At 39.1% G+C, this 138,457-nt stretch overlaps 1 protein-coding gene across 1 annotated transcript; it reads right to left on the minus strand.

Moving 5' to 3' along the window:
- Positions 1-44,241: 44,241 nt before the first annotated feature.
- Positions 44,242-93,594, minus strand: MGC147600.S (RAS and EF-hand domain containing S homeolog). Its single transcript, XM_018243864.2, has 17 exons — positions 92,487-93,594; positions 83,460-83,606; positions 74,430-74,520; positions 66,106-66,201; positions 65,057-65,134; positions 61,023-61,138; positions 60,858-60,926; positions 59,518-59,602; positions 58,150-58,223; positions 54,614-54,848; positions 53,499-53,645; positions 51,942-52,089; positions 50,257-50,338; positions 48,450-48,564; positions 47,673-47,792; positions 46,608-46,684; positions 44,242-44,579 (listed from the first exon to the last, which is right to left on the minus strand). The coding sequence occupies exons 1-17, from the start codon at positions 92,858-92,860 to the stop codon at positions 44,471-44,473; spliced, it is 2,163 nt and encodes a 720-aa protein (XP_018099353.1). The 5' UTR covers positions 92,861-93,594; the 3' UTR covers positions 44,242-44,470.
- Positions 93,595-138,457: the final 44,863 nt, after the last annotated feature.

Genomic DNA, 138,457 nt, shown 5'->3' on the forward strand with positions numbered 1-138,457 from the left:
ATTATCCTTTTCTCCTTCACAGGCTGCAGTGTTAGGGGGTTATTTATCAAAGTCCAAATTTATCTCAATATTTTCTGCTACAAACTCTGATATAAACGCTTATTTATTATAACATTACAGTTTCACAAATTTTTCGGGTTTTTCAATCTGATTTTCACAAGTTTTTCGGAATTTTCACCCGAAAACTTTGGGGTATTGCACCAAACCCAGCGCACATTAAAAAATCATTGGGATTCTCCCATTGACTTATATGCAACTTTGACAGGTCTGAGTTGCCGGATTTTCAGATTCAGTCTTTTCCATCCTCGGGGGTTTAATAAATTGCAGAAAAATTTCAGATTTTTTTAAAAGTCTGATTTTATAAAAAAAAAAAAATCACAATTTTTTTGTGATTTTTGCATTCGAAGTTTAGTAAATAACCCCCTTATTGTCATATCGTCATTAGGCAGTCAAACCATGTCATGTCTGTCAGCTGCTCCTTATGACACACTTGTTGGTTGCCCAATAAAATGAATAAATAGAAATGTGAATAAGCATGTGGCATGCTAAACCTTGTACTTAATTATGATTATTATTAGTAGTATTATTATTAGCATGTATTATTAGATCACCAACATTTTCCACAGCACTGTACAATAAATAAGTTTGTACAAAAAACATAAAAAATTAAATACATAACATCCAGTTACTGATACAAAAGGTGAAGAGGGCCCTGCCCAAAAGAGCTTACAGTCTAAAAGACATGTTAATCTGCCCTGCATTCATCTTCAATCTGTAGCAGATTAGTAGTCAGCACAACTGCAACTCACTTCTTTGGCTGGGTGCACGTCCTCCAGTGGCCACCTTCCACTGGCAATATTAGCGAAGAAAGTTAGTCCAGCACCCACTGTTTCATGAATAAAATGGCCTTTATTGGACCAAGGGCATTACAGCAACGTTTCAGACCAACTGGTCTTTTATCAAGCTTCATCATTATCATCTTCAATCTGCTCATGTATAAAACTGTATTGAATGTAGACTGACTTGCTAGCTTGTTGTGCCCTTAACAGCACTTCCCTTTCGCTCTGTTCTTTGATCAATGGATTTTGCATTACATATAATTAAATAGACACAAGCTGGTTGAGACCAATTTAAAAAGGGAGAATTAAGATAGAAAGAACTGTAGTTGAGTGTTAAGGGTAATTATGTGAGTGCTAGAGTTACCCTATCTACTGTATATGGGGGATGTAAGCCCATGGGAAGAGCCATGTATTCAGAGACAGGAAATATTGTGATCAGGAACGCAAGAATTGCACCCAGGAACTACTAAATAGACCTTTACAAGTATGTTTGATTGGGGAGAAAGACCAAAATCTGGTAACTGAAAAAATGGTTGGGGGGGTAACACCATTACATTTGCCACCCTCTCTCTCAGCTGAGCCCTCAACCCCTAGAGAAAGTGCTATAGGAAGGAAATGAGGCAGATTTTTTTAAAGCATTTTTCCCAAGGTAACTAATATAAAAAATGCATCCCCGTCCTTTACAAGCCCGATAAATGAGAAAATCCAGGGAACATGGGCACCAAACATTTTATTTTGTAGGAATGTGTTCTACTTTTATTATAAATAGAAAACAACAGTCCTTTAACTGCCAATAATGGCATATTTTCACAGTACTCCAACACTCATTATAAAACCACAATTATACATCAGCTCTTCTGAGCCACAAACGAAAGGTGATATGTCTTTGTTTGCTATAATTAGGCAAGCAGAATATTAAAGGCCAATGTTTGTTCAAACATCAAGCTGCTGTTTAGCAATGAACAGAGTCATAAACAGAAATCCATTCTTAATCTCGAAATGCAGGGTTGGATTTTTATTATAGACGCCTCAAGGCCGTAAGCAAACTGTCTGCTTCCCGCCCCCTGCCCGTCTCAGGTGAATATGCACGCATGCGCACACATGCATCGGCACTGGGGACTGCGCACACAGGCAAGTAAATGTGAAGTTTGTATTGCATGCAGTCCTCAGTACATTAGGAAAATGATGCAGTGGGGTGGCATGCTGCCCCTGGAATTGTGCTGCCCTAGGCAAGGGCCTTTGTGGCATTGTCACAAATCTGGGCCTGTCAAAATGGTTACAGCCACAGGCTCTCTGTGTTCTCTGGTCTCCCTGATAACCTTTCCCAAACTCTACTAGCACCAGCCAGACACTTGTAAGTTGTAAATTGTAAGCACTAATGAGCATGGTCCTCTTTACCTCTTATATTACATACTGTATATAGTTACATAGTTACATAGTTAAATTGGGTTGAAAAAAGACAAAGTCCATCAAGTTCAACCCCTCCAAATGAAAACCCAGCATCCATACACACACCCCTCCCTACTTTCACATAAATTCTATATACCCATACCTATATTAACTATAGAGTTTAGTATCACAATAGCCTTTGATATGTCTGTCCAAGAAATCATTCAAGCCACTCTTAAAGGCATTAACTGAATCTAGGCCCACTCCTTTATTCGTGCAAATTTTCATCATTTGGCCAGAGCAATGGGGATTGGCGCACAGGACATTTAAAAAACTATTGTATCTCCTGCGGATCTCCAATGTTTCTGAACCAATGTGGGTATGTTTGGGCAGCATGCTGCCCCTTAAAATCCTGCCTCCCTAGGCCCGGGCCTTGGTGGCCTTTCCACAAATCTGGGCCTGGTTGAACTTAAAAAGTACATGCTCTGTGCTGATGTCAGTTACTGAGCTTAGGGACCGACTCAAAATATACAGTACACATAGAATATAACTGCCACAGTATAAGGCTGATTAGTAATTAATATGAATAATTACTACATGGCAGCGCAGAAACAAGTGCAACTAGCATCTTAATTAAATAATCAGCTGTGTAGCACCAGTTTATATGACAGACCAACCTCATTTTGTGCTTGATAATTTGCGACAACCCCTAAGCTTAGCTTCTCAACATCTGCTCAAAGCCCACTGAGCATGTGCATGTCGCTGACACTTTCCAAGATGGTGACCCCCTGTGACAAGTTTGAAGTCCTGGATCATTGCTGCTATTGAGAAGCTGAAACTTTAGGCTGGTGCAATAAGTTCAGTATATAAAACATGGTGTTTTTTTAGGGTTTAGTTCTCCTTTTAGTCTTCCATTCCTCTAACCAGTTTAGTTGCAGGTCTCTGCACTCTCTCCAGCTCATTTATATCCCTCTTAAGGACTGGAGTCCAAAACTGCACTGCATACTCCAGATGAGGCCTTACCAGGGACTACAGTATAAAGAGGCAAAATTATGTTTTCATCCCTTGAGTTTATGCCCTTTTTTATGCAAGACAGAACTTTATTTGCTTTAGTGGCCACAGAATAACACTGCCCAGAATTAGACAACTTGTTATCTACAAAGACCCCTAGATTCTTCTCATTTAAGGAAACTCCCAACACACTGCCATTTAGTGTATAACTTGCATTTATATTATTTTTGCCAAAGTGCATAACCTTCACCTATGAACATTGAACCTCAATTTCCAGTTTGCTGCCCAGTTTTCCAACTTAGTCACTTAATTCTCTGCAAAGTGGCAGCACCCTGCATGGAACCTATAGTTCTGCACAATTTAGTATCATCTGCAAAAATAGAAACAGTACTTTCAATGCCCACCTCCAGGTCATTAATAAACAAGTTGAAAAGCAAGGGACCAAGTACAGAGCCCTGTGGTACTCCACTAACAACACTGGTCCGATTAGAAAATGTTCCATTTACCACCACTCTTTGTAGTCTATCTTTTAGCCAGTTCTCTATCCAGGTACAAATACTATGTTCCAGGCTAACATTCCTTAATTTAACCAGTAACCCTTTGTGTGACACTGTATCAAATGCTTTAGCAAAGTCGAAGTAAATCACATCTACTGCCATCCCAGAATCGAGGTCTCTACTTACCTTCTCATAAAAAGAAATTAAGTTAGTCTGGCAAGATCTATTACGCATAAAACCATGCTGGCACACACTCATAGTATTATGATTTGCTATGAAGTCCAGTATCTTATCCTTATTAACCCTTGAAAAGCTTTCCTACCACTGATGTCAGACTAACTTGCCTCGTTATGTATTTTTCTATGTATATATTTGTATGTAATCTGTATGTTACATGTAAACACCCTTATATTATACAATGCTGCAGGATATTTTGGTGTTTTATAAATAATAAGGAGAGAAAGGCTTTTTAACACCAATTTAGCTGAACCCAGTGTTGAACTGTGCCATTGGGACACTAGGAAAAAATCTGGTTGACTCTGATCACAACTGCAAGAAATGAAAATAAGGTACAAGGGGAGGTTGTTGTGGCTGGAGCAGGGGACCTGGGGGGCGGAGGTGGTGAACCACCACAGGCCGAAGATACAATTCTCTATAAAGTCGACGGAATAATTGTTTTGTGTACATTATTTTGAGTTTTATTAGAGAATTTTGTGGAGAGATGCCCCAAGAAAATAATATGTGTAAATGTATAATATGTATTTTCATTTTCTGGTGTTATTGGTTCTTTGGAAGCAAGGTTTTATTTGTTTCTCAATATCTACTGAGGTTTACCCCCTTCTATATACTATACTAGAAAATGTCTCTTTTTGTCTTTTATTGCTTATCACTGAGAAAAAGAATGGGTTATATTGACACTACATGTTCTCTTCAACTAATGAAACATTTTAGATTTAATCCGTTTTGGAACTAATCAGTCAGCGAATTTAGCTAAAGTGATGAGAGCTGCTACTTTAGAAAATTACATTTTAGCTGCCACAGTCTAAGGTTTTCTTCAGTCAAAAAAAGTTTTGACCTTTCTCATATAATAATATGAAGCTCCTATTAGGGTGGAATAAGACGTTCTTACAGTGCTCTGATATTTACTGTACTGGCTGTATATTAAGAGAAGCAAATTTGGAATTCATTATGACAAGAAATTAAAAGACCATATATCTCGAAATCAATATAATATACTTTTAATTATATTACACAAACAACTCCAGTCCAATTTGAACTAAATTAGATTTTTAGTGACATAAAGAGAGCAATGATTTTAACAGATTGCCATCATAAATTTAACATTGTTGGAAATATTTAATATGACAAATTCAAAAAAATCTATCTTTAGATGAAGCGTGAGGTTAGAAAAGAATGTTTCCAAAACTCAGAACTACAGAACAGTGTTTCAAAATGTACATCACGAGTTTCCACATCAGAAAAAGGTCAAATGGGCAAAACAGTCCAGAATTTAAAAAAGGAATTTTTAGGGGTATTCAGGAGGGGAACCCAGAAATAGAAAAAATCCAAACATTGGCATAAAAGCAAAGTGTGGCAGATACAGTGGGTACAGAAAGGTACAGTGGGAAGATGCTACCAAGGCTATGTGGAGCTGTAAGAGGCAATTGAAAAAGGTAGTTATACACGGGCTGATAACAGTTTCCAACAGATGTATTGGGCCATGTATGGGGTCCACTGACTGGCTTTCTCCCATCAGAGCAAGGTTCACCAATGCTGTCCTTGCCCCTAACGCCTATTTTCCTATCGTTGTAATCCGATTGTTGAGCCCAAGAGCCCAATAATCGCATCACCCACCTCAAGGTGCACATGTTGGTGAAAGATCCGCTCATTTGCCGACCTATATCTTCATCCAGCTTCAAGCTAGAAGTTAGTTGTTCCCCAACCCAAGAGTTTAAAAGAAGGCTTAGGACATGTTCTCCCATATACAGTATTAAAGAGACATTATACCCCCTCTTTCAATATTGCTTCAATATATTGGGCTTGTATCAGACATACTTTTTTTTCAATTTCCAATTTCCAATGTCAAATGCTTTAGCAAAGTCTTAGTAAATCACATCCACTGCCATCCCAGAATCAAGATCTCTACTTACCTTCTCATAAAAAGAAATTAAGTTAGTCTGGCAAGATCTATTACGCATAAAACCATGCTGGCACAAACTCATAGTATTATGATTTGCTATGAAGTCCAGTATCTTATCCGTTATTAAACCTTCGAAAAGCTTTCTTACCACTGACGTCAGACTAACTGGCCTATAGTTTTGAGGCTGAGAACGGGATCCTTTTTCGAATAGAGGCACCACATTAGCAATTCGCCAGTCTCTCGGCACTATGCCAGATCTCAATGAATCCTGAAAAATTAAGTAAAGAGGTTTGGAAATCACAGCTAATTACCCTGGGATGAATACTATCTGGCCCCGGACCCTTATTAATCTTAACATGTTCTAGTCTCTTTCGAATTTCTTCATGTGTGAACCATGCATCATTAGTTGTATTACTAGAATTGGGACTATTAAGAAGGAAACCTTCACTTATTGGTTCCTCATTTGTGTAGACAGATGAAAAATATGAGTTCAGAATCTGGGCTTTTATTTTGTTTTCATCAACCAGCTGACCCCCCTCTGATATTAAGGGTCCCACCCCTTCCTGCTTCATTTTTTTACTATTAACATATTTAAAAAATAATTTTATTTTTTTTTTACTGCTTGCTGCAATATCCTTTTCTAGATCAATTTTTGCTTGCCTTATAGCTTCTTTGCATGATTTATTGGCCTCCTTGTACCTTATAAATGTTTCGGCTGTACCAGATGCCCTTATACTGTCAAAGTTTGCACGTCTGAAATTTCATTCCTTCTTTTTCTCTTAAGTCTAGCTAAAGCCATTATTTCCTATTATTTTTGAAAAAGTTTATTCATTCCTTTTTTCTCTTAACTCTAGCTAAAACCATTACTTCGTAATCTTTTTGAAAACTATTCTCAGTTCCTAGATTCCAATTTTTTTTATTATTTAGAATTGGGTGATATTTAGTATGTTATATATTTCTGCCAGGTCATTAAATATTGTATAAATGGTATATCTTAAAACTATACCTGTGTTAAAATATTAAAATGGTTGTGTTATGAAAGCTCACACCATCATGACTGACAGTAGTCCACAATATTTCTGTGTGTGGGTCATCCAACAAGTATCATGCAATGATTCACAATGCTGCGTCTGAAATTCATTAGACGCTCTGAACTGCTGTTGATCCCTGCAATAATTGATATTAACTTAGTGAATAAAGGTGAATTTTAGTAATTATTTTGGCTCTTATCCTCGAGCTTCTTCAGGACACATGCCACAGATGGTATCTACATGCTATAATGATGATGCCGAGAAGAATTTCAGGTTGATTCATGGAATCAGTGGATAATGAAAATATTATTTCCATTATTTGTCTTAATACAAGTGGGAAAGGTTACTCTTTAATAGGCAATTCTGAAAGTGTAAGATTTACACAGATCAATGAGCAGATGAAATTTATTTTGGTGACTCAAAGGTCAAACACACAGAAAATGTCACAGTGCAACCAGTGAACGCTTTTAGTATTTGTTAGCATTATTCTGTGAGTTCTTCAATAAATTAGAGCTACTGATGGCATGCTGGGAGTGCTAGGTGCAAGGAAGGATAGGTTCTTTCAGTTGGAGCATGGACACCCATTCTGGGAGGTTCTGGCTAAATATTCAGAAGGACTTTTTTACAGTGCGAGCTGTGAAGATGTGGAATTCTCTCCCTGAATCATTGGTGATGACTGATACATTGGATACATTTAAGAAGGGGTTGGATAGCTTTTTAGTAGGGATGCACCGAATCCACTATTTTGGATTCAGCCGAACCCCTTGAATCCTTCGCAAAAGATTTGGCCAAACACCGAACCAAAATCCGAATCCTAATTTGCATACGCAAATTAGGGGTGGGAAGGGGAAAACATTTTTTACTTCCTTGTTTTGTCACACAATTTCCCCTCCCCATCCCTAATTTGCATATGCAAATTAGGATTTGGATTAGTTTCAGCCGGCAGAAGGATTCGGCCAAATCCCGAAGCGAATCCTGGATTTGGTGCATCCCTACTTTTTAGCAAGTGAGGGAATACAGGGTATGGAAGATAGCTCATAGTACAAGTTGATCCAGGGACTAGTCCGATTGCCATCTTGGGAAGGAATTTTCTCTTCCTCTGAGGCAAAATGGAGAGGCTTCAAATTGGGTTTTTGCCTTCCTCTGGATCAACTAGTAGTTAGGCAGGTTATATATGGACCTAAAAGGTTGAACTGTATAGACGTGTGTCTTTTTTCAACCTAACTTACTATCTTACTATGATGGGTACATTGCTCCATATCTGCACACAGGCTGACTCAGTGCCTCTTAGTGCAGAGACAAAGCTAAGCGGATGGAAATACCAGGGCTAAAACTTGGGGGTAGGCAGAAGGTGCAATGCTGGATGGGCAACAGGCATGAACCTCTCACACTGGTGAAAAATGCTCCCCCAAGGTGCACATGCACCTGTTTGAGTATGCACACTTGCAACGTGGCTGGCCAGGTTGCCTAGGGTGCTCAGCCAGCCTGACCTTGAACTGAGAAAGTGCTTAGGCTTCTTTCCACCTTCAGAGAAAACGCAGGTGGAGAGAATCCAAAGCTGCACCTAGTGGGCCATTAGCCATTGTTTATAACCTCGTTTCTGTTTTAGGCAGGAAAGGCCCTTACATCTCAAAAGTTTAGACTTTGTTTAAGGCTTGTTCTAAAGCTTAATATAACCTAACGTAATTTCTATCTTAGACAGGAACAGACTCTTTGGCCTTAAAAAAAGCTTCTCTATGAAATTGGAGGCAGAAAAATAAATTTTGGACAACTATTTGTAAACAGAGCTGTTACAATGTGTATTTATTAAAGTCAAAATGTTTCAAAAGCTTCTTACAAGTAGTGATGGGCGAATAAATTTGTCTGGCACGAATTTGCGGGAAAAAATTCCTGTGTTTCGCAAATCTCAGATTTTAAGAATATTTTTGTGAAAACGTTCGAATTGCTCAATTTTTTTGTGAAACGGTTCAAATTGCTCGGTTTTATAGTGAAAACGTTCGAATTGCTTGATTTTTGAGTGAAAACTTTCAAATTTCACGATTTTTGAGTGAACTTTCTGATTTCACAATTTTTCCCTGATTTTTTGCCATTTCGCAAATTTTGCGGGAAATTCGCAAATTTTTCGGCAAAGCGAAACGGGAGAGATTCGCCCATCACTACTTACAAGGGCAAATCAAACAAGACAGGAGCATTTTAAAAATTCTCCATTATAGAATAAATATAACAACGCTGAATGATCATTTTTATCACTGATTCTCTGTTACTCAGCAGTTATGTGCATTTTAAAGAGGTTTTTTTTAAAAATGCACAAATAAACTGAAGCTTGGAACATTTCCTTAACATCTTCTCAAATTAGCAGCTGGATCCAGGATAAACTTGAAAAACACGTCTAAACTGTTACCCCTGTGCGTGTTGTATATGAGTACAGGAACTGATTCTGAAATGTAGGAACTGATGTAACATTAGTTTATTCTTTCTCTTTTCAGCTCCAGGAAAGCTATTTGTCTATTGTTTATACATCTCCTCAGCCAGCGTTAAGTGTCAAGCTGTTCATGCCTGTTCTGTATTCTTAACACTGAACTCTGAAAGCGATAATGTAAAAGTAATTTCCAATGGGTATTGCGAAGCATCATGAATCAATACGGTTGATTTATTATAGGCCAACACATTTTATACCCAAAAATAGGGATGCATCGAATCCACTATTTTGGATTCGGCCGAACCCCCGAATCCTTCTTGAAAGATTCGGCCAAATACCGAACCGAATCCGAATCCTAATTTGCATATGTAAATTAGGGGTGGGAAAGGGAAAACACAATTAGGATTTGGTTTGGCCAGGCAGAAGGATTTGGCCAAATCCGAATCCTGCTGAAAAAGGCCGAATACTGGCCACATCTCAAACCAAATCATGGATTCGGTGCATCCCTACCCAAAAATATAACATTCTTGTTTCCCTTTATAATCTCTGGTAGTGCCTATGTGCAATGTGGACTGCTGATCCAGCACAGAACAGGGTTAATTTCTGTAATAAAAACATTGTTCCAATCTAGTTATATTCTTTCGCTTCATTACATTAGTCCCTACCCCCTCCTAGAATGAGAACACACACTCCCTCTCAGCCTCTCTGCTTTTAGCTGTAATTTGCACATAATGGAACAGCCAGAGGGGGGTTTGATCAATGACCTCTGTCTCAGAGATGCTGTTCCAAGGGAAACACATCTGCCAACATAAAGTATTGAAGCAATCATAGCTCAGTAAGCGTCGTAATAAGCAACTGTTACACTGGAGCCATCAGTCATGTTCAGTTACAAACCTGAAAGGATATGGTACCTCAGGGAGCAATGTCCTTCCATAAATTTGGGCAGCAATGAAGAATGATTTGCAATCAAGTAATAAAAAACCTAAAAAAGGTCCACCATGCATACTAACATTCAGTCAGCTGAAGAAGGAAATGGGGGGGGGAAACTTGGCATCATTTGCTCGTTATGTAAACTACAGCTGTCCATCCAATTAAGATATGATTTGGGGATTTCTCTTGTAAAATATTACTAACAGTGGTCCCACTTGTGAAAGTGACATTCTTTTTTTTCTGTTATTAAAGTGTATTTCATTTATATAATATGGTTTTGTCTGGCTTAAAGGGGAACTATCGCGAAATTCATAATGCTTAAAAAGCATCCTTAGGTAAAGTTAAGTATTTGTCTAAATACTTTTTATTAAAATTTTTTTACCGTTTTTGAAATATTTCCATTCTTTCTCCCTCACACTGCTCTGAGCTTCTCCTCTCCTGCAGCCTGGCGTCGGAGTCATATGCAAATGAGTGTCAGGCACAGCTCCTGTGTTATTGGTTAGTCTGCTTGTCACTCAAAGGCAATGTTACTAGGCTGATCATGCCCAGCGTCTTTCTCTTCAGCAGTTCCAATGCAGGCTTTACACTCACAGCCAGCAGCCCCATAAAACCCTTAGAAAACGGTGTTGGTACTTTGTAAAAGTTCAGTGCCGTTGAACTCCATGTACCTGGCAGGTGAGCAGTATCTGCCCTGATCAGTGGTTGCTGGATGCTGCTGCTACGTGCTGAGCTCATGTCCTCCGCAGACTGATAGGCTCAGGCACGTCAGAGAGAGCGAGAGGTCGGCAGCAGGAGGCTTGTGGCTCAAAATTCAGCCAGCGGCAGCAGCTCAGCACTTCCACAACACACGCAATAAAGAATGTATTGCCAGTGTAAACAGATCTGCAGTTCCATGCCTGGTTGTGAGTTATTACTGGTGTTTGGGGAGATTAGAGGTTAAGGCTGCAGGATGTCGTCTTATAAATCTCAGAGGGTGTGGGGATCCTGCAGGCTTGCACATTAGCGTGTAACAGGCTGCACTGAGTGGGAGCGCGCAAATAACAAAGCACCCGCTGCACTGCGATTTTTAACCCCTCGGCACAGAGGCAGGATGGGAGAAACAAACCAGGGTTGGGTGGGTTGGGCAAAGAAAAGCATCTCTCCGGTATCCACTGCACTAAGAATAGCAGATGGGAAATGTAAGGGCCGACAGAATGAGAGTGCACTGAGGGGATAACTGAGGGACGGCAGAAATGCATGTTAGGCCTGTAATATTCTGCTTGTCTCTCGGATATTTACTCTTACAGAAATATGATTGCGCCGCCGCTACTAATGCTCAGTGTAAATAGGCAGTGGCATAGAGTCCAGACTGTTGCTGCACTTTCTCTCCTTTGAACTGACACGTCCTAGTGCATCTCCAGCCTTTCATTAAACCCACACCTAGAATCAAATGAAGAGCAGCCACAGTGCACTCTGACTTCTGCAATAAAAGAAACGCCCCTTGTCTCCCATGCAAGATGCTTTTGTGTTTCGTGTGTATTTCTGGGGAGGTGGGAGGATGGTCAATACACACAGGGTTGTTCATGTCACAATGTGTGGCAATAAGTAAGCAGTGGTCATCAAAGTCATGTAGGCAAAGTGTATTATATTCAGTGGAGAATACAATCCATCTGTGGGACTTTGGAAAGTGTTTCTGTTTGTACCTGTCACTTTGCTGATGTTATCGCTTGATTCTGCTGGCAAGTTTTGAATGTGGGAAGTTGACATTGTGACCTTTTTCAGTCACTCATTACCACACTGCAATTTACAGTGTCCTCTACGACAAAAACTTTCTGAAGAAGCTGAACTGTACTTCCCAGCCCCCTTGCCTGAACAAGGAAGCCTTGGGAATTGTAGGTGAAGAGCAGACAATATGGTCATGTCTCCAGGCTCTTGCAAAGAGCCCCATGTTACATGGAAAAATGACTTTTCTCATAGCTAGCCCTATCCCCAGAATTCTAGTGCACACAGCTCAGCTAGTAAGTGATGGTTAATTGACTGCACTTCTGCTTTACACACATACCCCCTTCTGGAGACAGCAAGTTGACTAAAGAGCTGCATCTCATATAAGTGATTCCCTTTAAGTGCCACAGATCGTAGAATCTACGATCTGTGGGAAAAAAGGACTGAAGTGTCACAGATCGTAGATTCTACAATCTGCTGCACTTCCAGGTTTGGGAGTGGAGGAGCAAATTTAGAGCCAATTGCTCCGTCCCTCCTCGAACCCCCGCCCCTAGACAACAAGCAGAGCGGAGGATCGAGTGGACCCTGGGGTGTGATCGCCCATAGGCCCCAAGGCAGCAGCAGGCACATTAATTCTATGTGTCCTGTTGCTGCACATACTCCTCTGCCACCCAGCGCCGATCCCCCCACCCCCGCTGGAAGAAAGCAGGAAGACAGATCATTACATCATGGGAGCTCTCCAGCCCATCCACATTGATCTGAAGCCTTTTCCCCAGGTTAGTGTCACACTTACACACATTTATTACACTTATACACACTTACACATACATTTTTGGGGATTGGGGGGTCACACACTCACAGCACTCACACACACTTGCACACTCACATGCACATAACATGCAAATTTACCAATTGTACGCATGCAAACACACATACACTAGTTTGTATTTTATTTGCTAATAGTACTGCGCAATACCATTTGTATGTTGTTTTGGTGATTATATTGCAATTTCAGTGCATTTTTAGTAATTTTATTGATTTTTTAACAATTTTATTGCATTTTCAGCTCTGCATAAGGGTTGTTCACTTGTTTCTCTCCATAAACCCTATTTGGTTAAGCTAAAATATTCAACTGTGATTCTGACGGCTGATTACACTAGTTTTTAAAAAAAAACAACAGATTTTTGTGGTTTTATTTGATTTTAGTGATTTATTTGCATTTCACACTGTTTGTATTACTTTGTTTTGCTCATGTAAATTTTTTCTACTATGCATCCATTTGGGGGTCTCTGTGCGCCACATAGTTTGGTAAATCTATGCATATTGTGCATCAAAGTGTTCAGTAGACCCCTAGTCTTCATATTCAGGATGGTTTATGCTGATATGTTACAAAATGTGAGGCATATAATGGGGTAAAATGCAAGCTTTGTGACAATTTTCAGAAATTTCATAAAAAGCATTATGCTTTGCATAGCTTTGCAGTTTGATAGTTTGCAGTAGAAAGACATATTTAGCCGTTTTGAATTCGTTGGAATGTGTATTTTAGGACAATATATGTTTTCTAGGGTCTCCATACTGTTAGGGGGTCTTATGGCACATAATACACGTATCGGGTGCTTAAAGGGATACTGTCATGGGAAAAAAATTTTTTTTTCAAAATGAATCAGTTACTAGTGCTGTTCCAGCAGAATTCTGCACTGAAATCCATTCCTCAAAAAAACAAACAGATTTTTTTATATTCAATTTTGAAACCATCAGATTGAGCACTGGAGCTCCTCAAGGATGTGTTATCAACCCGTTGTTGTACACATTGCTGACACATGACTGCATAGCTGGACACAGCTCGAACCACATCAAGTTCGCCGATGACACAACTGTGGTGGGGCTCACCAACCACAACGACGAGTCGGCGTACAGAGATGAGGTTCAGCAGCTGGCGGTCTTGTGCAGTGAGAACAACCTGTCACTGAATGTGGATAAAACAAAAGAGATGATCGTCGACTTCAGGAGAACTCTCCCTGCTCACACACCACTCAACATCAACGGCTCCACAGTAGAGACAGTAAAGAACAACAAATCCTGGGAGTCCACATCTCTGATGACCTCACCTGGACCACCAACACCGCCTCCATCACCAAAAAGGCTCAGCAGCGTCTTCACTTCCTAAGACGACTGAAATGGGCCAGCCTTCCGCCTCCCACTCTCACTGTGTTCTACAGGGGCACCACAGAGAGCGTCCTGACGAGCTGCATCTCCATCTGGTACAGTAGTGCCAGATCATTGGAGTGGCTCTTCCATCACTGCAGGACATCTTCCACAAGTGCTGTGTAAGAAAGGCCTCCTGCATTGTACTGGACTCCACACACCCCTCACACGGACTGTTCACGCTGCTCCCATCCAGCAGACGCTTTCGCAGTATTAAAGCCCGAACAACCAGGCTGCGTGAAAGCTTTTTTCCACAAGCTATCAGACTCCTCAACTCACTGCCTGCCCTCCCACTACATTCCAGACACACATGAACTGTGAACTTAACTTTGTGAACTATTAATTTATTTGCACAATTCTAAAGGTTTACACATGTATATATCCAATTTCTGCCAATATATTGCACATTTCATGTTTACATATTTATTGTGTATTTTTAAGTGCCTTTTGTTATATTTACTAGCTGGAACCACGTTGTCTCGTCTCACTGTGTATTCGTATACTGCTGAGATGACAATAACGTTTACTTTGACTTTTGACTTTGACATATCCCTGCTCCTGACGTCACAATCCGCCCCTCCATGGCCCGGCCCCCACCCCTTCTGCATCACAGCCTGTCCCCTCTGCATCACAGTCCGCCCCTCCACGTCATAGCACTGCCCCTGCCCGGTCTCTGCCAGACCAAAAGGTGGCAACCCTGGGGTCCATGTCCTGCAGCCTGAGCTAGGATTGCTACCAGTGAATAATCCATGCACATGCATACAATTTTTCAGACTGCTCAGATCTTCCATAAAGGGCATATACGCAAGCGTGAAATAAGGATGAACTAACTCTTGTCCGATCCCTGGTAAAACTGGAGTGTTTTCCTCAAAAACACTACTATTGTTTACAAAATAAAAACAAGATGCTTGCTAGCCATGGAGGCAGATAGGCAGGTAACAGATAAATGAATACAATGGGTTTAGTTACCTGTAAAGGAACTAAATCCATTGTATTGTACAGAGCTTATCTGATACAAAACCTGTGCCTTTTAGCCCTATTTCAACTTTAATTGCTGCTCCATGGCTGTGTTTCTGAAGCAAACACAAGCAAGTTACTGGGAGACTAAATTACACACAAGCACACTGTCAAACACATACATTTATAGACAGAAAGAGGGTGGTTTCAAACAAAGTTGCTAATTTATACCAGTTCAATTACCCATATTTTGCATCTAGTAGTAAGTAGCCTGTTCAAAGTGAATTGCTGGTTGTTATTGACTTACAGAGACATATGCAAAATGTGAGGCGAGGTGCAATCTGCAAAAAAAAAAATACCATGCACTGTCCTGCCTTTGATCTGGGAGAGTGTGAAAACCTAATTCTGCCAATAATATCAGCATTTTCACACTATAAAAGAATAACTGTCTTACTGTTCTCAGAATGAGATTCCAGAGAAAACAGTTGGTGTGTGGATGAGGGTGGGACTTTGCTAGTTGCTACGTGACATCACAGTGGGGGTATAGCCACTCCCATTCAGCAATTGCTTGAACTGGCTCTCAGAGAATGCATTCTGACTCCCTGTAATATTATTGAATGTCCTTCAAAAAGTAAGCATTTCTGTTAAATGAATATATTTGAGAATTGTATTATTTTCATCCTATCTGTCGATTGGGAAAATTAGATTTTCGCGATAGTTCCCCTTTAATGATGTCAATTCCTTAACCTTATGGCATTGTTATAGAAAAATGTAATGTTACACTGAGCATTATGGGAATTCATTTGCAGAAGATTATTAACTGTTAAGGTTAAAGGCATATTTTCATACCTAATTGCTAATATAGAGTAAATGTAGCCAGGGATAAGTAAAGGCAGTAAATCAGGTCACCAATAACCCCTTTTTTCCATTTTGGGGTTTGACCAGCTAAATTATTTGACTGCGGCCTCATACTAACACCAACGTGTTTAACAATGGGGGTGGCTTACAAAATCTATTTAGCTGCTGGGACAAGGGAGCAAAGTAGTGTAAGCAAAGATATTTCTGGATGGGTGATGACCATGCCTAAGTGGATGGCACTCAAAGGGCAACATTTTATACAGTGAGTATAAAATTACCTTTTTTAGCACTTTGAACACTACATGGGGTATTGTTAATTATCCTTAGAGTGTATTGTGACTATAAGGCTAGGAATACAATTATTTGTTATGGTATGGCCCTACTGTATATTACATTTAGACCTACTATGTTATATAAAACATGAATCTGTTTTCCTAAGAATTTACAGTTCCAGGTTTATAACATTTTCTTAATGAGTAATTTTCTTAATGTTTTATTTATTTAACAGTGACATAAATGAACCTTATATTAACTCCTTGCTAGTTTTGCTTTTCAATTGGGCTTGTAGTGGCCCTTGGCTGTTTTGCTCAGACTAAGGAGTGTCTTGCTCTGGGAAGTAAAGGGAGGTAGGAGTATAAGAGCTGTTATCCTTAAACCTGTTATCCAGATAGCTCTGAATTATGGGAAGGCCATCTCCCATTGACTTCATTCTGTTTTAAATGATATCCTTTTTTAATAATAAAACAGTACCTTGTACTTGAGCCAAACTAACATATAAATGATCCTTACTGACGGCAAAAACCATCCTTTTGGGTTTATTAAATGTTTCAATTATTTTTTTAGTAGAAGTTGTAACCCTTATTTGGTTACTGTCTCTTTAAATTGCAATTAACCCGTGGCAATCCAGGGGCCCTGAGTCCGTTTTGCGTACGAAAAGTACTGGGAGTCGGGATTTACAGCGGAGTGCCTCCACCTAGGGAACACTGAGGAGCACACCTCAGGGAATTTCCACTAGGACAAATAAAACACACAGTTTGCAAATGAAACAGATATAAACTTTATATAGACAGTAGTGAAAGAACTTGGGCAATCTAATACACAGTACACTCCTGTACTGGGGAAACGTGGGACCTACCTAAATCACTATTAGGTACCTGACTGTTTCTCCAACACAGTCATTTTTATTATCAAAGTCCCAATCCTCTGAAAGTGGCTAATTACCACACAGTTCAGTTCAAATAGAATAGAATACCCCAGGTAGAGCTACCTTTCCCAAAAGTACCTTTCCCTTTGGAACTTAGCAGCTGCTCCCACGTAGCAGGTAAATGCACAAGACCTGTCTTCTAATTAAGTCCCCACATTTGTATCCTTGCCAGTATCCTCCCTTGGGTAACTCACTCACCGGGGTGCTCTCAGAGGCAATCACACTGGAGGTTACAGGCAGCCCTGCGGCAGGATAAATCTCACCAATGGCACCTTGCTCCTTTTGAGTCTCTAGCAGCTTGGTAGGGAACAGGATGGGTTCTTTCTGTATTCCAACAGATTCAACAGCTTGGACATTTTCACAAGACTTGGTCCTGGTTGGATGTTTCACCACACAACCCCTGTTAAACTCTGTCAGAGACCCTTTACAAAATGCTCCAAAGTCAAGCACTCCATCTCTTCCAAGGATGCACTGGGGCACCCAGCCAATCGGAAGGCTCCCCAGCCTGTAACTGGGCTGGATGATGTCACAGACAGAAAAACAGTAAAAGGATTTCTCTGATCCCCTACAAAGTTAAGTATGGAGATCCAAATTACGGAAAGACCCCTTTTCTGGAAAACCCCAAGTCCCAAGCACTCTGCATAACAGGTCCCATACATGTACCTAGAAGCTGCCCTGTGCATCATGATGTGTCTTTATTTACACATTAGTATAAGTATGCACTCCCCCTGTCACAAATAAAACAGCATCCCTGACAGAATAGTCTTTTTAACTCATGCATGATCTGCTAAAACATGAATTATAGATAAAAAAAACTTTGGTTATCTGCAGGTTCCTTAACAGATGAGGTCAGTACTGACATCCAGGAAGACCAAAGAGTGTTTGCTTACTTGCACAGCTAGATCAGAAGCAGCCATACCATCAAACGACTCACGTCTATCACCAAAGACTGATTGAACTGAGTAAATGATGTATCTAGGCTGAGAACTCACTTGACTCACCCCAATATAGTCAGATTATATCAAGTGCCATGTTATTGTACTTTGCACCTTGTCCCCTGTGTGTATAGGACTCTAGTATGCAGGAGCTTGGTGGGCAATCAATTAATATAATATTTTCAAGGCTGCTTAGCTATAGGTCAAATATATTTAGCATATCCAGATTTAGAATCTATCATTTCAGAGACCAGTTATTCAGAAATCTTTTAAATACAGTAATTCCGCTACCGCAACATTCAAAAAACAATTTTCATTTTTTTCTCTGTAATAAAAAGCAGCTACCTTGTACTTTATGTTGGCTTAGCGAGCATAAATCTATGTTAATAACAAATCAGTCCTCTTTGAGTTTGCTTATTGTAATATCTGAATATTTTATATGTGTTGAGTCATAGTACTTTACATTATGGAAAAATGTCCCAAGCATTCCAGCTACCGTAATACATCATATACCTGCAATGTTATCCTAAATAGTTATCCTAAATAGTTGCTGTTATACAGGTCTCAAGAGCAAGGAGGTTGAAGGTGCTGAAGAGTATGATTATTTTAAGATTGTCCTCTTATATTGTAAAATTCTATATAGCATATATATATATATGTACCTGTACTTAGTTCTTTCCAGCAGTAAATATTTTTATAAGTATTACATGAAGGTTTAAGCCGTTGTAAATATATGTGCCTTCAAAACACGTTTTTACTTTTTAAAAAATGATTGACGAGTTATAGAAAAAATGGCATTGCTATAAAGGATAAATTATTATTCTTAAATCTACATGAATGAAAAGACATTGCCAGAGTGGTATGGGAAATGAAATATTCATCGCTTGTTTCAGGTATAATCCAAACGAGATAAATTAGAACACAGTGTACTGTAAAGCTGTTTGAGGGGCCATACTGTAGGTCTATGCAATTTTGTAAGCCTAAGTGAAATTGAAAAACTTTGAAAAAGATGTCCTGTGGCAAGTTCTGTGACTAGGCCTGAGTCTACTTAATAACTGCATGAAATACAATTTGTATAGGTGTCCTATTTCAAGCGCTTTAGTTACAATTATAATTAAATATTGGCATAATTCTGGTCCTTTTCTGTACCCTAGTTTTTATAGTAGACCATGAGTTTTACTTAAAACCTCTGTTTATTTGCTTTTATATGGTTTATGGAAGTGTGTAACCCCCCCCCCCCCAGTGAGGATGAAGTAATGGGAGCTGGAAGTATGATTAAATCTAATCTTGCTTTTTGTATAGTCAATATTGTTATAAAATGTTGTCAGGTCAGGGCAGTTTTTAGGGTCCAGTGTCTACGGCTACCTCAGGCCCGACACCCCTTAGGGACCAAAAACATTCTCCCCGACATGTTCCTTATACTATTCTGTTGTGGACGTAATTGAGGGTGTGCCAATAGTTTCCGGCAGGATTCCAGTATCTCCTAGTTTTGTTACAAATGAAGTAATGTAGAGATTGCTCAGTCATTTTAGTACTAGAAAAGTATTTTAAATATCTTAGAGAGTGATGTGGAGGCACCAGAAGTGATGTAAGGGGCCTTATTATCAGTGTGATTTCAAATTTAGAATTGCTGATTGAATTATGCAATGAATAATAAATAAATGGGTTGTAGCATGTAGAGTGTATTTATAATGTGATTAGTTAGACAAATCAGCCTATTTGCCATGGTCAGAATACATAGACTGGACAAGTACCAAATTGCCAATTTGATGTTATGAAAATGACACTGATAGCGAAAACATAGCTAAATAATATGAACAGTAAGCATAAAATAAACTTCCAAGGGAGAGATCATTTACACATTTAAAAAAAATTAAAATGCCAAGGATGCCAAGAAAAATACCTTTACCCTGGGTATCAGGTTTATATTTCTGTGCTATCAGGCACTGCTTATACTTGAGTAGGAATATCTATCATAGTAATTTATACTTACAGTTAGGGATGTAGCGAACCGCCGCCGATGTGTTCGCGAACGCCGTTCGCGAACACCGGCAAAATTTGCGAACTGTTCGCGAACTGTTCGCGAACTTCGATCATCCGAAAATCGTTCGATTCGAACGATCGAAGGATTTTAATCGTTCGATCGAACGATTTTCGTTCGAATCGAACGAAAATCGTTCGATTTTAGCGATCGAATGGTCGAATGGGCGACCGATTTTGACGCGAACGCCTATTGGCGAACGTCGCGCGACGTTCGCGAACTTGCGGCGGACGCGAACAGTCGAAGTTCGCGCGAACTAGTTCGCCGGCGAACAGTTCGCTACATCCCTACTTACAGTCAGTGCACCATTGTGTCTCAGCTTGATAGTTAATTCATAGCACCCCTGCATCACACAGTAAAACTATCTCTGCCATCTGCTTGAGAAGCACTATGTTACAAAGGGAGGCAAAAGACATAACTCAGGTAAATGTATAAGGACAAAGAGACTACAAGCAAAATAAAGCAACAGCATCATGCCATTAAACAAGAACAGACTGTAAAATATTATCATCCTGATACAAACTGTAGGGCTCAAAGGAATTTTGCTAAATTTTCAAAAAACAGACACAGAATAGTGCAGAAAGAAAATCCAATGCAATGGTTCTGTTTATAATCCTAATTTGTTACTGAATGTTAATCATATAGTGGTGACAAATTTCACAGCACTATACAGAGATTATACATACTAACATACTGTACATTATATTATGGTCATTTACAAGCAATTAAAACAAGACTGTTCAAGTTAGTTGTGGGTTACTTTATGGCATTTATATTTATATATTGATATGGTCTTTATGGCTTTCCATACTCTTCAAGCTACAATCGTTCATTATTCTTTCAGTTGAGTGTTTACCAGAATTAAAGACTTTTTTCAATTGCTTTCCATTATTTATTTGTTATTGTTTTTCCAAAATTGAAGTTTAAAGTTTAGGGGCACATTTACTAAGTTCAAGTGAAGGATTCGAAGTTAAAAAACTTCGAATTTTGAAGGTTTTTTTTGGGTACTTCGACCACCGAATAGGCTACTTCGACCTTCGACTACGACTTCAAAACAAACGATTCGAACTAAAAATCGTTCCACTATTCGACCATTTGATAGTCGAAGTACTGTCTCTTTCAAAAAAACTTTGACTACCTACTTCGGCACTTTAAACCTACCGAGCATCAATGTTAGCCCATGGGGACCTTCCCCATAAGCTTTCTATGCTTTTTTTGATCGAAGGAAAATCGTTCGATCGATGGATTAAAATCGTTCGATTCGAAGGATTTAATTGTTCGATCGAAGTATTTGAGGTAAATCCTTCGACTTCGATGGTCAAATATCGAGGGATTTGGTGACGAAACAATGTTTTGTCACCAAAATCGTGATTTCTTCAGGGATAAATAATCAATTATTCATTGATTCATAAAAAAAGAAACATATTGGCTTTCCAAGAACCAACAGCACAAGCATTCCTGTAACAGAGTATAACTAGTGCATGGGAAAGACGTAACTTAAGGTCTCGAGTTTCCCTTACCAATTGAGCAGGTGCACATGCGCATTTTCTAATTTCCATTAATATTGGCTCCTATAAAATCAATTAAATGAGTGTGCATACATTTTCACTGAACTCCCAATGATCATAAGTTACCATGCGCCACCTAGGTTTGTCAATCAAACAGTGCCACCTTGGATACCTAGTATAATTCTCTCCTCCATAGCAACCTGGATGTATACGGAGAGAAATTATACTCTCTATACATACCGCTTCTTGGTGGAGAATTAGGGGAAGAAAATGTCCCACTATGTGTTATTGGCTACCTGAAAAAGCAAAAAGGTTTCAACAATTAATGCATTCACAAACTACTATTACATAATAGTTTTCCATTGACACAATTTTAAATATATTTAAAAGTGTATATAAAAGTGTCTGCATACCCATTATGACTATATAGGTTATACCCCAAAGAAAATCAAGAAAAATCCTTCCTTTCTACACTTGGGGGCCGATTCACTAACTTCGAGTGAAGGATTCGAAGTATAAAAACTTTGAATTTCTAAGTGTTTTCTGGGCTACTTCGACCATCGAATGGGCTACTACGACCTTCGACTACGACTACGACTTCGAATCGAACTATTCAAACTAAAAATCGTTCGACCATTCGATAGTCGAAGTACTGTCTCTTTAAGAACAAACTTCGACCCCCTAGTTCGCCATCTAAAAGCTACCGAACTCAATGTTAGTCTATGGGGAAGGTCCCCATAGCCTTGGCTAACTTTTTTTGATCGAAAGATATTCCTTCGATCGTTGGATTAAAATCCTTCGAATCGTTCGATTTGAAGGACTTTATCGTTCGATCAGAGGAATAATACTTCCATCGTTCGATCGCACTATTTGCGTTAAAATGCTTCGCCTTCGATATTCGAAGTCGAAGGATTTTAATTCCCAGTCGAATATCGAGGGTTAATTAACCCTCAATATTCGACCCTTTGTGAATCGGCCCCTAAGACTTTAGCCACTCATTTAACTCCCTAAACTCCAGCTGTCTTCCTAAACTTGTAGGTGGTGCAGACATTGGAGAGACTTTCCCCTAATCTTAGAGCCTAAATCCCTGAACTCACTCTTTAAGGTTTTTATCTGCCATTAATTTTGTTGTTAGTACCAATATCTACTAAGAAAGCTGGATCATGCCCGGCTCCACCTAATAATTTGTCTACCCAATCAACCGCATGCTAAACCATGGCACCAGGTAGACAGCAAACTGTTACGTTATAGCTATCTGGACGACAGATTGCCCTATCCACTTTCCTAATAATTGAATCCCCTACAACCACAATCTGTTTAGGTCTGGCTCAGCTCTCCTCCCCATCACTACTAGAGAAACAGGTCTCCTGGAGAGAGATCAATCCCATCTAGAACTGCCAATTCAGATTTCAACCTCCCATCTTCTTCTGGCCAATCTGTTGGGATGCATAAACCAGGATCAGCCTCCCTTTTCCTTTTGCCCATAGTAGATTTTCTTACTGCCCCCCAGCTAACTGCCTCATCATCCTGTTGCTGCTCCCCCCCCTCCAAACTGCCTGATGCCACTAGGTTCTTCTCAGTGAGCAAGAGACTCTTCTCAAGATTGTATTGCAATTTGTTGCTCTGGGTATGTTGCTCAGAGCACTTACTTAAAGAGCCCACCTTCCGGATCTCCAGTCCTCTTCTGTAAGTGAGCACTCTATTGGCGCATGTGCAGTTGGAGCAGTCTTCCAGTTCATAGCAACTGCACATGCGCCAAAAGTGCCAGAAATTGCTGAAGGGAAGGAAGAGGACCCAAACAAGACCAGAGATCTGGAAGATGCCATCCATGAGCTCCACTGCACTCCCACTTATTCTGTACCGATAGATACAAAAACAAACTCTTAGGGGGCAATTTCAGGGGTAACAAACTATTCGGGGGGAAGCAGGGAGGGGGGAATACCTAGGGTAGTAGGTAGGGGCTATTTCTTATAACATGCAATGCCATTCCCCTCACATGCTGCCCAAGCCATTCTATGATGCCAAAGCCCCCACTTCTTCACAAAGGGCTACTGATGTTCTAAACCGGCACTGCATACAATCTTTATTGACAAATGTAAATACAGTAGTAAACAACTGATTCATTGGAAATTCCTGCTAGGCTCTAAAAGCATTACAGGAGCATTAGAGGATTATTATCTATAAAGAAGCATATTTAATATTTTAAGCACAACCCATCCTTTACAGCCTCTTTTGTTTACACGCCTCTGCCATTCTTCTTTGTGCCTTGAATTCTAAGCTATCTCCAGGGAGACATTACATTCCTTACAGAATGCTTCAGCAGATGGTGCTTCCTACTGCAACAGAAGGCCCTGATTACACCTGATCTTTTCAAGAACCCAATGATGAAAAGAAAAACAAGATGGAGTTCTGTGAAGTTTTGCGTAGTGCCCACACCAGAATATATTTCCTTTGCCTTTAGAAGTCATTAGGAATATTGGAGATTCTTTTTCTAAGCTTCACATAAGAAAACGTTTTCAGAAAGTAATGTATCAGTCACTTAAATGGGACCTGTTATGGAAAATGCTTGAATTTCTTTCCCACTCATAAAGTGTGTGAAAATAACTAAAATATTGCACCAAGTATGCCCTTATTGATCTTTCCTAGCTCAAAGCACTGGAATTTGACTAATTGTTCAACTAGCTGGCCTACCACTACCTCTCACAACCTACAGTGTGCTCCGTTGGATCTAAGCTACCACTGGCTAACTGCTGATTCACTTTGGTACTTTCACTGAGGTAGTAAGCCTCAGGCACCCTAGCATCATTCAGTCTCGTCTTCTCACATAAGCCAAAGAGAAAGTGGCCCACTGCTCTCCCCCTTACAAAGCCTCTTTAGGGAAATCCCCTCCCGGTGCTATATTAGGAGAACCAGCTCTAGAACCTCCTCAGGAAGACCCCCTACAGTACCTTCTAGTGACTAGAACCAAAATAACGCTAATTACACAAAATAAACTATTTCTGCCCCTTGCAACCTTTTACATTTGTACAACTTTTAATCTTATTTTAAGTAATTGTTGTTTTTTTTGGATACTTCTAAATAAAAAGGAACGTGCATAGACTCTAACATGGTTCATCAGTTTAGTATGCACTCTGAAGCTGCAGTCCTCTAGTGCTTGGAATGTGTGCCTTGGCAAAAATCAGATTTGTCATTATTTGTGTATTTACTTTCATGGAAAATTATTTCCTCATTTGGCATTGATCCTTTATAGCAGACATAGCAGCCAGGTAAAGTGCACAAAAATAATGACCTGAGAAACAACTTGGGAACAACAAGGTAGATTATGCATGCTCATGCTGTCCTTCCAACTCCAATTGCTCAATTATATTTAACCAGTGAGTACAGAGCATCCAGAGGTACATGATAAAATATAAAATATCTGTTGTTTAAAAAATTAAGGGCTTTCATGTTGGCTTGAGGTAAAATATAGTAGTGCTTAAAAACACATATCATGCCTGTTTGTGAGATTGAATGTGTATTACATGTTAAAGTAAAAAAGGAATAAATATTTGAAAACATTCCAACAGTGTGCCCTATTGCAAGAGGAAACAGTGCACTGGTCTTAAAAACACTTAAAAATGTTGTATGCTTAATGTTTCTATTTTACAGAGGTATGCATATGCTACACACAGAGTTCCCCCTATATTTAGATTCTGAAGACGCATGGAGATACATTTGTCTTTCTGCTTTTAATAAAGCTACCTACAGACTTACTATTCCTGGCTGACCTGATCCTTAGCCTTTCTTGGTCAATGATTTGACTTCAAGACCTTTACCATTACAAATGGCTTTGTTTTAAGCCATAGAAAACATCTGACTTTAGACATTTGGATTGGACTTTGCCATGAATGACAATTTAATAATTCCAAATGTGGGTAAAGAATACCATTAGGCACAATTTCCTGCTGCACAGGTGCCTTTATTCACCAACAGTCATGGGCCTCTGCATCATAATCCTGCCTTTTAATGTCTCCTGTGCCTTACCCGTAGCCTTGATGTACTACCGACCATTTGTGTGGGGGAACCATTGAGTGAAGCACACTAGGCAGAGTTGCAGTTCAATCACATTCTCTTTATTTGTCACAGCCTTCATTTAAGTAGCAGCACATTGACAGGGCTCAATCTATCAGCATTCCATTTGACATAATCCATAACTTCACATTGGCAGGGTGGACACACGCTCACAGGCACCCCTCTTGGGTCCTGGCCGGCTCACTCTCCTGACCTAGCCTTTCCTCAGCCCTGGCTGGCAGGATTCCAGCTGGAAACACTATGCCCACTAACTCCTAGTTGGGGCCATAGCTGCTCATGCTAGTTACCTTTCTGTCTTACATTTCCTAGATCCTACTATTACACCACTAGAACTCACACTACCTAAGCTCAGTACCTCTTCCAGGAGATGACTCTACTGCTGCACTGCCCTCATCTTGCTTCCCATGATGAATCACTTCCTGAAACCTTCCCTTTTATAACTTACTATTCTCCACCCACTGGTGCCTCTCTCGACAGTTGTTTTCCTCTAACTCTCCCTAGTGGCCAACCCAAATACATATGTATCAACCATTAATTACACAGTTACATTTAGCACATTACATTTCACCCCTATTACACTCCTCCCTTTTGAAAATGAAACTCTTAAGCTTCACCTCCTTACACATTCATACAGTAAGTATTTGCTATTTAATGGGCTTCTCCACCCATAAACTATCTTTTGAACAGTGAAAGAAAATGTAATTATAAATACTAACAATAATTGCATTTACAAACAACTTGCACATTTTTTAATGAATGTATATTAAAAACTTATTTAGAATCGTTTTCTTTTATTGTGCAAGAAAATCTATTTTCAGATCAAAAGCCACTAGGCCAAGGCCAAATATGTATGTACATATACTGCGTGCAAATTCATAGACTAGCAAGCAAATATATACTGTATGTAACAGTAATTGTAGGCCATGAGGGATATGTCGGAATACAAACCCCAAAGGAGATATAGGGAACATTCTCCAGTCCAGTTGTTGCAGAACTACATTTCCCAGATCCTGCCAGCCCTTGATATATGTAATTAGTATTGAATCCTAAGTCTCTTCTGTCTGGCTTACGGAAACACTATTCTGCATTGTTATGCATGGACTGCTGTGAATGTCAACAGACAGTTTCCCACCAGCTCTGATTGATCTCAAAGTAAAAATAAATATTTAGTAAGCTGTTAAAAAAAAACTCAGCAAGCTGTTGGCTACAATTGTGTCATGCTCTGACAGAAGACACACTGAAGTTCGAGTATACACATAAGTAGGCTTAAGAACTGTGGGAAGGCTAGGATGAAACCCTAAACAAACAAAAAGACAGGGCTGTCTATTATATAACACTCCGACTTATATTAAACTACAAATCACAACAGCCTCATAATTAAGGTTAATAACATGTAAATATAAATTATCATTTTTAAAAAGTTATATGCCATTTGTTTTATCAAGGGCATTTTCTTTACAAATTGCTGGGCTACCAGGCAAATAACCACTCAAAGGCCTTTTTGTGTATGTTGATAACAGCCTGCCATCATCACTGATAATTACCATTATACATTTCTGTTTTTTTTTCCCTGCCTTCATAAGTATTTTACTGTGGATTGCTATCTTTCTGCATTGTATAGATCAATTCAACCTGAACCAGAAGCAATATCTCCCAGGATTTACAGAACCTTACCCCCACTGTTTGACCTGAAGGTAAATGAAGCCATTCAAATATTTGCTTATCTTGTCATCTGTTCTCATCAGACCTTGCAATTCCTGTCATGCCACACATGTCAGTTTAAAGCATAACGTCATTAATACCTCCAGCCGTACTAATAGATGCTTCACACATGAATGCATTAATGAAATGTGTTATTGTTTTCCTTCACAGGACATTAACAATCTCACTCATGTGCCCCAGAAACCCTGCAGTGCTGCCGGAAAATGCAAGCTATCAAATGAACCCTCAGTTACGCCTCAGTAAATTTAAGTTCAAGTTTATCACTGAATTGTCATTCATGTGAAGAGAAGACACAAGCCTCTGAGGTCTTTTGAGCCCAGCTTCAATTACCATAAAGAGTAACGAGAGGCGATGGCCGCAGGAAAACAAACCAGCATCCGAGAACAAATTCATGTCAAGATAAAATGGAAAGATCTGAGCTTTAATAGATTGCTTCTTGTCTTTCCCATGCGTCTGCACACCAACAGATTGATACCAAAGGGGCATTTGAGTTTTTGTCTGATAGTCGTATGCATTGGTGGTCTCTATTCCTTGATGCTGTCTCAGAGGATTAAACAATTATTAGGTTTCATTCCATGCCATGCAAGGAATTTGCCTTGAAAATAGCATTTGCATGACAAGAACTAGCATATGATGCAAAATGTCTTTCTTATATAAAAGCACCTTCACATTTGGATGAAAAGTTACCTTTCACTTGTTTACACGTGATTCCCACAATTTCTTCACGCACACATCATTCATAAGCAAGCAATGAATGTTTATTAAGAAATCTGAATCCATTTAAGGATATATATAACCGTATGTGATTTCCATTATGGGAACAAGAACATTAGTCTAAATTATGTAGGACATTAAAGTATTCTTATGTTTAAAATATGCTACGAGTCAAAATGATTTTTTTAGTGGAAAAAAAAGTTTACTGACATGCCTTTCTATAAATATTTAAACACCTAGAATAAAGTGTGCAATATTTTGAGCGTATCGTATCAAGCAGTCATTGAGGCATGAGGGTTTTGCAATCAGTGAAGCAGAAGGCCATGCTATTACATGGATAAATGCTCTGGAGTTACTGAAGCAACACAATACAATCATATGAACATGACTTTCTAAAGCAGACCTAAAAATGTCTTCGTTTCAAGAGACCGTAACGCTAGTGATGTCCTAAAAATACTGTGCTATTCATGTGCAACCAACATTTAATTGTGTTTGTTGAATCTTTTAAAACTAAACTTATAAAACTAACATTTCATGAAACTATAGACTTGGCACCATCCAGAAACATTTAAGGACTGATTTATTAAAATTTGAAAATGATTCTTGATTTTTCTTGTGGAAACATCACAGATCTTTTTTTTTTGCTTTTTTTTATTCTCGTGTATTGGTATTTATCATTAGTGATGGGCGAATTCAAAGTCATTGGGCGTCAAAATTATTTTGACGTGCGTCAATTTCGACACCTGCGACAATTGTTAGACATGTGCCTATTTTTGTAATGCCCGAAGGCGCAGTAGAAGTAAGGACCAAAGAGGAAGCAACAAATCAGGTTCGCAGTACAGAAAAGGGTTTATCAAAGAATGGTCGTTAAACAGGCAGGATGGTCAAGACAGGCAGCACAGATTCAAAGTCGATAACAGGCAAAGGTTCAAAACACGGAAGATCAAGACAGAATATATCGCACCCAGGAACTATATGAAATAGACCTATAATTGGGCAAGGTCAGGAAGGAAATGAGGGTCTTTATAGTCCAGTCTATTGGCGCCAAAATTGACGCGCTTGCGTCAGACGCAGACGCCAGCGTCCCCACGCTGACGCCTTGACGCCGGCGCCCGATTCTGACGCCGGCGTCCGTTCCGTCGCCGGCGACCAATCACAGGGCGAGAAGGAGATGATGCAGGAGGATTGCGACCAGCCGGAACCATGTGCAGGGAAGAGGAATCGCCATTTTGGACGCCATCTTGGAGCAGGTCAGAAGATTCCATTACAGTACCCCCTTCCTTAGGGGGGGCCTCAGGACCACCGGGACCAGGACGAGAAGGAAACTGCCTATGAAACCTGCGAACAAGGATGGGGGCATGGACATCAGATTTTTTCACCCAAGAGCATTCCTCGGGACCGAAACCCTTCCATTCAACAAGATACTGGAGAGCGCCCCTGGAAAAACGAGAGTCCAGAATCCTGCTGACTTCAAATTCTAGATGGTCATCGATAACAACAGGAGCTGTGGAAGAAGAAGAGGAGGAAGACACTGCAGGTTTAAGGAGAGACACATGAAAAGCATTAGGGATCCGCATCTCGGGAGGAAGAAGAAGACGAACTGCCACAGGGTTGATGACCTCGATGATGGGAAAGGGACCGATGAATTTGGGGCCAAGCTTGGGAGTGGGAATCTTGAGGCGAATATTCCGTGTAGACAACCAGACCTTGTCACCAGGAGCATAGGGTGGAGCGGCAATTCTTTTCCTGTCGGCAAACTTCTTCTGGGAGGACGAACTTTTTTCCAAATTAGCAGTGGTGGCCTGCCAAATGGCCAGCATATGAGCGGCTTGATCATTAGCAGCAGGAACGTTTGTGAGTAAGAGATCCTGAGGGAATGCCAATGGGTTCCGGCCATACACACAGAAGAAAGGAGATTTCTGGGAAGAAGAATGAAAAGAATTGTTATGAGCAAACTCCGCCCAGGGAAGAAGGTCCGACCAGTCGTCTTGACACAAGGATACATGGCAACGAAGAAATTGCTCCAAGGCCTGGTTAACACGTTCAGCGGAACCATTGGACTGAGGATGATAAGAAGAAGAAAATTGAAGAGAAATATTTAAAGCTTTACACAGTGACCTCCAAAACTTAGACACAAATTGGGGGCCACGATCGGACACAATTTCTGCAGGAAAGCCATGGAGGCGAAAAATATGTTTAATAAATAGTTCAGAAAGTTCTGGAGCGGAAGGCAGTTTGCGGAGAGGAGTGAAATGAGCCATCTTACTGAATCTGTCGATAACAACCCAAATGACAGTGTGGCCGGAGGAAATGGGCAAATCTACAATAAAGTCCATGGCGAGATGAGTCCAGGGTCGAGATGGGATGGGTAGTGGAAGAAGAAAACCCTTGGGAGGAGAATGTCCGGATTTAGACACAGCACACGTGGAACATGAGGAGACAAAATCTTTAACGTCCTTTCTTAAGGTTGGCCACCATACTAGACGAGACAAAAGCTCGGTCGTCTTCTGAATTCCAGGATGACCAGCCTGTTTGGAACAATGAGACTGAGACAAATAGTAAGACGAAATTCAGGAGGGACAAAAGCAACACCAAGAGGAGTTTCCGCAGGAGCAGAATCTTGAGCGGACAACAATTGGGAGGCACAGGAAGGGAACAAGGCAGCAATAATCTTGATAGAGGGTACAATAGGTTCAGGTTCCTTGGACACAGAATCTTCGGGAATAAAGCTTCTGGATAAGGCATCGGCCTTCCTGTTTCTGGAGCCAGGACGAAAAGTAATGACAAAATTAAAACGGGAAAAGAAAAGTGCCCACCTGGCTTGTCGGGGATTCAGACGTTTGAGGGTTTGGATGAACTCAAGATTTTTATGGTCGGTAAAAATCGTCACAGGAACCGAAGAACCCTCCAGTAAGTGTCTCCATTCCTCCAAGGCTAATTTGATGGCGAGTAGTTCCCGATTCCCCACATCATAGTTCTGTTCAGGGGCAGAAAATTTTTTAGAAAAGAACGCACAAGGATGAAGTTTACCGTCAGAGATCGATCTCTGTGATAAGACTGCACCAGCTCCGACATCAGAGGCGTCAACTTCCATGAAGAAGGGTTGTAGGGGATCCGGGTGCCGAAGAATTGGAGCGGAAGAAAAGGCCTCTTTGAGGGACTTGAAGGATTCCAGGGCTTGGGGAGACCAGTGTTGAGGTTTGCCCCCCTTACGAATCAGGGCCAGAATTGGAGAGAGTCTGGAAGAAAAATTTTTTATAAACTGTCTGTAATAATTGGCAAAGCCAACAAACCTCTGAATGGCTTTGACACTGGTAGGAAGAGGCCAGTCCAGGATTGCAGACACTTTGGCAGGATCCATCTTGAAACCTAGAGGAGAAATAATATAGCCAAGGAAAGAAATGGAAGAGACTTCAAAGGTGCATTTCTCCAATTTAGCAAAGAGACTGTTCTTCCTTAGTCTGGAGAGGACCTCACGTACATGGGCACGATGTTCCGAAAGGTCTTTAGAAAAAACAAGAATGTCATCTAGATAAACGACCACACATAGACCCAACAAATCCCGAAAAATATCATTAACGAACTCCTGGAAGACCGCAGGAGCATTACAGAGACCAAAGGGCATGACCAAATACTCGTAATGTCCATCACGGGTATTAAAGGCGGTCTTCCACTCGTCCCCTTCACGGATCCGGATAAGATTGTATGCCCCCGAAGATCCAGCTTTGTAAAGATATTGGCACCCCTAAGCTGATCGAACAGTTCAGAAATAAGAGGAAGAGGGTACCTGTTTTTAACTGTGATCTTGTTGAGTCCTCTGTAGTCGATGCAGGGCCGCAAACTACCATCCTTTTTCTCAACAAAGAAGAAACCTGCTCCAGCAGGGGAGGTGGAAGGACGGATGAATCCTCTCTGGAGATTCTCCTGGATGTATAACTTCATAGCAGAAGTTTCCGAAGGGGAGAGTGGGTAGGTGCGGCCCCTGGGGGGCATAGAGCCGGATAGAAGTTCCACAGGGCAATCGTAAGGCCGATGGGGAGGAAGAGTCTCAGCGGAACACTTGTTAAATACATCGGAAAATGCTTGGTACACAGAGGGAATAGAGGAATTAGAGGACACAGAAGAAACTTTGACAACCGGAACAGTGGGTAGGCAGTTTTGTAAACAAAAAGGACTCCATCTGGAAACTTGCAATGAGGACCAGTCAATGACTGGATTGTGTACACATAACCATGGCAGTCCCAGGACAACCGGAGTGGAAGGGCAATCAATGAGGAGGAAGGATAGTCTCTCCAAATGCATGGTGCCCACCTTGAAGGAAAGTTCCTGGGTAGAATGCGAGATGAAGGCAGACGACAGGGGACGATCATCAATCGCCAGGACACGAAGAGGAACAGCCAAGGGTTGAAGAGGGATGGAATGGCGTCCTGCAAAGGTTCGGTCCATGAAGTTTCCTGCAGCACCGGAATCTAGAAAGGCTTGTGAAGAAAACTTTAGAGAGCCAAGCTGGATCTGCACCGGAAGAAGGAAACGTAGAGCAGAGGAATGGGGAGAATGACAAATCCCACCCAGGTAAGTCTCCCCATGCTTACCTAGGCTTTGGCGTTTCCCGGCTTCACTGGACACTCCTGGGCAAAGTGGGCTTTACCCCCACAGTAAAGGCATAGACCGGCCGCCCTTCTCCGGAGTTTCTCCTGTTCGGACAGACGGGCCCGCCCAATCTGCATGGGTTCTTCAGCCGGCAAGGAGGAAGAAGCAGAATCCATAGGAGCAGGAGGAAGCACTGGGGGAACAGGATTGAAAAGCAGGGGTCTCTGGAAGCGGGGGGCCAAAGTAGGTTGGAACCGGGGGTACCTTTTTGTACGCTCTCGGTCGAGTTCGAGCTGGAACTCCCTCTGCCGGGTATCCACCTTCACCGCCAAGGCCACCAGATCCTCCCACCGAGAAGGAATTTCCCGGGAAACGAGGTCATTCTTAATGCGTATAGCCAAGCCGTTGTAAAAGGCCGCGTGGTAACCATCGTTATTCCAGGAGGTCTCTGCCACCAGAGTACGAAATTCAATGGCATACTCGGGGACTGAGCGAGTGCCTTGTTGAAGCTGGAACAGTCGAGCCGAGGCTGCAGTAGTACGACCTGGAGCATCAAACACCGTCCGGAGTTCTTGGAGAAAAGCCCCGGCGTTGTCGATCAGCGGGTCTCTCTTCTCCCAAAGGGGTGATGCCCATTCCAGAGCCTTCCCCTGCAGACGGGAGATGACATAACCAACCTTGGCTTGCTCGGAGACGAACTGGCCTGGCTGCAGAGTGAATTGAATTTCACATTGGTTAATAAAACCTCGACAAGCTTTTGGGTCTCCGCTGAAAAGAGGTGGAGCGGGAACACGAGGTTCAGACACCTGGAGAGGAGCAGGAATGGCAGGAACAGGCGCAGCCGCAGGAGCCGCAGGAGACATGGCAGTCAATTTCTCCAGGATAACATCAATAGCCTGGCCAATTTGAGACTGCTGGGCTTCATAGGATTTCATGCGAGAAGCCAACCCCCGAATGGCCCCTCCGACATCGAGGGGTACTTGGGCCTCCTCCGAGGGGTCCATGGCCCAATTATACTGTAATGCCCGAAGGCGCAGTAGAAGTAAGGACCAAAGAGGAAGCAACAAATCAGGTTCGCAGTACAGAAAAGGGTTTATCAAAGAATGGTCGTTAAACAGGCAGGATGGTCAAGACAGGCAGCACAGATTCAAAGTCGATAACAGGCAAAGGTTCAAAACACGGAAGATCAAGACAGAATATATCGCACCCAGGAACTATATGAAATAGACCTATAATTGGGCAAGGTCAGGAAGGAAATGAGGGTCTTTATAGTCCAGTCTATTGGCGCCAAAATTGACGCGCTTGCGTCAGACGCAGACGCCAGCGTCCCCACGCTGACGCCTTGACGCCGGCGCCCGATTCTGACGCCGGCGTCCGTTCCGTCGCCGGCGACCAATCACAGGGCGAGAAGGAGATGATGCAGGAGGATTGCGACCAGCCGGAACCATGTGCAGGGAAGAGGAATCGCCATTTTGGACGCCATCTTGGAGCAGGTCAGAAGATTCCATTACAATTTTGGCCAAATGCGTCAAAGTCAATGGGCGTCCGAATAATTTTGACGCGTGGCAATGTTTATGCATGTGACTATTCTGACGGATTGTTCGCAGCAGTTTTGCTATTTTATTTGCCGGCAGCAAAACTTGGAAATTCATCATAAATTTGTGCCTGACTAATTTATTGTTTTATAGATTGTGATGGGTCAAAACGCCCTGACACATAAGAACTTCACTAGGTTCCCATAGACTTTAATAGTAATCTTGAAAAATCTTGACGAGGAATCTCAATAAGTAAAGTGGTTCAAACCCATTCTGATGTGCCAATATATTAGAATGGCTATTGGTATCCCTGAGCTCCTTTCATGGAAAAAAATATCCAAGAGAAAGTAAATATATAAAAATCTTCATCTGATGAAGTTGTGGTAAGTGCATTTAAATGGGCAGTGTCGGACTGGGATGCCAAGGGCCCACCAGAAAACCTTAGTCCATGGGCCCACTCTCCTCTATTACTCTTCTTCCTCACCTCACCTCACTCAACCTCTATACTTCAAATCCCTTTTCTTTCTATTCTATTAATTATTATTCTATCTATTTAGCCTCTCTGTTCCCATACAGAAGTAGTAATGACCATGAAACAGTCCACATCGTTAGAAGCAGGAAAGCCCACTGACATTTGGGCCAACCGGGAGTTTTCCTGTTATACTGGTGGGCCAGTCCGACACTGTAAATGGGGATTAAACTGTTGTGAATGTGGCAGGTTATACTACTTTTGCAAATATATTTTGCATGCTAATTACCATCCTACTTCTCAGGTCTGGAACAATAGGCATGCAGAAATGGAATATGCCAAGGGCACAATGTTTGGGGAACTAGAAACATAAGCATGAACCTCTGCTGCCATCTCTAAATCTGGCCTGTAAGTCCACTAAACTAAACAACCAGGGCAGGGGAAAAGGATCTTTTTTCTCTGCAATAAATAAACATGTAGAAATAAATAGAAATACATTTCACTTTAAGAAATAAATAAAGACCCTGCCCCCACAGAGTTTATAATCTAAATTCATAGGCTATATATTTCTATACTTTAAAAAACGACAATCATGTACGTTGGGGAGCAGTTGAAAGGCTAGAAGTTGCAGTGTAGTCTGTACTCTGTACACTCATGTTCATGGCCCCAGCCTCTCATTAAAAAACTAAACAAAAATCATCAAAGAGAAAAAGTTGCTATGTTTATTCAGAAAACAGTTTTGCTAAATCAATATTGCAAGTTAAGTATTGGCCAAAGGTTGTGCTGCATCATTATCGCTCTCATCAAAACAGTGTTTCACTGAGAGACTAGAGGAACTCATTTAAAACCCTGTGCAGGTGTATCATTCCCAAAAGGCAGCAATCAATTAGGAGAGTACATGCATACCATTAGTATGCATTAAATAATCATGTATTTACAATTAGGATCATGATTAAGATACTATTGTCATTTGTGAAATGCAACCTAGCAGATTTGTATTCACGTACATGTGGATGAAAAGTACTATTTTAGCTTAATTATATTTTTGTATTCCATGTAAGCATCATCCCAGTCTGTGGTTTCCATACAAATAAATGACCATAACTGTAATTCATTCAGCTCTAGATTTGCCTGTCAATAAAGCTGTAAAGATATAGTATCCATTATTACCTCAATAGAGTCTTGTATTTCCGTTTGTGGAGGGGGAATTTGGCCAACCTTGAATTCATGTAGCCTCCATGAGGGTTTTGGCCAGCTAAAGACTGGGCCTCTATTACAGTTGGGAGTAGTCCCTTAGTGGTTCAGTATTTGGCCTTGAGGTTAGGATTCCCTAGTTTATAAAAAATGAAGCCACCCCAATAATCAGCCTCTATTGGTCTTCACACACACACTGCATATGTGTATATATATATATATATATATATATATATATATATATATATATATATATATATATATGTGTGTGTGTGTGTGAAGACAGGGAATCAGAAGTTCTTCCCGTTTTTCTGTCTGTGACATCATACAGCCCGGTTACAGGCTGGATAGCCATCCGATTGGCTGGGCGCCTCAATGCATCCCTGGGAGAAGAGGAGGACCCAGGGGAGTGCCTGACTTTGAAGCCAAATGCACAGGGTTACAGACAGTAGCGTAAATAGATTTTACCCGACCCCACAACAAATTCAATTTAGGGCCCCCAAATATTGATAAATTTGCCTATTCTACCAAGTTATGTTAAAATTGCTCATCAATTAGGGCCTCACAAGGCCCTCTACACTCCTGGGCCCCCCTGGAATTGCAGGGTCTGCTTCCTCTGTAGTTACAGACAGAACTGATAAAGGGAGCCCCTGTTGCAGCAGCCAGTCAGAACCAGAGACAGGCTAAGAGAGACAGCAGGAAGAGTGCAGTATTTAATGTGAAACTGTGTTTTGTGTTCAGCTGGACAGATCTGAGTTTCAGCCTAGAAGGAAAGGTTGCCCTTAGGGTTGGATGCCAGTTGTAAACCTTGTGTGTCCCCAGTGTGAGGACCGAGGACGGGTGTTTCTCATGAGCCTGCCACATGGGAGCTAAAGCCTATATCGTTTCCCCAGTTTTATGTTCCTTCTAAAAGCACACTGCACACTAATGGGAGAAGAGTAGACTTTCTGTGTACATACAACACAAGTTTGCTACACTGCCTGTTTATAATTTTTATTTTTTAATAGTGGAGTCTAAATTTAATATTCACACACTACCCCAGACATTAATAAATGTTTTGAGAATGTTTCGGTTTTCTTAGTTTTTTTGTATATTCTCAACCCAAAGTGAACCGATTTCCATCATTTTACTCAGCTCAAGCCAAATACTGTAGGTAGAACATATTTTCTAATTGCAGAAAACGTTATCTTAGCTTTTGCTGCCCCCTCGTGGTGCAACTCAAGGAATGCTAAGTTTATATCAAGAACCTAAAAGATAAGGGCACACATTCATTTTGAACTGTTTTAAAGCATTAAAAAAAGGACAGAACAAGAGTAAAATGTGAGTATTGTTACCTGACTGTTTCACACCAATGACATTTAGGATTTAAAGATCAAAGGGCTGGCAGAATAATTAAAGTGAAAAATTCTAGAACTCCCTTAAAAGATTTATAAGTGCAGTGTCCCAGACACGCTATGTGGCTCTTTTCATTAAAGCCCCAAGGTCAAATTTGATTTGCAGCCTGAATGACAATGGCAGAAAATCATTGTGAATTGATTTTTACAAAGGAAGAACAATACACTTCATGTGGCCAGTTCTACTCTCTAGAGATAAACTGTTGGAAATGAAAGCCAAATCTAATTCTACAAAGAAAAAGCGAAGATATATAAGTACTGTATATGTGTGTGTATATACAATATATATATATATATATATATATATATATATATATATATATATATATAATAGATAGATAGATAGATTAAATTATAGGGATATTAGAATACACCAAGGAATCCAAAAACTATATATACTCAGATTGAGTACTCTTATACAACTCATGGAACTTTGAAGTGACTGCTAATATCTTTACATTTTCATAATTTACACAAAGGGGTGTATCATATGTTAGAATACATGCATGTTAATGAGTCACATGACAAAAGTGGCAGTAATAACTGATGACATCACTAAGCAGCATATATAGTGAATAAAGTACCCCCTCTTGTAAAATACAAGGATATTATAAGTTACCGAGGAGTTTCATGACCATATAAAAACACGAGGCCGAAGGCCGAGTGTTTTTATACAGGTCATGGAACTCCGAGGTAACTTCTAATATCCTTATATTTTGCAACTGGGGGTACTTTATTTATTATAATACACATGTTTTAGGGAGTCATGTGACAGAAATGACATCAGAACTCACCGTTTATAACTGATGACATCAGAACTCACCGTTTATAAGGATATAATTTACAGGATATTCATGGCTTTTGTGTATTATATAAGGATATGTGTGCAGGTTACAAATACATACATATGTTTAAACTTGTCATGCTCTGACATCTGAGTAACAGACAGATATGGAGCAGAGATATGTGTTCATATTATATTTGAAGCTCTTAATTTATATATAATACACAAAAGCCATGAATATCTTGTAAATTATATCCTTAATGGTGAGTTCTGATGTCACCAGTTATAAACAGTGAGCTCATTTCTGTCACATGACTCATTTAAATTTGTGTATTATAATAAATAAAGTACCCCCAGTTGCAAAATATGAGGATATTAGAAGTTACCTCGGAGTTCCATGACCTGTATAAAAACACTCTGCCTTTTGCCTCGTATTTTTATATGGTCATGAAACTTATACGTTATTCACTATATATATATATATATTGTATGAAATAAACACATTTTCACAATACCTAATGAGGAAAACTATGAAGCTGGTTTAATAAAGTTACAATTTACAAATGCATTACCCTAACAGTTGAGTGTCCTTAGCTGCCAAACTGTGTGTTTGATTATTTCTGGTTCTTCTGAGTTATTAATGACCGTGGATATACTCATAAATAACAATCTGAAGCCACCTGTGCTTTGCAGTTCTCATCAGCCATAGTAAATGTGCAAACACAATCTTGTTATAACTCAGATGGGAAAGTAAGGCACAGCACTGAAAGCAAATAGCCCTTAACTGACCATGATAAAGTGATGTTATCAGAATATGCAATTTAAAAAATAACATGAAAAATGAGGACCAATTCAAACTTGCTTGTTAAAGACTCCATATTCTCATTGCAGCCTGAATAAAATATTTATTCTGCAGTAGAAATAAAAACTGATCAATATTTTTAGAGGTTACTGGTTAACCGCATGAGTGCCAGATGCATGTGCTGGTTTATGCTTTAAGTATTAACATTGAAATGGTAGGCAGATCTAACGAGAGTGACTGGACGTCATTTATCAACACTGGGCAAATTTGCACATGGGCAATTACCCATAGTAACCAATCACTGATTAGCTTTTTAAAGCCAGCTGCAAGTAGAACAATGAATCCAACGATTTGATTGGTTGCCATGGGTTACTGCCCAGGGGCAAATTTGCCCAGTGTTGATAAATGACGACCTGAGGGATTGTGAGGTTTGGAGCAGGCCCGGATTTGTGGCCCGGGCCTAGGGTGGCAAAAAATAGGGGCGGCATGCCGCCCAGCCGCATTATGGGGACGTGTGCATATTACACCAGCTGCGCCGGTGCTTTTTCGCCGGCACGCTGGGAAGTGTAGGTGGACACTAGGACTGCGCGGCAGCCTGGTCAGACCACGCGGCCTAGGGATGGCCGCCAAACAAATCCGGCGCTGGTTTGGAGACCAAGGGACCACTTTTTATACCCCTTGGTGGTTGGTTTATTGTATTTATCTTGCACTGTAAGACTTATATAGCACAGACTCAAACATGCAACACCACTTTTGCATACAGTGAAACCTCAGCTTAAAATAACCTGATTTTATGTTTTCCTTCATTTTACATGTTTTTTTCTGGTCCCACCAATACATAATGCATTTCCCTTATTTTAAATTTTCTGGTCCCCTGAAGACCGCAAAATGGGGGGTTCTACTGTATATCAGTAATTGTTGAAAAAAGGTATTGCCCCACGATTGCTTATTGCCCGACAGGTGATTTCTGATGCCTTAAACGGGTTGTACACATTTCAATTCATTTTTAGTATGATGCAGAGAGTGATATTTTGAGACAAATTGCAATTGGTTTTCAATTTTTATTATTTAGCTTTTTATTCAGTAAATCTACAGATTGCAATTTTTGCAATATGGTTGCTAGGGTCACTCCTTCACGAATGAGTCAGCATCATATTGGTCCATCTGTAGGGCCCACAAATGAGCCTAGCCATTGGGCCAAAATTGGTCAGAAAGCATCAGTTAGCTGTTGTGGTTTTCATCTAATTAGGTCCCAATTTATGTGATTTGACCTTGTACTTGGGCGGCCAAGTCAGATGAGGTTGCCAAACAAACAGATCAGAAAGTATATGGCCCTCTTTAGTGACCACAGGGTAGTAAAATTTCCTTGTAGAAAAATGGGAAGGAAATAGGAAGCCACGTTTTTTTTAAACAGGTTAAACCCTGAAATGGAATGTTCCATTAAATGGAAAGCTCATCTAAAAACAAACTTCATTCATAGTGTTGGAATGGGGTACCTGGGGACCTCTAGAAACTGTGACCTCAGGGTCCCACCACCACGGCTAGTGCCACCAATCCCCCATCACCAGCAGCAACTTCCCAGCCAGCCGCCACTGCAAACCTGTGCTGGTCTAGTGGTAAATACTGTATGCAATTTATTTCCCTTGTAATTGTAACGCCATCATCTTAATATACATATTTGTATATATACTAAAGAGGTTGTCAGTCAATGTTTGTTCATCTCTCTTCCAGTCAAAAGCTTCCACATTGGTAATCACTAAACGAAGGATGAGCAATAGAAACTATGGTTGATATATTTTTTGAGGAGGCAGAAGGGGCTGTGCAAAGTGAGCTAATGGTTAAAATACTATAATACTTCTCCTTTAAAGTTATACTGACACTAAAAAATTTCTTTTCTAAATATTAATCTACATTTAACGTTACCTACTGATCATGCTGATCGTTTTTTGCTGATAGTTCTGCATTTGTAATTAATTATTTGAAGTTCCCAAACCTGACTGTTTTGCCAACCTGACTGTCCCCTTCTCAACTTGTTAGAGATTCTAATGCTAACAGACTCCTGCTGCACAAATATGGCAGTCTCGTCATAGAGGAACAGGGTAGTAAGAAAGGTAATATAAAAGTATCAGGCAAATACGTTTATGGCAACATTATAGATAGTATTCAAAGACTATGTTATGATAGCTATTAAAAAAAGGTTATTTTCTGATGTCAGTATCTCTTTAAGGGGAACAGCAAAATGTATTTGTAATGCACAAATATTTAATTGGTTGCTATGGGTCACAAGAGCATTATGAAACGTTGCATCTTCTAAGGTTCACTCATGATGTGTGGTTAAAAGCAAGCAGGGACTGCACAACCATAATTCAAAAGGAAAAAAGGATGATCCTTAGTTTCACAGGAGCCTTATTAAAAGATCTCTTGAGAAAAGTTCATTTTTATCCAGTATGTAAATTAGCAATAAAGTTAGTCACTTGCCCTGCAGAATATACATCATGCAAATGTCTATGTACTATGTAAAAAGATGCAAAACCTGGTAGCAGAGGCTCTACAAGGGAACAATTTATACATATTTAGAGAGGAGGAGGGAATCTGCTGACAGAGATACTATATGGGTATAATTAATGCCTACAGCTTTCCTGCATAACAATTTAGCATAGAACATGGAAGCTCAAACATCATATTGAGGCATTAACCATTTCCTTACATTCATCCCTGCCTTTAACATGCCAGATGCTGTCATGTGTTACTACATCTGACATCTAAGCAGCTGCGGTTGCCATGGGTCATTTGCCTGCCATAGATATATCTATATATTTATACTGTATAAATATATATATATAATACACAAAAGCCATGAATATCTTGTAAATTATATCCTTATAAATGGTGAGTTCTGATGTCATCAGTTATAAACGGTGAGTTCTTGTGTTTTTATATGGTCATGAAACTCCTCAGTAACTTATAATATCCTTATATTTTACAAGAGGGGGTACTTTATTCACTATATATTGTATATCATATGAGAAATGAAAACACTCACTGCAAAATTCCAATTCAGGCAAATTCCTTACTACACAGCAAAATCGGACATCAGCGCGTTTCGATTCGCTAGGGACCGTCGTCAGGATGTACATACAGAAACCATTAACCAACTTAAATACCCACACTCTCAGTCGTCCCACCCACAAGTGCCACGTAATTAATGAGACGAATTAGTCAAAGTGAATGAAGTGCATAGTGCATCATAAGTTCATTAATACAAACATTAATGCTTACAAAATATAAAACCAAATTGAATATCCACCTTTTTACAGTGATTTCTTGTGAACTATTAAAACCAATGCGTTACATGTATCACTTTATCTTATGACAATATAAGTAATAAAATGTTGCCAACTAATTAGTTGTGTGCAACATGTAACCAACCAACTAAAGTGACAGTGAGCAATAAATATTGTGTCAAATACAGAAGCTAAACCTAATATCATTGTCAAATAATGAATCGAATAAACACTGTGATGTTCAGATTCAATTAAAAACAAATGTTAAATGCTAAAATCAGGATCATATCTATACTGAGCAACTAAATTATTCCACATTTAACTCTTACCAACCTACTATGGTGGATGGAACTTTCTCATGATCCACTTGTAAATATCTTAAAACGAAGTCCGTCGATATAAGTTGAACCAATTTAAGGACCCAATAATTAAGAATTCCTAGATAACAATCAAGAATAATACCAGTCCAGTAATCACCTAAGATCAGGACCGAGTATACCCGAACCACATTAACCTCTAATTCAGACTAATACCAAAAAGTCTAAGTGGTATCAAAATGTAAAAAATTGAGAAACAACATTATCTCTGTGTGACATCTTCAATATACATCATGCAAATGTCTCTGTATAATGTAAAAAGATGCAAAACCTGGAAGCAGAGGCTCTACAAGGGAACAATTTATACATATTTAAAGAGGAGAAGGGAGTCTGCTGACTGTATGGGTTTAATTAATGCCTACAGATTTCCTGCATAACAATTTAGCATAGAACATGGAAGCTCAAACATCCTATTGAGGCATTAACCATTTCCTTACATTCATCCCTGCCTTTAACATGCCAGATGCTGTCATGTGTTTTACTACATCTGACATCTGAGCAGCTGCTGTTGCCATTGGTCATTTGCCTGCCATGAATATCTCTATACATATATATATGTATCCAAAAAGATTTGTCCTTCTGGAACTTTAGCTTGAAGATATGGTTCTCCAGATTCACACGTGTACAGGTCAATAATGTCATTATAAATAAACGGTGTTGTGCCCAGTAAAATAGTTTGTCAGTGCCAAAAATGTATTGATAACCATGTAAAATAGATCCTCGTGGCCAACAGTCCTTTTTCTTTGTGTTTCATCTGTTGGTAAGGCTGGGATTATTCTGAAAGGATAACCTATGATATGAGAATGCACTATACGGTATGTTGATAACCTTTCTGGAATTGGTTATTTAAGCTAAAGCCATCATAGTAAACACAGGTCATACAATGACATTCTTCTTGCTTCCTAATTTATGGCAATTTATTGGGCAAGGTTCTTTTTTGTTTTAAAAGCATAATGCTCCCATGTACAAATTAAGGTCCATGTTCAACTGATTTGCAGAGATGAAAATGGAAAAACTTGACCAACCTGCACAGATGCCTAAGCTTAGTCCAAGTTAACACCTGTGGGATCATTTAGAATGACATCAGGCCACATCCCAAACATCAGTTCCTCACCTTGCTAGTGCTTTTGTGGTTGGATGGAAGCAGATGCCAAAAACTATTTAAAATCTAGTGGAAAAGGACCAGCTTCATATAATAACCACTGGCTTGTAGATGTTGGACAGACAAATGTCCATATTTGGACATTGTAGGGCATGTTATTTTATATGATTTTACTAAGATTTAGATTTAACCACCTATTATGGGCCAACTATGTTTAGTTGAATAAATTATTATTTTATAACATTAAACAAAAAGTCCTTCATATGTGTACAGTATATGTGCGTCAGTGTACTTTGAGCAGTTGAATAATAACATGAAATAAAAAACGGAAAGCAAAGCAAACTTCAACAAAAAATAATTGTAATAAATTATGAGTGAGGGATCTCGTAATTTCAGTAAAATTGAAAGTCTTTCACATGGTACTTGGGAACCCAAAATGTCATTTGCACAAAACCATGAAGCTTATAAAGTCACACTTATAAATAAATTTAAAAAAAAAGAGCTCACAAGCACTTTGAAACAGCACGTGAAACCGGGAAATGGTAAATACTCTGCATATTTATTGTCCGTTGCTTGCAATGTCCGTGTGTCCAGAAGCTGTACTGTATACAGGAAACACTATGCACAGGCCCAAGCGTAGTGTACACAGCTGGGGGAAGATAAGCGAAAGCAGCAGAAATGGCAGGTATTGCTTATGTACAATCGAAATGCTGTTGTAAGTGATAGTCTATGGCACTAGAAAGCTAATTTGTTGAAATGGGGAAAGTTTAGACATTACAGCAGTTTTTCATTTGGGCTGGTTTTCTGCCAGTCACGGCAGAAAGATTGGTTACGGAACCCCTGTCATCTTCGTTGTCACAGCGCTTCCTCACCTCTCTAGAGAAAGCAATAAAAAGAGATAAGTGAGTTTGCAGCAATATACCATCTAAGCCAGGGATAAACAACCTGCCGCTCTCCAGCAACTGCTGAATTACAACTCTGCTATTATCATTAAGCACCCGGTGACTGGCTGAGAATGACATGAACCGTTGTTCGACAATTGCCACAAGTAACTTACTGCTGAACTAAGAATTTCTGAGCCCCTAACACTTGGCTGAGAAGACTTCCTTGCATCCTTAGTGCAGCTGAAAATCAAGAAAATCACTTGTGCTAGGGAAGTTGGTTCTAATACAATATATACTGGCAAAAGAATATAGAAAATCAATAGAGAACTTAATGAAAAGCAAGATTGTACAACTACAAAAGTGTGACTTGTACATGAATGTACACATGAAAGAGCTTTCTTATAATATCTACTATGGCTATTTATGGCAGTATGGCTACTATGGCTTCTTCTATAAGACTATCCCTATACAAGGTGTAGGTAAACATAGACCTTATGTTTTTTTAGAAATGGGAAAATATTATACTATTTGCAGCGGAGGGGTGAGAAAGTGAGGAAAAGTCCAAAAACATGTTTACACTTTGCTTCCTACCATGAAGGCAGCAAAGTTGGTCCATTTCAACTCAGCATTGTATTCAGGAGGGGTGGGCAAAAGGGAGACACTTAGGGGCAGATTTATCAAGGGTCAAATTTCGAAGTAAAGGGAGTTTTTTTGAACTCCCATAACTTCGAAATTTATTAAAAACATCTACGTTTTTTTTTTGCCAGTGAATAAGCTGTATTCGATCGTTCAAATTGAAGTAAGATCGTATTGGATTCAAAGTATTTACAAAAAAAAAAAAAAAACCTAGATTTTTCAAATCCACTAATTGACTCCATATAGGTTCTAGGAGTTACCCCATAGGCTAAAACAGCAATTCTGCAGGTTTTAGATGGCGAATGGTCTAAGTCGAAGTTTTAAAGAGACAGTACATGTCGATATTTGAATTTTCAAATTTTATTCAAATTCAAATTGAATTTGGACTATTCCCTGGTCGAAGTACACAAAAATAGCTCTAAATTCAATTTTTTTTACTTCGAATTTTCACTTTGACCCTTGATAAATCTGCTCAAGTGCCCTTAAAAATACACCTCCAAAAAAAAAAAAAAAAATAAAATGCACCAGCCAGCACTGCACTCACCAGTGACTTTTTTTATCCAGCAGGCGCAGAGTGCAGCCCCCTAACAAAAGTGCTTTCTGAATGAACACTAATTTCTTAGTGCTACTGCATTTCAGTCTGGGGTCTAAAAATTACCCCTATAATTCCTTGAATTTTCCAATTTGTATAGTGTACTGAATTTCACCAAGTATAGAAGGAAATAGATAAGGATATAAAGTGCAGGGTTTCCTTCAGGTCCAGTGGCACATAGTGACCAATCAGCAAGTACCATTTACTGTTCTGCTGTATAAACATTGAAATCTCAATTTACATACTCTAAATTTACATTTTCCATTCGGTAACAGTTTTTTTGAGGTCCCACCAATATATATAATTATAGGTGATTCAGAGCGCTTTGTTGCCCAAACAATTGTCATCTGGACCCATGGGTGCAACTGTGGGTCAGGAGATTGTCCCATATACTGTAAAAGCCATAGCAGCAAGCAATAATTGTCTGACCCCCAATTGTAATCAATTTGGTCCAAAGCTTTTGACACCCAAACAGTCATCTGGCTTTGGGCTGGGTGACAAAATTACCTGATTCACCCCATGTGCCATTGCCTTATGTAATTCTGGGTAACAGTAACATCCCATAGCTACTTTCCAGATACAAAGTTTATTTAACTTTATTAAGGATTCCTGGATTTAATACTACTATGACAATGACAAGATAGCTAGACCTTAACACTGCCCTAGCAGCATATAATATGATCTGCACGGATCTACATGGTGTGTAACCTATTATGGAAGTATATAATTTTGTGAAATGTATCCTTCCACTATTTATTCTCCTTTGTGTCCCTTCAGAGACAGGGTACATACCGAGCAAGATGAAGAACTGCTTCAACAATGTTTGATCCTTCTTTGGCACTGGTTTCACAGAACAAAGCACCGTATGTCTATATAAAGAAAAAAATGAGAAATGCTCCACTTCATTAAAAACTGAAATACATCAGCACAAATTGCTATACATACTGTATATCTAATAAATTGCTTTAATGTGTCCAATAAGCTTCTAACTGTATCTTCACTAAACTGGGTAGTTATTCAGTTATTATAATGCATTCTTTATCAATTGCAACTGGCTGAGCTGAGTGTTATCTTTCCATGCATGATTACATTGGCTTGCTGGGAGTGCTGGGAGCTATTGGTGCAACAGGTGTTTAAAAATTACATTTGCATGAAAGTAAGTGTAATGACTAATATCACATTTCAAAAGAGTTTATACTTAATTTAGTGTTTTATGATTTTTATTACATTACACCAAAGTTCCCTAGAATGTTCTATACATATTGCCTTGACTCTGATATTATTTATATATTATTTTGTTACTTTTTCATGACATAGTTGTTCCTACAAAAAAAAATCAATTGCCATGTTCAACAGTTGGTAATACACAGTGTGCATCAAAATGTTGGCCTGACCCCCTCATGGGAGAGGTGGGTGGTAGGTCTGGACTGGGAGTTAAAATAGGCCCTGGTATTCCATGTACAGAGAGCCCCAAACAGTCCCCCCACCAGCCCACTAAATAGAGACTGTCTATGGTCTCTTACAGCAGCCCCTCTGGAATTTGCCAGAACACACAGATTGCTCGTCTGGGCCTGCTGCATGGTAATTTGTTCTGCCATTGCTCTGAAGTCCCACTTTGTGCTTATTACACACGCATTGTTTCCTACCGGCAGCTGCTTCATATACGATATATAGATCTGATAACAGCTACAGCCTGTATAGGAATGGATCCAACAGGGGACTGTGTCACTAATGACAGTTTGTTGTCTATGGGAACTGTTTGTGACTAGGAGTTTGTTGTTGGAAAAGTCAGATGCTGAATTGCATGTACTTGTACAGTACTTCATATGTGAGCAGCCTGTCTAAACGAACACTTACCCTGGATAGCTTTTCTCCATAGTTTGTTGACACACATATTTGCCCTTGTTCCACCATTAGCTGTCTGAGATCTGCTTTATTTCCAACCATCATGATTGGAATGGCTTCACTAGTGGCATCCTGTTGATTAAAATCTTTGAGTTACTTACGTATGCAATGAGGAGAACTGTTTTTAGTTCTGCAGGACTTTACAGAGGCTGAAGAAACTGTTACAGTAGATCAAACTATGTGTGGTATTCCTACCTCTGTGATCAAAAATGTCCATATGTGCAAATTTTTTCTTAATAGTTTATTTACAAGTGGGCCTTTTTTAGTCACACCTGAGGGCTAATTTTCAAAAATAGGTGCTAAATAGCACATACAGTAGCAACCAATGAGCAATTCAATTTAATTTACTATCTATGATAACATGAAAGGTCTGTGGGCAACTGTACTTGTGCAATGTAGCACCTATGTTAGTATATTTTTGCTGCATGGAATGAGAATGGCTCATCAGAGAATGCGGGGTATTGTAGTATAGCTCTCTGAAATGACAGGAATAGCACTATTCCAAATAAAATTCTGCTTACATATTGCTTCATTTCATTTACATGAAATGAATAATTCTGAAGAGTCTCCACTGACATGTCTTACCACAAAAACCCTTCTTTCAATGCATTACATATCCCCATAGAAAATAATGTAATATCACAACAATTCTTCCCAGCTTTCAGAACACAAAATGTAATTTCTTTCTGATGACACTTTTAACAATGAAAGAATTAAATGCATTGTTACCTCAATCATGTCTACCCATTCCCTCACATTCAGGAAGCTCTTCTCACACGTTACATCATATAGAAGCAGAACACCATCGGCTCTTCTAAAATAGGATTTTGCAATGCTCCTAAATCTAAAAATAGAATGACACAATACTTAATCATATTTCAGAAATTAATGTGGGCACCAATGATAAAACTGAATACAAATTATTCTAACAATGGATTTCGAAAGAAAGGATGGTTTTTGGAGCAACTCATCAAGTTACATTAAACTGCTGCAAGGTTCTTGAGCATGTGCAGTATGTATTTGTTGACTGCCGCTTAAAAAAGCAATTTTAGTTATGATTTTTTTTCACTTTTCAACCCATCCTTTTAAGGCCAATGTGGCTTTCAAATGTGGAAAATGAAGGGCTTTGCATGAATATGTTGCAGGGGCCCATTTTAATTTTTTTCACAAATCCTTAAAGGAATTGTTCAGTGTAAACATAAAAACTAGGTAAATAAATAGGTTGTGTAAAATAAAAAATGTTTCTAATATAGTCAGTCAAAAATGTAATGTATAAAGGCTGGAGTGACTGGGTGTGTAACTTAACAGAACACTACTTCCTGCTTTTCAGCTCTCTTGGTTTACACCAAGAGGCAGTAACCAATCAGAGACTTGAGCGGGGGCCATATGGGTTATATCTGTTGCTTTTGAAAGGGAGCTGAATGCTGAGGATCAATTGCAAACTCACTGAACAGAAATGTACAATATGGTCCCCCTTCAATTCTCTGACTAACTCAGAGTTAGAGAGCTGAAAAGCAGGAAGTAGTGTTCTGGCTATTATGTTAGACATCCAGTCACTACAGCCTTTATACATTACATTTTTGCCTAACTAACTATATTAGGAACATTTTTTATTTTGCACAGTCTATCTATTTACCTAGTTTTTATTTTAACACTGAACTGCTCCTTTAAGCCACCACCATACCTACTGGTGATTTGATGGAAGTAAGACAGGGAATCACTTTCTATGTGGGGCACAGATAAATGCCGCTTCATGTATCACCTCCCCATTTTCACTGAGCAGGTGATAAATACTGCTATAAAAAATGAAGTAGTAAAAGTGGGAATCAGGGGTATGCCCGTTATCTGTATAAACAGGACACAGATACTGGAATGTGCCAACTCAGAGGTGCAAATCCCCATAGAGCATGTTAAATACGTTGCTAGCTGCAATCCCTAAACTGTCCATTGGAGGGAAGTGATATTTCTCCTTGCTGCATACAACACACACTCTCTCTTAGGGTAGAATAAAATTGTACTTTCCATTCTAAAGGGGTACTCAGCAGCTCCTTACAGCTATGGACAACACATATTCCCTATTATTCTGGCTAGAATTTGTACATACACCACTGAAGCACTAGAACACTTACTTTCTGTAAGAACAGTCTTTTTTATTTGGCTAGTCTATTTATTTTAGGAGCAAATACATAGACACCTCTGAAAATAAACCCCTTCCTTTTCATTACCTCATTGCATTGCTTCTGATGAAGTGACACTTACGTCACGAAACGCGTCGAGCTGTTCCCCTGCCCGCTACTTTGCTATTTTTAAGCGTCTTCAATAAAGCCGTATATTTTTTAATTCAATGGTTCGTACCCCCATTATATTTGGAACCGGTTGAGCCACACTACTGCTTCATTCTTTTCATTACCTAGCAAGTATCTAGTAAAACACTAGGAGGTGTTAAAGTGATCTAGAAACACACACCGAATAATTCTTTGTACAGCTCTACATAGAATCCTTGGGCTAATCAAGAATAATACAATATATACAATACCTTTCTTGGCCTGCTGTGTCCCAAAGCTGCAAAATTGTTGGCTCTCCATCAACAACCAATGTCTTCATTTGAAAATCCACTCCTTTTTTAAAAAAAAGATATATATCTATATAATGGCTGCTACCACACTTCTAGTTTCTGAGAGTTCTAATATATATATAGCTGGTTTCAGCAGGTCAAAATAGGCCAAAGAATGTACAAGAATGTACAAATAAATGGAACATTACACAACCTTTAAATGTACATTTATATTGTCATAACATTTACATGACCATACTTGCATATTTTGATTAAACTTTACCAATGGGAATAACAATGCAATTATGATCCCTAATTCCCTACTGCACAGCAGGAAGTAATTAGGGCAAGTTAATGGAAATATACACTGTATATTGTTTCCGTTAAACAGCTAGTAAAGTATGAGAAACTGGTGCTCTTGTCTTCAGAACCAGTAGCTCTGTAAACCCTATTCATCAAGCTGGACAGGCTCACTATGGCTCACAATGAGTTTTTATGATGGCATAGAAAAAACAATTCGGATCCCCCTGTACTCCATATCTGGTACCATCGACAGGACTGAAATCCATCAGTGGCCACACACAGCAGATTTCAGCCAGAAAATGCTCACTAGAAGGTTTTCTGGATGATATCCGCTCTGTATAAATAGATTCCAGTCCTGTCAATGTCCACAGGTACCAAAAGGGACCGAACTGCTTTGTTATGCTGATGAGATTGTTGGTTAGATTTCTTTCATATCAGGGGTAAGTACTTGGTACTGGTGCTCTCAAATTATTGCTTGATTATCTGCCACAGAAATAAACTGCAACAACATGCCCTGAGACTCCAGCAACTTAGAAGTCATAAGATAATTGATTTATGAATCCAACATTAGACACTAATGGGGGAATGTAACAGAAAAACTATTCGCAATGCTAAAAGTTATGCCTTTGTGTGAACAAATTTTGCTTTGCGCGAATTTAATATAGCATTTGCGAACCTAAAAACTGTTTAGCGACCACTTCCGACAGTGGAAGACTGTTTGTGAATTTTATAGTTTGTGCAGTACATGTAATGAAACTACTTACTGAAAAAGTCGTTATGTTTGCTCCAAAAGAGTACGACACCTTCAAGCAATTCTTAAGAGTGCGCAATTAAAATTCGCAATGTAATAACAGAACAATAACATATTGCGAGGAACAATATTACATTGTGAGATGCGCGTTTTTATTCTTATTGGGGCGAATTCTTCTGCTCTTTGCAACTTTTATTACATTCCCCCTTAAGGGGGTTATTTGAATGGTAAAAAGGTAAAAAAAGAGTTTTTTAGTATACAATCAGAATTTTTAGTGGGAAAAAAACTAAAACATTTTCGAGATTTATTATACCAGAGGCTGCAAAAAAGTACAAAAATATTCAACCTTCAACCCTGTCGAGGTCCTGTAGATGACAAAGGTCCTATTTACAATATGAAGATATTATTGGCTGCACTGGGTTTCAGACAATAATCATAATATGTTTAACCATGAACAGATTCAGGGGCATTTTTGCCATGAGGCAAGATGTGACCCTTCATTAATGGTCACTAGGTAAGGAATAGATTATGACTAGAGATATATAAAAGGATGAATAGAAAGACACAAGATAGGTGACAGCAACAGGCAGATAAATGCAAAGCTACCACATACCTAACGTGGCACTTGTGTTTCCTCTGAACTCATTTTTACAAAGTCTCATCAGAAAGCTAGATTTTCCAACAGCTGCATCTCCAGCCAAAACAATCTTATATGCCTTCTCTGCATGTGGATATTTATGCACTTTGTCAACATTTTCTGTCTGAAAAAAAAAGAACAATACATACAATTCAATGTGAAACTTACTATTTTGTGTGTGAAAGCAAATAAAGAATTGAGTGCATTGTGTAACCACATATTTAATGCCAATGGAACTGGGCCATCTGCTTCACAATATAAACATGCCTGTATTGTTTCTAGGGGGAATACAGGAAATATCTGTTTGGCTTCCTGAAGTTATAGGATTTGGAACCAAACAGCTAACTTGTATTCAGAATTCTATTTGTAGATGTAGTCACACATGTAGGCAGATAGGTTTACCCACAAATGTTAAAGGAAGTATTCCAAGAATCCAAAGTTCCTATACAAATCAACAACTTGAAAATTCTCAAATCAGTTCTACAGGCAATAACTCTGACAAATCCTGCACCAATGGAAGTTATAAACTGTTGCACCTTCCTTATGGCTTTCCACTTAACCAGAGTAATTTTCTCTGCCCTGCTCTTTCTGAACTCACTCCATATTCCATATTGGAACTAAATCTGCCCTTTCTCACTGGCTTAACTATATCTCACTGCTACAGTGATCTATGACAACACAGACCCCTGCTCTGTGTATGCCTAACAACTACTCCACTCAGTGTCCCTGCTTTGACTTGGAGGATACCCATGCAGCCAATGAGGTAGTCAGCTATCATCCTCCTTTTATATCTTTCCGGGTCCTCGTCTTTCTCTAGAATCATCTCTGGGAGTTTCTTGCACTAGAGCACACAGGCACTCCTTATACCACCTGCTTGAGATTAAAACATGTCCTAGGAAATAGTTGTTTTTAGCTATATCGAATAAAATCAAGTTTTAATCACAAGCGGGTGGTAGAAAAAGTGTATGCTTTTTTTTCTGTTTGCCTGCACAATAACCCCAAGCTTCGGATTCGGGGCGCTGCACCCAAACCACTTGAAGAAATCGGTGAGTGCGGCATTTACCTTGATTTAATTATGCTGGCATGTATTTGTTGAGCCCTTGAGTATCGGTTTCTTAAAGAATAAGTAAACCTTTTTAAATAAATAAGACCAAATAGAGGGAGAAAAATATATTATTCTGGGGGCTCTTTAGTGTAATTTTTTAGGAGATTTTGAAATAAAAGCCTTATTTATCCTATAAGATTATCAGCTTTGCCAATTTGAAGAAATGTCAACGGACAAGCAAAAAATGTGTAACACAGATATTTGGTGGCAGGATGCCTACACTTTAAGAATTTAGACCAATATAAAACTTTACTTTAACTGAAAGTCTAGCTCATCAGACCATAAAACATTCCTGGAGCATTACAATAACGCTTTCACCTCCCTCCTTTTTTCTTTCTTCCTATCCCTACCAAATACCCTCCCCACTCACTCTAATATATTTGTACTAAAATAACATATTGCTAAAACTATAAGTGGCCTCAGCTTACAATGGTAACATTTGCAGACAATGCAGAGATACATTTTCTGGATGTTGATGCCCCTGAGCTGCTTCTGCTAACAGGATTTGATGGCTTCCACTCAAGAGTACCACCTGTATCGGGTGCATAGGATTCTTCATCTCGGATTTCTGGAACCTATGAGAGAGTGATATAATATCAGAGCAGAGGTTATCAGAGTGGTATTATCCTCTATAGGCACTCAAGCAGTGGGACTATTTGGATTACATTAGAATATTTTTATTGAGCTAAGTGCTGCCTAACCCACAAGTTCTGAAAACCTTAGGTCCAGAGGCATGGAAGGGAAATATATTCTATAATGAACAAAAGACACATTTTTTTATTTCAGTATAGTGAAGTATAATTCTAGCTCAACACAGAAAATATAGTAGGCTATAAAATGAAGACATACACCTTTGATAAAAGGTGACTGGGCATATGTGCCTATGAGGTCATCATAACCAATAAGTGAGTTGCATATTCAATTACAGAGTGGTCCACTATTCCTCTATAAACCTATAATCCTTTAGTAATGCTCCTCCTTCTATTTAAGCTTTATTTATTGCTTATTTCCATGCTACAAAATGTCTGTAGTCCCCACCGTCGATGGGTATATTCCAACTGGAAGGTAACAGTAGGTAAGATTGGGACAACAGTAGCATTTAAGCTGCCCAGGTCTCAAGTAGCTATTTTTTATTTTATTTACAAGCTTTAATTTAGATGGATGCTGAAATCTGAACAAGTAAATGTACTTCTTCTTTACACCATCAGTTAACAACCTACACATAAATATTCAATTAAATATGTTGGCACTTTTTGGGGCACTTGGAATTAATTTATTCTTAATTCTTAAATGGACCTAGATAAGAAGTTAATTTTACCTATTAAGTAATGTAATAATGTATCTATACACAGATACAGTATATTATGACTTCAGAACAAGAAGTACATGATAAATATTTGATGCATCAATAAACCTGAGGCGCATACAATCAGGCAGTGTGCTAAAGACCCTATAGCTACAATGAATTCAGTTACATACCCCTATGACAGGGAGAAATTAGTCTGTGTTGTTTATTCACTAGAAAATGTGTTGTGATGCTTACATCTGTATCAGAAGCATCCCCGCCATAGCTTTCATGTGGAAACCGCGACCTTTGGAAAATCCTTGGCGGCCGGTATTCAGCTTCTGAATCATACTCATTGGAGTCTCTCAGAGTGGATAAACCACTGTCTATGCAGCTCTCAGGCAAGCTGTCAACTTCACAGTTCATTCTCTGCATGGGATCACACACAGCTAAAGAATCATAGTCTTCATCTAAGTATGATGAGCGAGGAGACCTGTCAAAAACAGCATTTTCTGCTTTAATGATAAATTAAACACATCAGCAAATACTTGTCACTAATGTGAGGAGATGCTTTACTATTTATATGCACAAGAGAGAAAGAAGGCTGGTAAGCTGTTCCTGTGAATAATTACTAGGCTGTTACTGGAAAAAGATCTAATCGGAGGATTGATTTCCCTATACATCATTATTAATCATTTTAATGTCAAAATATTCTCAAGAGAGTAGTGCTTTTACAACCAAAGATAAATGGTTACAAAACATTTTGACATGCTGATAAAGAAAGATATAATGCATATATGATTGCACCAGTGGTAACAGCTCCCAGCTACCATTGCAAATAGGGGTATACATGAATCTCATAAGCCAAAGATGTGCAGAATGCTTTCCCTGGCTTCCCTAGGATTTTAAGCTTTATCCATAGGAAAGATAACAAGTTAACTATAATAAGTTAACTATAATTTTTCTTCATTTTAATTGGATCTTATGTAAAAATTGCATGTACGTATACAGTCATATGTAAAAGTTTGGGAACCCCTTTAAATTCTTTGGAGTTTTGTTTATCATTGGCTGAGCTTTCAAAGTAGCAACTTCCTTTTAATATATAACATACCTTATGGAAAAAGAAGTATTTCAGCAGTGACATAAAGTTTATTGCATTAACAGGAAATATGCAATATGCATCATAACAAAATTAGACAGAAGCATAAATTTGGGCACTCCGACAGAGATATTACATCAATACTTAGTAGGGATGCACCGAATCCACTATTTTGGATTCAAAACACTGAATCCTTCGCGAAAGATTCAGCCGACTACCGAACTGAATCCGAATCCTAATTTGCATATGCAAATTAGGATGGGAAGAGGAAAACATTTTTATTTCCTTGTTTTGTGATAAAAAGTCACACGATTTCCCTCCACGCATATGCAAATTAGGATTCAGATTCGGTTTGGCCGGGCAGAAAGATTCAGTCGAATCCTGCTGAAAAAGGCTGAATCCTGGCCGAATCCAGAACTGAATCCTGGATTCGATGCAGTGTCGGACTGGCCCACCGGGATACCAGGAAAACTCCCGGTGGGCCCAGGTGTCAGTGGGCCCTCTTGCTTCTAACCATTTAGCCTATTTCATGATCCTTAACTATTCCTTTATGGGGAAAAAAATGCTTAATAATGGAAAAGTATAGTAAGTAGATATAAAAGACTAGAAGAATAAGAGGTTGAGAGAGGAGAGGAGGAATAAAAGTTTGGAAAGTGGGCCCACGGTCTAAGGTTTTCTGGTGGGCCCCTGACATCTCAGTCCGACACTGATTCGATGTATCCCTACTACTTAGATGAGCCTCCTTTTGCAAATGTAACAGCCTCTAGACGCCTCCTATAGCCTTTGATGCTTAGCCATAGAGAACCCGGCGCTAAAGAGAGAGGACTAGGGCTGCGGGTATCCCCGTGGCAGGCGTCCCTGCTGCAGGCATCCCCGCTAGACCACCAGGGTAAGCCCTTACACTGACTGTGTAAAACCTCTGCTTTCTGTAGCCTTCCCCTAAACCATGATACTGAACAAACTTTGTTTTCAGATCTTTTGAGAGCTGCTTTGAGGATCCCATGCTGTCACTCTTCAGAGGAGAGTCAAATAGTAGCACAATTTGTAATTGGCTATAAAAAAAAAAATTAATAATTTATGTGCAAAACTTTAATGGTGTAAATCGACGTTTCGGTCCTGCACAGAGGACCTTTATAAAGACATCCTTTTGTGGAGGACAGAAACGTTGACTTACACTATTAAAGCTTTGGAAATAAATTAAGCCCATTATCCAGAAACCTCCAAATTATGCAAAGGCCATCTCCTATAGACTCCATTTTATCCAAATAATCCAAGTACCTTGTACGCAATCCTAACTAAGATATAATCAATCCTCATTAAAGGCAAAACCAGCCTATTGGGTTTATTTAATGTTTAAATGTTTTTAGTAGATTTAAGATATGAAGTTCCAAATTAGAGAAAGATCCGTTATTCAGAAAACCCCAGGTCCCGAGCATTCTGGATAACAGGTCCCATACCTGTACCTGTATCTATATATTTATATGGAACATGGAAGAGCACTCGCCAAACAAAAACACAGCAGGCCTGGGTGCAGGTAAAATGTGTATAAAACAAGAAAAAAGTACTGCACTATAAGGGGCAAATTCACTAAAGGATGAAGCGTAGCACATTTTCGTTAATTCGCCGATTCACTTACGGACACTGGCGTAAATTCGCTAGTGTTACTTCGCACCCTTACGCCTGGAGAATTTGCGCAACGGACGTAACTACGCAAATTCACTGACGTGCGCATTTTTCTGAATGCTACCTTTTACGCCAGACTTCCTTCGCCACCTCAGACCAGGCGAAGTGCAATAGAGAAGATAGGGATTGCTTCAAAAAAAGTTTAAAATTTTTCTAAGTCCCAAAAAACGCTGGCGTTTTTTCTTTTTTATGGGTGATAGGCTGAAAAAGATCGAAATTTTTTTTGGGGCTACCCTCCTTCCCCCCTACATTTCCTAACTCATAGCACCTTAACTATACAGTGGGCACATGTGTAGGGCAAAATAAAAATTTTATTTGCTGTTTTGAAGGTTTTTCCTGTGTATTGATGCTACATATACCTCCATTGTAACGTCAATTTGGTGCGTATGCAAATTAAGCATCGCTAACTTCGATTTGCTTGGCGAATTAACGCTAGTGCAACTTTGCAACCTTACGATTCCCCTGAGCGCAACTTCGGATTTTAGTGAATTTGCATAGCGCTGGCGAAAATATGCCGGGCAAAGTGCGGTGAAGGGGACGCTGGCGCAACTACGAATCTTAGTGAATTTGCCCCTAACTGCCTGTTAAGTGTGGTACTTTTCTGTTTGCTGTTTCTGATGAAGGTCCTGGTTTAGGACCGAAACGTTGAATAAAATCTCCTTTTTTACATAATATATAAACCCTGAGAGTATGTATATATATATATATATATATATATATATATATATATATATATATATATATATATATATATATATATATATATATATATATATATATAATGGAAAAGCAAAATATACTCAAATGTAGTTCTTAGCAGTAGGAGCATGCATTATTTTGTCTAGACTCTGTGTTGTGCTTCATAAATATTGATTCAACATATCTCAGTCATCTTTGAATTCATGGAAATTTTAATGCTTTATAAACAGGCAAATCTTCCGTAATATTATTCAGTTGAAACAGAATTGAACTCAAGTCTCCTTAAAATTAGCTGAGAAAACACAGACTGTACCTGTCATATGGAGACGTGCACCTGTTAAGGCTGTTTCGGGAAATTGTGCTTCCAGGAGATGTGTTAACTGTACGCTGAAAGAAAGGAGCATGTATATAAATCAGGTATAGCATGTACCTCTTTTTCACTTGCCTTCTAGAAGTCATCTATATTGTTTTACACTTCTGGGTATTTTCAACATTTCATTAGTGCAAAAAAAGAATAACCGTAGCAATTTTAATAAAATAACATTTTGTAATCTGAGTTAAATATAAGAATTTACTTTCAGCTATCAAACTTGTGTTCACATATGCTGCCAAAAGTGCATAAAAATACATAAACACAAGCAGTGCAACACGTAAAACTTTTTCTATTTTTTAAGTTACTACTGTATATCCTAAGCTAATGTATAAAGTAAAGGTACAGGGTGGTCCAGTTTGATTTGAAGCTAATATCATGGGTAATATTGCATTGGGATGGAATAGAGACCATGCTTTGGGTAGCAGAGGCAAAAAGGCAACAAAGTTGCTTCATCGCCTCTAGGACACCCATGTAGCTTTAGCAAAAATAAGTTCTTTTTTATCTTTATTAAGGTTTTTCAAATGCATTGGAATGCACAGGTACAAAAAACATGCCTTTGTGTTGATGTCCTCTAAATTAAATTCAGTTACAGTAATATTCATCAATATATCCAGACCGATATCAGTGCAATGCTTCATAAGTTGGACTAGGAAAGAAGAGGGAAAAAGATAGGGAAGGTTGGGTCACAACTAGGGGTAGGCAGAAGATGCTTAATATGTACCTGCAAAGCGCCCCCCCCCCTTATCAGTGCACCCTAAGCAGGTGATTATTCTACCTACCTATAGTTCCGGCCCTGCTTTCAGGCTAACGTCTCATGCAATTTAACTGCTTTTTTTAACAGGTCTGATTTATTTAAATCAAGCCTTTTTAAAATGTTGTAGATGAAGAGCTTGGTTCTGGATCATCAAGAGTCAAGGCTTAATCCAGGCCAAGGTGCCAAACCAACACGCCGTTGCATCCATCCAGTATCTTGTGTCACTCAATGTTGGCCAGTAACCACAGACATTAGCAGAGCCCACTGGTAAAAGTCTCAAAAAGTCTTGATTCAGAAACAATATTGCAACTGCATAAGATGCCCATTTTTTTAGACACTGGCCTATAAATGAACATTCCCTTTAAAAAAAATATTCTTCAAAAAAGCAACTGTGTGTAAAAAATGAAAACTGGTTAAGACTCTTTCTTGATAAGCCGTCCCTGATAATCACACAGTACAGCAGATCCGCTTCCTTTCACTTTGTTGTGCCACCGTTTTTGAGCACATCATTATTTCTCTATGAAAAGCAGAGTAGGGCTACATGTCAGACATACCATTGATCTATTGTACTTGATCAAGCTGTTCTCCAGGGCGTTTCGCAACCCATCGTTACTGTCATGCAGTTTTCGATTTGCTGTTCTATAATCAAAAAGAGGATAAACTGAATAACACACCATTGTACATGTTTAGTTTTATTACAAGTTTCCACATGCTGAGTAGATATGATAGATATGGAGAAATATGTTCACTGTTGCCATGAGAATATAAAGGCCCTTATGCAGGGCTGGCTTTGTTTGCTTTGGCAAGTGGTGGATTTTTCTGCAAGATCAGTTAACTCTGGTATATTACTACCTGTTAGTTCTACTTTGGTGCAAACGATGCATGGCGTGGGGTGTTCCAGCACAAAGGACCTCTGAACCCAACCAATTGAATGTTGTGCCAGCTGAACCTCACATAACTGATGGAAATGGAAATGTATGCCTAGATCCTTGCAGGTGCAAGTTACATTGATTTATGGGTATGATTGTTTATGGGCTTTCATTATGGGACAATTATGCTTAAATTTGGGACAATTATGCTTAAATTCTGGGAAGGAATTTTGCACCATGAAAAAAAACCATATTAAACTATATCAAGCTGCACTGAGTTTTTGCATTGTTTAAGGGCATAACTTACTGAGTTTAATAAAAATATGGGAAAACTGCTATACAGCTGGTAGAGGACTACTTTATGTACCTCTGTACCAAAAAATTGGTTTATTCATAATTTTAGCAGATGTGCATTGTGTGGGGATAAGAGACACTGTAAAAGTGGCACAAAGCTGTTTCTCAATATTATCCACATGGTATTCTTTCAGAAAGCATGGGGGCCAAAAAAGGGTGTCAACAGGGGAAGGGAAGCAAGGGGATGCGTGGGAGCTTATTTATCAAAGGTTGGATTTTAGTGGTTGTAGTGGTTTTCGAAACCCTGACTAAACTCACAAACTCTGAAATCATCATTGTTAGTGATGGGCGAATTTATTCACCAGGTGTGAATTTGCGGCAAATTCCCACGATTTGCCGGCTGCAAAAATTCGCCGGTGTCGGCACCATTTCACAAATTTTTTCGCTGTTTCAACAATTTCGTGGGAAATTCACAAATTTGACGTCGAACTGACTTCAGTAGCACCTCGATAACTTTTACTTGGCAAAGTTGGGCATTCAATTCAATTAATTAATTTCAAGTTTTTAGAGCTTTTTAGAAATACAGGAAAACCATGAACATTTTTGAGATTCGTGGAAAAAAATCACAATTCCCCTAAGCATTATCTAAATAACACATTAAGAGCACAAAGACCTCATTTTATAATTCACAGCCAAAATATGCATAGATAAAAAGGAACATAAAAACATACTGTAATATTTCTATTTGTCTTGCCAAGTTTTCTCGTTCATCTGTGTACCCCCTGATTATTTCCATATCTCTGGAAGACAAAAACACAGTAGTATCTATTTTATTGACAAATACCTTATTACACATTATTATCTTTATTTTTATATAGAGCAAAGTTGCAACATACCTTTCAGAGCTCAGGGTCTGATCTGCATAATCACTTTTCATAGCATCTAACTCACTCTGTAGAAAGGAGATACTTGTCTGAGCCTCCAGCAGATCCTTTCTCAGCTTCTGATTCTCCTGTAGGGAGAAAGGAACTTTCATCTTGAAAAGCCATAACTAAGTTTAGAACCATTTGCAAAAATAAATCCACGTATATTAAACACGTGTATTGTTTATAGTATGTAATTTTTTAATTTTTTTTATACTAATTATAATGCATTAAAGGAAAAGTAACACCAAAAAATAAAAGTGTTTGAAAGGAATGACAATACAGTTGCCCAGTACTTGTAAACTATATTGCAGGGGTCCCCAACGTTTTTTGCCCGTGAGCCACATTCAAATGTGGAAAGAGATGAGGAGCAACACAAGCATGGAAAAAGTCCCTTGGGGTGCCAACTAAGGGCTGTGATTGGCTATTGGGTAGCCCTTATGTGGACTGACAGTCTACAAGATGCTCTACTTGGCACTATACTTTGCTTTTATGCAATTAAAACTTGCCTTCAAGCCTGGAATTTAAAAATAAGCACCTGCTTTGAGGATACTGAGAGCAACATCCAAGGGTTAGGAGAGCAACATGTTGCTCGCGAGCTACTGGTTGGGGATCACTGCTATATTGTATATAAACAAGCTGCTGTATAAGTTCTGAGGAATCCCATTGTATACCACAGAGCTTATCTGTTATCTGCTGTGTATCCTGTGCCTTTTCTCCTTTTTCAGCTTTGAATAGCTGCCTCCTTGGCTACACAGCAGTTTGTTTATATAAACTATAGTAGAGTTTCTGAAGCAAACACACCAGATTTACCAGCACTACAACACTACATTATATTTACTTTGAAGCATTTTTTGGTGTCAGTGTTCCTTTAAGTGTACTTTGATTTGGTAAATGGTTATGTTTAACAACAAAATATGCCCCATACCAGTAATCCATAGCAGCCTTCTAACAGTTAGCTCTTTTGACAGTTCTTTATATATATAGGATATAGTGATGGGTGAATTTGTCCTGTTTCGCACAATGGTGATTTTGACACTGGTTACAATTCGCGAAACAGCCGGCGTCAAAATCACGACGCAGACGAATTTTCGCCAGTGAAATTTCATGGCAAATTTGTGAATTTATTTGCCTGCGGCGAAATGGGCAAATTCACCGCAAATTCACGCCTGGCGATTAAATTCGCCCATCACTAATAGGGTACAATGAAGGACCAGCGCCCAGGACAATGGCACACCAGGAGATTAATCGCCAATCGCTTCTGCAGGCAACTAATCTCCTGTAAAAGCTTATCCCCAATGCAATAATGTGAATCTCTGGTAGTAAAACCCATGTGCTGATTCAGTCTTCCAAAATCACTAGAAGTTTCCTCTTGAAGCTACTTTGGGAAACTGAAGCAAAATGTGGGTTTTACCTCTAGCGAATCACATTATTGCCGATGGTAAATGAGTCACCCGCCAAAGCAGAGATTTATCACTGGCGATTAATCTCCTGGTGTCGGATGAAAGTGTCCAGCCCGAAACATTACATCATTGATGCAATAAACACGCAGGAGTTTGCTCCTGTTCACTTGTCACTGTGTGTTTTGTAATTGGTTTACAATTAATCTCCTGGTATGCTATTGCCCTTAAATTCCAAAATGTATTATGACATCTCAGCATACAATGTTTCACACTCATGATAAAATAACTTATGGGGATTGAACAATAGATGTACAGTAGTTATTCATGAATAATTACATGTAGTATTAATATTCTGTGCGTCAAGTAGTTATTCTGTGCATATGTAGTTATTTACTGTAAGTCAATATCTACAGTCTGATAAAGGGGAAATAAACAGACATGTGGAGGTCAATTTTTAGCGGTTTTAGGGGACAAAACTCACACTCTCTAAAACCACAAGTGTCATTAAATTTATTAAGAGATCCAAATATAAACAGTATGAAAAAAAAAGGGCTGAATAATGCACTTAAAAATACCAATACCAATTTTTTTTGGAAAATTTCTAGCAAAAAAACTCCTCCAAAAAAACTCCAAAAGTCCAAATTGATTAAAAGTGGCCCAACGAGATCAGCACAGCTCCCATTGACTTCTATGGGACTTTAACAACTCTTTCTTGGCAAAGTTTTACATGAGAGGTTTTTGTGTTTTTTTCTGAGAATTGTGGAAACAATTGCAATTGGCTTGTTAGTAAACGGGCCCCTAAATCTTAATAATAAATCATAGTACAGGTATGGGACGTATTATCCAGAATGCTCGGGACCGGGGGCTTTCCGGATAACGGGTCTTTCCATAATTTAGAACTTCATACCTTAAGTCTACTAGAAAATCATGTAAGCATTAAATAAACCCAATTGGCTGGTTTAGCTTCTAATAAGGATTAATTATATCTTAGTTTGGATCAAGAACAAGGTACTGTTTTGTTATTACAGAGAAAAAGGAAATCGTTTTTTTAAAAATTTGTATTATTTGATTATAATGGAGTCTATGGGAGACGGCCTTTCAGTAATTCATAACTTTCTGGATAACGGGTTTCCGGATAACCGATCCTATACCTGTAGTAAATAGGTCACAATATTCCTTTACAAGTTTCATTTTCAGATATTGAACCTTTACCCCAATTTTTAAGACAATCATTTATTCTAAGGGTCCAGCAAATGAATTCAAATTCAGTAAGGCACAGGTACAGCATTTGCTATCCCTTATCTCAAGATACACCAGAGAGTTAGATTTTCTGAAGAGGTATTTGTGGAGGATACTATGATTAAAGTGGTTAAAGATAAACTCTTTTAGGATACTTAATGCAGCATAGGTTGAGCCCTTAAAATCAGCTTAGGACACCAACTATTTGAGAGATCATAAGAAACCATTTGGTAAAATCCCTGGTAAGACCTTTATCCCAGACCAGAAGATTCAAGTAGAAGTGTGCCATAAAAACAACAATAACAGCAATATATATATATATATATATATATATATATATATATATACAAACATATATACATAAATGTACTCATAGTACAGCTGTTAAAGAGGTTGCTCACCTTTGAGGTAACTTTAAGTAGGTTATAGAATGTCTGATTCCTAACAACCTTTTAACTGGTCTTCATTATGTATATTAGGGATGCACCGAATACAGGATTCAGTTCGGGATTTTGCCAGGATTCAACCTTTTTCAACAGGATTCGGATTTGGTCGAATCCTTCTGCCCGGCCAAACCAAATCCTAATTTCCATATGCAAATTAGGAACGGGGAGGAAATTGTGTGACTTTTTGTCACAAAACAAAGAAGTAAAAAATGTTTCCCTTCCCACCCCTAAATTGCATATGCAAATTTGGATTTGGTTCAGTATTCGGCCGAATCTTTCACGAACGATTCAGGGGTTTTCGGCCGAATTCGGTGCATCCCTAATTTATATTTAATAATTTTTAAATTATTTGCCTTGCTGTTCTTTCCAGCTTTCAAATTGGAATCACTGACTCCTTCTAAAAAGCAAATGCTCTGAAAGGCTACAAATGTATTGCTATTGCTAATTTTTACTACTCATCTTTTTTTATTCAGGCTCTCTCCTATAATCCAGTCTCCTATTCAAATCAATGCATGGTTGCTATGGTAAATTGGACGCTAGCATCCAGACTGCTGAAAATGCAACACGGAGAGCTGCTGCATAAAAGCCAAATAATTTAAAAAACAAATATAAAAATATGAAAACAACTTGCAAATTTTCTCAAATTATTACTCTCTACATCATACTTAAAATTAATTTAAATGTGAACAACCCCTTTAAATTCATTATCCAGCATCACAGTATTTAAAGGATCAGAAAACCAGGATTCAGGGTCCCACAATTCCTTCCTAAATCTTGCAAAATCCAAAACTGGATTTTTGAGAGAATTCCTACCTCCCCCTTATTAGATTCTGACCATTCACTGTTATGCCCCAAAGACTGCCCTTGATTTGTCCCTGCCAGAAGTATAAATATGTGTAACTGAGGCATAGTGCATTACCATCGTCAAGTCGTGCAATCTCTTTCGTAAGACAGCCACATCTTCCTTCAGATTTATGTTCTTTGATTGTTCTTCCAGCTACAGAAATAAATAAGATGGTTAATTTAAGAATATCAAAAGTTGTAGCTGACACACTAGCACACCAGTGGCAGTAATGATTAAATTCCTTTGGCAAGGAAGATTTTCAAGCATCTGATCACACCATTCTCAATGTGTAGGATTTTATTTCTTCCATCAGTCTGTGTTTTCATAAAAATGTATTAAGATCCTGTTCCCTAATAATCATGTTGCTGCAGGTTGAGTATGGAGGTATGTCCAGCCAAGCCAATGCCTGGTCAAATCAAAAAACACTTTGTGGATATAAAAATGTATTTAATTGCCAGTCTGAAATTTAGCCATAGAACAACTAATACAATGGTGTGAATACTAATACATTAGGCAGGATTCTCTAGAATTTAATTGAACACTCTAACAAAAACTATGAGAGCCAGGAGCTGAAAAAAGTACATTACACCCAGAACTTGACAAGAAAAAAATAAGGAAAAGGGGGAGAACAATTGAACTACCACCTAGGAAGTTCAAAAACAACAATAAATTATGTGTAAAGAAGCACCCTAGAGGTGGGCTAGCGGGTCACCAACCAAGGTCTCCATATTTTCAAGAACCTCCCTTGCAGTTGTGTAATAAGTGGGGACCAGACCCTGCAGCCACTGGGGGGGGCGCAACAGCCAAAATCATCCAGAAGGAGAAAATTTGCTGCTTATGCAGAATTTGCCAACAAAGTTACTGGGGCTCATTTATCAACACTGGGCACATTTGCCCATGGGCTGTTACCTATAGCAACCAATCAGTGATTAGCTTTTTAAAGCCAGCTGCAAGTAGAACAATGAATGCAGCAATCTGATTGGATGCCATGGGTTACAGCCCATGGGCAAATTTGCCCAATGTTGATAAATGACCCCCATTCTGTTTTAAATAGTGATACAGTTTAACACCTCTATCAATGGAAGGAATGGAACATTCAAACAAATAAGCTGTTTTGATCTTACCTTTTTTAGCTTCTTTATTGTGACTTGGAGTTCAGCAACTTCAGACTCATGCTGGCGCTTTAGGTCATTAAGAGCTTCCTCGGCTTTCCTTTTTTCCTAGAACATTAAATATTTTATTGAGAATGTGTGTACGTGCTTATTGTTCTGTCTATGTTAAGGCAGGGCAATAGAGTTTATGCCAAAAAGTAGAAAACCTTAGAATTTCGCAGAAGATAACATTATGGCATTGCAGTAATCCAAGATCAATGTTCTTCAAATCCAGTCACATTTAAGACTATCCTTAGCTAAGCACAGATTAGACTAAACAACTGTTCCAGCAATTCCCCTTGACCTTCTAGAAATGTTGCTTGCTCACTTAATTAGTTAACATACTGTCCTGGTTTTTAAGGCCACAATAATTTTTTTATTTAGCTTCATGCATCATGTCATACAATAGATACACTAGCATGAAAGTGTTGCATTTATTGGTATCAACATCAATGAGAATGGATCAATAGTTGGCTCAAAACACATCAAAATGTATTGTCCATCCTGCTAAATTATTGGATATTCATTATGGTGCATTTCAGCCCAGGTCTGGTTATTGCCTTGGGGTGTTTTTATCTAAGCACACAGATTACAAGTGTAAATATAATTAGTAAACATTTTGATGATTGGTTGATGCCTTTTGATTGGCTCACGTCTTCCTTGACGGACACAGTGGAGGGGCACAGAATCCAGAATGAGGAGTGTGCAATAAGTTTTAAAAGAGAACTCACATGCCTATAAATTTCTATTATAATTAGTAACAGTATCTTTAGCAAGATTTGTAAACTTTTTCACTGCCATTTTTAATGTCCTGTGTGCCATCAATGTTTGTCCTATTGGAAATGGCAACTTTGGGCGACTATTGAAAACGCATCGCCGCGTGTGCATTAGCGCAGGTGATTTTGAGCTGTAGCCTATGGGGAAAAGACACTGAGGCAGTTCGGGGAGATAGTAGCGCAAAAGACGTGGCGACAAAATCTTCCCCCGAATCTCCTCGTCTGGCCTTACCCAAAGATAGGATATGAGAAATCCTCTATGGTCTCAACCAACCAGGTCTGCTGATGGACACTGTTTGAAAAGGAGGGTGTTTCTCTATACAGAGAATCCCCATTCTACAGTGAGACCTCAATGCTGAGTTGCCAGAAGTCTACTTGTGACCAGGGTACTAACTAACTAACCTTCTGCTGGAGATTTAGGCTGTTCAGCTATGTTGACTGGCACTAAGTGGGTGCTGACCCACCCTTATAACACCAGCTGGCTAATCCTAGCTAAGAACTAAGAGGTGATTCCCCTGGGGCTACTCCATATACAGATTAATGATTGACTCTCTCTCAGGGGCAAATTTACTAAAGGGTGAAGTGGCTAACGCTAGTGAAAATTCGCTAGTGTGACGTCATTTTGCCAATTCGCAGATTTACTAACGGGTGCTGGCGTAAATTCGCTAGCGAAGTGGTTCTGCTCTAGTGCTACTTCGCACCCTTACGCCAGGCTAAGTTGTGCTCTGGCGAAGGGACGTAACTACGCTAATTCACTAAGTTGCTGATTTTTGTGAACGTTACCTCTTGCGCCAGCCTTTACTTCGCCACCTCAGACCAGGCGAAGTGCAATAGAGTAGATAGGGATGGTACAAAAAAAGTTTAAAAGTCCCAAAAAAATGCTGGCGTCTTTTACTTTTTATAGGGTGATAGGCTGAAAAAGATTGAATTTTTTTTTTTAGGGTACCCTCCTTCCCCCCCTACATTTGATAACATATGGCACCTTAACTATACTGTGGGCACATGTGTAGGGCATTAGAACACATTTATTAAGGTTCCCTGGCCTTGTGCAGTGTAGCTGCATATACGTCCATTGTACTTTAACTGCATGCCGTATGCAAATTTGCCTTCGCTAGCATAACTTCAAACCGCTGATCGTAACATCGCTAGTGCAACTTCGCAAACGATCAGTAACTTGTGCGCAACTTCAGATCTTCGTGAATTCGCGCAGCCCTGGCAAAGTACGGCGAAGTGCGGCAAAGCCAACGCTGGCGCAACTTCGAAGGTAATTAAATTTGCCCCTCAATATCTGATATTATACCCTATAAGAAGTACAACCCCCATCCATCCTTTGGAGGACATCATTCTTTCCCCAGAGGCAAGAAATGTCAGTCTTTAAAACTATCCCCCAAAACAGTTCTTTTTTCTATACCAATGATACAGTGACACCTACTGCCAAGTTATCAAATAGCAAACAAATGTAATTAAATCAGCTGAAGATTTAATATCAATATTTGGTATGTACAATCCTAAGGGTTACACAAAAGTATCTGTATTTAAGCCAAGTCACACCAATAGTTGAGTAAAGGAATCTCATGCCATAGTGTTACATGAAATAACTATGTATTTTAAGGTTATGCACACACACAAAAAGTAAGGGCTTATACAGTTAACTGTACAAAATAATTGACATGATGTCCTCAAGACCAACACATAGGGCAGATTTTGGGTATTTGATCACTGCATCTTTCCAGGGTGCTGCAAAATGCTTAAAATTCACCAGCCCACTACAGGCTGCCATAGATTTAAATGACAAAAGTCTGACAGTTTTTTAGTAGTCATTAACACTGTGAAATATAACAGCTAACAGGCCACACATCAAATAATTTCCATTGTTCAGTGCACTGTGTTATTTCCTGCTTCCTTCATAGCAATTTCATATTCAGGACAATAGTAACAAAAACCAGGGATATACTGTATAAATCTACATTAATGACAAATACATTCTTAGCATTCCATTGTCTGGACAACCATTGCAAAGCGTAAAAATCTCTAAGCAATGCACAACATGTTGGCAAAAAGGCAAGAATCTTTATGTTAGATAATGGCCATTAAAGCACACACCATTATCTATGTATCTAGAAAATTAGGCTACCATGTGCTCTATAACAAGCTCAAGGACCAAGGAGCAGCTGCTACCTGATGGAAGAAGAAATACATATCCATTAGATGAGATGAGAAGAATGGTCTCCACAAATACAATAAGCTAAATACTATGCAAGTTAAGGACGTCTGAATGAAAAGATTGTTCAATAAATAGAAATCCATTCTAAAAGGCTTTTAGCCATTATGAGTTTTGCTAAAATTTATGTCATTGTAAAAATGACCATAGGATAGGATAAAATTAAAATAGAAGTTCTAGCTTTTCAGAGAAAACTATTTTGTTGAGAAACCATGCCAGGCATTTCAAACATTCCAAACTGGCAATTCAGCAAACAAGCCCATATACTCATGGGTGTATTTAAAGCTTACCGAAAATATTTGTCCAAATTGGTCCTTGTTGCGATCAGAAGTAAGCTTCCTCGGCTCTATCATAGCTTTTGTCATGGTGATGGTATGTCAGGGATCTTGGATTGCAGGTAATTGGGGCCTTTTTCATTGTATTTGCATTGTATTTGCAGTATTTGTATTTATAGACTGCAGAGATGGCCCATTACTGGTTTATGGCCCGGTGGTAGACCGATTTGGCATGGGATCTGCCCATGTATGGGGCCCTCCAACAGGCCTCCCCAATCAATATCTGGCCAAAATTTGATCAGATTTTGATTGGGCAGGCTTATCAAGGATCACATCGGCTCATTCATGCTGTCCTCACTATGGGGCAAATTTACTAAAGGGTGAAGTGGCTAACGCAGGAGAAAATTCGCCATTGTGATGTCATATCGGCACTTTGCCGATTTACTAATGGTCGCTGGCGTAATTTCGCTAGTGAAGGAGATAGACTCTGGTGCAACTTTGCATTCTAACGCCAGGCTAATTTTCGCTCTGGCGAAAGACCGTTACTATGCAAATTCACTAAGTTTTTGATTTTACTGAACGCCAGAGTTAACTTCACCAGCTCAGACCAGGTGAAGTGCAATAGAGTAGATAGGAGTTTGTAAAAAACAAAAGTTGAAATTTTTCTAAGTCCCAAAAAAAAACGTCTTTTACTTTTTACAGGGTGATAGGCTGAAAAAGATCAAAATTTTCTTTTGCGGTACCCTCCTCCCCCCCTACATTTGATAACATATGGCACCTAAACTATACTGTGGGCACATGTGTAGGGCAATATAACAACTCTATATAATTTTATTAAGGTTCCCTGGCCTTGTGTAGTGTAATGTATTTGCTGCAGCATATACGTCCATTGTACTTTAACTGCACGCCGTATGCTAATTAGCCAACGCTAGCGTAACTTCAAACTGATGATCATATTTTTGCTAGCGCAACTTCGCAAGCGTTCGGTACCCTGTGCGCAACTTCGGATCTTTGTGAATTAGCTTTGTCCAGTCGAGTTTACAACTGGCGAAGTGTTGCAATGTGCACGAAGCCAGCGCTGGCAAATTTACGCAGTTAATAAGGATACAAGGTGGACTCACACCTACATTTTATGAAGGTATAAAAAAAGGCTCCTTTCACCTTGCTTGTACCACTAGATGGTGCTAAAAGAGCACAATTCATGTATTTAATCCTGACAGTAGAATCCCCACATACCAATTGTCAGGGAACAAACAAAAATAGTATAAAATCCCAGGGTGAAAGTCTTTAGGCAACCTACGCTTCAAGTACTTAAATAGAAAAGTATTAATGTGATCAACATGATACAGCTTTTGCAAAATCATTCTGAAATTTAGAAGCACAACCTAATGCAATAAGGGATTCAAAGTCTATAGGAGGTGTAAATTACTAGAATATTTACAGAAGATCCCAGGGCAAGATATGCCCCTCCCCCCTCCTGCCAATTGCGAGGAGAGGAGCGTTTTCCTCTATAGTTAACTCCATTTTCTGAAAAATACAATCTAGATATTAAGAATAGCCATGGTTGCCATTATAGCTATTAGCTGGTTTACATACAACAGTTATTATAAAACAAATATTGAAAGCACTGCCAGTAATTCTTTAAACAGCACAACAAGCATAGGTTTTTATGGAAGACCTACACGGTAGCCTTCATTTCCATGAACAATCTATGGTTTTTATCCCTGCGTCCCTGGTAAATGGAATTATTGAAAAGAAATATATAGATTTGGCCCATTATAACCATAACTTTAATTAAGTGCTGTCCAGCATCTGTGCTAGAAGGTCTCCAGTATTCCAGATGTCACGTTATGCTACTTTTTAAGTCTTTGATATTTCACAAATTGAAATCACCACATTTGCCAGCAAATATGTTTCTGGGGGAAAAAAATGGAAATATTCAGTGTGTCTCTGTGTGGTTGGATAATTAGCATTAAAATGAATCCTCCTCAAAACATTTGTGCATAGAGGAGTACTGTTTCCTGACTGTAGGGAGATTGATTACAATCATAACAAAAATTACATACACTCAACTTTTATGCCAAGAGCATTTCCCGAAAGGTTCAGTGAGAGGTGAGTATTTCATGTTAATCTGTTAGGTGATGAATACCCTTCTCCATTAGATACAGGTAACTGTAAAAGGCATACATGCTAGAAACTGCAATAACAAACTACAGTGCAATATTACGGGGCAGATTTATCAAGGGTCGAAGTGAATTCGAGGGAATTTTCTAAATAAAAAAATTTGAAATTCGAAGTAATTTTTTGGATACTTCAACCATCGAATAGGATACTACGACTTCGACTTCGAATTCGATTAGAAGTAAAATACTTCAAATATTCAACCATTCGATAATCAAAGTACTGTCTCTTTAAAAAAAACTTCGACTTCAATACTTCGCCAAATTAAACCTGCCGAAGTGCTATGTTAGCCTATCTACAGCATTTTTTAACGTTTTTTGAAGTCGAAGTAAAATCGTTCGATTGTAAGTTAAAATCATTGAAATCGTTCTATTCGAAGTACTTATTCGTTCAATTGAACGATTTTACCTCAGAATACACAAATTCGATGAAAAACGTTCGAATTCGATATTCGAATACTAAGTATTTAAATTAGATGGTCGAATTTCGAAGTATTTTTCCTTGCAAAGGGACATTACCCTGCGTACCCTGTGTCAAACTGTATTTATTTGCTTAAAGGAAGTGTATATTCTCAAAACAAATTAATTGCTAAGAGCACTCTTCTAAGCACTTCTACAGTTAATTCATTTTAAAATAATGTTCAAGATACTACCGATAGTGCTAATATAATAAATTTGTAATGGCAGCTATACTTGCTGGTAATATTGGAAGACAGTATACAGTTGGGAGACGAAATATACCCCCATACTAATTCTTAGAAATACACTTTATAAAATGGCTAGGATTATCTGCTAAAATGTTTTGCTTAAAACTAGATGATGGAAGATAAAATAATACTGATAGTCACATCATCATTATGGTTAGGGAGCAAACATATTCATGCATATAGGGGGTTATTTAATCACGAAAAATTCATCATTTGTTTTTTATAAAATCGAACAATCACAAATTTTTCGGAATTCATTAAACTCTGAGGATGGAAAAGTCAGAATCTGAAAATCCTGCATCTCAGAGCTGTCGAGGTTGCATATAAGTCAATGGGAGAAGTCCCAATGATTTTTCGATGTGCGCTGGGTTTCGGGCAATATCCCAAAGTTTTTGGAGTTTTCGGGTGAGTTTTCCCACCAAAACTATTTTGGGAAAATGTAGTAATAAATAAGCGTAAAAAATCCCAAGCATATTTAATCGAAGTTTGTAGCAGAACATATTGAAATAAATTCAGACTTTGATAAATAACCCCAATAATGTGAATTAAAGGGCAAGCCCTAATGCTATAATATATATCTCATCTTTCTGCTTGCAATTTTTATTCTTGCATTATTTTCTCAGTGAAATCGCCCTATGTACATTTGCTTATTACTGCAATAATTTCCATGATAACATAAATTGCCCCTATTCACATGATTGTTTATTAACTTACGAACTCGAAGACATATATCAGGCCTACTAACAGAACAGAGAAATGCAACTGGAAGTTTTTGAAGCAGTAGCCGCCAAGAACAAACAGAGAACTGAATTGATATAAGAACCTTATACAGGTACAATCTGTCACTAAGCAAACAACATTCAGGAATTCTGCCTTGTAGGTGTATTAGCTTACTTACTTAAATTAGATGTATCTAGAATAACCCACCCTATAAATGGCCCATATCTCACTGAATGTAAAAGTAACTTTGCAGTGCATAGAAGCAGAGTCAAGATGGTAATCAGCTGCAAATTCTAGACATTCAGGAAGCATTAGACACGCTATATACACACTGTTTCAAGACACTCATGACTGAGAAGTCAAGGCTTATATACATATTAATATATCTATATACTATTTAATAAGGTATAATTTAATTTATAATTTATTATACATTATTACAATCAATATATAATTTATATATATATGTACAATATATATGACATTAAGTTAGTTACACATAATAACCACTATTTTCTATGTAGGATCCGCTTAAATATATTTATATATATATATATTTATATCTATATTTAGGTGGTGGCTTCATAAAATAACAGTGTGCTAGGATGTTAATGATGCCATAGGGGGTAATTTTATTCTGTACTTGTGAAGCTTGATCACAGCAGGGATCATTTATGGGACTAATGAATGTTGATACTGATTTTACTCACCCTAAAAACTGGAAATGTGCTGCCATTTTAATTGGTAGTACTACATATAGTACTTTGTCAGCAAAAGGGCTTTCTGATTTATTAATACAATGAGTAAAGCTAAAAACGAAGAACAATTCTCTATAAAGATATATATAAATATATATAAATATTTTTCTTATAAAATAAAGGTCATGAATTTAGCCCTAAGTATATCATTTTTTTTTTCAAAATATTTTTATTAAACAGCCCTAAGTATATCATTAACCAGTGTGTGGACCCAGTTGAGTCAAATCTTTATGCCTCCTCTATTTGGCACAACATTCTGCACAACAGGCATAATTACTTTTGCAATGTCCAACACCTTTTAGTTTACAAGGTGTATTATGTGTGTAGGTTATCTTCTCTTTAGTTATTTATTCGAAAATATTTCTCGAATATTTCCAACCTCTGTTTACCATTAGTATTTAGCAACACTCACAAAATTAATGAAGGACTGTTGTAGCTGTTGGTTGCTATTAACTCTCACAGCCCGGGTGCACTATGCATTACCTTGGAACAACTAAACTGCAGCAAGAACTCCAATCTCCCCCTCTATTACCATGCTTTATTGCATGATATAAATGTGCATAAGTACTAGTCATAGTCACATCCAGGTTGTATAATGTATTTTCTAAACCAAATTTCTAATAATGAAAATGTTAAATAAAGTAGTTATTCAATACAAACCTCTTTCTTTACCCTCTTCTCTACAGCCTGGATCCGTTGATCCATCTCCTCTTCTAACTCACTCAGCTGAATTGCCGCTTTATCCTGTGCCCTGCAATCAAAGGCATGAAATGTAAGCTTTTTGCACTTAAACCATAAAAACAGGATTCGCACCAAAATCAAACAATGCTTTGGCAGCAGGCAAACAAAGGAAATGATTACACAAATCAACTGGATTTAAACGGAAAGGCACTCCTTGGCTGAGGGCTTTAGTTACTTTGGGGTCCGTATACTAAAACGCGGTAAATTTGACTATAAGTTTCCGCATGTTATGGCTGCAATTATTTTCCCGCCAAAGTTTACTAAACAGTGATACGCTCAGAAGTCATTGCCATCACTTGTGGCTACATTATAAAAAAACAGTTTACGTAGCTGTAATTTGCGAATTTTCTGGCGACAGATTAAGTTTGCAAATATTTATGCTATAAAATAATCTTGTTTTATGGCGGTTATTATGCCAATTCTTACTGTGACATTTATGGCAAGCAATGCATCTTCAAAACTCATAGGAGCAAATTCACTAAGTGGCGAAAACTCTCCATTGATGGCTTCACAGGCAGCGCAACACTTCGCCAGGCGAAAATTCGCTCAGACAACGTTAATTCACTAACATGCAAAGTTGCTTCCAGGGTGCCGAAGGCCCTCGCCGAAGTTGCACTAGCGTAAATTCGAAGCAGAGCAAAGTTGCGCTAGCGTTGGCTAATTTGCATATGGCGGGAAGTTAAAGTTGAATGGACGTATATGTTGCAGCAAATACATTACACTACACAAGCCCAGGGAACCTTAATAAAAGAAAATAGAGTTGTTATAATGCTCTTCACATGAGCCCACTGTATAGTTTATGTGCCATATGTTAGGAAATGTAGGGGGGAAGCAGGTTACCCCCAAAAAAATTACGCTCTTTTGCAGCCTATCAACCTGAAAAAAGGAAAAGACCCAGCGTTTTTTAGGACTTGGAACATTTTTCAACTACATGTTTGAGGAACTCCTATCTACTCTATTGCACTTCTCCTGGTCTGAGGTGGTGAAGGCAAGTCTAGCGCAAGAGGTAACGTTCAGTAAATCGGCGAAGTACAGAAATGACGAATTTTCTTCATCATTAGTCACTTTGCCCTTTAGTAAATTTGCCCCATATACTACATTGACTTTTTTGCCCCACAAACCTTTCTGCCAATAGAGTCATATAAACAAGAAATCATACCAGTCAATCTCTTTGCATCATATAAATGCACAGTTTAATTTAGCCAATCACAATGAAACCGAACCCCCTGCCAATAGGATCAGAAAGTTACAGAAATCAAATATATAAAAAACATATACAGCCGCTGCCAATAATACGCCTCTGAGCTGAAACTGCTGCTGTTGCAGCTGTCACGATCGCCGCCCGGAGCAGGTCCAGGAGCTCCGGGCGGCGCGTCCTTCCCTGCCGGCGTCGCTTCCAAAATGGCGGCGCCCATGGCCGCCACGTGGGTAGCGGCGCCGGCGCGATGACGTCAGCGCGTCGACGTCGGCGCAAGGACGCCGATGACGTCAGAATGGCGCCAAATTCAAATATAAAAGCCTTACCAAAACGCCAGAATGGCGCCCAAGTATAGGATTACTTCCCTAAAGTGTATCCTGGGTTTCCTGTGTGCCTATTTGCCTAATTCTTGTTCCTGATCTGTTTCCTGACCCTTTGCCTGGACTTTGGACTTTGTTGATATCTACCTGCCTGTGAACTCTTGCCTGGATCCTGACTATTCTTCGATTAACCTTTTGGACACCGCGACCTTGTTCCCTCAAGAGGGCTTCCTCCTTGATCCTGACTACCTCCCTGGAGGGAGCTCCCGGCTCCCTGACATTATACTTGGGCCATGGATCCCACTGAGGAAGCTCAGCCAGATTTCGGCAGGGCCTTTCGAGGTCTGCATACCCGCATGGAGGCGTACGAAGCTCGGCAAAATTATGTCGGACACACGCTGGAGGCGATTTTGGAAAAGTTATCCATGCTAACGCCGACTACTCCAACGCCGAAAACGCCAACGCTAGTTGCTGCCGATATGGCTACTCCTTCCACCACTTCTGGTCCGCGAATTCCTGCACCGCCTCTCTACAGCGGCGACCCTCAAGCCTGTCGTGGTTTTGTGAATCAGTGCCAGATCCGGTTCGCCCTACAACCTGCGGAATTCAACTCTGAACGAGCAAAGGTTGGTTTTGTGATCACTCGTCTGGCGGGGAAAGCACTCGAGTGGGCATCTCCGCACTGGGAGAAGGAGTCTCCCTTAATTGACGATTCCAAAGCCTTCCTTCATGAATTCCGGACGGTGTTCGATGCTCCCGGTCGGGTGGCGACCGCTGCTTCTCGTCTGTTCCAAATCCGCCAAGGAAATCGCAGTGTAGCGGAATATGCCATTGAGTTCCGTACCCTCGCTGCAGAGACCTGCTGGAACAATGATGCCTATCATGCTGCCTTCTACAATGGACTCTCTATCCGCCTCAAGGATGACCTGGTCTCCCGTGAATTACCCACACAGGTTGAAGACCTCATTGCTTTGTCGGTCAAGGTGGACACTCGTTAGAGAGAACATCAAGCTGATAGGGACAGAGTCAAGAAATTTCAACCCATGTTGGCTCCTCGCTTTCAAAGACCTCTGTTACCTCCTACCCCCCAGCAGCCTTCTGTTATTCCTCCGGAGGAACCTATGCAAATCGGAAGAGCTCGTCTCTCTGAACAGGAGAAACTCCGGAGACGTACGGCTGAACTTTGTCTCTACTGTGGGGGTCAATCTCACTTTGCCAACTGCTGTCCTGTGAAGCCCACGAGTTCTGTCCCCCGAGGTATTTCTAGGGTAACTCATGTAGGGGGCACTACTCCGAAGTCTCAAGAGAACACTCACAGGTTTCTCCTTCCATTACAGATTCGCCTAGCCACTAAGACTATTGTCGGCTCCGCTTTCATTGACTCTGGAGCTGCTGGGAACTTCATGGACGCTCAATTCGCCAAACACATGGAAGTTCCCTTATTCCCATTGTCTACTCCTCTCCAAGTCACTGCCATTGACGACAGACCCCTGGAGGCTGAATTTATCTCCATGACGACTGGGGAATTGCCTGTGCAGGTTGGGACGCTGCATAAAGAAAGACTTTCGTTCCTAATTATTTCCTGCCCATCCGTTCCAGTTGTGTTGGGTCTCCCTTGGCTGCGCCTGCATAATCCTTCCATTGATTGGTCCGCAGGACAGATTTCCCGTTGGAGCCCATTTTGCCAGCAGCACTGTCTTCCTGCTGAACCCCTCCAGAGGGTGAATATCTCCTTGTCTGATCTGAAGACTCTACCCCCCTTTTACAAGGAATTCGCTGATGTGTTCTGTAAGAAGTCTGCAGAATTCCTTCCTCCTCATCGACAATACGATTGTCCTGTCGATCTCCTGCCTGGAACCATGCCCCCTAGAGGTCGTACTTATCCTCTCTCTCCAGCGGAGACCACTGCTATGAAGCAGTATATCCAAGAAAATCTCCAGCGGGGGTTTATTCGCCCTTCTACTTCTCGTGCCGGGGCTGGATTCTTCTTCATGGAAAAGAAGGATGGAGGCCTACGTCCTTGCAACGACTACCGGGGTCTTAATAAGATTACGGTTAAGAACCGGTATCCCTTGCCCTTGATTGCCGAACTCTTCGACCAACTGAAGGGGGCTAAGATCTTCACGAAGTTGGATCTCCGTGGGGCATATAACCTTATCCACATCCGGGAAGGTGACGAATGGAAGACAGCATTCAACACTCGGGATGGGCACTATGAGTACCTCGTAATGCCCTTTGGTCTCTGCAATGCCCCCGCTGTCTTTCAGGAATTCGTGAACGACATTTTCCGGGATCTCTTGGGAAGGTTTGTGGTCGTATACCTAGACGACATCCTGATTTTCTCCAAGGACCTTGCAAGCCATCGCTCCCAGGTGAAGGAAGTACTCTCTCGTTTGAGGAAGAACTCTCTCTTTGCCAAGTTGGAGAAATGTGTATTTGAAGTGTCCAAGATTCCTTTTCTGGGCTATATCATCTCCCCAGAGGGTTTCGAGATGGATCCCGTTAAAGTGTCCGTGATCCAAGAGTGGCCCCTCCCGTTGAGCACCAAGGCGATCCAGAGATTCATTGGTTTTGCCAATTACTACCGGCAATTCATTAAGGGGTTCTCTTCTTGTATTGCTCCTATCCTGGCCCTCATCCTAAAAGGGAGTAAACCCAGCTCATGGCCCCCACCTGCTATAGAAGCTTTTCAATCCTTGAAGGATGCCTTCACTTCTGCATCAGTTCTCCGCCATCCTGATCCGGAGTTACCCTTCTTCATCGAGGTGGATGCTTCTGAAGTTGGAGCTGGAGCTATCCTGTCCCAAAGACATCCCTCTGATGGGAAGCTGCACCCTTGTGCGTATTTCTCTAAGAAGTTCTCTCCTGCAGAACAGAATTATGATGTTGGAAACTCCTGGCTGTTAAGCTTGCCTTAGAAGAGTGGCGTCACCTCCTTGAAGGTTCCTTGATCCCAGTCACGATCTACACAGATCATAAGAATCTTGAATTCATCCAATCTCTCAAGAGGCTGAATCCCAGACAAGCAAGGTGGTCTCTCTTCTTCTCTCGATTTAACTTCGTCTTGACTTTTCGCCCTGGCTCCAAGAATCGGAAGGCCGATGCTCTGTCTCGAAGTTTCACTCCGGTGGATCATACTCCTGAAAGACTAGAGCCTATTATTCCTCCTGTCAAGATCATCGCTTCCTTGTACCCTCAATTCGCTGACCAAATCCTGGCTGGTCAATCTTCTGCTCCTCCTGATACTCCCATTGGGATGGCGTTTGTCCCCTCCTAGTTACGTCTGCCCATTCTTCAACAGACTCACTGTTCCAAGCAAGCTGGACATCCCGGTCCAGAAAAGACTCTTGAACTCCTTCGACGTTTAGTCTGGTGGCCGACTATCCGAAAAGATGTCAAAGACTTTGTTTCTGCCTGTACTGTTTGTGCCACTTCCAAGTCCAGCCATTCTCGCCCCAGTGGGTTACCCCCCCTGTTCCCTCTCGTCCTTGGACGCATTTGGCAATGGACTTCATTGTTGAACTTCCTCCCTCCTGTGGGAACACCGTGATTTGGGTTGTCATTGACCGCTTCAGCAAGATGGCCCACTTCATCCCTCTACGGAAGCTTCCATCTGCAGTGGAGTTGTCACAGTTGTTCATCCAGTTCATTTTTCGCCTGCATGGCTTCCCAACTGAGATCGTTTCTGACCGAGGGTCTCAATTCACGGCTAAATTCTGGCGTTCCCTGTGCAAAGATCTAGGTATTAGTCTTCAGTTCTCCTCAGCTTATCATCCCCAGACTAATGGAGCGGCTGAGCGAGTGAACCAAGCCTTGGAACAGTTCTTGAGGAACCACGTTTCCCTTTGTCAAGATGATTGGTCTGATCTCCTCCCGTGGGCGGAATTTGCTCATAACAATGCCTGCCACACTTCCACTGGAAGGTCCCCATTTATGTCGGTGTATGGTCAACATCCTCAAGCCTTCCCACAAGACTTTGTGTTGTCTGATGTTCCGGCCGCTGATGACCATGCAGCCCACATGTCTGCTGTTTGGGCTGCAACCAAGTCAAACCTGGAGAAGAGTGCTCTGGTTCATAAGACGTTTGCAGATCGTAGACGTAGACCCTCTCCTCCCTACAAGGTTGGTGATAAAGTTTGGTTGTCTTCCAGGAACATTCGGTTGAAGGTACCATCTCCTAAGTTGGGTCCGAGGTTCGTAGGTCCATTCTCCATCTCGGAGGTGATCAACCCTGTGGCTGTCAGACTTCAGCTTCCCCCTGAGATGCGAATTCCCAACGTGTTTCATGTCTCCTTGGTGAAACCCGCTACCTCCACCGCTTTTCCGTTGTCCAGCCTCCCCCTCCTACTATCTCTGTGGATGGTCAACAAGAATATGAGGTGGAGAAGAATATGAGGTGGAGAAGATCCTTGACTCCAGAATCTCCAGGGGCTCTCTTCAGTACCTCATCAAGTGGAAAGGCTTTGGACCTGAAGAATGCTCCTGGGAAGGACGCTCTGATGTCCATGCTCCTCGTCTGGTGAGGGAGTTCCACTCCAAATTTCCCCAGAAGCCAAATCCTGGTGGTCCGGAGGCCCCCCGTGAGGGGGGGGTACTGTCACGATCGCCGCCCGGAGCAGGTCCAGGAGCTCCGGGCGGCGCGTCCTTCCCTGCCGGCGTCGCTTCCAAAATGGCGGCGCCCATGGCCGCCACGTGGGTAGTGGCGCCGGCGCGATGACGTCAGCGCGTCGACGTCGGCGCAAGGACGCCGATGACGTCAGAATGGCGCCAAATTCAAATATAAAAGCCTTACCAAGACGCCAGAATGGTGCCCAAGTATAGGATTACTTCCCTAAAGTGTATCCTGGGTTTCCTGTGTGCCTATTTGCCTAATTCTTGTTCCTGATCTGTTTCCTGACCCTTTGCCTGGACTTTGGACTTTGTTGATATCTACCTGCCTGTGAACTCTTGCCTGGATCCTGACTATTCTTCGATTAACCTTTTGGACACCGCGACCTTGTTCCCTCAAGAGGGCTTCCTCCTTGATCCTGACTACCTCCCTGGAGGGAGCTCCCGGCTCCCTGACAGCAGCACATAGAAAAAGAAGTCAAAAGATCCTGTCAGCAACAGCTACAGATCTCTCTCCTGTCAGCAAAGAATGATGGGTAAAAAAAAACAGTATTACGGGATATTTCCTGTTCCCTTGCAAATTTTCCGCTACTATCTAGATTGCGCTAAAAATTTCTGCAGTTAATTTTCAAAAGTTTAGGAAATCAGCCGTTAATGTGTATATAGCGTTATTTTCAGCGAACGCAATAACTGGCGAACACATATTCTTGCCCTGGAAAATTAGCCAATTTATCACTCAGGTTAGTAAACTGGTGAAAACATATTTGGCGATAAATTTGTCTATATTTTGTGCGCATATTTTTACCGCACTTAGTAAACGGACCCCTTTGAGTCTAGCTGCTGACATAGCATACTAGATGAATATAAGACAGTATTAGTCAAGGTAGCTAGATGCATGATGTTAAAGGGGAACTATCGCGAAAATGAAAATTGTACATATATGGTGTCATATATGTACAATTAAAGATTGATTATGTACAAATTGCATAATCATCTTCTTGGTCATGTTTCCATACCCAATACAACTAGCCAGGTGGATGCTCAGTTTTGTTTTGTTTTTTTTACATACTTTTGCAATACATAGAAAGGTTTCTCTTATTTAGATATTGCCATGTATTGCTTCTTTCAACAATCTCTGATTTACCAAATAGTTGTTTGAACATATTCACTATTAAAGTTTCTTGTCTACTTTTAAATACATAATTGGCCTACATATCACTGAGAGGCTTTTGCTCTACCAATGTTAATTATTACTAGATAGTTTGGAGTCTAAATGAAAAACTTTACTGAGCATTGCATGGTTCTATTTGAGGGACAGTTGAAAAAAGCAAGTGCAGTGTTGAGTAGAAATGTCTCCAGGAAAATGCAGAGCGGTAAGTTGCATGGGGTCTATACAGCTTTATACAACAATTTCCATCACCTTTATGTAGGTCTGAATTTTTTCAAACAGTAGGATTCCAGGTATCAAAACAATACAAATATTCAGCATAACAACATTACGGATATAGTTTCAATAAAGTTTTCTGGTTCGTGTTGAATTTACAGGTCAGATTTCATAATTTTTATGCTGTCGGTATTAGTAGTCCAAGAGCAGTTGGGATAACAATAGGAGTGTGCAGCAAGGTCGTTGGTACACATACTTGTAACTCCTGATTTCAGTATCATTAAAAATGCAAATAATGAAATAAAGGCACATTTCACTGTTGCACATCATTATTTGCATATTCCCCATAAAGTATTTATAAAAACATTCATTATTGCTGTTTCTTTTGAAAAGGGTCTCTGTGGTTCAAAGGCAAGTTATATAATGTATGTCAATTCTGTTATGTCCTCAACAACCACATAAACCAAAACTGCAAGTTAATTTCTTTCAAAGGAGGGTGGGCATTTTGATTATTTTTTATTTTTTGCATTCTTTAACAATCTGCTTCAACTACAACTATAACAATCAGCAACTTGCATGCATTTGTAGGCCACATTTCATAAGTGAAAGTAGCATATTTTCCTATTGATAACTATTGGTGTCATGTGCATTAGTGTGTGTTAGTAATAACTATTCTGTTCACATGCTTCGCATTCCCTCGCTGTCACTTTACTGAAGAGCAAGGGTAGGAGTATAAAACTTGTTTCCTGGCAAATTAATAACGTTTAATAAAGCTGATATACTGTCATTTTTTAATCGGTATACTTGCTTTTCTTTACTTTTAGGTATGGAAAAAGTGAGTAATAGGAGCTTGCAACTTCTTTCTACTTTGTTTCTTGGGAATAACAAGGTAATTTACTCAGCAGAATGAGTAGGCATTGATATTCAGTGCTGATAGTTTGGGATTGTCCCCATTAATGCAATTCAACAGTAATTGTGTTCTGTTGGTGAATACAGAATCATTTGACTTGAACTTAAGAAATAGTAAATTCTCATTACATGACCATTGTGCTTCTACTATTTTCTCTCTGTTTTAAACTGTTTACCTTTTCAGAAAGGATTGTTTTTTTAAACATTCTGCATAGTACAGGTGCAATAAGCCTCGCTTATACTTGGTTTCTTTTCCGCAGTGCAGTATGCTGAGTGCTACAGTCTTCACTGAACAGCCTGGGAAAGGAGGCAGCAAGAAGTGGAACAGATTGACAAGACTACTAGGATTTTTGGAGAATTTTCAATCAGCCTGAAACGCAATGTTTTTTAAGCACATTCCCTCTATATTTAAAAGAGTATAACACACTGGCACATTCTTGTTTTTTTACACAATATGTCCCATTTTATGACAAAACCTCAGTTTTATAAAGCAAATGCAGCATATACAATCCCGGTTTCCCTTGAATTACCTTTTCACTGCAATGGCCAAGTTTTCCATTTCTGTGCTCTGAAGTCGTATCTCCCGAACAAAATTTCTAATAACATGTTCATATTGCTGGATTAACATAGGTTCCACTATGTGGATGTTCTGGTAAAGGACAGTGGCTTGTTCACGTCTGCAGGAAAAAGAAGTCAAATTATTATACTAGTAGAACAGGCTTAGAGGTTATTTCAGTAACTCACCAAAAACAGATGAAAGGAATCACTCACTATGGAGTATGATATAAGTTGTTCGGCCATTTTCAGTTGCCAACATTGAATGAATGGCATTGTTATGTTCATTTCAGGTTATGGGATCTAAAAACCAGGCAATTCCAGCCTCATAAGAATACAACAGTGGTGTATCTCCATGAAACTTTACATTTTCTACCCGGCTTAGGTTTCCATTGGTTTCCATGATACAGTATTGCGCCTAATGTAACTGTATCAAGATTCATCATGATGTGTTCCCAAAAATACTTTCCAGTTATACAGCACTCTATGATAAATATTATTCAGAAAGAATTATGTTTTCTATGGTGTGCCTTGTACACAGAATTTCTTAACCACTTGGAATTTCATAAAAGTGAAGTGCATAATCTGCAAGGCAGGCCCTTGAACTCTGGTCTATAGCCTGCCATCCTATTAGCCTGCCCATTGAGCACCTCACTCAACCCATCAAGCATGAAGTCTGCACATGGACAATTATGGGAAATAAATAATTTTGCTAGTTTTTACTTTCATAATAATAGTATATTTCCTCCACGGTATATCAATCATTTCACTGAAGAATGTCACTAATACTGTAGCTTGTGGCGCTTCTGTTCCCTATCGATAAGGCGACTGTCTGTCAATTTAAACTGTATGTTCTTGTAGACAGAGGTTATTTTCCTACAACAACCAATAGGGACACCAATAGTACGTGCAACTTTATTCAAGTCACTGCAATAAAATGTAAATATTATTTTGCAAATCAAATACAGGAAAACATGGCTGTGCAAATAGGGGCATATAATCTAAATTTCAATTTTTCAGAGCTGCCTTTACAACAACAATGCATACCCATTCCCTTCCCTGAAGGAAGAGTTGTCTTACACTATACTTTTTAAAGTGCAACTCGTCTATTCCAAAGTTTAATTAAGTTATAGTATTAAATCGTATCAAGCTACCCTTCTGTTAAAGAATGGCTATATCAGTCTCTGTTTGCTCTATGGGAGAAGCAATTGCATGTGATGATGGCGTATGCTTGGACTTAGTCCTGATGAGTCCATTTGCTTTTACCATGTAACTGGTAACATCATTAAGAGGACTTGTCCTTAATACAGCCTGAATTTCAAGCAAAGTTTTTCTACTGCATTCAGAAAAGCAGTAGAAATGAACCATCACTGGAGCTTAATCTTTTGAAGGTACTGTATCTCTAAAAACAAGGATTACAAACACAAATATAGAACAGTAACTATTTGCAATTAGTATTCTCTTGAGACCTGGACCTTAGGCCAAATCTGACACAGCCATATGAACAGTGTGAACTTAAATAACAGAAGGAACAAGAAGTTTCTGTGGTGAAAACGAGACTAATGTGTTACGTAGCAGTCAGTTTCCAGCTCACCAGAAAAAGCATCTCCACTGTTGAAAGGGTTAGGTCTCCATGGGGTAGATTTATCAAAGAGTGAAGTTAGAGATCTCCACAGTCCGCAGAGTGAAATACCGCCTCTCTCCATTCATTTCTATTGGATTTATAAAGGCCTATTTATGAAATGGTGAACTTTCACTATCACCCTTTGATAAATATGCCTTTAAAAATCCCATAGAAATGAATGGCGAGAGGCGGTATTTCACTCTGCAGACTGCGGAGATCTCTAACTTCACTTTTTAATAAATCTACCCCATGATATCGCCACTGAGTTTTAGTTAGGCCCCCAGTAGCTTTCTGTGGGTTGTTTCACAAGTCCAACTTATCTGTAAAGAAGATAATAACCCTTTGTTGTCAAGTAACAAAACCAGTGCATTCTGCTTGTGACTTCAGATTTATGTTAACATGAAGGAATCAAAATGCATCTGTGCATGCTATTAACTGTACAGTATTTTAAGCATAAACAATTAAACTGAGACCCTTGTTAATAAGAACTACAAGTAGCACATAAAGCATTTGCACTGTACTGTAAACAACTGTAAATTATGACTATATTAGAAAGTGAAACACCCTTTACTTTTCAACATGACAACATAAAATAAATAGATCTGACAGGCACAAAACAAAGAAATATGATCACTTTAAGCAACTGTGAGAACTCTCCTGATTTTTCAGTCCAATGGATAGCTGCAATTCAATAAGCTTATTCATAAGTTATGCAATTATATGTTACAGGATATATCGCAGCAGGTTTCTCATGGAGGGTGAAAAGACTGGATGACATATCAATGAAAACATTTTTTAGATCTCTTTGCTGCACCATTTCATAACTGATCTACCTTGCTGAGTTCAGGAGAGATCAAGCAAACTATTTTTGGCTTCAGTACATATCTGTAAATAATATTATTATACCATCAATATGTTCAAACACCAGCCACCTTATGTAGAGCTATGAGTTATGAGTATCAAGGTGTACTGGACTTCCTGAAAATGAATAAAACTAGCTTGGTTAATAGACCCCTCGTAAAAAAGACCATTCTCTATTATTCATGTTTAATCTAAAATGGAAAAATTCCGCACAAGTTTCCCTGTAGAGCATCCAGAGACCTTGTAGAGATTTGTATTCGCAGACCCAGTGCAATCTGCATATTCTGATTATTAATCAGTCGTGCTGTATCAGTTTCTATGGCAGATATTATTTGATTTGTGCTGTTTTGATAATTTATGACGATCCCTAAGCTTAACCTCCCAACTGTAGCCCAGACCACACTGAGCATGTGTGTTGTCTTGCAAAGATGGTTTAACATAGTTACAAGATGATGACCCCCTGCGGCCAACTTTGAAAACATAAATAATTCGTTTTATTAGGCTTCTGGTGCAGTAAGTTCATGTTTATGTTTAGTGTACAAAATACAGCATTTCTAACATTATTCTATTTAGACTCCAGTTCCCCTTTAATGAAATCCTTTCATATACAAAATTGATCTGTTGCTGCCAATTAATATATTATTTGAAGATGCCAGGCAAAAATATTTAAATGTATATAAAGTGCTTAAATGTATGTTGTTACTAGCCCTTTATACTGTATTACAGCTCCAGTAGTTGTGCAGTCGTGTTATGAGATACCATACTTATTTGTTCCTTATCAGATTACCAGAATTCTTTTACTATGAGATTACATAAAGACATGATTTAAATATTATCACTGGCAGAATGGAGCATTAATACTGCTGACTGAGAGATTATGACAAAAAAAACAGATTTAGAGATATGTTCCTAGTGATATTTACAGGACACCAAACTGAAATGAAAGGCATGAAATAATATACAACTCTTATTGTTCAGCTAGGTGAGGCCAGCAGCCTGAGCAATTAAAAGCGCAGGAAGTACATGGACCTTTGTGCAAATGCACTATATTAAGTAAAAAGTGTTTTACTTAAATATTTTGTTAGCAGTGTGTACTGGTAAAAGGATACAGGTACAACCATTGCCATGTTTGCCTAGGTGCCAGAATTCCTAGTTCCAGACTGAAATATAGTGCTGTACCAATTAAATAACTCTCGTTACAATTTGTATTTTGTTATGACATGCTGTGTTATGTTTTCTATACATTGTGGTCATGGTGTAGAATTTTTAGAATTAGTTAAAAGCTGGCTTTAAGTGTTTGTAATGCAAAAATTCTGGGAATTGGCCAGACGTTGAATTCCATGCAACCATAAACTAGTTCTACCCAAGGAACTAGATTCCTGAGCCTCCCCATAGAAGAAACTGGAAGCAATCCAAGTTCTAGTGTACTAGAGACAATGTGGATTGACAATAATAGCCTTGAGTAATTTGGGTCAGTTATGGCACTGCTGAAATAGGAAACATGTTGGGAATGAACATGGGTGTGTCGTTTTTTGATATTCATGGATATACATAAATTACAACTGTGCACCCAGGTTACATACGGAAGAAAAGTTTGTCTTGGAGTGCGGATACTCAGTAGACATAAATAAGTAATGAGTAATAGCCAATTCAGGTAAACTATTTTTTTTTTAGGATCATAAGCTGGATGCTTTGAGCAAGAGTTCAAAGCGTATTTACTGTTGAACTGAAGATTTGTCATATAGCAGTAATCTAGTCAGTCACATGGCTCTTCTGAACCTCAGGTGAGAATGTACAACATTCCAAAGCTCCTTTAAAAAGCAAGTCAATTTCCTGAATTAATCACCAAAGTTCTTTTATACCCTTTTACACCCTTCTACCTGCAAGACCGTCATTTTCTAAAAAGCAGTAGGAGGGACAGTAAGTGGAACCTTATAGCCAATGACCAGAAAGTAGTAAAAGTCCAATTAGTATCTGTGCCTACTCCAGTGGGTTAACATTGTACCTGTTTTTCATAGTAGTTATGCAACATACGTTTTGTCTCCTTCTTCTAGAGTCCTGCAGGTTACCCACAAAAACCTGCAGTATCCTGCGGGTTGCGTGTAGAAGTTCCGGGTGCGGGTATAGACACATAGACGCTGGTCGGCGGGTCGGGCCGCAGGTCTTCTCAATATCGATTTTTATTCCTTTTTTGTGATCACGTCTACTTCAGATGATGTCACTTCTAATTTACAATGTAAACTGGAAGTGTGAGAGGTGCGGTTCATCTACACACAGAACTTCCAGTTTACAATGACAGCACTTCCTGTTTTACTCCTTTTTTTGTGATCACGCCTACTTCCGATGATGTCACTTCCAGTTTACAATAACAGCACTTCCTGATTCTTGATGGTCAGCGGGTCGCGGGTCCGGGTTGCGGATAAGGTACTTGCGGGTCGGGTATCGGATACAAGTGGGTAAGAATGCGGGTTGCGGGTCCAGGTTGCAGATTGCAGGTACGGGTCAGGTACGGGTTCCAAAAAATGGACCCACGCAGGACTCTACCTTCTTCCATTAACAAAGAGGGAGGACTAAGTCCTGGCTGTACTAATACATTAGTCCCATCTAATAGACTATTTAAGGTTACATGATAAACACCATGTTGTTGAATTTTGCTTGAAGAACAGATTTAGTCAGCACACCGATTCTTAGTATCTTGCCTTGATGGTGCACGTTCTGCAACGACCACTTTCCATTGACAGACCATATAATGTAGAAAATGAACAGCACCATCGACTTGGATGTGGTTTAAAAAGCCTTTATTTGTGCTCTTGTGGGCATCCCCCGCGACGTTTCAGGCCATGTGGCCTTTTATCAAGCTATCAAGTTGAATTTTGCTTGCAAAATAATATAAGAAAAGTTTAATGTGAATGTGGAAGGTTTATAGTTCTACATTTTCCTTGCAGGTTGCATCAGCCAAACAGTGTACTTGCCACAGAAAGTTTGAAATGCAGCACTCAATTAGCAGAGATAAGCTTTTGGTTTGTATAGGAAATAGTGGAAAAACTGGCTTTATCAGACCAGTGGTTGGCACTGATAAATTGCTGCCAGTGCCCTAAACACTTTCCATGCTTTTGCTTTTACTGTTTTTAAAGATGTAGTTTACCTTTAGGCTTGTATCACACTAGGCATTTTTCTCTACCAGTGTAAATAAACCAGGAGAGAAAATATTAATTGATTGATGTCTGCCCTGAAAGGCATGGTTCATATTTCACAAACATGTGAAAGTGGGAATGTTTGCACCAAAATCTGCCCAGTGCATTGGACCCACTTGTAAAAATATCTTTAGAGGTGCCTGGTGCTCATCACAACCCTACCTGCTCACTTGATATCTCTGATGCGCCAGCTCTTACCTGAGCTCTTAGAATGAAAACTGGCTGGGAAGGGTTATCTATACAGTTATACAAGCAGTAGACCCTGCAATCTGGGCTCACTAGGCCTAGGTCCTGTCTTATAAGTGCACATTACAGTCAAAGCAGAAGGTAGCCAATCTGCATTTTTCCCATGGCTCTGGTTTGTAACTTCTGGTCTGGAAAGAGGCATCTGAGCTCCTATGACTGCAATGGGGCTGTGTACCCTGTTATGTGTTGTCTATTGATAATGTATGAGGATGAGCCATGTTATAGGTATATCCACCCCATTATCTAAGCAGCAGTTACCTCCTGACTCCAAGGTCAACCTTGTGGTAGAATTAGCATGTAGAACAAACGGGGGCTGTGATCATATAATACAACTAACCCAGACTAAAAAAATAGGTCAGCAAAATACAGTGCATGGAGTGTATTTATCCCATGCAAAAGAGAAAGTTCCATTAAGCAAGCCCAAAACTGACAGGCTATAATAGCTCAGTAATGAATTTGTAACTAATTCAGTAATACTATAGCATTAGGGGATCTAAACTTAAAAAAGAATTGCTGTAAACTTTGGGTGCTTCCCTGAGCATTTTTGCAGTTCCTATAAATCTTCTATTTTCAGCAGTTTCTGTTATATTTGCATTTCTAGACTGCTGATTCCATGCTTCTGTCTCAAGTGAGAGTCAGCAAGGGTTAACTGCATACAGGAATTGCATAGAAAATGCATAGGATCTTATACACTCTGAGCCTTCAAAAAGCCGCTGAGCTGAAATCCTCCATAGCAATATAAAACTGTCTGAAACTGCTAACAACTCAAAAACCACAAAAAATATTTTTTTTATTTAAATTGCAAAAGTGCTCAGAGGACCACTATTAAATATAACTGTTTTAAACCTTGATTACTAGAGATCAGAACAGTATTTACAGGACTGCTGGAAAAAAGCTTCAACCACTCCTTCTTGCCAAGAATTCCATAATTGTACTGTGTTTACATCAAAATCCCTTTAGGTTGATGGCAGCAATAAAACTCTCCTCTAATATTTATAGTGACCCTGGCTTTTTTAGACATTCTTGGAAGTAAAATGATCCCCAGAGGCTAAATAGACAGACAGCTGTAAAACAAATCACTGCTGTCAGAAATGTTGCAATTATTGCTAAAGCCAATGGCACTTACTGTACTATATCTAAACAAGCCATTCAGCTTCATAAAATACCCTGCAAAACAGGTTTCTGATGGTTAAAGGAGAACTCCACAAAAACATAACTTAAGCTTTTTAAAAAGTAAACATAATTTCAAGCAACTTTGCATTATACATCAATTAAAAAATATGCAGACTTTTCATGATTTTTAGTGGTTTCTGACAGTTTCCTAAACCTAGTCCCCCTGCTGATCTGTCCGACTACTTTGCTGAGTTGGCTGACTGCTGTTACTTTGTATCAACAGCCAGCTGTCTTTAGACTGCATTCTCCAAATCCCAACAATTCCCTGCACACGTGATTATAATAAGGAACAGAACATTATAGTGCTATGCATTGTGGGTTATGTAGTTCCTGCGTGCTGTCTGTAAGATGTGTAATTGTAAGCCATGTATGTTGTTACAATTTGTAACATCAGTGTTCAGTCCCTCCTTCCCTGCCAGGATTTCAAATGATACAGAAAGAGAAAAACTGTTGGATTTCAGCATAGAAATGGCATTTATTCATACTTTTTGAAGAAACAGGTTAACTGTGATGTGTATATTAAGCGTTTCTGTGTTATGTGGGCCTCTTTATCAAATTTTGATTTGGAAGCCAGAGTTCCCCTTTAAGTTACTGGTATTGCAGCAGTGACAATCCAGCTAACATTTGAGTTGTATCATTGAAAGAGACAGTATACCCCTTATTCAAAATGAGTGCAATTTGTTATTGATTGAGCTAAACAGGGCAAACAGGAAAATTAAACATGCTTGGTCCTTGAGAGGTAAATGATTAGATTATCAGCATACAGGGCCCTCCCTTCACCCTTTGTTACAACTGTTTTGTTCACAGGAGTACATTGTGCAGGGGAATTATCTGTGGCTGTGCACTAGTAATCTAATAATCTCACAAGGACCAAACAAAGATAGATAGATAGATAGATAGATAGATAGATAGATAGATAGATAGATAGATAGATAGATAGATAGATAGATAGATAGATAGATAGATAGATAGAAAGAAAGATAGATAGATAGATAGATAGATAGATAGATAGATAGATAGATAGATAGATAGATGATAGACGATGGATGGATGGATAGATGGATGGATAGATGATAGATAGATGGATGGATGGATAGATAGATAGATAGATAGATAGATAGATAGATAGATAGATAGATAGATAGATAGATAGATGATAGACGATGGATGGATGGATGGATAGATGGTTAGATAGATAGATAGATAGATAGATAGATAGATAGATAGATAGATAGATAGATAGATAGATTATAGATAGATAGATAGATAGATAGATTATAGATAGATAGATAGATAGATAGATAGATAGATAGATAGATAGATGATAGATAGATAGATAGATAGATAGATAGATAGATAGATAGATAGATAGATAGATAGATAGATGATAGACGATGGATGGATGGATGGATAGATGGTTAGATAGATAGATAGATAGATAGATAGATAGATAGATAGATAGATAGATAGATAGATAGATAGATAGATAGATAGATAGATAGATTATAGATAGATAGATAGATAGATAGATTATAGATAGATAGATAGATAGATAGATAGATAGATAGATAGATGATAGATAGATAGATAGATAGATAGATAGATAGATAGATAGATAGATAGATAGATAGATAGATAGATAATAGCCGATGGATGGATAGACAGATAGATAGATAGATAGATAGATAGATAGATAGATAGATAGATAGATAGATGAATAGATGATAGATAGATAGATAGATAGATAGATAGATAGATAGATAGATAGATGAATGAATGAATGAATGAATGGATTGATCTGCTCAGAGTTAAGAGCCATTTAGGTTAGCTACACTATCCCTTTTTCCATATCCCTTCTTTGTAAGTAAATGACCATGACCATAGGTTTCACACACAAGACCAACCTTGGGATATAATTGGCTTCGTCTCCTAGTCTGCGCTGGAAGTCTTCCCAAGCTGGGCTGAATGTTTCCTCGGGTTTCTCCTCTTTTTCTGGGGTGTTTGGGCTATTTGGGGGTTCCCCTTGTTCAATGTTCTTTTTCCCTTCGGGAATATGTAATCCTCTGGCACCTCGGAAGCCCATGGCAAAATCCTCAAAGGTAATGCAGCTGTCTCTGTCACCGTCCAAACGAGTGAATATATCCTCTGCTTCCGAGGGGTTCACCTTGAGCTCCGCACACAGAGCAGAAAACTGCCCCTTGTCCAGGCGCCCGCTGCGTTTGGAGTCAAAAGTCTGGAAGAGGGCGCGGAGCCTGGACAACTCGTCCTTATCTTCCATCCAGAGGGGATGTGTGCGGGTGACAAGGGGCAGAAGGGCACACACACTATGAAGGCAGTATTCCAAAGGAATAAGAACTCAACCCTGCTAAAAAAAAAAAAGCTCAGAGAATAACACACGAGAATAGTAGAACTGGGAGAGAGATGCGTTAAAGCGCAGAGAAAGCAATCCAGCCAGCAGGAGCTGTAGGACTAGCGCAGGAATATGCAGACGTGGCCAGAGAAATGAAACCCAAGATAAACTTGTTTATTCCAATACGAGTGTTGAGTCCAGGGGTTCGGTTTTCTATATTAATCCTGTGTCCAGATGGTAACTAGAGTAGTCAGGTACTGGGATTCTCCCTTCTCCTCCCTGTGCCAATCTGGTTTGAAGCCCTGTAGTCTCCCTCCGCCCTTGCGGGGTCAGTTCAGGTGTGCAGCAGAGGGCAGGTGCGTGAACTGTTCAAGCAGCGTCTTCTGTATTGCCGGTTCCTAAAGGCCATGGTGCTGCGCCTCTCAACAATCCTTACTGCGTGTGTCGCACCTGAGCCCGACTGGCCAGAGAGTGAGGAGTTTAACTGAGCAAACTGAGTTCCCCCAGTGAGCCCATCCCTCCTGCCTGTCGCGGGACTGAGGAACTGGAAGGTTATTGAGCACTTGGCACAATTAGTGAGTCTTTAAACAGCAGTGTGTGCTGAATGGTTTGGTGTAATCCTTAGCAGTACAGGGGAGGATGTAACCGGCTCAAGAGCTCTCTCTCTCTGTGGCTTTGGCATTTGGAAGCATTACATAAAGAAACGATGTAACTTTAGCTGGGGATGTTCAACCTGCAGCAGTTCAGATTCTCAATTCCTACTGTCCCACAACAGCCTTTTGCAATCATGTGTTGTTTTTACATATAGGTCTAACAAATAAGCATGAGCAGCAGTTAAAGTGGCACAAAACATTATTATAACTCACAGTATTTGATCAGAAACAATGTATGAGTTAGAACTGTGTAACAGTTAAAAGGGGTTGTTCACCTTTGATCCTATTTTTATCATGATGCAGGCAGTGACATTCTGAGACAAATTGTAGTTGGTATTTATTTTGACCCCTTTAAATGTCGTCAGTGAGAGTCTCGCAGGGAGTTCCTTCCCATAATAATATCAAGCTGTTTATCTAAAAATTGCTGCTTTAAGGCTAGGGGCACACGGCGCGATTTCGCCGCGATTCTGCGCTGGGCGAGTTGTCGCTGCGTTTTTTATTATTAAGGCCCTCTCCTTGTCCTTTAATTCGAAAGAAAACTAAATATTTAATTATATTGGTAGTTAGTATCTGCATTTCTGTATAATTGTTTCGAAATTCGAATGGTTTCACTAAAGAATATTAAAATTCAAATGATTTCACAGAAAAATCGTGAAAACTTATGTTTTCACAAAAAAATCATGAAATTCAAACACTTGCACGAAAAAATCGTGAATATCGGAAATTGACGCGGATATTTCCTGCAAATTCGTGCCAGGAAATTGTATTCGCCCATCACTAGTTTACACTAGTGTAATTATAGAGGAAGCAGATCCCTGGGGGGTCACAGACGGCCCAGGGTACAGGGGGTTTGGACTGTGGGGTCTGCTTCCTCTATAGTTAAAAAATTAAAAACAATGCTAGAGAAATCCCCCTCACCAGGTCTGGACTGAGAATTAAAATAGGCCCTGGCATTTTAGGTACACAGAGGCCCAATCAGCCCACAAAGAGGCCCAAAAAGGCCCCACCAGCCCACTAAATACTTACTTTCTATGGCACTTTATAGCAGCCCCTCTGGCATTTGCCAGAACCCACAGATTGCCAATCCGGGCCTGCCCCTCACCAGTCACTTTCTTACCGGCAGCAGGGCAGGTAGCGGAGGACACCGGCAGGTGTAAAGTGGACAGGTGGGAGGCCAGGTAAGAGTGGCCATGCACTGGCCCCTCTAAATATTTATTTGAAAGGGGTAATGGCCATATGAATAACATTGCAGAAGCATATTAACAAATCCAGTCCTACTTCCTCACTGCTACCATATGCACATACTTTAACCTATGCAAAAGTCAGTTACAAATAGCTATTTTCAGTGAAATATTAAGACATATTGTTTTGTGATATGCAAAGCAAATTAACATATTATTAATGTTGTGTGGGTAGTTATATCACACAATGCAGGAACTCTCAGGCAGCTACTGCCTCAGCTATTCAGTTCTTATCTCTAGGTCTTATATGACTCAGCTTCATCTATTTCTCCTGCTGGGTGCCATTCTCAGAACTGTAACTAGGTAGCACATATTATAGTATTGACTTGTGAATTGCTGGAAACCTACTCCAGCCTTCAGGTAGCCTGCAACACCCATAATTCACACTTGCATAAATCAGTGTTAAAGTCACTTGGATGCGTCAATATCATACATAGTCCAGCAGAGTTGCACACCATAGCAAAAACTTTAAAAAGTAGCGTTTATTATACCCTTATAAAAACGATCATATAAAGGACAAGATTTAGATTGAGAACTCATCTGTACAGAGACAATATCATGTTTTGGAGGCTGACTGCCCCCCTTTTACAAGTTCAAAAAAAAGTTTAAAAAAAAAGACTTTTAAACCACTTTTAAGCCCTTCCTATTTGTGGGCAGTGGAACTGATTGATATCACCAGAACATGGCACAGAAGGTGACACTATTTTCTGGGCTGGTGGGGGCTGCTTGGGCCTCTGTGGAATTTAATGCCAGGGCCTATTTATACTGTAAATATATCCATTTGTAGCTTTTGTATATTATACACTTATGCACATGAGATCCTGGAGCATTTGTGTAACACAAATATCAGTGCTGCTTCTTTCAAACAAACTCTAAATGAGTTACAGAGGTAACTTTACTATGATTCAACAAACAAGCTGTGAGGCAGCCCAGTAGACAGACCCACCGAGGGTTAGTAATCATTGCACAGACCAACTCTGTCTCTTTATAGTCCTGCTTCATACTTTGGTCCTGTGTGCTCTCCTGGTTTTCTACTTTGCGCCTGTTCACTGACTGCTGCCTGCCCTCACTCCTTGCCTGCTTTGACCACAATGCTGTTTAGCGCTGGTCTGTACCACACTTTGCATCTAACTCTGTTGTTTTCAGTTTCCCTCTGTTGGTCCGCAGCAGAAAGTTTTGGGACCCCTAAGGGGGTGAGTTCCCAAGCAGTCCCAAGGTTCCTGCCTAACAGATCATCACTTGCTCTTAAGCTTGAATTAATTTCTCACTTTATCTTTCCTAGTGATAAAAAACGTATTCACAGACAATTACTATTTCTTGCTTTGATCAAAAATTCACCATAGAAAATTACTCATGACTTATGAAGGGTTTTATATAGGTGTCCATTAGAACCACCTATCAAGTACAAGTCAATAACTTCTTTTGTCTTCTGCATCTTGGTTTGTATGATTCTCGCCATCTCAGAGATAAGCTGGCAAAGATAAAGAAACATTTCTTGGTACAGATGAAAATGACACAAGATTTTTATGACGTTTTGTCAACTTTTATGAATATGAAAAACACTTGACCTGCAGGAAAAGCTACATATTTGGTCAAGAGTGATCTAGGGAATAATTCTTCCAGGTGGTGGCTCTTCCTGAGAAAAACGTTCCTCATTGAGCACACCAGTTTCTTTAGAAAATAAAAGGCAATTATAGGTTATCTAAAAGAGTTTGTAAAATGTTCTACACTGAAATAAAGTGTAAAAGTCAAAGTAAAAAAAAAAAAGCTCTGCTGGTGCCTGTACGTGTGAATTAATGCTGGGCATTGTGATCATTATGCTGTGTTTGTTCACCACTTGAAATCTGGTATAACAAATTGAAGTCAATGGTACAATATCAAGTGGGAAAGTATTTCTGCCATGAAAAATAATGCAAAACGTTGCATAAATAGTTATGGCACTGAAGACCAGTTTTTACCCAGCTTCTTTAAAGCGAACCCCTTTAATGACAGGATTTTACACATTTGCACGATATCATTACACTGATTTTATAAATAAGTTTGATTTTACATAGCATACTCGCAATGTTTGGCAGGTTCAACATATTTTTTTAACAAACCTTTATAACTTTGGCCCTAAGTGTACAGTTGGGAGAACAAAACAGATAAAAGAGTCTTTTAGTTCTCCTAATGACAAGAACTTATATTTCTGACATTAATGACCCAGGTATCAGCCCTTGCTTGAGGGGGCTCATGTGTATGTGTAAATATATATACATATATTTATGAACTTTTGCATGACTTCCCTTAGTTTCGTTCTGTCTGGTGCACTCAATCTCCCCACTGTTGTTGCGCTAGCTTTGGGAGGCAGTTTTTGTTCGGAGGTGACCAAGGCAAGCACTTCTGCACCTGCCCACTCACTTCTCACACATATGCACTATTTGGTGTGTAAATCCACCCCTATGCATATGGGCACACCGGACTTCAGATGGCCCAAATATAGGGAAAAAACAGGCAAAAAGAGGTATATGCCTAGTGCCCTCCCAGCGTTGCACCCCAGTGATCTGCCTCTTCTACGAGTCCCATGTTTTGCCCGTCGTGGGAGGGATTTGAAACTAGAGTCGTGCACTGCAGATTGTCAATCCGATGAGGGGCTGTTGTAAATTGCCATAGACAGTTACTATTTAGTGGTCTTGTGTGGGCTGTTTGGGCCTCTGTATGCTTGAAATGTCAGGGCCTATTTTGATTTCCAGCCCCGTACTGTGTGCACAGTAGGGGAAGAGGGTACCACAGCAGGTATTCTGAGCCAAATAAAAGAGGGGGGCATCAAGCAGGAGATTGTTTTGGGTGCCCTCAACTTTAGACTCAGCACTGTACAGATGCAAGGGAGTCCTGTACAGTATGACTGCAGTTATGCTACTTATTGCTGGGGTGTTCTGTAAGACACCCATATGCCTCCCACCTCCTGCCTGCCGAACACAGGCAGCAGCATATACAATGTGAGGCAAAAAGATTTGCAACTTGCGTGCACTAACCGAATTTAAATAGAGCAATGTGCAATAATTGTGGCACTTTATGTCTGATTTTTGCACTTTGTATTTTGGATCATGTTTTGAAAATGAATCCATACGTCCCATATAAAATAAGGCAGAGTGGGATTGATAGTTGTTCTAAATAAATTAATTAGACGTTAGTCTACATTTTAAAAAATTGGCACCTCCCCGTTTATTTAAAAATCATCTTTCCAATAAAAGTCTCAAAGCAGCACTGACTGTGCCAAATTATATTTTAATTGTTTAAAGTAACTAAATATATTCAATCAGATCCACATTATCCAACAGACAGAGATGTGGGGTTTTTGAAGGAATCTAAAAGAAAAAATAGCATTTTGGTCTACCATAAGTGTATTTCAACAAAGGACAGTACTAGTCTTTAAAACAGTTTTAATTAGATGAATCATATATGGCTATGTTTGCGTTCTTAATTTTACGAGCAATAAATAATGAAAGTCCACTGTTGCAGTGTACAGTGTCTGTTTCCTTTTCTGTTCAAGAAACATTAGAGGCTGATCATAGAAAAGTTTCTTGGCAGTTAACTGAAGCCCAAAGGTAAACTGTGCCTGTTAAACTTGTATTAATGTATAAAGCTGTTATATAATATCAATGCCTTTCATTGCCCAGAGGTGCAGCTGCAATTAAGCTGCCTGATGCATATACATTCAAAACTATCTACAAATATGATGCCAAATTTAGCCTGCTGCTTTGAAGCATAGTGCTGCTGTACATAAGAAATCATCTTATTATATACTTATGTAATGGCACTAGTTGCCCTTTATATTGTATCTGTAAACTTCAAAAGGCAGGGTCATGCAATAAAAGGTACAAACCGAAATGAAATGTGTGTTTCCAAACAGTAAACACAATTTGCTGATTGGTTAGTAGCCAAGTACCAAACATTCCACCTTTTATTATATTTGCCCCAATGATTTATTTTGACAGTGTTTGTAAACTCATTGGACCTATTGGGCATATCATACATGTATTTCAGAACAACAAGTAGTAGCACTGAACACAGAAAAGAAAACAAAATGTAGGTATATAATATTTGCATAAAACAAAAACATAGTGAGGTTCATTTATAAACACTGGGTAAATTTGCACCTGTAACCAATCAAGTGTTTAGCTTTTTTTCAGGCAGCTGCAGGTTAAGCACTGAAATCAATTATCTGATAGGTTGCCATGGATTACCATCCAGGAGCAAATGTGCCCACTGTTTATAAATGACCTCCAGTATTGAATTATCAAAAGACTGTGTTACAACTTAAAAAAAAGAATTAAGCCTCTACCGGTCATGAAGTGAGGGCAAATGTCTGAGATCTCAATGTATCAAGACGTAACACCTCCCATGGCCCATGAGACCATAATCATTCTTGCAACAGATCTTTTCTATAGGTTATTGTATAGGACCCCAGCAAAAAGATTGCTTGGCTGCAATGCATAGAAGGCAATTGATTTTATACATTTATTGGTACACACATCATATATCAGATTGTTTTTTGTTTTTTGTATCCCCCATAATGCCAGTGTTGAAGAAGAGGTACAATGACTCAGTTGAGTCAACCAATAAGAGGTAATATGATTAAAGATAATTGGAATCCATCATTTTAGTGATGTAACCCCCACAAAATTAAACTGAGGTACTTAAAAATCCTTTTCTAGTTACTTCTTCTGTGTAGTATTTTTCATACTACAGGATATGCAGCATCTCTACAAACCAGTACCTATGTCATCTGCACTGCCGCCCCTTTTTGAAGCAATACATTATAATAGGGCTGCCACCTAAATGAACGTTGCATTGCACCTTTTTATAGAGACTACCATTTGAATTAACCAAGAGTAGTATAAAGTGGCAGCCTTGTAGCATCTTTAGTGTAGGATTTTTTTTTTACAAGAACTAGGCTGATTAAAAAAAACTATTTTAATGCCATCTCTGCCTTTATGAAATACAATAACAATTTTAGTTTTAAGGCTGCATAGGCTACTAGGACACACACTCTCATGTGAACACTATTGATGTCAAACTGTTGTAGCTATGTATGGGTCAAATATTACTTTAGTTTATCAATAAACTATATTAGTCATATTCCTACATGTAAAAATCATAGTCATACTAGTTATAAACTACAACATTTTACCAAACATTACAGACGATCCAGTGAGCAGTTTTTTAGTTTTTTTTTTATTTATCTAAAATATTTGCAGCTGGGATAGATAAATCATGAAAAATCTTGAAGCTTTTACTGAATTTTCTGATGGAATCAACATCCGGAGAAATACGGCAGCCGTCTAGATGCAGCAATTTCAGCCTGAAAGAAAGGTAAACAGATAATAGAAATTACATATTAGTATAGCAGTGTGCTTTTGAGTCTATTTCCAAGAATATTGCTAACTGACAATAAAACTGAAGTACAACTGAAAACCTTAACATTGTTAGCCTCCTCAGTAAGAATATAGGGCTTCTAAAAAATAAAGATTTTCCGAAAAGTTATCAATATCTAATTTCAAGGACAAATTTCTGCTTCTCCATTGCTAACATAACGCACAAAAGAAATGAAAAGCCTGTTCTGCACACACACACATGTAACTTTGAATGCATTGTAAAAGGCAGGAGTAAAGGTGTGAGGGACATGTATTTACTAGTGCACATATGAAAATGCAATAAGTGGAGTACTGTACATTCTCCAACTGTGAGGAGAACATTTTTCTTATCATCTAACCAGTACTGGTCACATTCAGAGCACAGCAAGTGTTTGTGAGAAGAGCAATGCAGAGGTTTGGTTCTAGGGGCAGTTTTACTAAAGGGCGAAGTGGCTAGCGCTAGCGACTTTTCACCAGCATTGCCACCCGCAGGGACATTGCCGATTTACTAATGGCGCAGGTGCCAAGCCACTAGCGAAAGAGACTGGCACTAGAGGTCATTCGCACTCAATTGCCAGGTGACTTTTTGCTCTGGCGAACGGACCCTACTCCTTCGCCACCTCAGACCAGGCAAAGTGCATTAAAGTAGCTAGATCTTCCTCAATCATTTGTCACTTACATTATATTCTGTGAGTGGAAAATGCATTACAGTCCAAAAAAACGCTGGCGTCTTTTCCGTTTTTCAGAGTGAAAGCCTGCAAAAGTCCTAAATTTTTTTTTTTGGTGTAACCAGTTGCCCCCATACATTTTCTAAACAGTGGACTCATGTGTAGGGCATTATAACAACTCTATTGTCTTTATAAAGGTTCCCTGGACATGTGTAATTAACAGTGGATATGTAATGTATTTGCTGCAACATATAACATAAAGACGTCCATTCAACTTAAAATTTCCCAACCGTATGTAAATTAACCTGAGTACAAAACCTCTAGCGAATATGCGCTAGGCAGAAATGAACGCTAGTGCAACTTCGCTTTGAATTGCTCGCATTGCCGAAGTAACGTTAACTAATTTGACAGCGTTCGTCGCTCCAGGACGAAACTTCGCATGTTAGGGAATTAGCGTTGTCTGGCCGAATTTTCGCCTGGCAAAGTGTTGCGATGGGTGCGAAGCAGACGCAGGCAAATTTTCGCCGGTTATTAAATCTGCCCCTTAGAGAGAAACCAGTGCTGCTCATTCAGTAATGTATTGCTCTCTTTCTATGCATCTAACAATACTATGGATAAATGTTTGCTTTGGTGCAAGCACTAAAACCCCTTTTGGAATACCTGGTCATTTCCCTGTTCTCTATATATTCTCTAAGTAGGTCTAAATAAGTAGGACTTTCTGAACCCTGCTGCTATTTGCAGTCCTACTTTGGTTACAATTATGTTAAAACAAGTAAAACAACTTGGAGCTAAAAAGCTGCATTTTTCTAAAACAATATGAATTTCTCAATTTTATTGCTGATACATCTGTCTGTTTTCTGCCATGTCCTTCCCACTGTTTTACCGTTTACAGTTTTTGCAGAGCTTTTCAATGGCATCAGCTGTAACATCCTTGCAGAAACTGAGCTTTAGGCATTCCAGACTGACATAGCAATAGCTAGCTAGCAAACACACTCTGCAATAGAAAAACAAGAGAAATATGTTAGCTTGCTCCAGAACCCTTAGCATCTAATGCTGAAAGGCAACCCAATTTTTATATAATAATTACCTAAAACATTTTGAATGGCTGTGGTACAGTTAAAAAAAAAAACACATGCTGAGTTTATATAGTGAATGATGCTTAAATAACTACCATAATCAACATAGCCATTATTATGTCAGCAGCGGATTTTCTCGACTATAGTCTATCCACTCGCATGTTCTGCTCTGTACTATGCAAGATGATCTACCTAGTTTCTCAAAATGGATTTAAAAAGTACACATTTCTCTAGTGTACATTCAGAATTCTTTATTTTGCTGTTACAATATTTACCAAATATTTAATGGCGTTAAATATATGTATACTGTATGTCTCTTCTACAAAAATCCCAATAAAAGTAGACTACCCTACATTTCTTCTCTTTCACTCAAAACCCATTAAATTTGCCCTTTATGCTTCATAAGAAATTCGGTCCATTTCCAATAAACCCTATAAAAATATTTTAAATCAAGTCTGTCCCAGTTTTCTTAATCTATCCTATCATCTCTGTCTTTTTTTAGTTTCCCACCCTAGCCCTTATAGAAAGCGACCATCAACCCTTTACATTTGCATTAGTATCTAGGTCTGTATTAGAACTCTGTGGGAAAAGAAACTGACAACATCATTTATTGGAAATTATATCGATCGTCCATGTTATTTAAAAGCCAAACCACATTCTGTTTGAACAAAAAGCATTCAATGGTTCTGATGAAAGTTAATTTCTAACAAAACAGCTGAATAAATGATTCATTAGGATTGTCGGTTTAAAGTTAATTATGTGTGTAGGCAGTAGCTAGGAATCTGTGGATACTTTTGTATTGGCAAGGTAGTTATTTTTCATTTCATTTTTTATTTTACCCTTATATGGCCCCTAAATGACACTACATTCACGGCAGTATTTTGTTTTTTTTATTTAATGTTTTGAAGGCACATTAACAGAAGAAGACAAAACATTCTCTGTACTATGCTTTCATCTACAGAGCAAAGCCTAGTATGTGAGTGTAATCTATATTAGAAATTGTACCCTGTACCATTGTAATGTGAAAATGGAATAAGAAGACTGTTAGGCCCACAGAAATACAGAATACAGTACAAGTATGGGACCTGTTATTCAAAATGTTTAGGATAAGGGTTAATTATATCTCATTTGAGATCAAGTACAAGTGACTGTTTTCTTATAATAGAGATAAGGGGAAAAAAAATATGGGAGATGGCCTAGCTGTAATTCAGAGCTTTCAGGATAACGGAAGCCATAGCTTTATAAGATTTTCAGTACCATAAATCATTCTATTTCCATCGTTGTTTTGCATAAATGAATGTAAAATGTAATGAGTGTATGTAAAGAACAGTTCTTGTCTCTGCTTTTGCATAATCATCTATTGTAGTTTATGCACATTTTCTGGAAACACCAAGAATAGAAGTAGAACACAATGATATCAACCTGTGTCTTGGTCACATAACTATAAATGCAGCATAAGATGGGTGTCAGATAAATTCTGAAGTTAATGGGTGCTTTAAATGTGTTGCTACAAGTACAACTGAACCACCCATGAGATCGCAACTTAGTAGTTAGAACGCACGCAAAGATAATATTAAAGTATCTGGGCAGCACACGTGTGCCCAGGCTACCAAACTTTAACCTACAGTATATGCTTATCAGTATAGTACCTTTATTGTACACATATGCAGCAAGAAACTGACACTGAATGGTTATTTTAAAATGTAATAAAATAAAGTTTGGTTTATTAATTACTGCTGGGGTTCTTGCCTGAACTTTATTTCTAAGCATGATATCGTGGGAGGTGCAACCTTGTAATATAAAGTAGTGTCTCCTATCTACTACTCAAGAAGGGGGTGGCTGTTGCTGTTATTCCCCCTGTGATTAAATTATGCTGTTTAAAAGGCAAAAACCTTAGTTTCCATGGCAGAGCTTCTTCACAATCTAGAATATTAGCGTAGTGCAACTCATAAATGAAAATGTTCTGAAAAGCTCTTATGCTCTTTTTCTTAACTCTACATTTTAAGTGGGCTCTTAGCCCCTGAAAAGATGGAGCGGGGATGAAAAAAACCAACTCCTACATTACAAAGGCAGTCAGTAATGCTGTTATCAAGGAATACTGTGACGCATGTTGCCTCTATCAAAATGCTTTCTTCTTTTCTAAAGGTTTAATCAGGTAATTAGCAATAAAACATAATTCTAGGAGATACAGTAAATCAGAACCCACACCTGCAATGCAGGAAAGGGGAGCAACAAATGCTTAAGCTAAACCCCACTGGACCTTCCATTTCATTGAGTTAAAATTCAGAGAGATACAATGACAATAAAACAATACATGTATGGGACCTGTTATCCTGAAACCCATTATCCAGAAAGGCCATCTCCCATGAACCAATTCAAATTTTTAAAACGTTTCCTTTTTCTTTGTAGTTGATCCCAACTTAGATATAATTAACCCTTATTGGAGGGAAGACAATCCTATTGGGTTTATTTAATGATTAAATACTTGGGGGCAGATTGAATTGTTTTTTGGTCAAAACTCACAATTTAGAATTTAAAAACCACCAATTCGAATTCGAAATATTTGATTTATCCATGGAAACAGATCTAATTCAATACTTTGTCACATAGAACTTACTGGGTTCATGTAGAAGTCAATGGCAGAGGGGCGTTTAACCATTTGAAGATCTTAATAGCCTTCTTGACAAAACTCGATTTGAATTTGATTTGAATTTTCTGTTCGTTCCTATTTGATCAAATGTTAGACGTTCAAGTTTTTTCATAACCTGCCATTCGAATTGTGAGTACATTCAAATTTATTGCAGTTGAAAAAAATTCCCATAACTTCGAAATTTGACCTTTGATAAATAACCCCCTTAAAGTATGGAGAGCCAAATTACAGAAAGATCCAGAAAACCAAAGGTCCCAAGCATTCTGGATAACAAGTCCCATTCCTTTACTAGCTAATAGGGTTCATTTATGAAACGCTAACACAGTTTGGGTTGTGCATATTTTCCTCTAGTTGTTGCCAATATATACCATATGTTAAGGGTACTTGCATCTTTAGTGTTCCCTTAGAAGCCCACTTCAATAGATGGAGCACATTGCTCCTAAAGGATTACAAGCAGACATCATTTTGACTGTAAGGGGCAGATGTATCAAGGGTCGAATATCGAGGATTAATTAACCCTCGATATTCGACTGCCGAATTAAAATCCTTTGACTTCGAATATCGAAGACGAAGGATTTTGCGCAATTCTTTCGATCGAACGATCAAAGGAATAATCGAAAACGATTCGAAGGATTTTAATCCATTGATCGAAGGATTATCTTTCGATCAGAAAATTGTTAGCAAGCCTATGGGGACCTTCCCCATAGGCTAACATTGGCCTCGGTAGGTTTTAGGTGGTGAACTAGGGGGTCGAAGAAATTTTTAAAGAGACAGTACTTTGATTATCGAATGGTCAAACGATTTTTAGTTTGAATCGTTCGATTCGAAGTCGAAGGTCGTAGTCGAAGATCGAAGTAGCCAATTCGATGGTCGAAGTAGCCAAAAAAAAATTCGAAATTCAAACTATTTTTCCTCTATTCCTTCACTCGAACTTAGTAAATGGCCCCCTTAATGTCAGAAATAATGATACTCTGACACCAAATATTTTCAGCCATAATACAGCAGTAACCTATTCTGTAACATCAGGTTGTTTAACTGGTGCTAGAGTCCTGCGAAGTGGACCCGTGTCTGACCCAGACCCTCTGACCCCTAACCGCCACCCTGCACATTCCCCTACCCAAAGCCTTACCTTCCGACAGGGAGCCCCAGAACCGGAAGTGGCATCATCACAGACTGGAATTAACATTACCCTGGCACCAATTCTTCAGGAAAGATACCAAAAATAGCCAACAGCACTATGGAGGGCGTGTGAGACCAGTCCCGCACATTCAACAGGTACCCAGGTGGGTTACCCATGGACTACCCACATGATCAGAGAATCAGGGATTTTCTACCCAGAACCTGACCGCTTTGTGGGTATTCCGCGGGTACCTGACCTGGTGCAGGACTCTAACTGGAGCTACATTTATTATTTAAAGGTTTCTGCATGTTCAGTTGCAAAATATAACACATGCTACAATATGCATACAAATATACAACATACTAAAATGTCTAATATATTGTAGTAATTGTAGACAATTATTGACGTGAACATTTTTGCATACTGTATTTTGTAAAAAGCCACTAGACTTATGATTCAAATATAATGTAGACACTTCAAGATTAGTTTAAATCCCCTTGTGCAATTAATCCCATGCTTGTACTGCATCATAAACTTACTTGGTGGTTGGAAGGTTAGTGCTAATTTCGACCAAGCTGACATCTGTTACTTGAGAGCTTGAACTAAGCATATGATTTTCAAGCTTTAAATATTGTTTTACAATATGATTAACTGACCTGACTCTTACCTAGAATAAATAAGCAAACCAAGGGATGCTACTGCTTCGCTGGGTTTTATTTAATAACAAAAAAAATTGATTTTGAGAAGAGAGTCAGAGACATTGCATGTGTTACCAGTTTCTTTTTATCTTGAAGAACTTTTTTGCTTTAATAAAAGTGACAAAACATTATACAAGAATTGTCTAATATATAAAGATTATCATGCTCTCGCACTGTAGAGTATATTAAAACAATAAAAAGAAAAACTGGTTGCATAGTTACATAGTTAAATCAGGTTGAAAAAATAGCAAAGTCTATCACGTTCAACCCCTCCAAATAAAACCCAACATCCATACACACACCCCTCCCTACTTTTAATTAAATTCTATATACCCATACCTATACTAAGTATAGAGCTTAGTATCACAATAGCCTTTGATATTATGTCTGTCCAAGAAACCATCCAATACTGAGAAAAGGCACACTGGCACACAAGATGTGAATGCAGGTGAAAACCATGCAAAATTTTATTACCGGAAGTGCAACGTTTCGGGGCAAGCCCCTTTGTCAAGCAAATCGAGGATTAATTGATGCTTGACAAAGGGGCTTGCCCCGAAACATTGCACTTCCGGTAATAAAATTTTGCAAGGTTTTCACCTGCATTCACATCTTGTGTGCCAGTGTGCCTTTTCTCAGTATCTGATTTGAGGTTGCCGGTTACCTCTATCACTAAGCACCAAGGGGATTTGGATATACCTGCACAGACAGGTGTGCGGGAGCTATCACCAATTTGTAAAAGAAATCATCTAAACCATTCTTAAAGGCATTAACAGAATCAGTCATCACAACATCACCTGACAGGGCATTCCACAGCCTCACTGGTTTGATTGTACTGTATAATGTACAATATATGCATAAGGGATATGACACATGGGAGATTTTGTGTCATATCCCTTATAGTATCCCTTATAGTTGTAAATCAACTAAATACTTACTGTGGTATATGATCAAAAGACAATCAGTTATAGCAAATAGTGGAGGTCAAGAAAACATTTGGTGAGCAATAAAATAGTGGGGTAGTAAGTATATAAAAGTCAGAATGAGATAGCTTGTGTTTTATTGTATGCTCCTCTCTGAGCTAAAGAGGAAGGGATGAAATGTGACAATAAGTGTAGAAATTAGTTGCAATCCTTACCACATTAAGCCCTGTCACATTTACAGTAGCCAGTCTGTTCATGCGTTATGCTATTACTAGACATACATCAGTGTCTTTTGGTAATCTGCCAATGCTCAAGTGCTGCAGATATACACATTCAGTGGCCACGATGCACATACATCTGGTAGTGAGAGCATGGCAACCAAATACTTCTAATTTAATAAGACTGTTGAGAAAGAAAAATGCATTAGTTGTGGAATGTAAATGTCATGTGAAGAAAGACGGCACTGCTCACTATTGTCCTTACCAGAACAATATTCAAGATAACTAACAGCATGAGAACCAGCTGAGCATTTCTTTTCACATTCTAAAATGGTGGATATGATTTTGTTGCTTACTGTTGCTTATGTTATTATTATCCGCTTTTATATAGTGCAGAAGCAGTTCATCATTTATTGGAGTTTACAAGTGTCCTTTCTTATTCACACAAGGTACTAGGGTTGATTTCATCTTGAGCAATTAACTTGTCTGTGTGAGAAAATCCCAGTGGAAGCCCAGACAGACAGCAAACCTACCAACCCCTTGCCCAAGCCTGTAATGAACTCCAGTGGTGCAAGGCAGCAGCGTCATTGCACCAGGCCAACTCATATTTCACATGGTCCATAAATTATAAAGGATAAAGTTCTAAGAGTTCAGGGGTTATTTATTAAAGTCTGAACGTCAAAAACAGAGTTCACGGGCGCCATCTTCTTCTCTATGGAAATCTTCGGAATGAGACCGGCATGGTGATGTATGTTCAGTTGGAGCAATTCTCTGTTTCGCAACAACTGCGCATGCGCCGAAACTCACGAAAGTCTCATTCTGAAGACTACCAAAGCGGCTAAAGATGAACTCCGATGCCTGAATCTGCACCGAGGGGTAAGTAAAACATATGGGGCATTTATCCAGGGTAACACTTAGGTTTGGGGGAGGAGGGAGGGGGGTCGGGGTTTTTTAACTTTAGGATTGAATTCTCCTTTAAGGTGAAACATTTAATTAATGTTGTTTAATTGAATTACCATCTTCAGTTTAACTGGATATGGTTATAGTGACTGCATTGTCATAATTGGATGTAGTTACAGTATCTACTATAAAATACTGTAACCCCCAAAAATAAATAACACGTCACAGCAGGACAACCCATAGGTGTTTGTTTTTCTGCTGTGTCGAATGATCTTTTAACAATAAAATATTACATAGAATCTCATAAATCACAGGGTACCTCATGTGTAATTCATGCCCATCCAGGGCTACATGTTGAGCAGCAGTCATTTGTGAAATCGGGTGGCTTTTTGGGTATTTAAATATGGAGGAAGATTTGGAGAGGGTTTTAAACCTTTTCTTAAAACCCCATTTCCACATAAAGCAAGAACAATGGTGAGCTTTGAAGGAAAGAAAGTGGGTATAGTGGAGGAGGAGGAGAAAAAAAAGTGAGAGCAAACAAAAAGGTAGCAAAATGTGATATTCCAGACAAAGGAATATGTCCCTAGAATTATCCAGCACATCTGCTTGTAGTCCTTAGTGCACTGTTGTTTTTCTGAAAAAGGACAAGAGGTACACATGAAGCAATGAATCAGGCATGCTTTTTAAAAGAAAGTGGAAGCAGTACTTGACCAAAGCACAATTCACGTAATCAATGTAGCCATTAGTCTAAAAAGGCTGGCATTAAGATGTTCTACAGCTAAATAACTAAAAATATAAATATGTCTTTTTAACATTGATTAAAATCTCAGTGGCCATAAAGCAAGCAAGCAACAATAACATAATTTATCTAATATATAAAGATTAATGTTTGCCCATATGTTTAATATAGACACGCTATGACCAAATGAGAGAGAGAGAGAGAGAGAGAGAGAGAGAGAGAGAGAGAGAGAGAGAGAGAGAGAGAGAGAGAGAGGTCAACTAAATTTTCTGCAAAAAATATCTGCCCCACCCCCATGAGCAATGGCCCTGTATATCTCAGGCTCCTTTGTGGTAACCCATCAGATTTTAGCATTCCACTGGATATGGCCAAAACACAACAACATATGTACCCTGTGCTTTTCAAAGGTGCTGAGCTTCAATCTGCCATAAATTCATAACAAAATCACAATCTTGTTCATACAAGCAATAACATTTCACCATTCCATAATATAGGAGAACTGCTAAGCAACATATTGCGGAAAAGGACAAAACATATACCAATGGGTTTTCAAAGACTAAGCTTCAATGTAATCCGTTAATAGTACTGGAGAGCTATTCAGCAGCATTACTGTAAAATGTATATCTAGTTTTAAGGGTGCTGAATTAGCCCTGCAGAGAACAGTATCTGACCTGTGACATTGCACCAATACCGGGTCGGACTGAGGGCCAGGAAAAGCTGCTGTGTAGCCATTAGGGCAGCCATTCAAAGATGAAAAAGGAGAATAGGCACAAGACACACCACAGATAACAGATAAGCTCTGTAGCATACAATGGGATTTTTTGGACCTTATCTGTTATCTACTGTGTATCCTATGCTTGAATTACTGCCTCCATGGCTACACAACAGCTTGTTTATATAAACTATTGTAGAATTTCTCAAGCAAACACACCAGTTTTACCAGTGCAGGGCAACATTACAGTATAATATCATTCCTTTAAGACACTTTCGGTTTTGTCTTACTGTTCCTTTAAAGAGGTTCTTCACCTCTAAATTAACTTTTATTATGATGTAGAGAGCGATAATCTGAGACCATTTGTAATTGGGTTTAATTTTTTATCATTTGTGTTTTTTTAGTTATTTAGCTTTTTATTCAGCAGCTCTCCAGTATGACATTTCAGCAATCTGGCTGCTAGGATCCAAATAATAATACAAACCCTGCATTGATTTAAATGAGAGACTGGAATATGAAAAGGAGAGGGCCTGAATAGAAAAATGAGTAATAAAAAGCAGCAGTAACAATATATTTGTAGCCTTTCAGAGCATTTGTTGTTTAAATGGGATCAGTGACCCCCATTTGAAAGCTGAAAAGAGTAAGAGGAACAAGGCCATTCATTCAAAAACTATAAAAAATAAATAATGAAGACCAATTGAAATGTTAACTTTAGTTATGGGCGAATAAATTCACGTGGCACGAATTTGCGGCGAATTTTCACGTTTCACCGTCGGCGAATAAATTCACGAATCTCCCTGTAAAATGCGCTGGCGTCAATTTCTGATTTTTTTAACAAGCCTACAAAACAAATATATCCAAAGTCCTTGATGCTTGTATTTGGCTCCACTTTAAACACTATACTCTCCACAGTTCTGCTTAATTGAAATCTGTGAGACAAATATGTCCTATAAAGGTAAATACAATTATCTGAGCAGAGACAGGAAGTAAATTACAGTTGAAAGTGAGTAAAATTACAATAGTTGTAAAGGAAAAGAAATTCCAAGATTAAGATTAGGACCATCCATACCTTCTCAAACGCTTCTGCACCAGGGCAGTGATAGCATGATCTGTAATCTTACAGCCATCGCAGACAGATTTTGCACTCTGTTAGTATAATAAAGGGATATTACGGTTACAGGTAAGATGTAAATTTGCAATGCATGCATAAACTTTTATGTTCTTATTTATTTAGTTTCGTATGAAATGCCTGCCTAACGAGACTTTAATAAGGCTTAAACTGAATAAACCCTAGCTTGTCTCTGTATCATGTTAATAATGGTTTGCAGAAATATCCCCTAAATAAGCTGATATTATATGGCATTTCTATTAGCTCAAACAGTACCATTTACAATATTCTGAAAGTCTCATTTTATATAATTCAGAGAAATTTGCCAAACAATGGAGAGAAAATTGCAACCGGTGAAAAGTTTTCCAAGAAATACTCAATTTCTCAAATGTATTAACACTTTTCTAATAGGAGTGGAATTTCTTTTTTAAAATTGTTATGAAATTACAGATCTGAAATAAATCAGACCAATAATGTATAGTTTCTGGTTTACGTTTATAGTTTGTTGGGCGATTAATAAAGGCATGGATCAGATTAAGCACAGAGTAGAATTGAAGATATATTGTTATTAAAGGTTTATCTCTGCCTAAAATTAACATCTCATGGTTCATAAAAAACATGATCTATGTCTTATATACCCTTAACACCATTTGAAGCAGCCATTGTGTGATCTGATTTCAGTCTTTGGACACTATGAGAAAATACTTTAAGTGGTGCATGTTAGAGGTAAACTGCCGCAAGAAAATCACAGATGTTATTCCTTTCAGACATACACATATATGAACAAGACCTAAAATGTTACCACAATAAATAGAATTTTTAAATTTCAATTACAATGAGGCAGTATTCTTTCAATGTAGGCTTCACTAAAGAATCTGTATTTGGTTGGGCATAAATAATGGTTTGGGTTTTCTGAACAAATATTAGGACTGTGGCTGTGTAAAGGTTTTAATGTCTTGAAAGAGAATTGTTTATTCTCTTTAAAAGCTACAAGTCTGTTGGGACAGAAGCTGCATTTAATAAATATAAACACTATAATAAATGTTTAAAATCAGCAATCCGGAAGGCAAAGAAAGGAAATGAAGAGTGCAGTGCGGCGGAGTTTAAGACTCACACCAAAATTTTTTTAAATATATTAATAATAAAATGATGCAGGTTGAGAGTGTTGCTCCATTTAATAATGGTACCAGTATGGTTGTAACAGATACAGAAAAGGCAAATGTGCTAAATCAGTTTTCTTCAGTGTATACAATAATGGAGTCTGAGTTCCCAGGCTCACTTCATATCTGCACTGATGGCTCAGCTCAATCTAGTCAGTGGCTGACTCAGGATATGATCCATAAAGCATTAATAAAAATTAATGTAAACAAGGCTCCAGGGCCTGATGGCATATAATCCTGGTTTCTAAGAGAGCTTAGTTCAGTTTTAGACCAGCCCCTATTTCTGATTTTCTCAGATTCACTTTCATCTGGTATGGTGCCTATGGATTGGAAAAAAGCTGATGTCATTCCAATATTTAAAAAGGGATTACGATCTCAGCCTGGCAATTATAGGCCAGTAAATTTGACATCTGTGGTGGGCAAATTATTTGAAGGCATGTTAAGGGATCACAGTCAAAATTTTGTCCTAGTGAATGGCATTATGAGCAGCAGTCAGCATGGCTTTATGAAGGATAGGTCATGTCAGACGAATTTGATTGCTTTTTATGATGAGGTAAGTAAGATGCTGGACAATGGATGTGATCTATTTGGATTTTGCCAAAGCATTTGATACAGTGCCCCACAAATGACTGCTTTCTGAACTAAGGTCTGTCGGGCTTAATTAAGTCGTTTGAAGCGCTTGATGCAGACTGCTGTCCCCACTATAATTACTGATTCCCATGCGTCTCCATAGCTCCCAAGACAGTTCTCATCTGATTGGGTGGGGGTTGTGGGCATAAGGGTCCATGATGACGTGCGCATAGTCTCATTTGCATGCTCATCATCATCATTGGGAGAAAGGCCTCGGGCAGCAGAGCAGAAGGTGCCTGTAAAAAGTGTGATGTCACCCGAGTCACACGCTGCAATCTTCGGAGAGGGTAGCTGCTTATACATCAGACCAGGGAGAATAGTTTGAAAATTGTCAGTAAGTTCTATGTGCAAAAGACTTTAGTTAGAATGCTATTTATGGTTTGCCTTTCCTTCTCCTTTAATGGTAAATCCTCTACTTGGAGTAAGGTTCTTAGTGGGGTCCCTCAGGGCTCGGAATTGGGTCCACTTTTATTTATCTTGTTTATTAATGACTTAGGGGAGGGTATTGTAATTAATGTATCAGTGTATACAGATGACACAAAACTATCCAGCCCAATAAATTCCATCCAGGATGTGTCATCTGGCATCTATTAGAGAAGAGGCGTTTAAGGGGTGATATGATAACTATGTAAACCCGGTGGGCGTGACCCCCATGGGCCCCCCCCTGGGCCAGACCCAAAATCAAAAGTTATTAAAAAGAAAAAACCGTAGTTTCCAGCGGCCTGCTCCCTGGAGGAAGTGATGAGGATTATGTCATGTCGGCTCCGCTTCCAACTTAACAGTGGGCTATTAGCAGTCAGCCTCCAAGCTGAGCGTTGGCACTATCTGTGCAGCAGCAAGGGAGAGTGCAGCGCAGGCACCACAGAAAGGGGGCAGGGGGCCCGAGGGGGCCCTGGACAGCAGTCCCAGTGGGCCCCAGGCCCCCAGTCCAACCCTGTATGTATAAATATATAAGGGGATCATATACTAATCTCTCTAATGCTTTATTTCCCAGTTGTAATTTCCAGCTGACGCAACGTCACCCATTCCATTTAGAAGAAAAGTGGTTCCACCTAAAAATTCGGAAAGGGTTTTTTACAATGAGAGATATGAAGATGTGGAATTCTCCCCCTAAATCAGTTGCACTGGCTGATACATTAGATAGATTTAAGAAGGGGTTGGATGGCTTTTTAGCAAGTGAAAATACTTAGGGTTATGGAAGATAGCTCATAGTACAAGTTGATCCAGGGATTAGTACGATTGCCATTTTTGAGTCAGGAAGTAATTTTTTCCCCCTCAGAGTAGAGTCCTGTGCGGGTCAATTTTTTGGGACCCGTACCCAGGTCCGGATTGAGAATTAAAATAGGCCCTGGCATTTCAGGTACACAGAGGCCCAATCAGCCTACTCAGAGGCCCAGACAGCCCACACCAGCCCACTAAATACTGACTTTCTATGGCACCTTATAGCAGCCCCTCTGGCATTTGCCAGAGCCCACAGATTGCCAGTCCGGGCCTGCCCGTACCCGACCCTTACCTGCAACCTGCAATCCACAACCCGGACCCGCAACCCGCATTGTTACCCGCTTGGACCCGCTATGTGACCCGACCCGCAAGTACCTTATCCGCAACCTGGACCTGCGACCAACTGTAGGAACAAAGCAGGATCCCTGCGACCAACTGACCAACTAGAATCAGGAAGTGCTGTCATTGTAAACCGGAAGTGACATCATCGGAAGTAACCGTGATCAGAAAAAAAGGAGTAAAACAGGAAGTGGTGTCATTGTAAACCGGAAGTGACATCATCCGAAGTAGAAGTGATCAGAGAATAAAGAGTAAATATTGCTATTGAGAAGACCTGCGGCCCGACCCACGACCTGCAAACCTGCAGAACCGCCGAACTGCGTCTACACCCACACTTCTATCCGCAACCCGCAGGTTACCGCAGGTTTTTGCGGGTAAACCGCGAGTACTGACCCGCTGCAGAACTCTACCTCAGAGGAAAATTGGAGAGGCTTCAGATGGGGTTTTTTTGCCTTTCTCTGGATCAACTGGCAGTTAGGCAGGTTAAAAGGTTGAACTTGATGGACGTGTGTCTTTTTTCAACCTAACTTACTATGTTATTATGTTACTATGTATTCGATTGGTTTTGCTAGAATCTGTCTTGCTGAGAGTTAAAAATCAGGGAAATATATTATGCATAATATATAGGTGCGGTCACAAAACAAGGGGAAATTTTAAATCAGGGATGTAAAATTTAGGTTTCACAGTATAAAATGAAGAATGTCCAAATGTAGCACAGATATACAAACAGAACTTGTTCTATAGCAGTTTTCAAAATTTCTGTCACTGGTGGGAGCACTGGAAATGAACTTTTATTTTGTTTGCATTAGAATATTGTTAATTTTAGAGGTGATATGCCATCTAAGATACTGCTGAATGTGCCTTGAGAGCATGGTGCACATGTGAAGGGAAGGAACAGAAAGTATCCCATGATGCTCCATCAAACCAAATTATCAGTATACAAAATATTTGTTAGACAAAAGTCTTTATTGCTTTAGTAATTTCCCACCACTAATCTGTATGATGCAAGGAAAACACAAAGCCATATTAGTCTGCCAACAGTACAGTGCTGGCATTTAAAAGAAGGTGCAAAGATTAAATAAAATAAAAGTTATTAAGCATTGGTCATTGCAAACCTGTTGATGGAAGTGATGTTTTGTAAAGTACTTTGATATTCTTACTAAATAGGGAAAGCAGCCTTTGAATATTTCCTAAATCTTTTTTTTTGTTCCAAAATAATTTTTATTGATTTTCATGGGTTAATCAGTACAGTTAACACATAACATACAGGGGTTACAATAGGTGGGGGAGGGGGCTGTGGGGGATATGTATTGAGCTACGGTATCCTAGTATTTAGTAATGTGGGGACATTCCCACCACATAGGGATCCAATGAGTGGGCCTGATTTCATCTGTAGCATGAGTCATTTCCCTTCACCCAGTTAGGTACAGTTTTTGCAGAGTAATATATACCCTGTGTATGAACTTGCATTGGGTGAACTTATCTCTGCCCGCCACCAGATGGGTATATGGATTGTCAATAACTTCCCAGTCCTCAGACGTTAAGCTGAGCATGTCTGTGTGCCATTTTAAGTAGAAAGTTGGAATTTGGCATCTTGGGAGAGTATGAGTGACTTATTCACTCTGGATACTATTTTTGAGGGGGGGGGGTTACATACCCGATCCTCTATTGTGTTAAGCTTTGGGGTAAGGATAAGGTAGCAAACTACTCCCTAAAGATGTGCCTTAGTTGCAGATATTGGTATTGCATTAGAGGAGGTGGGGTCATATATCTTGTAGCTGATTTAACGTTGGTTCCCTCCATTTGCAATTGTTCCAGAAACTTTATATTATCAAATTAATACATAATAATAATAATAATAATAATAATAATAATAATAATAATAATAACTACAGGCATATTAGTCGAAAACATCTCTAGAACAGAATAAAGAAACTGTTGATTCAATCCTGGCTGATAAAGTGAGAGTGGCTTAATAAGCAGGTATTTAAAGCAAAGTTCTAGCCTTACAACTGACATAATTGTCACACCCTTTGTTTCTCAGTGCTAGCCTGAATAATCTCACAGTATTGCCTGCCAGGTTTGGTTCCAGGATGTGGTTTTCTTTTGTAAACAAGCACGTGAACTCACTTCAAACCTCAGTGGTGGTGGCACGGGTGTGGCTGCCATTACTTTGCTGCACCTGAGAATTTTCCTTGCAGGAACATTTTACAAAGTAATTTACTTAATAGCTGCATAGAAGAAGAATGTACTCCAAACAGACACTTCCAAGAGCATTGTTCTTAGTAAAAATTACCTATAATATTTTAGAAGTTTTTTAAATTCACTACTTACCAGATAGCAGCCTTTGAGAAACAAATGATGTTTATTTTTTAAGACCTGACAAAAAATGGAATTGGAATATATATATATATATATATATATATATATATATATATTTACTATATGCAGGGTCATCTCAACAAAATAAGAAGCCAAAGGAGAACGTGTTACTTTGGGCCCCCCTAAAAAAATCCATGCAGCACTGAAAACTTGCTACAGTAGGCCAAGATGACTTTGCTATGCTTCATTGGGCCCGCTTCTTTGTCATAATGAGTATTACATTTACCCCAGACAAACCAGTAACATCACTGTATTAACAAGTAATAACCCTGTATGAAGCAAAATAAGCAAAACACAAATATGCACACCATCCTCACTGTTTTGCTAGACTCATTTTTAAAGTAAGAGCATACATTGCAAGTATATATGCATGGAAATACAACTGGGTTGTCAACCATTGCCACCGCCCAGTTTGTTGTCGGAAGCATTAAGCAAAATGCCCCTAATAAAAGTGAATGGGTAAATTTAGTAGAAGAGACTAGGAAATTAGAAGAAATCACTTATTTAATACAAAGGCAGAAGGCCACTGGTATCTATGGAAGGCCACAATGTGGGCCAAGATTTGGCTTAGGGGAGTGTTGGGGGCACAAGGACAACAGCAGACACATGCTTTCTATGTGTCTGTTCTTGTTTCATTCAACTGCACATAAATTACGCCTCCTCACTGATCACTAGGAGTATTAGAATGAACGAAGCATCCTCTGATAACACTACTGTTATACCAAAATATGAAGAAACACAACCAAGGCATCACAAAACATTGCAAAGTTGAAGAAACATAGTTATATAGGAGAATGGAAAAAGTAGGTGGGAGAGAAAAAGGAGGAAGAGAAAACAAAAGTGTTCGGGTTACCATGGTAACCCTATTCACTGCAAGAATATAAACACAATAATGTATACTGCATCTTAGTATAATGCTCATTTAAATATCTATGTTTTGCTGTACCCAGTATGAATTGCATTGCATTTTTAGATCACAATATTTTTTTCTGCAAAAACATAATCTAAATGAGACAATGAGACAAATTTCCTGCAATGAGTTTTATTTTCATGTGAGCTTTAACATGTGTTTATTGCAGTAAGTTAAGATATTGCCTATTATTTTTCTGTGCTTCTAATTTGTCATCATCTTACATATTTGACTCAGTATGTTACATTGTAAATGGGTTCCAAAGCACAAAAAATAAAACAAAACAAAAAATAATGCCAATTCTATGATAGCACTGCAGTTCATTATCAGTCATCAAGCTGGTAGGCAATATTGGCCATAGAGTATTAACAAATATCAACATTTCAGTCCTGTTTGCCAGGTAAGTGCCCTCAGTATTCCTTAGCAAGTATCTCAGTTGCGGTGGAGCTTCTAAAGAAAACAAATGATTTTCAAAAGTCCAGTATAAAGGCACATTATGTTTAAGAACATGAGCCCCGTTTAAATATTTGGCATGTTACTGGCCCTTTATGAAGATTTTACATGCACCAATATGGATGAAGATCAGAATATTTTCATTGGTTGTCTCCTTGCCAAGTCTTGCCAACAACTCAACTTGTATATGCCACATTACTTAAAATAGTAAATGATAATGTCCTTAAATCCCAATAAAATGGCTGTCTACAGACTTACAATAATACGTAAAATCAGTGTCGGACTGGGCCCACCCAAAAACCTTAGACAGGGGGCCCACCAAAAGACCTTAGATCAGGGGCCCACTCAGTACTATTATAAATCCTCTCCTCACTTAACCTCTATTCTCCTAGTCTCTTTTCTTTACATGCTATAATCTATTATTCAGTCTATTTAGAAATAGGTAATGGTTATGAAATAGGCCAAATGTTTTGAAGCAGGAGGGCCCACTGACACCTGGGCCCACCAGGAGTTTTCCTGGTATCCCTATGGGCCAGTCCGACACTGCGTAAAATATAGATTACTGCGGTTGTCATAGGCAGGAAACTTTTTTTAAGCCTGTGCATAATTAGATGCATTGTATATACATTGAGTCTCGCAAAGTGTCTCCCCAACTCCACCATGTGCAGTAATACAGTGGCATAAATGTGTGGTAGGATATGGGTCCCATTCCTTACCAAACAGTGTTAAAGTCTTGAGAGATAGGAATTAAATAATAAGGAGATCTTTTAGAACCCTAAACCCCACTTATCCCTTTGCCCTGTTTGATGTCTTTGTCCATAAAGGTTGCAGAAGAATTCAAAAGACATTACTTGGCCTCCCCCTCCAGAGACTGTCACCTCTCCAGTCCATAATGAACACTGCTGCGAGGCTCATACACCTCAGCAACCGCTCCTCCTCTGCCTCACCATTCTGTCAATCCCTGCACTGGCTTCCGTTACCTTTCAGAATCAAATTCAAATTAATGACACTGACTTTCAAAGCACTTCACAACTCTGCTCCACCCTACATCTCTGAACTCATCTCTATATACTCACCCACTCGCTTACTACGCTCCTCTACTGACCTGCTACTCAACTCTTCTCTCATTACCTCCTCACATGCTCGCATTCAAGACTTTGGAAGGGCTGCACCCCTCCTCTGGAACGCTCTCCCACGGTCTGTCCGACTTTCTCCCAACCTTTCTGCTTTCAAAAAATCTCTGAAAACGCACTTCTTTCGAGAAGCCTACCCTCACTCTGCTTAACTACCAAACGCAACACCACATACAGTACCACATTTCTCACCCACTTACTTCGATTTTGCCCACTCCCACACCTTGTGTATTACTCCCTTCCCTTTAGACTGTATGCCTATGCATAGGGCCTTCCTCACCTCTTTGTACCTGTATTGATTGTGATGTTTGTTACTCCATATATTTTATATATGTAATTCATGTGATGTAGTTGTATAATCACATTTACTTTACAGTGCTACGCAATATGTTGGCGCTATATAAATACATGTTAATAATAATAATATTGGTTTATCAGGGAAAGATTGGATTCTGAAGCTAAAGTATAGAAAGAGGAGAAATCTGGGAAAGATTGGATTCTTGTAGCTGAAGCTACAGTACAGAAAGAGGAGAAATCGTAAAAACTATTTGGAAAACATCTCTGTCAACCAAATTTTCCTCTTAATATAGAAAGGAAACTGTCCAATTTATGAATAGCAGAATGTACCTTTTACATTAGATCAATATGGTGAGAGGAAAGAAGCTAGGAAAAGAGAAAAGAAGCTAGGAAAAGAGACAAGTGGCAGCTGAAATGAGAGAAGAGGCAGCTAAGAACTGGGTGAAAATTTGGTTACGGTAATGATGACTCACACTTTTGAATGTCATCAACACTTGTGGGTGTGTTAGTACAGAACAGCATTTTTATTCTTATTTGCACTAAAACACACTATTTATATACTCTATAAAATGTAATAATCTTTAAAAAAATACTACCTTGAGAGAACCCTTGCAATTCTGGAAAAGCTTTCTCAGACCGTCATCTGTAATGACCGTGATTCAGTTTCAGTGACTCTGGGGGACGATGACCAATGCTGATCAAAAAGCTGTCATTCAAAGAATGTCAATTTGTAATTTCAATGATCTTCCCTATATGCAAAAGGGAATAGGAAGCAAATAAATAAAAAACACATGATTAAAAAAATAAGGATGAAACTTCAGGATGTCAGAAACTAGTACATCCCTAAAAGATTTAACCAATATTCTGATGTAGGTAATTATTGTGTCCACAAATTCCTTATGTATTTAATACCTGTTTTGAATTAAACATTACTATTAAATTGACCCATAAGAAGCAGATTGATTGCCCTTGACAGACTGCCCTGTCACACAATCCTAGCAAACATTACTATTGTGCACACCCAATGTAGTGCAGCAAGCAGTAAGGCAAAGACTTAACTCTTCTGTGAGGCAAACACTTTGTACAAGGAACATAGGATCTGCAATAGTGACGCAGGACTCTCATTCTTCAGGTTGAACTGCTTGTTTGTTCAAGATGTGAATGTTTGTTCTGGAACTTAACATGAAAATAACACAAGGATCAGATGAAAGCTAACAGCTCTACTGCCAGTTCAGTATAGCACAATTGTAAACTAGCAGGCATTTTTATACATCTATTGTACTTCTCTCTTAGCTACAGTCATTTCATAATATAATATTTAAATCTCAACCACCAATAAAAAGATTGATGTATTTGGCAGTTGAACAGACAAAACTTTCTTTCTTAACTACAGCAATTTCATACCTCCCAACATTTTGGAAATAGAAAGAGGGACAAAAAGATTTGCCGCGTGTTGAAAAGTATTTTGACCACGCCCGTTTTTGTGGGCACACTCCCTAATTACCATGTTCATTTTACAAAATTTGGCAGGTTATGAAAGTTCGAACACATTTCTATGGTTTTTATGTGTTATAACAGTTTTGTTAATGAAGGTGAATTGCTGTTTAAGCTGCAAGTCAGTTTCCCTGAGAGACCTGTTTTTTTGTAACTTAAATATTTACAATTGTTTCTTTGCGTATATTAAATTGTTACAAAAGTATCTAAGTGCACTTGCCACATATTCTGGGCTCTTTGCCAAATGCCAGTTAAGTTTTAGAAAACTTAGAAACGTTGTATCTTTTTTTCTGGCTGTTCTGTGCAGGAGATCAAAGAGAAAGTCGGTACATTTCAGTAACAATTTAGGACTCCGGGTTGAGCAGTTAATATTTTTAAATACTTTTCAATCATTTCCCTTGAGCTCCCATTTTATGATATCCTCTGTGCTTATGGTACCCTCTTGCCTATACTAGTAATATATGTCATTTGTGGTTCAGTTTTTCTATATGAGATGCATACGATGTATTTGCAAAGGGAGGCATGACACTAATACATGGACATGGTAAGCCTGAACCAGGTGTAGATCTCGACTAACAAACCAATCTTTTTTCCTTTTTAATTACATAGTAACATAGTAAGTAAGGTTGAAAAAAGACACACGTCCATTAAGTTCAACCTTTTGACTTTTTTTAACCTGCCTAACTGCCAGTTGATCCAGAGGAAGGCAATAACCCCATCTGAAGCCTCTCCAATTTACCTCTGAGGGGGAAAAATTCCTTCCTGACTCCAAAATGGCAATCAGACTTGTCCCTGGATCAACTTGTACTATGAGCTATCTCCCATAACCCTGTATTCCCTCACTTGCTAAAAAGCCATCCAACTCCTTCTTAAAGATATCTAATGTATCAGCCTGAACAACTGATTCAGGGAGAGAATTCCACATCTTCACAGCTCTCACTGTAAAAAAAACTCTTCCGAATATTTAGACAGAACCTTTTTTCTTCTAATCGGAATGGGTGACCTCGTGTCAGCTCGAAAAACCTACTGGTAAATAAAGCATTAGAGAGATTATTATATGATCCCCTTATATATTTATACATAGTTATCATATCACCCCTTAAGCGCCTCTTCTCCAGCGTGAAAGGCCAGTCTTTCCATCATAGCTAAGATTTTCCATACCTTTTACCAGCTTAGTTGCGCTTCTCTGTACCCTCTCTAATACAATAATGTCCTGTTTGAGTAATGTGGACCAAAACTGTATGGCATATTCCAGATGGGGCCTTACCAGTGCTCTATACAGTGGAAGAATGACCCCTCCTCCCGTGATTCTATGCCCCTTTTAATACAGCTCAAGACCTTATTTGCCCTTGATGCTGCTGACTGGCATTGCTGCTACAACCAAGTTTATCATCTACAAGGACTCCAAGGTCCTTTTCCATAATGGATTTTGTCTGACATGACCTATCCTTCATAAAGCCATGCTAATTGCTGCTCATAATGCCATTCACCAGGACAACATTTTGAATGTGATCCCTTAACAAGCCTTCAAATAATTTGCCCACCATCGATGTCAAATTTACTGGCCTATAATTGCCAGGCTGAGATAGTAATCCCTTTTTAAATATTGGAATGACATCAGCTTTTCTCCAATCCATAGGCACCATACCAGATGAAAGCAAATCTGAGAAAATCAGAAATAGGGGCTGGTCTAAAACTGAAATAAGCTCTCTAAGAACCTGGGAATTCAGATTTTTTAAAGATTTTATGACAAAAGTTGCTAAACGTTTATACCCTCAAATTCCTCTGCAGAAATTTGCCTAGTAGGGGGAATGCTGAGAAGAAGTTATAGTAAAGGTCATTATTACGAGTTTCATTTACAGCCCCAAAAATCTACTCATGACCACTGGGACTGCTATTGTATGGCCTATTCCATATTCCATTTAAAGGATTATACCACAACTGAAAGCTAATCAAGTTTATAAAATGGGTTTGGGACAGCCAGCATGAGATATTTAGGCTTATTTATGAAGGGCTAAGCACAGGCACACCAAAAGCCACAGAAGGGTGCCAATTAGTTTTAGACAGAGTGATGTCTGAAGGTGTCATTTAGTATAATCGTCAAAGCTCAGACACCCTTCCAACTTTCCACACTTCTCTACCTGCCTATATTGTACTTGCCAAATGTCTGTGTCATGAGCAACATAACATGTAAACATTTAAACAAAGTCCAAAGGAAACTTTAATTTTCTGTGTTGGTTTAAGAACATTAATATTCAGCTTAATCAAGTTTCATTATAGATCAAAGCTATATAAGTGTATATTACCATGGGTGGTAATGTGGGTCGGTTCTTTATTGCATCCCTGTTTTTACTCATGCATTCGCTCGTTCATGGACACAAAATTAAAACATTAGACTAACAATATTGTGGCCTTCTACCTGCAAACCCATGATCAGTAATCGCTTGCGCTAGCTAATAAAGAATGCCAAACCTGAATCTGAAAAAACAATTCTATATTCAAATAGGCTAAACTAAACTGCACTAGTGGCTCAATTTATAGAAACCCATTGGCAATACGATTTGAACAGCTAAGTGCAAGTTAGACAATGATAGCTGGTTTGTTTCTATGTCTCATTCCAGTGCCAACTACACTGTATATGTACACTGCCTTGCAAATGTATTCACCCCCCCCTTGGCTTTTTACCTATTTTTTTACATTCCATCCTATAATTTAAATGTTTCCCAATCTTGTTTTATGTGAAATGAGAAAAATATATATAAAAAAGAATTAAAAAAATTAAAAACTGTAAATTAGCATGTGCATTTGTATTCACCCCTTTGCTTGAAGCCCCTAAAAATTCTGGTGCAACCAATTACCTGCAAAAGTCACATAATTAGTGAAATAAGTGTCACATGATCTGTCAGTATAAACACACCTTTTCTGACATGGTACAACAAATATTGTACCACAACAAACCTGCCTAGAGAGGGCCACGCACCAAAACTCACAGACCGGTCAAGGAGGGCATTAATCAGAGAGGCAGCACAGAGACCAAAGGTAACCCTGAAGGATTTGCAGAGTTCCACAGCAGAGACTGGAGTATCTGTCCATAGGACCACAATAAGCCGTACACTCCATAGAGCTGGGCTTTATGAAAGAGTGGCCAGAAAAAAGCCATTACTTAAAGTTAAAAATAAGAAGGCACATTTTTAGTTTACCAAAAGGCATGTGGGCAACTCCCCAAATGTATGGAGGAAGGTGCTCTGGTCAGATGAGAATAAAATTGAACTTTTTGGCCACCAAGGAAATACTATGTCTGGCACAAACCCAACACATCCCATCATCCCAAGAACACCATCGCCACAGTGAAACATGGTGGTGGCAGCATTATGTTGTGGGGATGTTTTTCAGCAGCAGGGACTGGGAAACTGGTCCGAGTCCAGGGAAAGATGGATGGTGCTAAATATAGGGATATACTTGAGCAAAACCTGAGTCAGTCAGTCTGTCTGTGATTTGAGACCGGGACGGAGGTTCACCTTTCAGCAGGACAATGACCTGAAGCATACTGCTAAAGCAACACTCAAGTGGTTTAAGGGGAAACATTTCAATGTTGGAATGGCTTCATAGTCCAGACCTCAATCCAACTGAGAATCTGTGGTCAGCAGGGCCGCCATTAGAAATCACGGGGCCCCGTACAACAAAATTTTTGGGGCCCCCTGGGCCCCGCCAACACTGACGACCAAGCTCCGCCCCATATCCCGCCCACATCGCAGTTAAAAGACCACACAGACATCAGCGCTAAAAAAGTAACCCCCCCCCCCCACACAAGTTGTAAAAAGCTATTGATGGTCAGGGCCCCCTTATAAAAAAATTGGGGCCCCAAAAAAAAAAAAATTAAAATTTTTTTTTTTTTAAAAACATTGGTGGCAGGGGCCCCCTGTTAAAAAAAACTTGGGGCCCCAACAAAAAAAAATGTAAAAAAAACTAAAAAATAAACAAACATTGGTGGCAGGGGCCCCCTTCTAAGTTAAAAACAAATTGGGGCCCCAAAAAAAATTTGAAAAAAAATTTATTTTTTTTGAAAAAAAAAAAAAACATTGGCGGCAGGGGCCCCCTTATAAGTTAAAAACAAATTGGGGCCCCAAAAAAAAAAAATTAAAATTTTTTTTTTTTAAAAAACATTGGTGGCAGGGGCCCCCTGTTGAAAAAAACTTGGGGCCCCAACAAAAAAAAATGTAAAAAAAAACTAAAAAATAAACAAACATTGGTGGCAGGGGCCCCCTTCTAAGTTAAAAACAAATTGGGGCCCCAAAAAAAAATTTGAAAAAAAATTAATTTTTTTTTGAAAAAAAAAAAAAACATTGGCGGCAGGGGCCCCCTTATAAGTTAAAAACAAATTGGGGCCCCAAAAAAAAATTTGAAAAAAAATTAATTTTTTTTTGAAAAAAAAAAAAAAACATTGGCGGCAGGGGCCCCCTTATAAGTTAAAAACAAATTGGGGCCCCAAAAAAAAAATTTGGAGAAAAAAAAATTTTTTTGAAAAAAAAAAAATGGTGGCAGGGGCCCCCTTACAAGTTAAAAACAAATTGGGGCCCCAAAAAAATTTTAAAAAAAAAATAATTTTTTTTTGAAAAAAAAAAAAACTGGTGGCAGGGGCCCCCTTACAAGTTAAAAAAATTTGGGGCCACCAAAAAGAAAATTAATTTTTTTTTAAAAAAAAAACCCAAAAAAAACAATGGTGGCAAGGGGCCCCTTACGAGTTAAAAAAAAAATTGGGGCCCCAAAAACAAAAGTTTTAAAAAAAGATTGGTGGCAGGGGCCTATAGAATATTAAAATAATACATTGGTGGCCAGGGGATTAAAAAAAAAAAAAAACACAAACTGGTGTTCAGTAGAATTGAACTCATGGCTTCAGTACTTCAACTTCGCCTCCTTTCGTGACTTCGGGTCAGTCAGTCTGTCTGTGATTTGAGACCGGGACGGAGGTTCACCTTTCAGCAGGACAATGACCTGAAGCATACTGCTAAAGCAACACTCAAGTGGTTTAAGGGGAAACATTTCAATGTTGGAATGGCTTCATAGTCCAGACCTCAATCCAACTGAGAATCTGTGGTCAGCAGGGCCGCCATTAGAAATCACGGGGCCCCGTACAACAAAATTTTTGGGGCCCCCTGGGCCCCGCCAACACTGACGACCAAGCTCCGCCCCATATCCCGCCCACATCGCAGTTAAAAGACCACACAGACATCAGCGCTAAAAAAGTAACCCCCCCCCCACACAAGTTGTAAAAAGCTATTGATGGTCAGGGCCCCCTTATAAAAAAATTGGGGCCCCAAAAAAAAAAAAATTAAAATTTTTTTTTTTTTAAAAACATTGGTGGCAGGGGCCCCCTGTTAAAAAAAACTTGGGGCCCCAACAAAAAAAAATGTAAAAAAAACTAAAAAATAAACAAACATTGGTGGCAGGGGCCCCCTTCTAAGTTAAAAACAAATTGGGGCCCCAAAAAAAATTTGAAAAAAATTTTATTTTTTTTTGAAAAAAAAAAAAAACATTGGCGGCAGGGGCCCCCTTATAAGTTAAAAACAAATTGGGGCCCCAAAAAAAAAAAATTAAAAATTTTTTTTTTAAAAAACATTGGTGGCAGGGGCCCCCTGTTGAAAAAAACTTGGGGCCCCAACAAAAAAAAATGTAAAAAAAACTAAAAAATAAACAAACATTGGTGGCAGGGGCCCCCTTCTAAGTTAAAAACAAATTGGGGCCCCAAAAAAAAATTTGAAAAAAAATTAATTTTTTTTGAAAAAAAAAAAAACATTGGCGGCAGGGGCCCCCTTATAAATAAACAAATTGGGGCCCCAAAAAAAAATTTGAAAAAAAATTAATTTTTTTTGAAAAAAAAAAAAAACATTGGCGGCAGGGGCCCCCTTATAAGTTAAAAACAAATTGGGGCCCCAAAAAAAAATTTGGAGAAAAAAAAATTTTTTTGAAAAAAAAAAATGGTGGCAGGGGCCCCCTTACAAGTTAAAAACAAATTGGGGCCCCAAAAAAAATTTAAAAAAAAAATAATTTTTTTTTGAAAAAAAAAAAAAACTGGTGGCAGGGGCCCCCTTACAAGTTAAAAAAATTTGGGGCCACCAAAAAGAAAATTAATTTTTTTTTAAAAAAAAAACCCAAAAAAAACAATGGTGGCAAGGGGCCCCTTACGAGTTAAAAAAAAAATTGGGGCCCCAAAAACAAAAGTTTTAAAAAAAAGATTGGTGGCAGGGGCCTATAGAATATTAAAATAATACATTGGTGGCCAGGGGATTAAAAAAAAAAAAAACACAAACTGGTGTTCAGTAGAATTGAACTCATGGCTTCAGTACTTCAACTTCGCCTCCTTTCGTGACTTCGGGTCTTTTCACCGCTTCAGGACTTCGGCTTCGGCTGTTTTCGTGACTTCGGGTCTTTGCGCTGCTTCAGGACTTCGGCTTCGGCTGTTTTCGTGACTTCGGGTCTTTTCGGCGCTTCGTGACTTCGGGACTTCGGCTTTTTCCGTGACTTCGGGTCTTTTCGTCGCATCGGCTTCGGCACTTCCGCATTCGGCACTGAAGAGGCAAGACGTACGGCTCGGGCGCTCGTAAGGGGGGCCCGGATCTTCAAAAAAATGCAGCGCTGCCGGGCCCCCCTTCATGCCCGGGCCCGGTACGCTTGTCCCCCCTGTCCCCCCCTGATGGCGGCCCTGGTGGTCAGACTTGAAGATTGCTGTTCGCAAGCAAAACCCAACAAACATGAAGGAGCTGGAGCAGTTTTGCATTGAGGAATGGGCAAAAATCCCAGTGGCAAGCTCATAGAGACTTATCCAAAGCAACTTGCAGCTGTAATTGCCGCAAAAGGTGGCGCTACACTGAAGATTTCTGTAATTTTGTCCTATTTGTTGTTTGCTTCACAATAAAAAAACAATTTTCAAAGTTGTAGGCATGTTCTGTAAATGAAATGATGCAAACTCTCAAACAATCCATTTTAATTCCAGGTTGTGAGGCAACAAAACATGAAAAATGGCAAGGGGGTGAAGACTTTTGCAAGGCACGGTATGTACATGCACATATACACACAAAAATAAATAATTGGCATGTATGTTCATATGTCAGATTTACAAAGAAGACCTCATTATGGGGCAGATTCAGTAAGCGTTGAATTTGCGCTAGCGTCCACTGACATGGCAACACTTCGCCAGGCATAGATTTGCCAGGACAATGCTAATTCACTAAAATCCGAAGTTGCGCCCGGGGCGCAGAATGCTGGGGGTAGGGAAGTAAAGGAGAAGGGTAGGGATTTAAAGCTATAGGAGCCTAACAGATCCTATAGGTCCCTAGATAACATTCGAGTAAACTTCTTGGAAGTACCAGAGTAGAAAGCACTAGAACCCCACACACCCGTGCCCAGGAATGCTCAGAATTAATGATTAGTTTACAGACCAAAGCTTAGCAAAAGAAATATAAAGCTCTTGGCACATGAGAAATATCTGCTATCAGCGTTTTCAGCCAGTGCCAGTGTTTTTCAGCCAAAGCACTTAAATCTGTCATTAGTTTTTGTTTTTTAACCAGAAAACAATCTGGTGGCAATGATGGTTTATTTCCAACAAAAGTAATGGCACGCTCACTGCCAGGTTTTGGCACTTCTCTTCCATTTGAAAAACACCATAAAAAATATGTCCCAGATGCAATGAATTTTAGCTCACATCTTACCTATTTTGGCATCTCATCAAACTTTCTGTACTTGCTTCTGCCAAAATGTTCAGTCCCAGCACCTAGAACACAAACAATTTTACACATGTGAAAACAGCAGCTCAATCTACGTAATTGTTTGAAGTACTTGATTAAATGCTGGCTTCAACTGCGCAGGCACACTATCACCAATCCAACAGCTCTGTGAGTAGAGCTGGAATAAAATAGAATTTGACTCTAGGCAGAGAAGTGGTTTGGAAACAACCACTTGGCCTACCAGACAGTTAGAGGGATGACATGTTTAAGTGGTGCACTATTCTCATCAGCAAAATTTTGCCCATGACACATTGTAGCACACCTCCAAAACACCACTTTCTATTAATAAAACCGCATCTCTGTTTACAAGGTTGAAATGGCAATATAGAGAAGTAAAGAAGCACTAGGTAAACCAGAATTCTTTGGCAGATGCCGTGTTGTCCCCACATTTCATGGCACAGTTTGGTCCTCAAACATTTCAAGACACACTGTGGCCCCTAGCAGTTTGTAGCCCAATAAGGCCCCCAAGCATTATTTGGCACAGTCTGGCCCTTGGGCATTACATTGCACACAATGGCCCCAAGCACTTCATTACACACCATGATGCCCAAGCATTTCATGACAGACACAGTAACAGACCCCTGTTCAAGGAATAATACTACTATTCTTACTCTTTCTGGCACCCTCCATTTCTCTACCCTTCACCATTTAGGTTTTGTTCCATTCTAGGTTTCTTATCTTTACTTTCATTGCTTATTCTGATCTCCCATATCTTTACTCCCCATTTATTCTGCTTGTTGATCAAACTCTCCTTCTTTTTGTCCTGTATCCATTTTCCTTTTCTGCTTGCTTCCCTGCCCTTGCATTCTTATTGCTATTTGGTGCTTTGCTTTCATTCAATATACCTCTCTACTGTGACTGAAGCAACAGAAATTATTAGGCAGTAGCATATTTACAGAAGGTGGTTATTTCTTTTGGGAATAAAGCACTTCTCTAACCCAACATTGTACATGTGGCACAATTAAAGTTGAACATACTACACTCAGTGTTGGATTTAACGGGTGGGAGCCCCTAGGTGCACAAAAGCGCCAGAGCACTGGGGACGTGCAGCTCCCAGTGAAAGCAAAGCACCAAATAGCAATAAGAATGCAAGGGCAGGGAAGTGTCCCCAGTGCTCCCCATAGAGCAGCTGGGTGGCATGTCACCCCTAATAATTTTTTGTCCTGACTACACTGTACAACCATGCTGCATATTCAACAATGAGTGAGAGAAGAGCTCCCTTGGCTACCTAAAGTATTCTGTTATTTCAATTGACTATAAAATAATTGATAATGTACCCTCATTACTTGCATAAGGCAGACCAAAGCGGGTACCTAACACATAATAAAGTCTGAGCTGTGGGAAATGTGTGGTTCTTGTTATCAGATATGATGCCTGTTGGAAATCTATGTGGCAAGTTAACCAATATAAGTGTGACGTATAGAGTCCCAAAGGTTCCATTCTAAGCCCGCTCTTCTGCCTGTAGCAGCCACCTTTGACTTTGGGTGGAGCCCTCCGCTACTCAGGTCTTAATGCAAGAGAACAAGGGAGAGAGTTCTGGGCATGCCAGGGAACTGTACGTGTAAACAGGAACGGAGAGTAGAAGAGTGGTCAGGGACAGGACGGGTCGATACCAATCAGGAAAGTACAGTACAAAATCGTAAGGCAGGAGCATAGTCAAGGTCACAGGCAAGGTTGGTAAACATTAAGCGGTAATACACAGGATCCGAGAGTAGGACAGGCAGCAGACAAGGCTTGGTCAGGATCAGAAACTAGGAAGGATACAATATAAACACACCCAGGAACTATGAGAATAGACCTACATTAGACAATGAGCACTAGTTTGTGAGCTCTTTGAATAGTAGAATTTCTGCGCCGGCACGCAATGACGGCACATGCGTCATTCTCTTTTGGGCGTGAGCAGACGCACATCGGCGAACACAACAGAGGAAGAGCGTGTCCCTGTTGCACCCCCACTAGACCACCAGGTACATTTTTTACAATAATTATATATACAGTACATATATCACTGACATATTTCAATTCAACATCTATGAATAATGCATTGGAACAAACTCAGTGAGATGGGTTTCAGAAACTATATACACATCCAGTTTCCTATTTACTAAATTGTTAAACCTTAACCACTCTGATGAAAGCAATTCAATGGAACAAAGGATTCCTGATTAATATGCTTTTTAATAAATGGAACTGAGATGATTAGATCTAATTACATTTAATATGCTCTTTCATTTATTCTGGTTTTTTTCAGTGCCAGATTACTGCTCTGCTTTTAAAAACCTTTTCTGTGTTTTCTGTCACATAATTACTATTAGGCCTATTATGCTTTGCTGAGATTGTGCAAACATGTTCTAACAGTTTTCATATGACTTTACAGTAGGTTACTGACAAAACAATAATGGCAGAACATATAAATTGTTATTCAAATGTAGCTGAGGGATTTTAAGAAAGAATGAAACTTTGTGTATGCAGATTTCTCCAGGAGCCCCCTGGTTTGGATTGATTTTGTTCTCAAGCTAGCTTGGTCATTGACCTTGAGGAAGAATCATTTTGTTGGTTATACGGTTTTTTGCTTTTCTGTGCTGTGAAGCGATAACTCTATGCTCTTGTGCTGGTAAAGCCATTTAATGTCCATAAGTTCTTATGTCGTACATTCACAATTTTATAGAAACTGTGTGATTTCTTTGTTCGGGATTCTGACTCCTTTTGAGTTCAGAACCCATGGAGCTCATGTCAAATTAACTTTATCTTTTATAATTAAAATATAATTAAGATATATTAATTATCTGGATGATTATCCCCCTGATATTTATTAACAGAGGTTGTTTTTCTGGCTTCAGCTGATTCTGGTCTCTAAATAGCAGATGATCTAATAACGCAAGATACAAAGATAAAGAAAAAACATTTGAATATACAAATTTCCTTTTATGATGCTATTTTTGTCTTATATATGATTGTTCCATAGACACTCAAATGCCTAAATAACTTTATTAAACAGCTAAACAAACATTTATAACAAACCATTCAGCAGATGCATTGGGATCAGTACCAAGTCAGGACAAGTATGGAATCTATTATCCAGAATTGTGGGGACCTGGGGTTTTCCGGATAAGGGATCTTCATAATTCGTATCACCACACCATAAATTTTGTATAATAGTTCCCATAACTGTTTTATTTCTGTTAAACTGTGATGATTGATCGTTATTGATGTAGAATCACTGTTACCATAAAGGTTTTTTTTTTTCTAAAGCAAGGTGCCTTCTTTTGCAAATGCTGGTTAAACAACTTATTTTAAGGGCCAGGTTCTTAGAAGTTGCAGTCAGTTCAGTATGTAAATTGTTATTATTATGTTATTAATGTAATTACATGCCAATACAGGTGGATGTACATTTGAGACAGAAGACATTTGGCAAAAAACAAGTATTTAAAATCTTAAAAGAGTATATATATTTTACTGTACTGTATATATCAGCAATACTTTATTGTACCTCACACAGGATTAAAGTGACACTGACACTTTAAAACTACTATTTAAAATAGGAATGTATATTAACAAGTAACCTATAGGTCATGTTTATAATTTTTTACTGATATGTCTGCTGTTGTAAGTAATTGGCACTTGAGGTTCCTAAAGCTGACTGATTTGCCAGCCTCTTTTTTCAATCTGTCAGTCGAAAGGAACTACTGTTACACTAATATGGCAGCCCTCCCTCCAGATTTTTTTTCTGTTGGTAGGAATTCCTGTTGCGCTACTCGCCGCACTTGAACCATTATGACATAAAGTTATGTAATTTGGTTCAAAAGCAGCAGCTTCAGGTGTTCAAATGGTCAATTGCACTTGAAAGAGAGAACTGATTTAATAAAGCATGTATTTTCTGCAGTGACATGAGCCCCTTTTTTTGTGTGCACAAACCGATACAATGTTGGGTAGCACTGATGTACGCACTCCAAAGGTCATCTTTGCCAATCTTGCCAGTGCTTTATTCCAAAAGTGCAATGTCAGATCTGCTTGCCTATCACATATACACTGAATCCTGTAATATATTAGGGCAGGCAAGGATTATAGTGTGCATATTGCATTCAACTAATTAATATGTTATGTGTGCTTATCTTTCCTTGAGCTGTCTGCCATTGTCTCTTCTATTACATGTGGATACTGTGCTGCATCAACAGTACTCGTGATGCAGTAAAGTTTGGATTCAGTTTGGTTTTCAGCCAAATCTCAACACTTAGGGGCTGATTCATTAAGGGTCGAATATCGAGGGTTAATTTACCCTCGATATTCGACTAGGAATTGAAATCCTTCGACTTCGAAGTCGAAGGATTTAGCGCAAATATTGTGATCGTACGATCAAAGGATTATTCCTTCGATCGAACGATCGAACGATTAAATCCTTGGAATCGAACGATTCGAAGGATTTTAATCCAACGATCAAAAAAACTAGGAAAGCCTATGGGGACCTTCCCCATAGGCTAACATTGACTTCGGTAGCTTTTAGCTGCCGAACTAGGGGGTCGAAGTTTTTTTTAAAGAGACAGTACTTCGACTATCGAATGGTCGAATAGTCGAACGATTTTTAGTTCGAATCCTTCGATTCAAAGTCGTAGTCGAAGGTCGAAGTAGCTCATTCGATGGTCGAAATACTCTGAAATTCGAAGTTTTTTTACTTCGAATCTTTCACTCGAATTTAGTGAATCGGCCCCTTATTCTGTAGAACTTTTAGTTCAAATTCAGCCAAACTAAATCTAAATCCTTATGTCATGTGACTAAAGAAAACTTTTTTTGGATTTTGTTCTTATTTGAATATGCAAATGTGTGTTTGGATTTAGTTTTAGTCTGACCAAGTCTTTTGTAAAAGATTAAGAAATGGGATTTATGGAAATGCTTTGAGACAAGCCGTTAATCAGGTTGTCTATTTGGCATTCAAAACCAACAAAATGGCAAGCACTCAGCAGGACTCCAGGCAGTTGTAAAATTCAAATCACTTTATTGCACAAACATTAATTGTCTTAACGTGTTTTGTGTGCTCTCACACGTAATCATACTCCTATGATTATGCTGAGTGTGTGGCATTTTGCTGGTTTTGAAGGATTTATGTCTCCCCTTTGCTGAGGGTTCAGGGCGCAGCACCCGGCCACCTAACAGGAGCGCTGATCGACCCATGCTTATATCTTTGGATATAAGCACACCCAAACCAAGTTATTTCTGTGGTGAGCGTATATTACATTGAAAACTTACCGCTATAAAAGTTTGTTTAAATTGATTATACAGCAGGGCAGTTGGAGCGCCCCTTTTCCATTTGTGTTTAGTGCTTTTCTATTTGCCCTGTCATACATGCATGTACAGTATCATTGTCTTGTTTGGTTAAGTATTCATTCCGAAGCTATAGTTTGCCTATAAGACAATTGCTTAACAGCGTTGTTTTTCAGGCACTCTGTGGTCTGATGGAAAATACTGGGTGGTGTTGTAGTAGTTTAAACATTTCTTGAGGTTTAAAGCCATTCCTGTTTTACAGCTAGAAAAAAATGTACCTCTGACCTTTTTTTCTAATGCACATATACTGTAAATCTTTATATAATACAACAGTAGAAATCTATAGTACTTGTCATTCCTGACTCAAAGTAGCTCTAATTCCTGGTCACAAGTTTCCATTGCATTCTGTACCTCAGCTGAGTTGTGTATGACCAGTTTATCTATTGTATCTAACACTGTGGCCCCTCAAAACACTTAGTTTGACCAAAATAAACACTCAGTCCAACCAGTGACCCAGTTAAACACTGGTATTGGATCATAGGCCAAGCCAGAAATGGGCAGGTTGCACCTCTGTACATTTTCACTGAGTGAGCAATCATATCTGGCTATCCCTAGATGTCACTACAATGCACTATTATCCAGAGGATCTGGTTATTGGTTATATTTTCTTCCTTTTGGGTTTGATGAGGCAACCAATGACTGGTAGACATAGAGCTCTGAAAATATTTTCTTCAATCTTTTAATGCACATGAAATCATAACAATATGGTATTTCATTCAAAGGAATACAAATAAAAATGTAAATTGACAAATAAATTGACAAGTGAACTAGTTGACTCTTTCCTGCTAGGAAGTCTTATTATGTTCAGTTTCATCAACTGAAAATCTAAATACTGACTGTTTTACGTCACATTTTCCACTATAGTGAATGAACTCATATAACTTCATATAACTTCCATAATAGTGAATTAACTCATATGCTTTCAGTATTTGTTACAGGAGCCATAGTGAGATCTACTCAAGGAAGTTGGGGCTGTGTCTGATATTAAGGGAATATGGAACTTAAAGCCAAGCCAGATGGCACAATGGTGAATGCATTGTCCAAAAACCTAACCTAACCCTCTCTATTATTATTGATGAAAAATGAAATGGGTCCAGTTATCCAGAATGCTGGGGACTGGGGTTCTTTTCATACTTTGGATCAATATACCTAAAGTCTGCTAAAACATAATTAAAACAAAACATTAAATAAAGTGAATTGGAAAGCTTTGCCAGCAATATGGATTCACGCAGCTTAGTAACCATCAAGTATAATACACAGTTTTATTACAGAGAAAAATGAAATCATTTTCAATATATTTCAATAATATATTATCAATATACAGTAGAACCCCCTTTTATGTTTTTAAGGGGACCAGAAAAAATGGTGTAAAAAGACAGAAAACTTAAAATCAGGGGATGTAAAATTGAGGTTCCACTGTAGTTAATTATTTGTACTACAAATTATAAATGATTATAAATGAGGCTAGAGATGAGTTCAATCTGATTTCTTATGCAGCTACATTTCTAAACAAACACACACACACAAAAAAAAAATAGGAACTTGGGCTGATTGTCAGTTACTTGGATCATCCAGCTCTGTGATTGGGAACCCTGCCATATTTTGCTTGTGCATTCTCAGTTTCCAATAATGAATGCATTTTCATGAGTTTGTATCAGTAACGTAACTGGAGGGGGGCGGGCCCTGGTACAGAACGTGCAGCAGGGCCCCCGCCCCCCTCCGTACCAGATTATCTGCCCTGAAATGGGCCGATGTGGCCGGAAATCGGCAGTGCGCGCTGCCGGAGGGGCCCTGAGGGGGTGCGGGCCCTGGCTCAATTGCACCCCCTGCTCCCCCAGTAGTTCCGCCACTGGTTTGTATTTGTTTACAAAGGTGCAGCATTAGCCAGTGGAAGATGAAGCCCGTTAAGAACCTATAATCCAGTGCCAGATAATAAAGACATGAGAAAAGAAGGATTGCTACTAGTATATGTTGTGGGCCCTGGGAAGTTAGTGAACACATCTTTCAAAATATATAGTGATAAAGCAGTTGCACAATGTACCCCTTTAACAGATACAGGTATTGGATCTGTTATCCAAAAACCTGTTAGCTAGAAAGTTCAGAATGTATGCCATAAACCATTATAATAAAATAATTCTAATTTTTAAAAATGATTTCCTTTTTCTCTGTAATAATAAAAAAGTACTTGATCCCAGATAACCTTTATTGGAGGCAAAGACATACTCTTGGGTTTAATTAATGTATAAATGATTTTTAAGTGTGGAGATCCAGATTCCGTAAAGATCACTTATCTGTAAAATCCCAGGTCCCATGGTCGTAAAATATGAAATATGTGTTAGCACTGATTTCTTTTTAAAGTAGGCATTTTTCATTGCAATGAAATCTAGCTCACTAGCACCATCTATGGTTTCAGCTGATTCTCATAACCTTGTAAAATTGCAGGAAACATTTATTGAGAAATAAGTCAGGATGTATGGTTTAGTTCAGCCATAACACTTTTTGTGTAATATCTAAAAGTTTAATTCTGACAGCCTTTTTAGAGACAAATGATTGTGCTTTCTGTAACAAGTAACTTTAAAGTGTTCTGTTAATATTGGTCACTTTCTCTACACGCTTTATACAGAAATCTCTAGATTTCAATGTTTGGTGCCATTCCCATGCCAAATGCTCAGCTCTTTGACTACACTAGAACATTCACTCTGATAATGGACACTTGGACTCTTCATTATAAAATGTTATTGGTTCCATAATGACTGTGGAATACTTTCTTTCTGCGAGTCAGTTATGCTGAACAAATCATTTGAAGCATAAAGTGAAATGTATCAGTTTAAGGGGATCATGGAAATAATAAAAAAAGATGTAAAATCTTACTAACAATAACTAATATAATTTGGGAAGAAAGTCATCAATTCTATGTCATATATGGGTCTAGGTTCAATTCTTCAGTGAGGACTTTGGGAGCTCTTCTAATTTTCCGGCACTTATGTTACCAACACTTAACATGTATAGTTCTCCCCTCTGGCTTTTGTTACACTGCAGTTCCCAACAATTCTTACAGTGTAATGTGGATAACTGCTAGGGTTCGAGGAGAGCAAGAGCTTGGGACTGTAGGTGAGGCTTTCAGATCAAGAGAATAAATTGTGTTCCAAAAGATTTCTGAACTGTAAGATCTCATCTTTAGGATATGCATGATTATTGTGTAGTATTAGTTAAAAGAGCTTTTAGCAATATTCTTAGATATATATATGCAAAAGAAAAGTTATTAGGTGCATGAATGTCACCATATTGGCTGAGGATCACAAACCATTTTAAGACAATCAAAGAACCCAGCCTGAGCATTTATATCAAACCGTATAAATCTACAGTTTGCTTTTCTTTTCCCTCCTGCCTCTATTAAATGTTTCAGTATCACTATTTTAAGGGCTATGGTACACAACTAGATTTAATAGCAAAATGCTATGAATGTCTGCAAATCACTTTCAAAGCAAATAAGAATGGCAGGAAGAAACTTATAGCCAGTGTTTGACTGGGACACCAGGGGCCCACCAAAAAACCTTATATCGGGGCCCACCAAAAAAATTCAAAATAGGGGGTCCACTCTCAGTACTATTTTCTTCCTCTCCTCACTCAACCTCTATTCTCCTAGTCTCTTTTCTTTACATACTATAATCTATTATTCCATCTATTAAGCCTTTTTTTCTCATATAAATAAGGAATGACCACAAAATAGTAAAAATGTTTAGCAGCATGAGGGCCCACTGACACCTGGGCCCACCGGGAGTTTTCCTGGTATCCCTGTGGGCCAGTCCGACACTGCTTATAGCCCTCAATGGCTGAAAAGGTATGTGCTACTTGCTTGGGTTTCAACCCTTAGAGATTTCAGACATTCAAAACATATCCTATCCAACAAAAGCTATATTTTATGTTACTTTGTGTAACAACAGAACAATAGTACACTGAAACCATATTTTTACATCCCACATCCCCTTAATTTAAGTTGTCCCTCATTTGACACTGTTTTGTGGTCCCATCAATATATAATGCATAATTTCCCTGGATTTTACACCATTTTCGTGGATTTTACACCATTTTTTGGGGGGTTCTAATGTATTATTTACTGGATCTAAAACTATACAAATAGTACAAAGATAACGATTTAAGTGAACCATTCGTTTTCAACTTACAAACAAACAAAAAGTTATCTAAACTTTGCATTACAAATAAATTTTTCTCCCAATACTTCACTCAGATTCGAAGGACTTCTTTGTATAAAAAAAGGCAAATTGTACAAAGCAAGAAAATAAGCAAAC

This window comes from Xenopus laevis, chromosome 1S (genome assembly GCF_017654675.1).
Source record: "Xenopus laevis strain J_2021 chromosome 1S, Xenopus_laevis_v10.1, whole genome shotgun sequence".
Lineage (NCBI taxonomy): Eukaryota > Metazoa > Chordata > Amphibia > Anura > Pipidae > Xenopus > Xenopus laevis.

Coding starts and splice junctions, on each gene's coding strand:
- MGC147600.S (XM_018243864.2), bottom strand. CDS start 92,860: ATGGAAGATAAGGACGAGTTGTCCAGGCTCCGCGCCCTCTTCCAGACT. Junction 61,139..65,056: donor GATTGCACGACTTGACGATG/GTAATGCACTAT, acceptor TTCTCCCTACAG/GAGAATCAGAAGCTGAGAAA. Junction 52,090..53,498: donor TGTCTGCAAATGTTACCATT/GTAAGCTGAGGC, acceptor TTTTTTTTTCAG/ACAGAAAATGTTGACAAAGT.